The sequence below is a fragment of the Enhydra lutris genome, unplaced genomic scaffold, assembly GCF_002288905.1.
Source record: "Enhydra lutris kenyoni isolate GAN:26980312 unplaced genomic scaffold, ASM228890v2 scaffoldscaffold8, whole genome shotgun sequence".
NCBI lineage: Eukaryota > Metazoa > Chordata > Mammalia > Carnivora > Mustelidae > Enhydra > Enhydra lutris.
Genome location: NW_019154092.1, coordinates 30,087,432 through 30,231,610, shown reverse-complemented (window position 1 = coordinate 30,231,610; position 144,179 = coordinate 30,087,432). Strand labels below are relative to the sequence as shown.

The window sequence follows — 144,179 nt, the reverse complement described above, 5'->3', positions numbered from 1 at the left end:
AACTTTATTTTAGCATCTGACATGCTCTTATTCCTATATTTAACTAAGTGCCCAAACGGCAAATATTTAACAAAACAAAGTACTTTTTAGGCTCAATATACTTTCTTGGTAAGTTAAAATCCCCTAACATGACCACCAACTTATTAAAAGTAAAAATGTAATGGAAGACCACGGGCACAAATACATTAAATGGCTGTAGAAAGATGGGCTTCTACAGTTGAGTCAGCCCATGGCTAACCAACATGGTAAAGTTTACCACTGGTTTTCCTGCTTTCTGTTGCCAGTTAAGAATGCTTGGTAGTAACTAGAAACAGAGATGGCAAACAAGCTCAAGACAAGAAAAAGGAGTACAATTATTTCATACATATTTCATATATAAATTTAAATGTGAAAAGATTATGAAAATTGGATTTTTACTCAAACTAATAAAGCAGTACAAGAAATATAGACAGCTATTCCCTGCACTGCACTTTCATTTCTAGCACTTTATTTTTTTTATTCCGAGACTCTTTTTGAAAAGCAACACTAGTTGTACTAGACAATGAGAATGGAGTCCTAACAACTCTGGGAAGAATGCAAAACCTAGGCACTTGAAAAGTGAGGTAACGCACAAGCGAATAATCAACTGGGTGAACTTCAGGGAATGTGTAAGTCCTGCCTTATAACTACTTCTTAGGATCCCTAACCCCTTTGCCCTTTACCCCAACAGCGCCTTCCTGAAAATGCCTATTCCCGAAGCCAAAATAAAAGTGATATTTCTTTGAAACTCAATACAAGCTTACTAAATAAATCTGAAGGAAAATACAGAAACGAGCACCTGTGATCATGGCTTTCATCCATACCTCAACTGCAAATCCTTTAAAACCCAAACTGGTTAGCAGTATGACAGTTCCCTCGGAAGACTTCAAAAAAGGTGGTCTTTCAGGTGGGCTTATGTGGGACTAACAGGCCACTGGCAGGACCTGATGACCCCAGGCTGTGGCGGAGCGCGAGAAGACGAGGAATCCCGCGCGCCCAAGGGAGACTCCTCACCACCCACCGTCCCCGCCGCTCCTGCATCTACAGTACGCCCCGAGCGCACGCAGAGGATTCGGCCCCCGCCCCCAAGAACATGGAAACGGGCGTCCGGCCACCTCTCTTACCCGAGGGTCGTACAGCACCACGGAGCAGGACGTGCCGAAAGCCAAAAGTCCTCCGGACCCGGAGCTCCAGCTCAGGGCTCCCCGCACCCGGTTTGGGCAGCAAAACACGTGAGTTATTTCCAGCAGCGGCGCTACCATGTTGCTGGCTGAGCCACGGAGGAGACCTGGGCGCGCACTTCCGCCCTCGGAGCGGAACTACTCCCGCGCTCGCCTCTCCAGCTGGCGTTATCCGCACCGCGTTTCGGAGGCGGCCGAGGGCGGGGCGGAGGCGGCTACGCCCCCGCCCCGCCGGGCCCGCCCCCTCTCCTGGAGCTAGTGGTCCCCCGGTGCTTGAGTGCAGCTATCAGCTCTCTTTTGGATCGTGGCCCAGCGCAGAAGCACAGCCTCCGTCCCAGGAACGAAGGCCCCACTGGAGTGGCTCAGGACCTTCCACAAAGACCCGAGGCTCGTGTGCTTGTCAGGAAACGTCCCGCTGCCCCTCACGGCCAGGCCCCCGGCTAGCGGATGGGGCTGGCCGCGGGGCCTAGAGAGCGCGTCTCGGGCCTCAGACAGGCGCAGGGCTGCGGAAGGGCTCGAGGAAAGGGTTTCCAGCTCGCTGGTGTCGGGGCTCACAGCCCACTCTGACCGCGCCTTTGCCCCTCCCGCTCCAGCGAGCCCCGTGGCGCCGGCGAACAGGCGGACACGCGGATCCGCCTGACCGGGACGGGGTTCCGGGTCGCACTGCGCATGCCCTGAAGCCATGGCCGGCGGAGGCGGTGGTTCGCGGCGGCGCGCTGCGCGCGGCGGTAATTAGTAATTGTCCTCCTGCTCCCGGGAGGCGAGGCGCGTGGGGCGCGGCTTCCCGGTGGCTGCGCGGCGGTACCCCGGCCCGAGGGGCAGCCGGGCAGATGAGACCGCCGCTTCTCCGTGTCCTGTAGAGGTTTCTCAGAGAGAAGCACGAACCGGTTCCGAACCCTCCGGACCGCCCGCGGGAACTGAAGCGGCGCGAGGGGCCGGGCAGCGGGACGGCGAGGCCACGGAGAGGTGAGTCCCGCAGGTCCGGGAGGGGACAGCGGAGAGGGGAGCCTCGCGGGCCGTGGAGGCCGGACTTTCCCAGTTTCGGGTGCATAGTTGGGCTTTGGGGTGCAGCGAAGGACTTTAGGAGGAAACAGTCCTTCCTGTTCATATCAAATTCGAAGAAGGTACTGTCGTGTTTAAAAATAAAAAGCCTTTGGAAGCAGTTTTGTGTCCTCTTTCCCATTTTCTCCACTCGCCCCTTTTTCCAGACCCTTGTCCTTCGGCTTTCTTTTTTCTTCCACACGCGTTGATTTGCAGGGAAGATTCACCGGCCGGTCCGCGACCGCCCTAAGCATCCTCCCTGGAGAAAGGCATGCAGCTGCCCCCTGAGCCATCCGTCTGTGCGTGTCCCCACCCACCCCGCTCCCCAAACTGCGAATGATTTCTTTATCTTTCACTTTTGTATATTAACTGAATTTCCAAAACTTCAGGCTCTGAAGATTCTTCTTTTAGGAGTCTAGCCCTATGGTAGTTACTTCCATTTTCCACTGCTCCCAGTAGGATAAGCATCAGTGTGCAACAAACAAATGGCAGTTATGGGGCACCCGCGCAGACATTCGTTCATGTGGTTTCTTCAGTCATCCGTCAAATATGTATCTTACCAGCTTTTCCTGGTGCAGGAAACAGCTGAAGGTGGTAGAGCTAGGTTGCCCCGTCCTCGGTCTCTATCTCCAGAACCCAGCCCTAGCCTCTTTGGCTGAAGGCAGATAAATTTGGTCACAATCACCATCCATCACTGATGATGGACGTCTGCTGGGTCCTGAGATATCAGTCCATCTGCTTCTCCGGACTGTACCTTCCCTTGTTTAGCTGAGTTCTGCTTTTCAAGGCGCAACTTGATTTATATATATATATAAAATGGGCTATTTATTTATTTATTTATTTTACATTTTTCAGATTTTATTTCACAGTAATCTCTACAGCCAGCATGGGGCTCAAACCTACAACCCCAAGTTCAAGAGCCATAAGCTCCACTGACTAAGCCAGCTAGGTGCCCTAAAGCTCAACTTGATTATTCTCTTTGGAGTGTAGGCCTTTGGGTCCAAATACTATTGTGTGGATGAGTGATAATAGTCTGTGATAAAATTTTCACCATTTTATAGCCGTATAAGAATGATACCCTTTTTCTGAAGTTTAATTTACTTGAAGAGGTGTTATTTTGTAGTCACTCAAGAGAATGAGATCAATCTATATGTACCAACACAGAAAGGTGTCATTTGTTGAGTGGGAAAAAGGATCCTGTTTGTATAAAGGAAAAAAGACACATCTATTTGAGTATGGATAGAAACCGTCCTAAGGGATAATACAAGAAACTGGCAAACACTAGGTACCTTTGAGGAGTGGGATTGGGGGAAAGAAGCTTTAAATTGATTTGTATGTATTTAAGAAAAAGTTTTAAATGTGAATTATTTTGAGATTCTCATTTCTACTTTTTTTTAATGTTAAAATATTATTCTGTGAAATAATCATGATAGTGGGGATAATGGGGTATTGTTTCGAATCATTGTTCTTACCGGGCTCTCCCTTTTGAGGGTCCACAGAAGCAGTAATAAGAAGTTGCCAGCTATAGCTGTGACCACATGAATCTCCAATTTCTGAGTTCCTATTGCTTTTGCAGTGCTAATTATGGTGTCAGCACTCAGTTGTTCTCCAGTTCTTTCAAGTGTTTTAGCAATTCAAGGGTAGAGCCTAGGATTCTTCCTATTTCCTTTATATATATATATGTAGTTCTTTTATGTTTTCACAGTAGGTAGCAGTACACCAGTCAGTTACACTAAATGGTGTTCTATAAACCTTGATTACTTGATACCAATTTTCAGCATGAGATTTCTTAATTCAAATTGTTTTAAAAGCGAAGGCAAGAATTTTTTTTTTCTATCTTCTCTAGGAAGGTGCAATGGCGAGGAATTTATCTGTAATCTTGATTCTGACCTTCACCCTGTCAGTCACAAATCCCCTTCATGAACTAGAACCAGCAACTGCTTTCCCTCAGACCACTGAGAAAATTATTACAAATTGGGAATCTGGCATTAATGTTGACTTGGCAGTTACCACACGGCGACATCATCTACAGCAGCTTTTCCATCGCTATGGAGAAAATAATTCCTTGTCAGTTGAAGGGTTCAGAAAATTGCTTCAGAATATAGGCATAGATAAGGTTAAAAAAATCCATATACACCATGACCACGACCATCACTCTGACCATGATCACCACTCTCACCGTAATCATGCTGCTTCCAGTAAAAACAATCGGAAAGGTCTTTGCCCAGACCATGAGCCTGATAGTTTGGGTAAAGATCCCAGAAACAGCCAGGGGAAAGGATCTCACCGATCCGAACATACCAATGGTAAAAGGACTGTTTTAATCAAGGATGGTGTTACTGCTAGTGAAGTGACCTCAACTATGTATAATGCTGTCTCTGAAGTCGGAACTCACTTTCTAGAGACAATAGACACTCCAAAACCTGGAAGACTTTTCCCCAAAGATGTGAGCAGTTCCACTCCACCCAGTATCACAGAAAAAAACCGGGTGAGCCGGCTGGCCAGTAGGAAAACAAATGAATCTGTGAGCGAGCCCAGAAAAGGCTTTATGTATTCCAGAAACACAAATGAACATACTCAGGAGGTAAGATGAATGCTTTTCATTATGCCTGCTTGTTTGTCCTGTCATTGCCATTCTATCTCTACTTGCAAGGAGTCTAAAGTAAAAATAAAATGATGAGGTTATTGGAGAGGGAATTTCTACTTTCTCATCCAGGCATCCATCAAAACCCAAAGGCCTTTGTCCCTACTGTGTCGTAAACATTACTGATTGAAAACTTGGAGGGTAATTTTTTTTTTAAAGGTTTTATTTATTTATTTGACAGAGAGAGAGATCACAAGTAGGCAGAGGCAGGCAGAGAGAGAAGGGGAAGCAGGCTCCCCGCTGAGCAGAGAGCCGGATGCGGGGCTGGATCCCAGGACCCTGAGATCATGACCTGAGCTGAAGGCAAAGGCTTAACCCACTGAGCCACCCAGGCGCCCCTGGAGGGTAATTTTTTTATAAAATGGTGCTGGCAGCTACAACTGTTTTCTAATATGGAATTTAAAATGAGTATGAAAAGCAGTAATCAAGATTATTTTTGGATAAAGTCTTTAAAAGGTGAATATTGTTAATGAAAAGTAGAGAATGAGAGGTGGAAAAAGCAGGTGTTAGAATCCATGTTTTAGGGAAAGGTGTGGTTGAAGGCACAATAGAAGGCAAGAAGAGCAATAGTGTTACCTTCTTGGAAGAGGGATCTCAATGACTTGTGGAGTGCTGAAACTGGAGCCACTCCCAAGAGCCATGTGCTGGACAATAGAAAAGTCTGGGAACTGAGGTTCTAAAGTCATGTGTTTTTCCTAAACTTGGCTTCCAGACTGTACAGTTTTCCTTGGCTGAGAAATGTCCAGGGCAAGGAATTAGTTGGTATGCATTAATATGCAAACCTTAGAGTACTTCATTCAAGTCATCCTATGACTGTACCAATTCCAGAATAATCCTAATGGGTCATTCCCATAGTGACACCAGTCCTAAAGTTTGTCCTGAATAGTATTGGCCAAGAACTATGGGAATTTAAAGTAACTTTACAGAAGATGAGAAACAGGTGCTACTGCCAATTTTTTTGTGTGAGAAGGGGAGCTTAGATTACCTAGAGGGGATTCTCTTCAAACTAAGCTTGTCATCTAATTAAGTTGTTGAAACAGCTGCCTGCTGGTACAAGTTTGTTTTATTAACCAGCCTTGCCCTCTGCAAGAGTAATTTACATAATTTAATATTCTCTCATTGTAGAGCTTTTGCCAGGTGAATAGACAGAACTGAGATAAGTTTTGCAAGTACAGTCATTGCTGGAAGAGTGACGTGTCTTGGGCTTGTTTAGGCCATGTAGGGTAGCATTACTACTAAAGCACCATATTTCTCAATCTCTAATGAACTCCATCTCAAAATTAAAGCTCATTTCCTTAATAGGTTTATACAATGAGTTAACGGGCTTGTGAATGTTCACTTATCCTCAAGGTTGTTCCGCTGAGGGCTTTCTTTCTGGATTACTAGTGATTGAGCTGCTTCTCCCGAGAAAAAAATAGGCAGAAGAGGTAGGATATCCCCATTGTGGCATAGCATCTCCAGGGAGCTTGAGGCAAGTTCCAAAGTACTCAAGACAAAAGTTGGTTTTAATGCATTAACTTGAAAAAATAAAGAAGTAGCTTCAGTATGGAAAGGGTGTTGTATCATCAGAAAACTTTTTTGGATTGTGTAATGAGAATGCTTTTGGGTGATTTTCACTGCTTTGTTTCCTTCAGTGTTTCAATGCGTCAAAGTTGCTTACATCTCATGGCATGGGCATCCAGGTTCTGCTGAATGCAACGGAGTTCAACTATCTCTGCCCCGCCATCATCAATCAAATTGATGCTAGATCATGTCTGATTCATACAACGAGTGAAAAGAAAGCTGAAATCCCTCCAAAGACCTATTCTTTACAAATAGGTAGAGTCAACTTTTTTATGCAAAAATAATTTCAAGTAGATACATTTATGTTATACTTTTTCTTACATTTATATCAACCTATTCATTTTCCAGCATAATCCCAAGTACCTTAATTGTTTGTTCTCTGCCTTGAAAGTGAAGAAAGCAGGCTGGTTAGCGTTGCCTTAAGGAAAAAAAATAAAATAAAAAAATAAAACAGATATGTAGCTGAGGTCATCCTACAGGAAATCAGGGGCATCTGAAATTTGGGCTTTTTATGTTGTCACACTGTTTCAGAAGGTCAGTTATATCTGCTGTTTAAGAGCCTAACTCTGGTTCTTATTAATAAATGAAACCAGGATCAGTTCTGCTGTAGTGTAGACCTGCGTTGCTCAAAAACTATGGTAGATAAATAGTTCCCTTGTTTACTGAAGAAATCATTGAATTCCTGGATTCTTTCTTTTTATATTTCTTTCTTCTTCTTTTTTTTTTTTTTTTAAGATTTTATTTATTTGACAGAGATCACAAGTAGGCAGAAATGCAGGCAGAGAGAGAAAGGGAAGCAGGCTCCCTGCTGAGCAGAGAGCCCCATGCGGGGCTCAATCCCAGGACCCTGGGATCATGACCTGAGCTGAAGGCAGAGGCTTAACCCACTGAGCCACCCAGGCGCCCCTCTTCTTTTTTTTTTTAACTCCTCTCTTTCATAATTTCGCTGTGTATGGGAGTCCAAAAGCTCAGCTCCAAGTGATCTAGAATTCATCATTGGTAACCATTTTCTCCCTTTGACCCCCATCTGAAGAACTTCCCACCAGGCTTCTGCTCTTTCCCAGGACGGTTCAGTCAGATTGTTCATTTGCACCAGAAACAGATTTCTCAGTTATTATTCTGTTACCACAGCCCTCTTCCACTGAGTTTGTATTTCTTTAGCTTAAGAAATGCAACTTGCTTTGACAAGTTGCTTTATGCTACTCTGTTAAAGTTCATCAATTGTATAATTTTTCCTTTGCTGTGTTTTATTTGACAGCCTGGGTTGGTGGCTTTATAGCTATTTCCATCATCAGTTTTCTATCTTTGCTCGGCGTTATCTTAGTGCCTCTCATGAATCGGGTGTTCTTCAAATTTCTCCTAAGTTTCCTTGTGGCACTGGCCGTTGGGACATTAAGTGGTGATGCTTTTTTACACCTCCTTCCACATGTAAGTATAGGCATTTGTCCTACCAGTGTATTTTATTATTCAACAGTGAAAAGATTAATATATTTTTGGTTTGTACTAGAATTCTTTGTTTGATATATTTAAGAGGTTAGAAATTTGGTTTAGAGGAGTTGATTCTAAAATATATTAGGTGACTGAAATTTGCATTTACATACTAGATCTTAATATATGTTCGTGGTTTGTTTTTTGCTTTTCTCTTTAATGAAATTTACTAAATACAGACTAATTTAACTTTTTGGACCCAGTTAATAAAAGCCCAGATATTATTACTGTGACAGATACATTAGTGTAATTGCTACAGAAATAAAAACTGATTCTGTTTGTACTCAAGAAACAAGTTTTCCTTTGGAGTTGAATTTATGTATATAATTAGAGATGCACACTCATTGACACAAGTAAATTCTTAAGTAAGTTGAATAGAGTTTACTTAATAGCGCCATTAAAAAGTTAAGTATTTGGATCTCATCTTTTAAGCTTCCCTTAAAGGTTTACAGGTCAGTAGGGAAAAAAATCCTTCTGAGAGCTCTCTACATAGCCCATCATGTTCCATACTGTAGTGAAAAACTGTTTTTGCTATGCTGAGCTCCCTGTCCCCAGATGGCAGATGTTCACCACACAGCCTGTGTGTAGGGTGTACCCTGTGACCACCCCCAACTCCCCTCTGTTGATGTGCTGCACACTCGGTTCCCTACCATGCGTGAGGGCCAAAGCCTGCTGCAGACTGCTGGGGCATAGCATCTGATCTCGGATACCTGCCAGGGCCCGTGACACACACTAGGCTTCTTGAAAGCACAGCAAAGGGACTGGCATGGGCTTTTTCAGTGTGGAGTAAAAATAGAAAACCCTGTATGCCTCTTGAGTCTGGGAGTTCCCTGTCATTTGTGGCCATGGTAACTTGTTCAATATTGAAAATACCTGCTACCTATATGAGAGTCAGGGAATGCATCTGTCATCTCGCTAAACCAGTGCACACCATTAAGTGCCTTAGCACATTATACATTAAGCTCTAGATCACTAGCAGCCTGTGGGTCATTTTGATGTATTAAACTTCCCCCTCAGCTCTGACATAGCCCATTAATTGCCTAATTCTGAATGGTTTCCATATTTGGCCTTACTGTCTTAGCCAAGTTTTCTGACATGTATGAAACTAATGAATTCATAAAATACATACTGTTTTTCCTGTAGTCTCATGCAAGTCACCACCATAGTCACAGCCATGAAGAATCTGCAATGGAAATGAAGAGAGGGCCACTTTTCAGTCATCTGTCTTCCCAAAACATAGAAGAAAGTACCTATTTTGATTCCACATGGAAGGGTCTGACAGCCCTGGGGGGCTTGTATTTCATGTTTCTTGTTGAACATGTACTCACATTGATCAAGCAATTTAAAGATAAGAAGAAAAAGGTAAGGAAAAGTACTGTTTACTTACTAGAGACATTTTTGAGTAGGATTCTAACTAGACTGTTAGCTGAGCTTTTGCAGCAGGTATGATCTTCATTCAAGAGAGTTTCAGTACCCTGAAATACTTTTTCTTTCCAGAGGCATAACCCTGGAGTTCTCTGTTTTCAGTATTCCCTTCAGATTCCTGAGAGGGTAAAAATGGCAGAGGTTCAACCTTTGTGTAAAACCAAACAAGGCACAAGCAGAGCCTTGAAGATCTGAAGCATCATGATTACAGCCTTAATGGTGGCAACGGTTTCTTGGGTATATACACCCAAATTCATTGATGTGTGTTTGTTAAATATGGACGCCTTCCTCATTGTCAGTCATACCTCAGTAAAGTATTGTGTTTGTTGGTTTGTGTAGGTTTTTTGTTGGTTTTTTTGTTTCTTCTTAAATGGGCTCCATGCTGAGATCAAGACCTGAGCTGAGATTGAGAGTCGGACATTTAACCAACAGAGCCATCCAGACATCACTACATGTTTTGTTTTTTAAAGAAGCATTATGGTCACACTGTCGGTATTTTTTGGTAGTTACGATTAACTGTTCTCATCAACTTTAATTTTTCACCCTGTAGCTGAATATTCTCCGTGTTTCAGAGGGTTTGTGACTTTCACAGTCTTGTCCTTTACAAATTGGCACCAGAAAATAGTATGAAACCAAACCATAGGCTCTTTATTTCTGGTAAAAAAAAAAAAAAAAAAAAAGCCACCTATGGTTATCTGTCACCTCTTAAACTGATGTGACCAGGCAAGTCAGTCAAAGGACTGTCCTAATGGAAACTCTTAAAAAGGACATATACACATCTTAGACATTTTAATTTAATTTAAACTGCCTGTACATTCATATTCTGGTCATTTGTTGTTGACCAAGGTTTTCTTTGAGTCAGAAGTTTGATAATTTTTTCTGTAGCCATGCTCCTTCACCTACAGTCTCCAATTTTGGTTTCTCTCAAGTGAAGAAGAGGTTACACACTTGGAAAGCTATACGAGAGTAGAATCTAGGCTTTGTAAATTTTATGCAGTGGTTGCTTTACATAACTTGATAGTCTTTTTTTTTTTTTAACAACTTGCTTTTGAATCTTATAAAAGCATTCAGCTTAAGTTTTCATAGAAGTAACTATTCTCACCATCATTTCACAGTTTGAGTTATGTGTCATTAAATTGTGCAATTACTATAACAAGCCTAACTGGCATGAAGAGGTTTGAAAACAAACGCAGTTGTTTCTTGCTGAGTGCAGAGCTCACTGTGGGAAGCAAGTGCGTGTGTGAACAAGAAAGTTGCCTCCTTCTCCTTCCTGTGAACATTTGCCCTTAGAGATTTGTCCTTCACTAAGACCTCAAGTTACAAATTGTGAACCTTCTCTTTACTGGACCTAAAGTTAGAAGAAAGAAGTGAAATGAGAATAGTTTATTCACTCCTCATCCAGGAGTCCTCTTCCATGTTCCCATTGTCCCAGGTGCTTCACTTGGACTGATTGGAGGATATATCCTACTTGATGACATTCCCTGGAATTCTTTCCCTAAAAAAACAAATGATCTTGCATTAGTTTCAGGGGGAGGTTTGGAGGTTTGTTTGTTTTACTATGTCTCCAGTTCACATGCCATCATTTCTAACATTCTAATTTCAATTTAGTTTTTAAATTTTACCTATAGATAGCTTTTCTTTAATCTGGTACTCTTTAACATGGGACTGTTAAGAAGTAGGCTCCCTGTGATTTAACAAAGAACAATTTTTAACTCAGTTGTGAAATCAATCTTGTGTCATGACCAATGTTTTTAAAGGCAGCAGTAATATACAGTGTATGACATGTTTTACTATGGCTTATAGTCAAAGAAGTTTAATGATCTCTTTTCTAAAATAGTTTCTACTGGAATAAAAGCTCTGAAGAGCTAGGACCTTTGCTACATCTCCAATGCCTAGAATAGCATCTGTCATGATAGATAGTTTATACATTTGTTGAATGTATAAGAAACATTAAATGGCAAGCAAGCATAATTTCTACACAGACTTCCCACAGGAGTTTTGCAAATGTTACATGTTCTCTTCCCTTTCAGAATATATTGAGTTTATCTTTTGTTAAAGGTGTCCAGATCTTAGAGTTACTCATTTAACAGTTTTAAATTACATTTGTTCTCTCAAAACAAAACAAAACAGGGGCACCTGGGTGGCTCAGTGGATTAAACCTCTGCCTTCAGCTCAGGCCATGATCTCAAGGTCCTGGGATTGAGCCCTGCATTGGGCTCTCTGCTCAACGGGGAGTCTGCTTCCCGCTCTCTCTCTGCCTGGTGCTCTGCCCGCTGCTCTGCCCACTTGTGATCTCTCTCTCTGTCAAATAAATAAATAAAATCTTAAAAAAAAAAAAGCTCTTCCGTATACAGTGAGTGTTTAGAACTTTTTCAGCCTTATAACAGGACCTAGGATTTTCCTGAAGATATCCATTCTGCATCCTTAGGAGATTGCATATATCATATGATATCTGTCAATTTGAAATCAATATTCAAATTAGGGTTATATCTCATACTTGATTATGTATAGTTGGACCTTTATAATAAGTTCAACCTCAAAAGCTTTTTTCTACCAGTGAAGGCTATTTCTACCAGTGAAGGTCACGTTGAGGACCTGCAGGTCATCTATGACATCTCTCTTATCATCGTATCTATGCTAGTTTTAGTGAATACATCCGGAACTTTTCCATTTCTCTCCCTCTTCCTTGCTATCATTCTAGTCTAAGCCATGCTTTTCTCCCACCTGGGTGACAGCATCCACTTTAACTGGCCTGTCTACAGTATTTTATTGTTTCCTTCTCCCAGTCCAGAGCAAAACAAAGTGATTTGTTTCAATGGAAATCTGATGAAGTTGTACACCACCATTTATAATCCTTCCTTCAATGACTTCTCTATATTTGTAGGACATAGTCCACACTTTTAACTTGGTTTGCATTGTCTGGGTCTCCTTCTGCCACCCAGCCGTTAGCCCCCTATCTCTGACCACCTTGCACTGCTTTCATTTCTGGGATGGGATTGGCCTCTTTCTGTTTTAGGACCCTCCCACATGCTGTTCTCCCTACGTGGAATCCACCTCTATTCCCAGCCTACGGTTCCCGCACAAACTTCTGCTTATCTTAGGTCTTGGTGTAAGAATCACCTTCTCAAGGAAACCTGCCCTGGGACTTAGTTAGGGCTTATTATACACTCTCATAGCATTATGTGTTTTCCCTTTATAAAACATGAAAAATTGCAATCAAAGAATTGTTTAATCATTATATCTGTAAAGCCTTGCTCCCTATGGATGCTAAGCTCCATGAAAACAGAGACCATGTGTATCTTGCTTTATGTTGTATTGCCAGCATACAGCATAGGGAACATTATAGGTCCCTGATACTTATAGAATGAAAGAACTGGTTAATCTGTAAGTTCTCTGGAGAGTCATTGCCCAGCAGGAAAGAAAGCATTAACTGAACTGATACAAAATATCCTGAATTCATTTATTGTCACAAACATTGAAGTACTTTCTCTGTTAAAGGTACTAAGCTGGGGGTCGGTATAAAGATGGGTTTGTGTGCTTGCCTTTAAAAACTCTATAGTCTAAGAATGTACGGATGGTTTACATGTTATCAGAGCTAGAATGAAATCTCGGGCCCAGTGGTGATTGTTTAAGTCATACTCAAAAGCATTGCAGATAAGAAATCTATTATTTGTGGGACCATTTTTAGTCATTTTGAGTATTCTCTTCTACATAGGAAACGTATATAAGTAAAGTATTACTTCTACACAAGTAAGCAAAGTAAAGTAATGAATGATTGACGTAAGTAAATCACACACTGCACCATTGTTCAAATGGTGACCTTTATGCTTGGGCTCAAAGATAAGGATAATAGCTCAAGCATGGTATTGAGGTGGTTAAAAAACCTAGTGATAAATTCGAGGCTAACTAATAGAGATTTGTTTTTTAAAAAAGGAAGCTTGTTAATGCTGTTTTATTATAGGAAAAGTGTTTTAGTTTTAATAGCAAACACCTAATCAGTGTCACAGTATAGTTTTAGGTTATAAAAAGTATGGGAAGTATGGGGTTTCGGTGTCCAAAAGAGGGCTGGAGAGAACCAAGCAGTTGGTTAGCAGATCACTAAATGCTGGAAAAAGTCTCCAGTTGGTTCTAAAATTGATAACCTGAGGCATAGTTCAATTTTAATATGTGTATGAATCATTCAGGCCTCTGGTTAAAATCCCTGTGCTGATTCATTAGGTCTGGGTGTGGCCCAAGATTGTTCATTTCTAACAGGCTCCCCAGAGCACACTTAAAGTAGATGACCTAGGGGACATTGAGAAAGATGGACATGTGATTTTGCAACATTTCATATTACTGAAGCCTTGATGCTTCACCATCCTGAGCAGCTGTTATGCCTAAAACACATGGCTAGGTGCTGTGTAAATTAACTACAGGTCCTGCCGGCCCTTGGAGGACTTTTATCCCAATAAATGTCCTTTACTCTGTTGTCTTCCCTGGGTCTTCCGCTTAACTGTTTGTTTATAATTGTACACAGAAGCACTTCAATGGTTTTAAAGTGCTGCTTTCTCTTACCATTTTAGAATCAGAAAAAACCTGAAACTGATGATGATGTAGAGATTAAGAAGCAGCTGTCCAAGTATGAATCTCAACTTTCAACAAATGAGGAGAAAGTAGATGCAGATGATCGTAAGTCTTAACAAATCTGAGGTCTGGAGGGAGTTTACTGCACTGTGATTTGCAGGCAGCTTGGACTATCTGGGACAGAGGGGACCATGTCCCTTTGTCTATTTTATTTTTTTTTTTACTTTTGAAATACTTAATGCCTTTTCTTTTTAATTGCCAGTGAGTAAGCTGTTTATATTATATTTACATTTTTTCCTCTAATTTTTTTATTTTGAAGGAATTCAGACATACAGAAAAGTTTCAAGAGTAATGCAAAGAGGGGCGCCTGGGGGGCTCATACAGTTAGGCATCTGCCTTCGGCTCAGGTCATGATCCCAGGGTCCTGGGATCAAGCCCCGCATCAGGCTCCCTGCTCAGTGGGGAGCCTGCTTCTCCCTCTTCCTCCTCCTGCTGCTCCCCCAACTTGTACTCTCTCTCTCTCTCTCTGTCAAGTAAATAAATAAAATCTTTAAAAAAAAAAAAAAGTAATACAAAGAATTCCTGTATCTTTCATACAGCCCCCATATTTTACACACCCTTATCATTCTGTTTCTCTCTGAGTACACATACACACACTGTTTTGCTAAGCCATTTGAAAGTAAATTACAGACGAGATGTCTCTGTTTCCCCACATGCTCCCTATATATTTCCTTAGAAAAAGGACATTGTCTTATATAACCATGGTTCAGTTATTGAAATCAGGAAATTAATGTGATACCACGTCATTACTAGTCTCTAGACCTCACTTATGTTTTTCCAGTTGTCTTAATGACTCCTTTATATTTTCCCTCCACCAGAAGAAAAAGTTGGTCCAGAGCATAGCCCAGGATCAAATACTGCATCTAGTTGCCCCTCATTTGGGCTGTTTCTAATCTTTTTTAGGACTAGATTGATCACTCGGGGCAGAAGTACCACAATGTGGTATTATATCCTCTCCAGTAATGCGGTGTGCCACCTGCCGTGATGCCCCGCTGTGAAGTTACTGTTTTTCCTGTAACTGGACTGTTAGCTTGGCATTTCTTATTGGATGAAATGAGATAAGATGAAAATTTTAAACCAAACTCCTCGCCATGACCTTCATGGTCCGACCCTGCCCTCCACTCTGTCCCATTGTTCGTTGTGTCCAATCTCACTGCCCTTCTTTTCATTCCATGAGCACACCAAGTTTATCTCTAAGCCTTGCATTCACTATTGTTCCTGCTCGGAAGCCTCCTGTCGGATCTTCACACAAATTCCTGCCGCATCCGTTAGACTCAGAGGCCTTACCTGATCACCCAAAGACAAATGTCTCCCAGTTACTTCCTTCCCATTACCCTTTTCTGGTTTTCTCCATGCTGCCCAGTGCCTCATAGGACCTTATTTACACATGTTTTCTTATTAAATGTGGCTGTCGCCCCACAAGAACAGAACGTGCTTGAAGTTAGAGACTTTGTCACGTTCGCATCCGTCCCCCGTGCCCGGCAGGGTACATGGCCAGAGTAAGTGCTCACTAGATGGCTGCCCGCTAACCAGGGAGGAAATCTGCTCAGTTGCTACTGCCTGCCTCTACGGTTTCCTTCCCAACCTTGGTTTTTTTATCCTGTTTTTTTCTCTAAAGAGTAAATAAAACGTTCTTGCTCTTCTTATGTGTATTCCTTCTTCATCACGGAGTCCAGTGTGGTGTATAACAGTGAGAGGGAGTTGTTGCCCTAGAACTGGACCACAGTGTTGGGAATGTGCCCAAGAAAAGTGTGATCCGTGCACAGGACAAAGGGAAAAAACAAAACTTTATTGTTGAAATTTACTTTTCTTTGTACAAGTAGATAATAAATAAGTTGTCCTTGGTGATCGCTGTATTTCAAATGCTTGTTTTTCCTTGAACTTCACCCTCAAAAAAGAAGTTAGACAACAGGATTATGCATGTTTTTTATTTCCAATTTTCAGTATTTTTCTTAACTGTTTTTCTAAGGTAAGTATATGCTGCTTTTTTAACCAGGGAAAAAAGACATCTTTTAAAAATGTAAGGAGGAAGGTATTACCCTATATGTTAATTAAATGGAATTTTATTAATAACTTGAAAAAGAAAAAATGTAAGGCAGAAGAAATCAAGGGAGAATCTTGGGACTAGTTATTGGAGATTGAAGTTGAAAGTCCGTTCTTAATCTGTCAGGCCATTTCATTTCTAAAATTCATTAAAACCTGTAGATGTTTTGCATCAGCAGTACTCTGCTTCGTTTTGTATGTGAGAGGCTTGCCACACTCTAAGATCTTTTTTGACTTTGTCGGGGAATGTTTGAAATACGTGCATTAACAAAGCCTTCTGACTTTGACCCGATGTCCCTTATGTTTACACCTAGGACCTGAAGGCTATTTACGAGGGGACTCACAGGAGCCCTCCCACTTTGATTCTCCACAGCCAGCAATCCTGGAAGAAGAAGAGGTCATGATAGCTCATGCCCATCCGCAGGAAGTCTATAACGAATATGTCCCCCGAGGCTGCAAGAATAAATGCCATTCACATTTTCATGATACGCTCGGCCAGTCCGACGATCTCATTCACCACCATCATGATTACCATCATATTCTGCATCACCACCACCACCAAAACCACCACCCCCACAGTCACAGTCAGCGCTACTCTCGGGAGGAGCTGAAGGACGCCGGCATCGCCACGTTGGCCTGGATGGTCATCATGGGCGACGGCCTGCACAATTTCAGCGATGGCCTCGCAATTGGTACGCATCTGCATGTTTGCTCCTTGTTGGCTGACTCTGAAAGTCACATTAAGCCACCAGGCCCCTTTTAATGAAGACTAGGGCCATTTTGATAAAGCTGATAACTTCTAAGATCATCAGAATGTTATTTCTTCTGTAGCTACATTGACAATGAAGTACTAAATAAAAGTTACATAAGATTAAGTGCTACAAACTGCCTGCTCCGTTACCTAAGTGGTAACTCTCAAAAGTTGTTTTAATTTGTAGAATCTTAAAATCAAGCTTTAACATGCATGGAGTATATGTTTTTGTGGGGTTTTTTTGTTTTGTTTTTACATTAGAGTTCCCCCCCTTATCTGCAATATAAACAATATTAAGGTACAAGACACTTTTTTCCATCATCTTTTATACGGAAGGAATCCTGGCATATCTGATAAGTTGAGTTTAAAAAAAAATTTAAGAGAGATTTTGCTATTAAATTGTTCGTTCTATCACAACCAAGAGATAATAGAATACTTAAAAATTATAGTGACCTGGTGTTGGAAGGAGCAGTGGAAATAATTATAGGTTAGGCAGCTAAGGCCTGGCAGGGCGAACCCCTTGCCCAAGGAGGCAGTGCTGTTTTGTAACCAGGCAGAGAGGAGCTCAGTTGGCTCCCTGGAAGCCTGGTGTGCTTCCTCCTCTGGGTACTGTGCACAGCAGAAGCAACAAAGGAGGAGATGCACATGCTCAGTCACACTTTATAAGCAATCGGTTGTATACAGTGCTAGTTTTTAAAATGGGGGGAGCTATTTGTCTTAGACTTTTCTTATTAGCCAGTGGAAGAATGAATGTGAACAAATCTAATTACCTAGTGGATTCTTCTGAGGCCAGTGAAAGGTATTTGTACTCTTGACTGCTGCATTTTCTTCCAAACCTTTTAAATCGGTTCAGTTTTTACATAAATGTTTTCCGTGATAACGATTACGTCTCAGGTCTGTGATAAGATCCTCTAATCACTCTGAAGCACAGTGGAACTTACCCTTCTCAATTGTACCCGCTTATGCTCCACTGGGAAATTTAAGCCTAATTGCATGTAACCTAACGTTACTTGTAAAGAATATGCAGAGTGCAGCTGGAAAGTTCTGTTAATTCATGACCAGAATCTCGTTTACTTCTTTCACCTCATGTTGTATGCTGGTTAAGATTTAAAAAACAAAAAAACAAAAAAAAAAAACCACCCATAGAACAATGTAGCCAAACTTTCTCTGATTGATTTTTACCCAGGGGCTGCTTTTACTGAAGGTTTGTCGAGTGGTTTAAGTACTTCTGTTGCTGTGTTTTGTCACGAGTTGCCTCATGAATTAGGTAAGCGAACCATATAAACAGTATTTTCCAGGGGGATGAAGTGTCCTAGTGTCACTGGCATTTGCTCTTGAGAGTCCCAGCAAGCTTCCTCATAACTTCTCTGCCTTCTACTAGCCTAGCCAGGTTTCTTTTCTCACTGAGTGTAAGTTTGTTTCCTGCCAGTATTCTGACCCTATGAGTATGATTACACAATTGCCTCTGTGGCGTTGCCAGAAAGATTTGTGGGCCTCCTCTCTCATCCTCTGACCCTACCACATGCCTTCCTGGACCAGCATACTGGTGACATCAGTGATCATTATCTTCATACCTGCAATATGAATAAGACCACAGGATTCAAAGAAGTCAGCTTCCATTAACAGAGAGAAATTGGCAAAGAGATTCTCTTTGGAGCTAAAGAAAAGGGAAGTTGATGAATTGTGTTTTGAATATTTTTCTCCTCTGTCATCAGGATTTAAAACCTTCCCAGAGTTGTTCTGGATCCCAGTTCATGTCCTTGTTTTTCTTCTTGTTAGATACATATTTGCACACACTTGTGCTGCCATTTTCAGTTTTGTTCCTTGGCATGTTTTCTGCCATTCAGAAGGCCTCCCATCTGCCTGCTGGATGCTTATAATCCTGCACATCTGGCTTATGTTCCACATTCTAGGTCCTTCATATTCCCCGAAGCCTCTATTAGCTATTCCCATCTTCATTGCTCTTTTTATCCTTTTATAACTAGAATGTTAGACTCTTAAGCTCTTAACTATAGATTGCCTTTATCATTTGCTGACCATTTTGTGTGTGAAATGATCATTGAAATCCTCTTCTTTGTGCCCAATTATAAGCTTGTTGAAGACCGTGCAAGAGCGCAAATTTAAATTCATGGTATTTTTCATTCATTGACAGAGTGAAAGCCTTAAGAAAAACTTTGGATTAAAAAATACCTTAATTTATAGAGGTGTTAGGGTGATTTACACTAATACTTGTTACCCCTGGTAATCCTTAGCTGCTTTCTTTTTCCTTCAAAAAAATTTAGAGAAGTTCTTAAATTAAAAAGTTTCTTGGGTATGTGTCTGAATAGTGATTTCTTTCCTTTCTTTGTTCCCTTTTTTATTTTATGTTAAAGGTGATTTTGCTGTTTTACTAAAGGCTGGCATGACTGTTAAGCAAGCTGTTCTTTATAATGCTTTGTCAGCCATGCTGGCATATCTTGGAATGGCAACAGGAATCTTTATTGGTCATTATGCTGAAAATGTTTCTATGTGGATATTTGCACTTACCGCTGGCTTATTCATGTATGTTGCTCTGGTTGATATGGTAAGTTTTTAAGAAGTCTAATTACAGTGTTGACTAACAATAAAATAGAGAAAATGTTCAGTGAAACCTCTTTAAAAAAAATAGTAAGATGATTGACTGATTGATTGATTTGAGAGAAAGAATCCCAGGGTTGGGGGGAGGAGCAGAAGGAGAGAGAATCTCAAGCACACTCCACACTTGAGTGCTGAGCCAATCCAGGCTCATTCCCAAGACCCTGAGATTACAACCTTAGCCAAACCCAAGAGTCAGATGCTTAACCAACTTAACCAGGCACCCCATGAAACCTCATTTTTAAAAAGGCTTTAGTTTAGGAGGTGCCTGACTGGCTCAGTCAGTAGAGCGTGCAACTCTTGATCTCAGGGTTGTGAGTTCTAGCCCCACTGTGGAAATAGAGCTTACTTTTTTATTTAATTGATTAATTAATTAATTTAAAAGGCTTTAGAATAAGTAGAGTAATAAGTGAGTCTGTATTTTATAAGGTAGCATAGAAAATACAGGTTCTTTAGGGTGTATCTTTTTGGATTACTGATTGCAAGCACACCTTATCCTGCCTAATGTGTGTCAGGATACACAGAAATATCCACCCCTTTCTAATGTGTCTTTTTGAGAGTAGAATCTCAGTAATCAGGCATTCAACTCTGTATAGATTTGTCAGAAACCCAGCACAAGCCACATGTTGTGAATGCTCATAATTTCTTCAGAATGCTCATAATTTCCTTATTAATGGACAAAGGAGTTACTTTGTTTTGTCAGCAAAGTCCACATAACAATCCCAACCAGTCTGATTGCTAAAATTTTATTTTCTATATAAAGTCTCCATATCTCTAAACTTAGGTAAGCCATATGTTATGTTTGGTTCAGCTACCGGCAGTAACGAAAGGAGAATAATCAGTATAGTTCTTTGTTTCATAGTAGAGTGAACTGGACCAATATAAACTTTGACTTGTTGAGCATACTGTGAATAATCATTATGAATTAAGCTGCTGGGAAATGCTGTATACATTAGCTAGACTCAGTATGTATATGGTCCCATTTTAAGGAGTTGGCTCAGTATATCCAGCGACGTATAAAGCTAGTATTACTGCCCTGTAAATTCTTCTAAAAACTAATTCGTGGTTCTGAAAACTTAAATGTTGCTCTTGTTTTTTTCTTTAAGGTACCTGAAATGCTGCACAATGATGCTAGTGACCATGGATGTAGCCGCTGGGGATATTTCTTTTTACAGAATGCTGGGATACTTTTGGGTTTTGGAATTATGTTGCTTATTTCCATATTTGAACATAAAATTGTGTTTCGTATAAATTTCTAATTAGGGTGTAAATGCTAGAGTAGCTTGAAAAAATATTGCTGTCTGTAGTTTGAATAGGTCATAGGGAGATGAGAGTTCGTAAGCTGTGATACGCAGCCTTTGCGGTTAGTGGATTTTGTGATTTTTTTTTTATTGAGTATTTCCACTTGTTATGCTTATAAGGTCAGTTATGGTGGTAACACAAAGGTACGTTTTAATATTTAAGTTATTCTATTTTGGGAATATGAGCTATATGTGCAATTTACCAATTTTACCAGTTTATTGTATAAACAAGAGATTTGGCATGACATATTCTGTATATTTCAGGAAAAATGTCTTTAATGCTTTTTCTAGAACCTAATTTAACACAGTAAGCCCCATGCTGGATGTCAGGCCTCTGAAGAACTGCTGGCATTTAGGGGTAAGGATACACACAAAGCCCGAGATACCAACAATGCTTGTACTGAATTTTAGCTAAGAAATAAAGAGAAAAAAAGAATCTGTAAGAATTAAGAAGGCACAGATTTCTTTCCCAAAAAAAGTCACAAAACTCATTACAAAATAGAAGAGAAAATTTAAGTTAAAATGGCAATGCTAGTGTAGAGTACCTTCATAACATATTTGTCATAGTAAAATAAACCACATATTTGTCAGTAAAATAAACCACATTGAGCACTTTTTACTAATTTAGTTGTACATTTAACTTTGTATAATAGAGAAGTCTAAGTATATTTAATGAATTCAAGCAATATATACCTTACCCAAGAAATTGGAATGTTCAAATATTTGTGTGGAGTTATACCAGATGAATATGAGTAAGTCTATGTAAGGCCAGAAACTTGGGTATTGAATGTTCTGGTTATCTGGTTTACCAAATGTCAGCATAGTAGAGCTCTGAGATAGGCAAGGACATTAAAACCACACTGAGTGTAATTTGACTCCTTGGATTCAGAAAGTACTTTGGTATCTTTCAGTGCTTCAGTGTTGTCATTATGAGCAATTATCATTTTTATATGTAGTACTTTAGACATACTAGGGCTGTCTGTGGCATTCTCTAGATGTTGCTTTTCTACAAAATAAATTCCCCATGTCAGCTTGATATCAGATATCCGACTTTCTTTTTTTTTTTTTAACACCATAGTAACTACTTAAGCATACAGCTCATTAGTTTTAAGTATATTCACACTGTTGTGCAATGGATCTCCAGAGCTTTTTCATCTTGCAGAACTGGATCTCTATACGCATTAAACCACAGCTCACTTCTTTCTCCCATAGCCCCTATAACCACCATTCTACTTTCTGTCTCTGAATTTGAGATGTCTGATTTTCTTAAGTACTATCCAGACTATAGTATACTTACCAAATCACTTATATTATTGATCAGTTACATCAATTACTCAGTTTTAAATTCTTTATCACAAAGACAATTTAAGAAATATTGACCCACGGTTCGTTCCAACCTGCCCCTAATTTTTCTTTTATAACAATTAGAGCCTTAAGCTTGAGAAAAAGCACTGATGCCCTACATTCTAAAGAGAATTTAAAAAAATAATAATAAAATAGACAAGACCCTAGACCCCACTTAGGGCCTATTGAGAGTCAACTGGGCCATCATCTCTATTCCCCAAGCCAAGTAAAAGGGATGGATATGGGTAACAAGAGAATGACTAGGGTTCAGGGTGCCTCAGAGGATGACATGAAGCATCTCCTCTAGCAAATGATTACTCTGCTTCAGAATTCTGCCCACAGACCTTCCTTACTGCTGCTAGAGCAGGGCAAGATGAGGAAGCTCTGGAAGAGCTGGAAATGTTCCTTGAGATTGGGGAACACAGCCTTGACTTTTCACAGATTCTGAAGGTGGAAGATGTGCTGGGCCTAACCACAAAACAGAGTGAACTGGAAAGATAGTTCCCACTCAAGGTCGAACTCCGTAGTGGACACATGGAAGGTTTAAGGAGTTAGTTTCCATGGCTTCATATGGGGAAGAATGGAGATTAAAAGAACATGCAGGAGCTGTAGAATGTGAACCAAAACCTGATCTCTAGGGGGAATGAAAACTTAAAAGACTGATAAAAAAATGCACAAGTAATAACTTGAATGAAAAAGACAGAGATAGATGCGTAGGTGGCTCAGCTGGTTAGGCATCTGCTTTGGGCTCAGGTCATGATCCCAGGGTCCTGGGATGGAGTCAGGTCAGCCTCCCTGCTCGGCGGGGAATCTGCTTCTCCATCTCCCTCTGCCCTGCCCTCTTCCCCTGCTCGTGCTCTCTCTCAAATAAATAAAATCTTTAGAAGACCTAAAAATAGAGTAGATCATGAATACTTGAGAACTTTCTGAAAAAGAGATATATTTACTAAGAAAAAATAGAAAGCCAACTACTGTTGGGGGCACCTGGGTGGCTCAGTCATTAAGTGTCTGCCTTTGTCTTGGGTCATGGGTCCTGAGTTCTAGCCCCACACGGGGCTCCCTGCTCGGTGGGAAGCCTGCTTCTCCCTCTCCCACTCCCTCCGCTTGTGTTCTTGCTCTTGCTGTCTCTTTCTCTGTCAAATGAATGAATAGAATCTTAAAAAAAAAAAAAAAAAAAAACAATTACTGTTAAAATAATCACATCAAAATTCTTCCCTTTCTCTTCCCAAACCAAGCATTGTTTGCTGTGTTTTACCAAAACTTCAAGCAGCACATAAATATCTAGCTTATTTCAATAGTTTCTGGGATTAGAAAAAAAAATGTTCATCATGTTAATTGAGGGTAGTGTAATCTTGAAATAAGACCATGCTGGGAAAGGCATCTACCTCAGACCCTAAGACTTCCTCTACATTCTTGCTAGCTATTTCAACAATGGAGGGCTGTGACCACTCTTGGCTCAGGCCATTTATCAGTGAACAACCTTAAAGGATAAGGTCTGTGACAGATCAGGCCTGTGTAAGAGGCAAATTCCCCAAGCTTAGCCACTGCCCAAAATTCACAGCATGTGCAGCACCCACCAGAGACCTTTCAATTTGCTACTGTGGGATCAGGGGCCAGAGGTAATAATGCAAGTGCTGCTTGTGCCACTTGCTATGGTGTGAGCAATCAAGTCCTTCGTGTCCCAGGAGTCTCATGTCTTCAGCCATTATCCATGAAACACAACAGGCTAACTTGCAGCTTCTAAATTGGATACAATTTCAGACCCTCCCAAAACCTCGGAGGATGGTGTAGGAAAAGCAAAAGTGAACACAGATACAAGAATCCTAAATAGCAAATCAAACTCAGTATATAAAATAATCAGGTAAGGCGATCCTAGGAATGCAAGCATGATTCATCAGAAAACCTATTACTGTAATATACTATGTTAGCAGATTAGATTAAATTTTTCAAGAAAAAAACTTAAAACCGTAACTGAATCAAAAGTGGCATAATTTGGGATTAAAGGAAAACAGTTCAGCATATTAAAAGTACAAGACACAGACCTGTACCCCTGGGGATAAAAATACATTATATGTTTATTAAAAAATTAAAAAATTTAATAATTTTTTTAAGAAGGAGAAAAAAAAAAGTACAAGAAAAAAAACTTACCTCCTTGGCCATATCCCCACCCTATGAAGTCAAGGGCTCAAGAAAGAGCAGGAGAGGAGGTGAGGGGAAAGGTGCAGAGAGGAAGGAACTAAAATAGTCCAGAAAGAGAAACCACAATTCCATGTAGAACTTGAACTTCCCAGATAAAGTGTAATGAAAATTAAAGGAGGTAGCAAATTACAATTTCACATCCATCATCATAAGCACTATGTTACTGATAACTAGAAACATTTTTTTCCTTTTAAGAAAAATTGTGGTAAAATATACATAAATATACATCCTTTTAAGAAAAATTGTGGTAAAATATACATAACAAAATACTGTTTTAAACATTTTTAAAGGTACAGTTCAGTGGCATTACATACCTTCACATGTTGTACAGCCATCACCACCATCCATCTTCACACCTCTTTCATCATCCCATACTGATTGTCTGTACTTTTTAAACAATAATTCTCCATTCTCCCTCCAGTTCCTGGTAATCACGGTCCCAATTTTTTGTCGCTACACATCTGACTACTCTAGATATACCATACAGGTGAAATCATACAATTTGTCCTTTTGAATCTAGCTTATTTCACTTAGTATGTCTTCAGGCTTCATCCATGTTGGAGCATGTGTCAGAATTCCTTCCTCCTTAAGGCTATTACTTCATTGCATGTATATACCACATTTCATTAATCTGTTTATCCATCAATGGACATTTGAATTGTTTCCACCTTTTGGCTGTTGCAAGTATGTTGCTAGGAACAGGGGTACAAATACCTTGTTTTCCTACTTTTAGTTCTTTGGGAGTATATACCCAGAAGTATATACCCAGAAGTGGAATTGCTGGATTATTAATTTTCTGAGGAACTGCCGTACCACTTTCCACAGCAACTGCACTGTTTCACTATTCCAACTATCAAGGTGTAAGAGTTCCAACTTCCCCGCATCCTCACCGACATTTGTCTCCTGTTTTGTTAGTTGGTGCTAATAGCCATCCTAATGGGTGTGAAGTGGTGTCTCATTGTGGTTTTGACTTGCATTTCTCTAATGACTAATCATGAACATCTTTTTGTGGCTTTGGGGGCCTTTGTTAATCTTCTTTGGAGAACTGTCTGTTCAAGCTCTTAGCCCCTGTTTTAATCAGGTTGTTTGGGTTTTGTTCTTGTTGAGTTGTAGGAATTCTCCACGTATTACAGATATTAACCTCTGATCAGATACATAATTTACAAATACTTTCCCCCATTCTATGGATTTTTTATCTTAATAGTGTCCTATGGTGCACAAAAATTTTCAATATAAAGTCCAATCTATTTTTTATTTTGTTGTCTGTACATTTGGTGTCATATCTAGGAAATCATTGCCAAATCCAGTGTCACAAGGCTTTTCCTCTGTGCTTGCTTCTTAGAGTTTTACAATTTTAGCTCTTTAAGTTAATTTTTGTATATGGCATTAGGTGAGGGTACAATGATCCCTCCATGATCCCCCTCCATGCCTCTCAAATTCCTCATATCACAGAGATCATATGATAATTGTCTTTCTCTGATTGACTTAACTCACTTAGCATAATACCCTCTAGTTCCATCCACGTCATTGCAAATGGCAAGATTTCCGGGGGGATTGATGGCCGCCTAGTATTCCATTGTATATATATATATATATATATATATACACCACATCTTCTTTATCCATCCATCTGTTGATGGACATCTGGGCTCTTTCCATAGTTTGGCTATTACCTCCACACATTTTATTAGATTTATACCTAAGTATTTCACATTTTTGGTACCATTATAAATCATTCTGATTTTTTATTTTAATTTCCAATTTATTTCATAATATACAGAAATAAAAATTATTTCTGTGTGTTAACCTTATATCCCGCAACCTCGCTAAACTCATTTATTCTAAGAGCTTTTTTTATGATTTTTAAGTTTTTCAGTGGGGCTTAGATTCACAACCCCGAGATCAAGATTTGTATGCTCTACCAACCAAGCCAGGCAGGCACCCCTATTCTAAGAGATCTTTGTAGATAGTTTGGGATTTTCTATATAATAATACCACCTATGAGAAGAGCTCATTTTATTCCTTTCTTATCTGTATGCCTTATATTTCTTTTCCTTTTATTGTTACACTGGTTAGGACTTCCTGTGTGGTGTTGAATAAGAATGGTGAAAATGGACATCTTCGCTTTGTTCTGATCTTAGTGGGAGAGGCATTCGGGATTTTACCATTAGACATAGTGTTAGTTGTAATTTTTTGTAGATGCCCTTTATCAGATTGAGGAAATCCCTTCTACTTCTAGATTGCTAAGAATTTTTATGAACAAATATTGAATTTTGTCAATTTTTTTTGTATCAGTTGTTATGATCATGTGGTTTAATATGGTACATTAATTAATTTTAAATTGTGAACCAGGCTTGCATCTTTTTTTTTTATTAATTTTTTTTTGAGATTTTATTTATTTATTTGACAGACAGAGATCACAAGTAGGCAGAGAGGCAGGCAGAGAGAGAGGAGGAAGCAGGCTCCCTGCCAAGCAAAGAGCCCGATGCGGGGCTCGATCCCAGGACCCCGGAATCACAACCCGAGCTGAAGGCAGAGGCTTTAACCCACTGAGCCACCCAGGCGCCCCCAGCCTTGCATCTTTAAAATAAATCCCCTTGTACATGATATGTTATCTTTTTTGTGTATTGCTAGAGTCAGTATGCAAATATTTTAGTGAGTATTTTTGTTTCTATGTTTGTTCATGATAGATGGTCTATGGTCTTCTTGCACTGTCCTTGTCTGGTGTCAGTGTAGAATAATCTGTAATTAGGAACAATTTTATCTCTTTTTCCAATCCATATGCATTTTAATTATTTTGTCTTCCCTTATTGTACTGACCAGGATTTCCAGTAAGATGTTGAAAATGGGTGGTGAGAGTAGATACCTTTACCTAATATCCAATTTTAGGGGAAAAACATTTTTCCTTTATTAGTATCATATGAGCTGTAATTTGCTTTATTGCTTTTTCTTAATCATAACTTTGTTAACCTTTGTCAAATATCTTCAGCATCAATTGATATGATCATTTTTTTTCTTGTAGTTTTCTTGTACTATTCTTGTCTGGTATTGATAATAGAGTATGTTGGCCTTATAAAATGAGTTGGGAAGTGCTCCCCATATTTTCTTAAGAGAGATCACTTACTATTGGTATTATTCTTTAAATAGTTGGAAGAATTCATCAATAAAATTATCTCAGCCTAGAAAATTTGTTTTCAGGTTTTAACTACAAATTGGGGTGGCTTCATAGTCAATCCTATAACATTACGAAATTACATTTAGTAATTTAGTACATTTAGTAATTTAGTAATTTAGTATATACAGCACTGGGAAGTATGGGAAGCCATAGTCTATCTTACTCATCTCTCTGGTACTACTTGGGAGAGTGTCCCACACGTGGACATCCTTCTGTCATGGGTGGTATCTCCCAATTATGGAAGTATCATATACAAATTAGTAAATCATGTTAGGGATAGAACCAACATTTGAAATGTTGTTGGTTTTTTGGAGGAAGGTCTTACTGAGTTTTGAAAGGAGTAACATATTTCTAATGGCAAAGCTTAAGAAACACGAGGTTTTTATATCTAGAAAAAACTAGAAATAAAACCATAAATGCTGTATACTAAGTTGAAGAAAGAAAATTGACTGAGAAACAGAAATGCAATATATCTTATCAAATATTCCTTTTGAAGATCCATGGCACACAACTTTTTAAAATGATTTAAAAACAAACCATGATGAGAGGGGAGCTTGGGTGGCTTAGTCGGTTGGGCATCGGACTTCAGCTCAGGTCATGATCCCATTTGGGCTCTGCACTCAGCGGGGAATCTGTTTCTCTCCCTCTGGCCCTTCTCTTCCCCCTCCGCCTGCTCATGATCTCTCTCTCTCTCTCTCAAATAAATAAATAAAATTAAAAAAAAAAAACATGATCAGATAACACTACTCACCCACTACTAGAATGTCTAACATAAAAATACTAGTGGAGCACCCAGCTGGCTCAGTCAGTAGAGCATGTGACTCCTGATCACAAGGCTGTGAGTTTGACCCCCACATGTGGCATAGAGTTCACTTACAATTTTTTAAAAAATATATTTTTTAAAAATGCTGACTTTCAAGTACGTACAATTATTTTTATTTTATTTATGCCAGCAATATCAATTACTGGCAAAGATATAGAACAACTGGAACTTTCATACATTGCTGGTGGGTAATGCAAAATGGTAAGGCCACCATAGAAACCCCTTTAGCAATTGTTTTGAAAGTAAACATGCACCTATGTTATGACCCAGCAATCCCTCTCCTGTGTATTTACCCCAGAGTAACTGAAACTTGTATTTACACAAAAAGCCTATATAGCAGTTCTATTCATAATTGCAAGAAACAGAAAACCACCTTAATGTCCCTCAAGAGTTGAATGCCTAAACAATACTGTGGTGTCTTTGTTCAATGCAATACTACTCAGTATTAAAAAGAATTAACAATTGATACAGGCAGCAGCTTCCATGACCTTGAAAGGCATTATGCTAAGCAGAAAAAGAAAGATACAGAAGGCTACATATTGGTTGTTACCATTTACATGACATTCTAGAAAAGATAGTAAGATAAGGAGAAGAGATCAGTAGTTTCCCCAAGTTAGTGTTGGGGTAGGTGTGACTCTGAGGTTTTAGCACAAACAGTTTTTTGAAGGGACAGAACCGGTCTACAGCCTGATTCTTATGATAGATACACAAACCTATATATGTGTTAAAATTCATAGAATTCTCAAAATGTTAAAAGTAAATTTTCCTGTATGTTAAACATTTTTTTATAAAGATTTTATTTTTAAGTAATCTCTAAACTCAATGTGGGGCTCGAACCTACAACTCTGAGATCAAGAGTTGCACGCTCCCCCGACTGAGCACCCCCCCCACCGTTGCCCCCAGTTTTTTTTTTCCCCCAGGACAAGAAGGAGGTAGATTTTCTCTCTTGACTTCGTATACAATTTAAAATATCAAGTTATTTATTTACACAAGGGTGCAGATGGATATTTATAGATTTTGGAAGTACATACAGTAAAGTGGGAATTTTAGTATTTATAAATTTCTCTATTTGAATTTAATTTTCTTTACCATGTCTTTTTTTAATTGTGGTTTAAAAAAAAAATACCTAACAAATGGTACCACTTCAACCATTTTTTCTTTAAGATTTTATTTATTTATTTGACAGAGAGGCAGCAAGAGAGGGAACACAAACAAGGGGAGCGGGAGAGGAAGAAGCAGGCTCCCCACTGAGCAGAGAGCCCGATGCAGGATTCAATCCCAGCACCCCAGGATCACGAGCTGAGCCAAAGGCAGACGCTTAATGACTGAGCCACCCAGGCACCCCACTTCAACCATTTTTATGTGGATGGTTCAGTGGCATTAAGTATGCTCCCTCTGTTGTGAAGTCTCCAGAACTTTTTCATCCTCCCATACTGAATGTCTGTACTCACTAAACAATAATTCCCTAGTCCCCCTTCCCCTACCCCTGGTAACCACTGTCCTACTTTCTGTCTCTATGTGCTTAACTATTCTAGGTATACCATATAAAAGGAAATCATGTGGGCGCCTGGGTGGCTCAGTGGGTTAAAGCCTCTGCCTTCGGCTCAGGTCATGGTCCCAGGGTCCTGGGATCGAGGCCTGCATCGGGCTCTCTGCTCAGCAGGGAGCCTGCTTCCTCCTCTCTCTCTCTGCCTGCCTCTCTGCCTACTTGTGATCTCTCTCTGTGTCAAATAAATAAACAAAATTAAAAAAAAAAAAAAAGGAAATCATGTAATATGTGTCCTTTGAGTCTGGCTTATTTCGCTTAGTATAATATCTTTAAGGTTCATCTGTGTTGCAGAGTGTGTCAGAATTCCCTTCCTTTTTAAGGCTGAATATTCTCTTGCACATGTCTACCACATTCTACTGATCCATTCATTCAATGATATAGAAGGGTCGCTTCCACATTTTGACACTGTGAATAATGCTGCTATGAACGCTGGTGTACAAATACCTGTTTAGGTCTATGCTTCACTTCTTTTCATATATACCCAGAAGTGGAATTTTTGAATCATTAGATGTTCAATATTTTGAAGAGCTGTCATACCTTTTTCTGCAACAACTACATCATTTTAAATTCCCACTGCCATGGGTTTTTGTAAACCAAGAGTAAAGATATCTGCACTTGGGCAGAATTCTGTAATTAAATAAATTATTTCTTGTATTTGGTTTAAATGTAAAATTCTATGATTCTGTTACACCTAATTTAATGGGAAGATTTGTGAACTGATTTATAAAATTAAGCATCATTTGTAGAGTTGTCTCTGGGAGAAAATACCTTCATAGATTCCCTATGTTGGCTTAAAAAGTTGTTTTATACTTGGGGATGCCAATACTGGGAATATCTAGAATGTATTTACATCAGTGCAGTAAGCCCAGTTTAATGGAACCAGTCTGCCTCCTTGTGGAATTTTAATGCAACTTAGATTTTAGAAATTGAGAGGACGACTTTAATTTAGAAATGACGCTACCTATGTTCAAGTATTGGGGTTTCCCCCAAGCCAATTTAAATAACCAGTTTTATTTAACACATCTGTACAAGATCTATGTGAAAATAACTTAAAATGCTGCTAATGTACACAAATATGTGAATAAACGTAGAGGAGGAAAGCACGCACACATGACATGAATTGTTGGATCACAGGAAAAGATTCAAATCGCTCTTCATCATATAAAAAAATTATATATTGCAAAATTTCTCGCTCATGAGAAAAAATACAACTCAAAAATACAATTGTCTACAACATGATCAACCATAATGAAAATATTATGCAAAGTGAAATAAGCCAGACACAAAAGGACAGATACCCTTTTTGTTGTAAGGTGTTACCACAAAAAAATAAGCTCTTGGCAAAGGGGCAAGGGTTATAAGAATGATAGCATTTATTAAGGTCTGTTATAGGCTTATACATAATTCTCTCAATCCTTAGGACAACTCTTAAATTGTCCGGTTTAATTCTTTTTTTTTTTTTAAGATTTTTATTTATTTATTTGACAGACAGAGATCACAAGTAGGCAGAGAGGCAGGCAGAGAGAGGAGGAAGCAGGCTCCCTGCTGAGCAGAGAGCCCAATGAGAAGCTCTAATCTCGATCCCAGGACCCTGGGATCATGACCTAAGCCAAAGGCAGAAAGAAGCTTTAACCCACTGAACCACCCAGGGGCCCCTGTTCGGTTCAATTCTTAAATTAAAACTTAATAAGTTCGGTTAAATTCTTTGGTTTGAGGAAAGTCTCAGTGCTACTTGATGCCACAGAAGAGGCTTAAACTCCTATTAGTCTCTAAAGCTGGAAAATTTGGGAGTTCAGGATGGGCACCCATGTCTTAAAAGAGGTTTCCCAACCTAATGGCCAATGTCTTTTTTTCTCCATTTCCTTTGAAACGTGTGATTCCATTATTAGAGATGAGGCACATATCCTCAGCTCCGTGAAGTTGACTGATTATGGATTTATTTTTTTCTTCAGGGAAGTACATGGTGCTGGATAGGGAGACACAAAATAGCCAGGTAATTGCCTGCCAAACGGGCCGAACTTGCTGGGCTGCACCATAAAATGCCAGGCTTTGAGGCTTTGAACAAAGGAGAACTTGTCTAGAACATATTCTAATAGTTGTAGAGGAACAGTGCCAAACGAGCATGTTCGTAAATGTCAGACCAACATGGTGATGGATCCGAAGACCATCCATCCAACAAATACTTATTGAGCTCCTGCTATGACCAGAGGCTGTTTGATGCAGTACTTCTTTTTTTCTTAAAGATTTTAGTTACTTATTTGACGGAAAGAAAGAGATCACAAGTAGGCAGAGAGGCAGGCAGAAGATGGTGGGGCAACCAGGCTTCCCGCTGAGCAGAGAGCCAGATTCGGGGCTTGATCCCAGGACCCTGAGACCATGACCTAAGCCGGAAGCAGAGGCTTTAACCCACTGAGCCACCCAGGCGCCCTTGAAGCAGTATCTCTTAATTAGAAAAATAGATACACTTCCTGTAGGAGGTGGCCAGAAGTCGGATTTCCGGCGCAGGCCAAGGCGGCTCCAGTGTAAACCCTGAGCTGAGTTTCTTGATCTTCCACTATGGGTGAGACGCAACATGTGAGTGCTCTTCCACCGTCCCCAATGCAGTACGTCAAGGAATATACAGATGAAAATACTCAGGAAGGCCTAGTTCCCAAGCCTCCACCTCCAATAAAGGACACTTATATGATGTTTGGCAATCAATTCCAATGTGATGATCTTATCATCCGCCCTTCAGAAAGTCAGGGCATCAAATGGCTTCATCCTATGCAGTTTGATCACAAGAAGGAACTGAGAAAACTCAATATGTCTATTCTTATTAATTTCTTTTTTTTTTTTAAAGATTTTATTTATTTGACAGACAGAGATCACAAGTAGGCAGAGAGGCAGGCAGAGAGAGAGGATGAAGCAGGCTCCCTGCTGAGCAGACAGCCCGATGCAGGGCTTGATCCTAGGACCCTGGGATCATCACCTGAGCTGAAGGCAGAGGCTTAACCCACTGAGCCATTATTAATTTCTTAGACCTCTTAGGTATCTTGATAAGGAGCCCTGGGAGTACAAAACCAGAAGAGAAACCAGAAGATATTAAGCTGCTTTTTGTACATGTGTATCATCTCATAAATGAATACCGACCCCACCAAGCAAGAGAGACATTGAGAGTCATGCTGGAGGTACCGAAAGGTCAATGTCTTGAAACAGCTGAGAGATTTCAGAAGCACCTGGAGCAAGTCATTGAGATGATTCAGAATTGCCTGGCTTTGCCTGATGATCCGCCTCATTCAGAAGCAGGGATGAGAGTAAAGACTGAACCAATGGATGCTGATGATAGCAACAATTGTACTGGACAGAATGAACAGCAAAGAGAAAATTCAGGTCATGGGAGAGACCAGGTTATGGAGAAAGATGCTGCCCTGTGTGTCCTAATTGATGAAATGAATGAAAGACCATGAAGGATGTTTCTTTTTCTTTTTCTTTTTGCTTTTCTCTTTTTCTTTTCAGTAAATGTCATAGATTCATTAATTTGCTCTTGGAGCGTCTTAGAAGAGATATAACTAGAAGTCATGTGAACGACTTGACTCCTGCTTCATCAGTTAGGAGGTTAGTGACTGTCTGTAAGTGCACTGTATGGCAAGCATACGCAAATGAGTATATGTGTATACATTAAGAGTAATCACCTTAGGGGGCCTGGGGGGCTCAGTGGGTTAAACCCTCTGCCTTTGGCTCAGGTCAGGATCTCAGGGTCCTGGGATTGAGCCCCGCATGGCTCTCTGCTCAGTGGGGAGCCTGCTTCCGCCTCTCTCTCTCTCTGCCTGCCTCTCTGCCTACTTGTGATCTCTGCTGTCAAATAAATAAAATCTTTATATATAAAAAAAAAAGAGTAATCACCTTAAAAAGGAAAGTCCCGTGATTGTGTGAAACATTCCTGGATTTGGAGTTGCAGAAAACATTGAAGATCTCAGTAACAGCAAGCTTTCATCTTTGAAAACTAGATTTGTCATTTGCTTTAAGAATGATAGATAAATAAAGGATATCAAGCTGTATAAATGTGAAATTATAAAATCTTTAGATTTACTTTACTTAAAAATTTAGTTGAGGGACACCTGGGTGGCTCAGTTGGCTAGGCGGCTGCCTTCTGCTCAGGTCATGATCCCAGCGTCCTGGGATTGATTAGATTTTACAGTATCTTCCCTGGGACTGGGCATCGTGCTCCTTGCTCAGCAGGGAGCCTGCTTCTCCCTCTGCCTCTGCCTGCCACTCTGTCTGCCTGCCTCACTCTCTCTGACAAATAAATAAATAAAATCTTAAAAAAAAAAAAACTTACTTGATCTCTAAAAATGTAGTATAACATGTTAAAAGAGAGGAGCCCCATAGAGTTATAAAACAGCAATTTTAGGGGCACCTGGGTGGCTTAGTGGGTTAAAGCCTCTGCCTTCCGCTCAGGTCATGATCCCAGGGTCCTAGGATCGAGCCCTGCATTGGGCTCTCTGCTCAGCAGGGAGCCTGTTTCCCTTCCTTTCTCTCTCTGGCTGCCTCTCTGCCTACCTGTGATCTCTTTGTCAAATAAATAAATAAAAACTTAAAAAAAAAAAAGAGCAATTTTATTCTTCCTCCTGACTGGTTCTGTAAACATACTATCTCAGTTTCTTGTTCCTACCCTGGATAGGTCTATTCACTGTTTTCCAGTCACTCAGATAATAAATCTTTTGATTACTCTTTGTTAAAAAAAAATAGATATAAATCCCCACCTAATAAAACTTTTATTCTAGAAAGAATACACAGACAATAAGATAAATAGGCAACTTACATAGTGTATTAGAAAGTGACATTTTGGGGCACCTGGCTGGCTCAGTCATTGGAGCATGTGACCCTTGATCTTGGCGTTGTGAGTTCAGGCCCCATGCTGCGTGTAGAGCTTACTTTAAAAAAAAAAAAAATTGAGGGCACCTGGGTGGCTCAGTGGGTTAAGCCGCTGCCTTCGGCTCAGGTCATGATCTCAGGGTCCTAGGATCGAGTCCTACATCGGGCTCTCTGCTCAGTAAGAAGCCTGCTTCCTCCTCTCTCTCTCTCTCTGCCTGCCTCTCCGTCTACTTGTGATCTCTCTCTGTCAAATAAATAAATAAAATCTTTAAAAAAAATTGATATTTTACCCAAAAAAGCAGTGGGATAATGGAATGAGATATTCTCATGAAAAGAAAAGTCCCAGGGAAGATACTGTAAAATCTAATAGTCAATTCTCATCCTCATCTTGTCTCTTAGGAACATTTGACATTTGATCATTCCCTCTTTCAAATGCATTCTTTGGGGTTTCTGGATTCCTCTGGATGTGATTAGCTTATTTATTCTCCATTCCCCAACTTCTAAACACTGGAGTGCCCTGAGCTCAGTCCTGACCTTCTCTCACTGGGTTATACCAAGTGCCTGGTCTCCCCGCTTGCCCCACCCCTCACCCAGTCACTCCTCAACACAGCAGCTAGAGGTGGGTTTTTCTTTTTCTTTTTTTTCATTCAAATGTAAGTAAGATCGTATCATTTTTCTACTCTGTATTTCCCAGCAATTTTCCATCTCAGAGTGAAAGCAGAAGTCCCCTATAGTGGTCTACAAGGTGCTGTATGCTCGTTCTTCTCTCCTTGAACCTCGGCTTACTCTCTGCCTCCTATTTACTGTTGCTCTCTGATCACTGCCTCCAGCCACAGGACTTCTCCTTGCTGTTTCCTAGGGCCTCTACATTTGCTGTTCCCCCTGCTGGGAACATTCTGAAATAGCTGCATGGCCCATGCTTTCTTTCCTTCAGATCTCAAAATATCATCTTACTAAGGCTGTCCCTGGCTAAGCAACTTAAAAATTCTAACATAAACAAACAAATAAAATATAATAAATAATTTAAATAAATTTATTTTATTAAATTATTTATTGTAATATCTTTATATTTAATTACTTGATTAATTAATTAAGATTCTAACACACAGTACCACCCCCCCACCAATTACTTTTGCTCATGGCACTTACCCCAGCACACAATGTATTTATACTTACATACATGACTCATTCTTTACCTCCATGTAAGCTCTATGAGGGGCAGAGGGTTTTTTGTCTGTTTTCATTCATTGCTGTATTCCCAGTGCCTGGCTCATATTAGGTGTTCCATCTGTCAATGTCTTCCAGTCAAAGACCATGAGGAACACACCATTAGTTGGACAAGTTGGGTTTTTGGCTGTTGCAATGAGGGAGAATGTACACTAGGGGGAGCCATGGAGTGGCTCAGTTAAAGAATGTTAAGAAGGACGTTAAAGCATTCAGGTGATTTTGGGGGAGGTTTCAAGGAAGCGAGGCTTTTCTCTTGTTCAAGTATGTGTATTTTTGAATGATTTAATGAATGAATATAATGGTGGTCTTCACATACCCGAAGGGCTGTCATATGAAACTGACTGAAATTAGGCTCATTTTATAAGATTTCAGAGGGCAGAGTTAAGACAATGCCTAAAGTAACAGAGTGAGCAAGCTTCCACTCACCATAAGAATTTTAACAAAATGAGCCCCTCTGCAGGAAGATGAATCCCAATAACCTGACTTCTTGACAGAGGCTGGAAGAATAATGGACTGAGATATTATAGATGTAACTAAGGCACTGAATGGAAGGCTGGACCTAATGACCTCAGATTTTTGTGAAGTTCTGTGAATATCTGTCAAAATTCACATGGCCTCCCAGCTTTCTTCCTATGAAGTTCCCAGGAAGAATATGACACCGGCAGGGCACCTGGATGACACAGTCGGTTAAGCATCAGACTCTTGGTTTCATCTTGGGTCATGATCTCAGGGTGGTGAGATCGAGCCCTGGTGTTGGGCTCCATGCTCATTACACAGTCTGCTTGGGATTCTCTCTCTCTCCCTCTCCTTATACCTCCCCCTCCACTTTCTCTCTCCCTCTCTCTCTCTCTCAAATAAATAAATAAATCTTAAAAAAAAAAAAAAGGAATCAGACACTGGCTACCTTAAGAGAAGGAGAATCTCTCTATGTTCTTTAGGATTTCACAGTCTAGAAGTGAAGATATAACAAACATAGGCGATATAGTCCTTAAGGGCAGTTCTGAAGAAGTTGTTCTCACTGGGGACAATGTTGCCCCCACAGGACTTTCGGCAATGTGTGGAAACATTTTTGGTTGTCACAAAGGGGAAGGGGGTGCTACTTGTATCTAGAAGTAGAGGTCATGGAAGCTACAAAGCATCCTATAATGTACAAGAGAGCCCCACATCAAAGGATTATCTGTCTCAAAATATCAATAGTACCAGTGTTGAGAAACCCTGTTGTAGAGGGAGGGGCAAGGAGTCATAGTTACACAGAAGGGAAATGGGTCTTGCTAGCTCCAGGAGACATGAAGAAAGGCTTTACAGAGGAGATGGCATCTAAGCTGGGTTTTGAGGGAAGACTAGGAATTTCTTGGTAAATAAATAAGTTATTTTAGAAGAACAATCTAAAATATTTGTTGATGAAATGATCTAATGTCTGGAATTTGCTGCAAAATAATCCAGTGTGTGTGTGGTGGGGGAAGGGTATAAGAAAGGGTAGAAGTTTGGCCAGGAGTTGATAATTGATGAAACTCTCAATGGGTACATGGAGGTTCATTATATTTTTCTCTTAACTTTTTTTTTAAAGATTTTTATTTATTTGACAGAGAGAGACAGCGAGAGAGGGAACACAAGCAGGGAGAGTAAGAGAAGGAGAAGCAGGCTCCCTGCTAAGCAGGGATCCTGATGTGGGGCTTCATCCCAGGACTCTGGGATCATAACCTGAGCCAACACTTAACTACTGAGCCACCCAGGTGCCCCTTTTCTTTTAATTTTTGTATATTCTTGAAATTTTGTATAATAAAAATTCAAATCAAGTTTTTTTTCTTTTCTTATGGCAAAACATACATTATATAAAATATACCATTTAAAAAAATATTTTATTTATGTACTTAGAGAGAGAGTGCATGTAAAGGAGGGGGAGGGGCAGAGGGAGAGAGAGAATCTCAAGCAGGCTCTGCACTGAGCACAGAGCCCGACTCTGGGGTGGGGAGGCTCAATCCCATGACCCTGGGATCATGACCTAAGCCAAAATCAAGAGTTGGATGCTTAACTGACTGAGTCACTCAGGTACTACCATTTTAACCATTTTTAGGGTATAATTCAGTGGTGTCATGTACATTTACAGTGGTGTAATGTGATGCAACTATCCATTTCCTGAATTTTTAATCATCCCAAACAGAAATTCTGTACACACTAGACAATACCTCCCCATTCTTTCCTCTGCAGCCCTTGGTAACTTCTTTTTTTGTTTGTTTGTTTTAAAGATTTTATTTATTTGTGTGTGTGAGAGAGAGAGAGAGAAAGAGCACAAGCAGGTGGAGTGGTAGGCAAAGGGAGAGAGAGAAGCATGCTCCCTGTTGAACAGAGAGCCCAATGCGGGGCTCGATCCCAGGACCCTGAGATCATGACCTGAGCTGAAGGAAGAGGCTTAACCCACTGAGCCACCCAGGCACCCCTGTTGGTTTAATTTTTAAAAGGAAGTTCTTTATCGGGGAGAGGACAGGCAATTGCAGGAAGGATATTGTTTGCATTTTAAATGGATGGAAGACAGTGGAAAATGGAATTGCATAGGATTTGGGAAATAAGTTTGGCACTCCTAGAGGCTCAAGAACATACGGAAGCCATGAGCAATGGGTCTTCTGAGAACAGTGCAACTCAATTAATCTGAACCTTGCACGCCATACTAAGGATACAATCTTATTCTTATAGGCAAGGGGAGCCACTGGAGGTTTTTCTCTGGCCCCACTCAAATATATTTACTCTTTTCCTCAATCCAAGCTTGTGGTCAAAAACTCAACCCATACTGGAATATATACATTGTAAAGAAGAAACTACCTGTTTTCTTACCCATAGACCTAACCACTAATTAACAGTTTGATGTATATCATATATTAAACTCACCAAATGAAAGACCACAAGAACTACCTAAAGTTAAAGTTAGGGTTTTTTTGGTAACTTTTTCTTTTCTTCTTTTTTAAGTAATCTCTACACCCAACATGGGGCTCACACTCATGACCCCGAGATCAAGAGTGGTATGCTCTCCAGACTAAGCCAGCCAGAAACCCCTAAAGTTAGGTTTATTTAATTTGCTGCAGCAAGAAGGGACTTGCATCAGAGAAACTGTGGGCGTGCCCTTAGGAAAGAACTGGGAAGGGCTTATTAGAAGGTTTGAGCTTGTGTTGGCTGATATTGCGGAGGTTTTAGGGAAAGCAGGGGTCTGTTGTGGGTTGGATGCTGTCAGGAAACAGGGGCAATTTGGTGAGCGGGTAGATCTGTGGTGATTTTATCTACAATGCCAAAGGATGAAGGTGGGGTTTCATTGATAAAGGATCTGTAATCATTTATGTTTGTTATAAGAGGTAGCTGTTAGGAATTTCTGTGGTTTCAAAGTAGCCTCCGCCCTGTTTTGTTCCACTAAAGTCACAGAATGGCCTTGTCTGATTATTGTGTCTATCCTGTGAGGGTAGTTGATGTTCGGTTAGGAATGCCAATGCCTAGCAATCCGCTTGCGGGGTTATCTTTTTCCTTTCTCATTTCCCCATTTTAGCAGGGGGCAGATGAAGTCAGCCTGCTGGATGTATTACTCTCTGAAGTTCAAGTTCAAAATTCCATTGATCGGAAGGTTGTTTGAAGAACATCATCTCTTACTGAACTCAAGTCAGTACTTGACGTTCCTTTTGTTGGAAGCGGAGCTGTAGTATCATCTGATGAGACAATGGCTGTATGGCAGCATTTACACGTATGGGAAAATTGCAAGTACCTGATCTCCTAATTTATTTGTTTCCTGGAATATTTTAGTAATACTAAGGGCGCCTGGGTGGCTCAGTTGTTGGGCATCTGCCTTCGGCTCGGGTCATGATTCCAGGGTCCTGGGATCGAGTATCGCATCGGTCTCCCTGTTCAGCAAGAAGCCTGCTTCTCCCTCTCCTGCTTCCCTTGCTTGTGCTCCCTCTCTCTCACTGTGTCTCTCTCTGCAAATAAATAAATAAATAAAATCTTTAAGGAAAAAAAAAGATTTCAGAGCAGTCTGTAGGGATGTAAGCATAGGGAAGCCTGAACAAGGCTGGGTTTAAGGGTACCAAACTCCCTGCAGAGTCAAACATCCACGTATAACTTTTGACTCCCCCCAAAACTTAACTAGTGAGAGCTTACTATTGACTGAGCTTTACCAACAACATAAACAATTGATTTACACATATTTTATATGTTGTATGTATTATATACTGTATTCTTACAACAAAGTAAGCTAGAGAAAAGAAAATGTTATTAAGAAAATCATAAGGAAGGGTCACCTGGGTGGCACAGTCTTGTTAAGTATCTGCCTTGGGCTCTGGTCGTGATCCCAGGGTCTTGGGATCAAGCCCCACGTTGGGCTCTCTGTTCAGTGGGGAGCTTTCTTCCTCTCTCTCTGCCTACAGCTCCCCCTGCTTGTGCTCTCTTTCTCTCTCTCTGTCAAATGAATAAATAAAGTTAAGTATCTGCCTTGGGCTCTGGTCGTGATCCCAGGGTCTTGGGATCAAGCCCCACGTTGGGCTCTCTGTTCAGTGGGGAGCTTTCTTCCTCTCTCTCTGCCTACAGCTCCCCCTGCTTGTGCTCTCTTTCTCTCTCTCTGTCAAATGAATAAATAAAATCTTTATAAAAAAAGAAAATCATAAGGAAGGGTCACCTGGGTGGCACAGTCAGTTAAGTATCTGCCTTGGGCTCTGGTCGTGATCCCAGGGTCTTGGGATCAAGCCCCATGTTGGGCTCTCTGTTCAGTGGGGAGCTTTCTTCCTCTCTCTCTGCCTACAGCTCCCCCTGCTTGTGCTCTCTTTCTCTCTCTCTGTCAAATGAATAAATAAAATCTTTAAAAATAAAATCGTAAGGAAAAAAAATACATTTACAGTACTGTACTTTAAAAAATCCAAACATAAGTGGACCCATGCAGTTCAAATCCATGTTGCTAAAGGGTTGGCTGTACATTTTTTTTAAGATAGTACATATTCCACCTCAAGAGTCTCATACATCTGGAGCTGCTCTATTTTGATCATTGCCGATCCAAGTTTATGAACTTTTGAGAGGGGTTCTAAGACTTGAGTGGCTTACCATTACCTTTGTTGCTATTTCCTAAACTTACCATGTAAGATACCCCCCCCCACACACACTTTTTGAGACAGGATTGTCCCTTCCAAGTATGACATGATAGGGATTATAGGCTTTTGAATATTTTGTGTGTTGTGGTGTAAGCTGTATAAAGAATTGTTTGTGAGGTACTTGGCTGGCTCAGCTGGTAGAGCATGTTTTTCATGATCTTGGAGTCGTGAGTTCAAGCCCCACACTGGGGAGTAGAGATTACTTAAATAAATAAATAAATAAATAAAGTTAGTAACTGAAGCTAATTAACCAGGAAATGAACTGTATTTTTACAAGGAAAGATACTAGTGGGAACTGGGTGGGCCTCAGAGGAAAGTAGATACAAACACAGCAGCTGGTTTTATTATATGTTTTAACTAAATCATAAAAAATCCCACTAGATATTAGACTCAATACGAATGACTAACTGAGATTAAAAAGAACCGGGGCGCCTGGGTGGCTCAGTCAGTTAAGTGTCCAACTCTTGATTTTGGCTCAGGTCAGGATCTCAGGGTCATGAGATCCAGCCACACACCAGGCTCTGTGCTGGCCATGGAGCCTGCTTAAGATTCTCTCTCTTTCCTTCTGCCCCTCCCCATGTTCGTGCGGGCACATGCTCTCACACTCCTCACACATGCACACACACATCCTCAAAAAAAAAAAAAAAAAAGATAAAAAGAACAATATTTGAAGAAAAAATAAAAAATTTAAAAAATTAAAAATAGGGCCACCTGGCTGGCTCAGTTGGTAGAGTAGTCAACTCTTGATCTGGGGTTCATGATTTCAAGTCCCACATTGAGTGGATTGCATTGAATTTGAAGATTGCATTGGGTAATAATTGCCATATTAACATTGCAAGTCTTTCAATCCATGAACAAGTTATGTCTGTTCACTTATTTAGGTCTTCTTCAATTTCTTTCAATAATATTTTGCAGCTTTCAGTGTACACCTGAAAAATCTCCTTGGTTACATTTATTCAAAATTATTTTATTATTCTTTATGTTATTGTACTAATTTTACTAATTTCATTTTCAAATTGTTCATTGCTGGTATGTAGAACTACAACTGATCTTCGCGTATTCATCTGGTATCCTGTTATTTTGCTGAATTAATTTATTAGCTCTAGTGCTTTTGTGGATTCCTTAGGATTTTTTTTTTTTTAGGCTTTTTAAATGTATAAGATCATGTCTCCTGCAAATAGAGATCATTTTACCCCCTCCTTTCCAATTTGGATACCTTGTATTTCTTTTTATTACCTAATTGCTATGTCTAGAACTTCCAGTATAATGTTGAATAGAAGTGACAGAAATGTATATATTTGTCTTGTTCCTGATCTTAGGAAGAAAGCTTTCAGTCTTAAATCATTGAATATAATGTTAGCTATGGGTTTTCCTGTACACTTTTTTTTTTTAAGATTTTATTTATTTTACAGAGAGAGAGAGAGAGCACAAGCAGGGGGAGTGGCAGGCAGAGAGAGAGGGAGAAGTAGGCTTTCTTAACCAACTTAGCAGACACTTAACCAACTGAGCCACCCAGGCACCCTTCATACACTTATTATGTTCAGAAAGTTTCCTTTTATTCCTACTTTGATGAGGTGTTTCATTGTTCTGTTTGTTTTTTTCATGAAAGGATGCTGGATTTTTTTATCAGTTGAAATGATCATTTGTTTTTTCCTTCATTCTATTAATATGGCGTATAATGTTGATTGAATTTTGTAGTTGAACCACCCTTACACTCTTAAGATAAATCCCACTTGGTCATGATGAATAATACTCTTAATAGGATGCTGGATTGCGTTTACTAGTATTTTGCTCAGGATTTTTACATCTATATTCATAAGCAATATTGGCTTATAGTCTCTTCTTGCAATAGACTTCTTTTTTTAAGTTGAAGGAGCACATCTCTTTGTTTACTTAGTGGCTATTCCAGGAAAGCCAAAGATAGTTTACGGAAAAAATACATTATTCTGAATTTGAGGCCTGTATTTGGAAAGACAAAATCAAGAAGTATAGCCAGAGGATATTATGAAAATAAGTTATAATTATCTAAGGGCAAGGGTGCCAGGGTGGCTCAGTATTAAGCATTTGCCTTCGGCTCAAGGCATGATCTCAGGGTCCTAAAATTGAGTCCTGTGTTGGGCTCCCTGCTCAGCAGGGAGTCTGCTTCTCCCTCTCCCTCTACCCCTCCCCCCATTCATGCTCTGTCTGTCTCTCTCTCTCAAATAAAGAAATAAAATACTTAAAAAAATTATCTAAGGGCAAATGCAGTTACAACCAATATTTTGAAAACACAGCAATAAGTAACAATGTCAATAAATACAGATCTAACAGCTCTGTGTGGAAAGCTGTATTACACACACATATACAGAATACTGTATAAGTCCATAGCAGGAGCAGCCAAATCAGACTGAGGACTAAAACAAACAGAAGAGTTGGTGCTTTGGCTGAGTCACTGAGAGCAAAATCTAGCTGGGGAGAGAATATATAAACTATATAATTATAAATAATACAGATTACTAGTGTAAGTTCTAAATAAGGTATTCAAATCAGTAAATAATACAGAAAGGAACTTTTTACATACATTGGACTCGTTGGGAAAGAAAAGAAGGTGGAATTTACGGTGGCCTTTAAATTTCAGGTAGAATTGAGATAAAGAATGGAGTGTGAAGAATTAGAATCTTAGGTGAAAACATAATTTGAGAGATGATATGTAACAATTTTGGTGGCTGCAGGGTTCATGGGAGGGAATAGTGTTGAAGATATACTGAGGTCTCAGAAGACAGGTAAGTGAAACTCTGCCTAAGTTCAGGCTAAAAACTGGACTAAACAAATTGGAAAACCAAAAGTACATACAACTGGGAAAGAAGCATGAAGAGACAGGAATAGATATTAGAGTAAGAGGAAGAGAGAGGAGAGTTATCTCACCTCGTGAGATATCCTTTGAACCTTGTAATAACATTAAAAATGGGAATGATGAACTATAACGATAATTGAACAAAAAACATATTTGATGCCTACTTGGTGCAAAGTTCTTGAACAGTCCTTCTCAAGAGATAAGAATTCCTGGGGCCCTGGGTGGCACAGTGGGTTACGCCTCTCCCTTCAGGTCAGGTCATGATCTCAGGTACTGGGCTGGAGCCCCAGATGGGTCTCTTTGCTCAGCAGGGAGCCTGCTTCCCCCCTCCCCAGCCCTGCCCTCTGCCTGCTTCTTTGCCTACTTGTGATCTCTCTCTCTCTCTGTCCAATAAATAAATAAAATCTTAAAAAAAAAAAAAGAATTCCTGGGGGTTTTTATTTATCTTTCTTGAAGTTTATATTTATATTTGGAATGTGACAGTATCTTTGTGTTCCCTTTGTGAACTCACAGTACTATGTCAAAATGTATGGATTTATCACACATCATAAGTCATTTGTCACATGTCAAAATGTTGGGTTTAAAAAATATATTATTCATTTATTTGGGAGAGAGAGAAAGAAAGAACGAGCAGGGGGAGGGGCAGAGGGAGAAGTAGCCTCCCCAACAAGTAGGGAGCCCAAGGTGGGGCTTGATCCCAGGATTCTGGGATCATGACGTGAGCCAAAGACAAACGCTTAACCAAATGAGCCACCCAGGCACCCCCAAATGCTCGATTATGAGATTTCTGAAAGTAATTTTTTTAATTATGTAAGAAATACACGAGCCCATTCTTGTAAAAAATGAAAACAATATAATCACAGCTCAAGGGCTCCAATTCTGATCCTGACTTTGATACCACTATTAATGTAGTATGTATTCTTCCAGGCTTTTTGCCATGCATTTACATACTTATCAATTCATATACAATATATGCTTTTATTTTTTTAAAGCTTTATTTATTTAGAGAGAGAGCATGAGCAGGGGGAGGGGGAGAGGCAGAGGAAGAGGGAGAGAGAGAATCCCAAGCAGACTCCGCAGTAACCAGGAAGCCCAGTGTAGGGGTGGGGGGGGGGCTCCATCCCACAAAGCTGAGATCACGATCTGAGCCGAAATTAAGAGACTGAGGGTCAACAGACTGAGCCACCCAGGTGCCCCACAATATACACTTTCATAAAACCAATGTTATACTATATTTTTCACTCTAAAACTTAAAAAAAAAAAAAAAAAACCTCCAACCCACCATTGGATTTATTAATCTTTTAAACTGCTACATGTATTCTATACTATGCAGGTTCACCATTAATCTAGCCATTTACCTTCTGTGAACGTCCCACCTCTTTAGAGTTAGTGAGCCAGACCGAACAGCTAGCATACAGCTCATTGTGCAAACATGCAGCTGTTTTTCTAGCATTGATGGCAGTTAGCCAAATTGCAGGGTCACAGGGAAGGTTCAATTATGAAAATGTAATATATCATGCCAAATCGTCTTTCAAATTGGCTGTACCAATTTACACGCCTATGCAGAGATTTTTAATTCGTTTTCAGCAGATAATTTTACCATAGAAGTCCCGGTTGGGCTAGCTCCACCCCTTCCCTGGCCATAACCCAGGCTGCAAGCCCCACGTGCCGCCCTAGAGCCAGTTTTGGCCCCGCCCTTTCGCTCGGAGGACCAGCCGCTTGGCCTCGCCTCTTCCGAGGGCGGGGCGTGGATGGGCCCTGACGTCACTGCCGGCTAGACGCCATCTTGCTGGTTTGCGGCCGGTCTTGGATGTGGCGGCAGCGGTGGTGAAAGCGTGGGGAAGGGTGGGGTGAGGGGGCGAGGCCGCGGCGCGGGCGGCTAAACTCTCCTCCCCTCAGCCCCACCGCGTGGGACGGCGTGAACGCGGTGTCGGAGGGATGTCAGCCTTCTCTGAGGCGGCGCTGGAGAAGAAGCTGTCGGAGTTGAGCAACTCGCAGCAGAGCGTGCAGACCTTGTCCCTGTGGCTCATTCACCATCGCAAGCACTCGCGGCCCATCGTCACCGTGTGGGAGCGGGAGCTGCGTAAAGGTGAGTCGCCCCGCCGCCCGGCCTGTTCCCTGGTGCCGCCGGGCCCCCTTCCCTGCCAGCTCCATTCCCCCAGCGACCCCAGCTCCCTGCTGCCCGGCACCGCCCTACCCGACGCCCCCGGCTCCCCGGCGTCGGTGGTCTGCGGGCTCGGAGGAGCGGCGTGCGCCGCGCTTCCTGCAGAATCTGCGCCTTACTGTAGGTATTATTGCATAGGGAACGAAAGATTCAGAACAAAACCAAAAGCCCTTCTGATTTAACACAGAGGCAACAGTCAGGGGCTCAGGGCTCTTTCCCTGATTAGGGCCAGAAATTCGGGCAGTCAGGTATTTTCTTTCATTCTGTAGATACAATGGAAGATAGGGCTGGAAAAGGGAAATGGAAAGGAAAAAAGATTGGTGTGGGATTGGGAGTTAATTCCATCATTTCTATAACACATCAACTCAGTCTTGTAAAATTAATAGCGGAATCAGAGTTTTGGAATTGGGGAATCTGAAATTGCATCCATGCATGATGCAGTGGAAGAACCCCGGATTTGTAGATTTTAGAGGACTAGGTTTCGGCGAATTTATTAACTGCCTGGATTGCAGTTGCCTCACGTCAAAATGAAGGAGTTAGATTGAGTGATCTAAAGTCCTTTCTTGCTCTGTGACTATATACTTCTAGGGCATTGTACTTGTTTTGCAAAACATTAGTGCTCCTGTAAATGAAGTTAACTTTTAAGAGTAGTATGTGCTCTCACTAAAATATTCAGAATTATTTCACTTCTGCAGAGCGACTGTATCTGTAAGAACTATGTATGTTAGTGTGACTAAAAATTAAAAAAAAAAAATTATTTGCTTAGTCTGGGTTTGCACCTTAATTCTTAATTCATTGGAGAAAGAGAATGGCACTCCTTGTTACTGTTCCAGACACCCCGATGTATCGATATGATGGTTATTAATTAGGGGCTTTAACAACTTATTATTCAAAATAGATGCTTGATTACTGACCCATATGAAAGCTCTATGATGTGTTAATATGAGAGCTAAAGTGTGGCGTTGGCTATAGGAAATGGAGAAATGTCCTTGTGTATTTGCTTGTGGTTAATCTCTTAGGAGAAATTGACTTAGAGCCCTGTGTTTCAGTTCATATATAAGTGCATGTGTATTGGCACTCAAGGAGGAATTCATCTTCTGTGAGGGGTCAGAAAGGTTTGAGAAACCTAGGTATAAAGGTCTGGAAAATAGCTGTGAACTTTGCAAAGGCAGTAATTGTCTTTGCTGCAGATTTTGGAAACACATAAAATCAATAAAGGATTGGTACCCAAACTGTCTTAAGAACTACTACAAATCAGCAGAAAAATAGTAATGCTGTTAAAGGCATTTCACATGAGGGGAAACCTGAAAGGCCAATAAGTGATACTAAATAATCAGGAAAAAATAAACCAATGAGGTACCACTTTATACCCTTCAGTTTGTAAAAGTATGACAATACCAAGAATCGGTGAGGATGAGGAGAAACAGGAACACTCTTACACTGCTGGTTGGAGTGTAAAAAGATCAATCTAGTGACCTCTAATTAAGTTGAAGGTACATAGTCTTTGACGTAGTAGTTCTTCTAGGAATGTATCCTGGAAACTAGTACCTGTGCTCAAGAAATTACATTTATTGCAGCTTCTTAGTAGCAAAATTAGAAACAGTTTAAACATCTCATTAGTTGGGAGTATGGACAAATACATTGTAATATTCATAGACTAATACTGACCAGCAGTTGTCATGCAACAATATGATTGAATTAAAAAATAACAAACAAGCAAAATGTTGAGCTAAGAAGGCAAGGTGCAGACCAATATGCTATTTGCTAAAGTTTGAAAACATGCAAAAACAAATTCTGTGTTTTGTACCTGTAGTTACAGTTAAAATATGCATAGTGGTGATTAACATCATGTTGCAAGATAGTGGTTACCATAAGGGAGAGAGGAAGTGAAAGTGGATCTGTGTTATCGTATATTTCATTTATTTTTTTCAAAAATTTGATACATATGGGAGAGTGATAAGGTGATATTTACTGGGTTTGGGGATATTTCCATACATAAAAGCTTCATAGTTAGAAAAAATTTAAGGCCTATAAAAAGATGCATCAGGAGGAGAGTGGTGTTGGGTGATGACGGTGATGGTGGTAGTAGTGGCGATGATCATGCTGCTGCTGCTACTGACTGCCGTTTTGTTTCGTCTTGGATTATCTGCCAAAAGTTTCCTTTCTTTGATATGACTGTACTTTTGTAGGGCGCAGTCTTTGTGTTCCCCCCCCCCCCGTAGTTCTGCTCCTCAACTTTAGGATCCTGCATTGCCTGTAGTGTAAAGAGAATGAGAATGAATAATTTACTGAACATCAGGCATTGTTTTAGCCATCTTACAGTGATATCGTGAACCCTCATGTTATCTCTACAAAATAAGTGTTTATAAAATGAATTGAGGGATTCCTGGATGGCTCAGTGGGTTGGGCCTCTGCTTTCAGCTCAGGTCATGATCTCAGGGTCCTGGGTTCGAGTACCACATCAGGCTCTCTGCTCGGCAGGGAGCCTGCTTCCCCTCTCTCTCTGCTTGTTTGTGATCTCTCTCTCTCTGTCAAACAGATAAATAAAGAAATAAAATCTTTTTAAAAAACCAAATTGATCAAACTTGAAATAAAGAAGTAAATGAATAAAATCAGGTGAACATTTTATGTTAAGTGTAGCATTCTTTAGTTTCTTGAAATGTTTAAAGAAGACAAAAATGTGACACTAGTAGGAAAAATTACTGTTTCAAAGATAAGAAGGAATAGGTAACATGATAATGTCACACATGGTAATCATTCAGTTTTGAAGATTTCCTTTCTTGTTCTACCTTCCTTATTTTTGCATCCTTCAAAGAAAAAATTTCTGGAGTGGGGACAAGAAAAAGAATTTCTCTTTAGAGGGATATCCCCTAAGGCCTTTATGAAGACTAAAGTAGCTATAATTTCCCTGAGAAATGCAATAGAGTGTAATCAGAAACATGAGGATTTTGTTGTTTTTGTTTTTTGTTTTGTTTTTTAATTTTTATTTATTTATTTTTAAAATTTCTTTTCAGTGTTCCACAGTTGTTTATGCACCACACCCAGTGCTCCATGCAATACTGCCCTCCATAATACCTACCACCAGGCTCACCCAACCTTCCACCCTCCCCCCCTCCAAAACCCTGTTTGTTTCTCAGAGTCCATAGTCTCTCATGGTTTGTCTCCCTCAGGATTTTGTTGTTTTGTAACAGCTTTAAAAAAATTTTTTTTTTAAAGATTTTATTTATTTTAGAGAGAGAGAGAGAGAGATCAGGAGCTGGGGGGATGTGGTAGAGGGAGGAGCAGATTCCCACTTAGCAGGGAGCCCTATGTGGGCCTCAATCCCAGGACCCTGGGAACGTGACCTTAGCCGGAGGCAGATGCTTAACTGACTGAGCCACTAGGTGACATATAATAGCTTTATTGAGATCTAATTAACATATTACATAATTCATTCATTTAAAGTATACAGTTCAGTGGCTTTTAGTGTATCATATAGTTGTGAGTCTTGTGAATTTTAGAATGTTTTCATCACCCAAAAAGAAATTGACTTTTAGGCATCATCCCTAACCCCTTCCACCTTCCCCAGCCCTGGGCAACAATTCATTTACTTTGTCTCTACAGATTTGCCTATTCTTAGCGTTTTATTAAATGGAATCATACAGTATGACATCTTTTGTGACTGACTTCTTTTGATTAGCATGTTTTCCAGGCTCATCCATGTTGTATTATAGCATCTATCAGTACTTCATTCATTTTTTTTTTTTTTTAAAGATTTATTTATTTTAGAGAGAGAGTGTGGGTGGGAGGGGAAGAGGGAGAGATAGAGACGATCTTAAGCAGACTCTAAGCTGAGCATGGAGCCTGATATGGGGCTTGATCTTATGACCTTGAGATCACAACCTGAGCCAAGACCAGGAGTCTGACACATAACCGACTGGATGGCACCCCAGTACTTCATTCCTTCTTATGGCCAAGTAATAATTCATTATATGAATTTTTTTATTAATCAGTTGATAGACATTTGGGTTGTTTCCATGTTTTGCTCTTTTGAATAATAGTGCTGTGAACATTTGCATACACATTTTTGTGTGGGTGTTTTTTCATATTTTTTGGAAATACACCCATGGGTAGAGTTGCTAGGTCATATAGGAATCTTGTGTTTAACCTTTTGAAGAACTGCCAGACTGTTTTCCACAGTGACTATCATACAGTCCTGTCAGCAGTACTTGAGGATCTAATTTTTCTACGTCTCTGCCAACACTTGTATCATCTGTCTTTTTTATTATAGCCACCTTGCTCGGTGTAAAGTGGTGTATGATTGTGATTTTCATTTGCATTTCCCTGTTGGCTAAGGATTTTGAGCACATTTTCATGTGCTTATTGGCCATTTGTATGTTGTCTTTGGAGAAATGTTTGTTGAGATCTTCCCCTCACCCCTTTTTTTAGGCTCCATACCCAGGCTGGAGCCCAGTGTAGAACTTGAACTCACCATCCTGAGATCAATACCTGAGCTGAGATCAAGAGTTGGACACTTAACTGACTGAGCCACCCAGGCGACCTGATCCTTACCCATTTTCAAATTGGGTTATTTGTCTTTTTATTAATTGAGTTACAAGTGTTCTTTTTTTTTTTTTTTTAAGATTTTATTTATTTATTTGAGAGAGAGATTACAAGTAGGCAGAGAGGCAGGCAGAGAGAGAGGAGGAAGCAGGCTCCCTGCTGAGCAGAGAGCCCAATTCGGGGCTCAATCCCAGGACCCTGGGATCATGACCTGAGCCAAAGGCAGAGGCTTTAACCCATTGAGCCACCCCGGTGCCCAACAAGTGTTCTTTATGTATTCTGGATACTAGTCTCTTATCAGATGCAAGACTTGTGAACGTTTTCTCTCATTCAACAGTTGTTTCTTCACTCTCTTACCTACTGTCTTTTGAATGCAGTTGTTTTCATCTCTGACTCAAGTTTGGGGCTGAATTATAAAACTATTAACATATATCACTAATTATATGTTATTCATTGCTATGGAAATAATGACCATGAACATACCAGAATTTACAAAGCAACACTGACATTTGGGCTCTTTTCTACACACAAACACAATAGAATTGGCCTCAGTTAGTTGAGCGTTTGACTCTTGGTTTTGGCTGAGGTCATGATCTTGTGGTCACGGAATGGAACCCCACATCAGGTGCTGTGCTCATCGTTGAGTCTGTTTCAGCTTCTCTCTCCCTCTTATTCCTGCTCTCTCACTCTCTTTCTCCAAAAATAAAAATTTTTTTAAAGATTTTGTTTATTTGACAGAGAGGGAGAGAGAGCACACTCAAGCAGGGGAGCAGCAGAGGAAGAGGGAGAAGCAGACTCCCAGCAGAGCAGGGAGCCAGATGCAGGACTCCATCCCAGGACTGTGGGATCAGGATGTGAGTTAAAGGCAGATGCTTAAACAGCTGAGCCTCCCAGGCGCCTTACCCTTAAATTGCTAGTAAAAATAAAGGTGTGCTTCTAGATTAAACAAATATAGTATGATAATCCATAATTTTACAGGAGTATTTTTGGATAAAATGAATTTTTCATTTGAAATGTATCAGTAAGTTAATTCTGTTGGTTTCCTTTATTCCTCAAATACTTATTACTTTTAAAAATTTTTAAAAAGATTTTATTTGTTTATTTGACAGAGAGAGATCACAAGTGGGCAGAGAGGCAGGCAGAGAGAGAAGGGGAAGCAGGCTCCCTGCTGAACAGAGAGCCGGATTTCAGGACCTTGAGATCATGATCTGAGCCGAAGGCAGAGGCTTAACCCACTGAGCCACCCAGGCGCCCCATTCCTCAAATATTTATTGAGAGAGCTCCTGCTCTGTTGCTAGACCAAGGATGATTCAGCAGATAAGACACACATAGCTGTCTTCATGGAACTTACATACCAGTCAGGGAAATGGACCCTACTAATAGTACCTGAATAGTGATACAAAGAAGAAATAAAATATAACTGGAAAAGTAGTCTGGTGGCAATCAGGGAAAGCTTCTTTGATTTGAGATATAAAATATGAATAGAATTTACCAGAAGTTTACAAAATATATGGACAGTTTTTACTGTTTTAGTCATTTATATGTGGTTTTATGTAGAACAAATGTTACTTGACGTTGTAAATATAGCAGTTCATGGTTCCTTTTTGGAACTAGGCAGGATAATGAAGTAAACAGATAAATTTTTAATGTTCTAGGTCTACAAAGAACTTTAAGTGATTCAAGATATTTTATTTTTTTAAAGATTTTATGTATTCATTTGACGGAGGGAGAGAGACATCACAAGTAGGCAGAGAGGCAGGCAGAGGGGGGGCAGGCTCCCCACTGAGCAGAGAGCACAATGTGGGGCTCGATCCCAGGACCCTGAGATCATGACCTGAGCTGAAGGCAGAGACTCAACCCACTGAGCCACCCAGGTGCCCCTAAGATATTTTAAATCTTTTTGTTTGTAAAATGCATTAAGAGGATTATAATGATTAATAATATGGTCACCTTGCTGTGACCTAGGTTTTTTGGGCATTTTTGGTTCTGTAGCGTAACTCTTGACTGCTCTCAGGCACCTATTAGTCTTACTCTTCTTTTTATAGCTTTTCCTTAGTCCCTTCTCTAATAGTCCATACTCTGATAACTGAGAAATTAAGTAAAAACTTCACTATGCTTATGTTAATTGCCTGGACTTCCCAGGTGTATTAAAAAATATACAGCAGTATCTTACTAATAACATGCCCCAAAAAATAAAACTCGAAAGGGAAGAAAGGTTATAAAGAGAGGAGTAAGACTCCTTTTCATTATTCTTCTCTTCCTTACCTATGCATTTTCCCCACCTAGAATCAGTTTGTTAACAATTTGTATATTCTTCCTGAATTTTCTTTGTATATATAGCAATTTATATGTTATAATTTCATTATCTTGCTTGGACAGATGGCAAAGTATTATATAGATTAACATATAGACTTCTCTGTGCTTTGCAGTCTTCTAATATATATTTCAGATTGTTGCATAATTGTGTATATGGTGTTGCCTCATGTAAAAAAATTAGAGCGACAGGGTTGTCTGGGTGGCTCTGTTGGTTGTGTCCAACTCTCGATTTCATCTCAGGTCATAATCTCAGGGTCCTGGCATTGAGCCCTGCATCAGCTCCACACACAGCAGGGGTCTGTTTGAGGGTTCTCCCCTCTTCTCTCAAATAAATAAATAAATAAATAGATAGATAGATAGATAGATAGATACATACATACATACATACATACATAAATAAATAAAATCTTTTTAAAAGATTACTGCATGTATTCTGTTTTATGGGTACACCAAAATTTATATAACCATTACTTTATTGATGAACATTTATGATGGATCTGTTTTTTAATATAAAAATTTGTAAATATTAATTTATGTTACTAAATATTCTAGTTTCTTCTGTAGTGATTTCCACTGACTTAAGAGACCATGATTGAAGTGATAGGCATTATAGAAGGGATAGGCATTAGTGTATTACACCATTTTTTTTTAAAGACTTTATTCATTTATTTGACAGAGATCACAAGCAGGCAGAGAAACAGGCAGAGAGAGAGGAGGAAGCAGGCTCTCTGGCGAGCAGAGAGCCCAATGCGGGGCTCGATCCCAGGACCCTGAGATCATGACCCGAGCCGAAGACAGAGGCTTTAACCCACTGAGCCACCCAGGTGCCCCTAAAATCCCTTTTTTTTTTTTTTTAAGATTTTATTTATTTATTTATTTGACACAGAGAGAGTATTACACCATTTTTTAAGTTCATTTTTATCCCCACATATTTTAAATGTTTCTTTTATTATAAAATTTTTATCTGTATTTGGTATATTTTTATTGTCACTCTGTTTCATTTGTGTCTCTATTCATGTACCACTATCACATTCTTTGGTATGTTTTCATATCTGGTAGGACATCTCCCCACCCCAGTTCTTTCTGCACAGCCCCCTGCAAGTTCCCCCCCCCCCCCCAGTTTTCTTGTGTATTATTGTTTTGTTTTTCCAAATAAAGTCTAGAGTCAGCTTGTTATTTACAGGGTAAAAAACCACTTTGGTATTCTTGGAGTTACACGTCAGTTTATACATTAGCTTAAAGAAACTTCACATCTTTTTAATAGCAAATTATGTTTTTAGTGGCAAACCGTGCAGTCTTACTCTCATGTATTTATTTTAATTCTTTAAATAGGTTTTTCTCAAACTTGTTCAGATATCACTTCTTGATACTTTATAAAGGTTATAACTTCTTGATACTTTATAAAGACCATGGTGATATGCACACTTAATTTTAAAACAACTGTACTAAATGTATTTTAATTAATTCTAGTATAGGCTAATAGACGTAAGTGTCAAAGAATTAAGCAGCATTATGCAAAAAACCTTAAAACTGAAAAAAATACATATTTTTATTAATTGAGAAAATGGCTTGCAGTGGTTGGTTTTTGTGATGGCACACTTTGGTCCATCTCAAGGAAAGTCATTCTGCTTCAAGAGCATGGCTTTAAAATCCTTACCTGGTCAACAAACTGCTTTTGTTTGTTTTTTTTTTTTTGTTTTGTTTCTTTTTTTTTTTAGTATTTGTACAAATTATGTGTATTGTATTCTCTTTTATAGAATTTTTAAAAAAGATTTTATTTATTTGACAGAGACAAAGACAGTGAGAGAGGGAACACAGGCAGGGGGAGTGGGAGACGGAGAAGCAGGCCTGCTGCCAAGCAGGGAGCCCGGTGTAGTGCTCAATCCCGGGACCCTGGGATCAAAACCTGAGCCAAAGCAGACGCTTAACAACTGAGCCACCCAGGCGCCCCTATAGATTATTATTTTTTTAAACAAATGAAAAGTTTTTGGGTGGTCAGGGACCATGTTTTGCTGATGAAAAAATTAAGTTTTCTTAGAGTATCATGAATTATTATCTTAACCAAACTTGTGATGGTTAATTTTATGTGTCAGCTTGACTGGTCCATCAGGCGGCTAGATATTTGGAGATTTAACATTTAAATCTGTAGACTGGGTAAAACAGATTGCCCTTCTTTATTGTGGGGCGGCCACAGTCAACTGAAAGTCTGAAAAGAACAAAAATGCTGACCCTCCTGTGAGTAAGAAGAAACTCTTCCTGCCTGACTGGGCTCTTTTCCTGCCTTTGGACTCAAAGTGAAACATGGACTCTTCTCGATCTTGAGCCAGTTTTCAGACTGGAACTATACCATCAGCTGTCACGCGTCTCCAGCTTGCTGCCTGCGGGTCTTGGGATTTGTCTGTCTACATAATCTCATGAGCTACTCGATGTTATTATCTCTTTATATGTATATACATACACATTTTATTGCTTATTTTTCCTGGAGAACCCTGATAATATAGCAACTTTATCTAGATTTACTACAATTTAGTTAGTAAATCAGCTGTATTTGTTGTGGATTTAATCCAAGTTATTGTTTGAGAATTTTAAAAATGCAATTGATGTGCTATAACTAACACATAAAAACTCTTAAATGATTAAAAATAATTTTGTTTTATGTATTTATAATTTGGTGCCTTAGTTACTATATCTATTTTCTCCATCAATATGTTGATGACTCAGTGATCCTTTTTTTTAGTCCCAGTCTCAGTGTTTATTGAGTGGTGTTTCTTAATACTGCAGACTCAGTTTGCACTAAGTAACTCTTTATGTCATCTTTCCCCACTTCTATCCCACTGTTATTGTTTTTGGCTTTCTTTCTTTTTTTTTTTTTTAAACATTTTATTTATTTATTTGAGAGAGAGAGAGAGAGACAGTGAGAGAGAGCATGAGCGAGGAGAAGGTCAGAGAGAGAAGCAGACTCCCCGTGGAGCTGGGAGCCCGATGCGGGACTCGATCCCGGAACTCCAGGATCATGACCTGAGCCGAAGGCAGTCGCTTAACCAACTGAGCCACCCAGGTGCCCCTGTTTTTGGCTTTCTTATTCCAGTGGAAGACTACTGTCCACCAGTTGCCTAAGCTCAAAACCTTAAGTTTGGCCTGGACCCTCTGCATATATGCCTCACTTTCAGCTATTTTGTTGCTATATTAAATAATATCTCTACTGTCCACATCCTCCTCTTTTCCTAGCACCCTTACAGTATCCTCCATGTAATTTCCTTGTATCTAGCCTCTTCAACCAACCAGTTGCCCTACTTACTAATGTAACATAGAATTACCATATGACTGAGTAATTCTACTTTTAGATATATATTCATAAGCATAGAAATATTTAGGCATTCAAACATACACTTTACAAGAACGCTTATAGCAGTGCTATTCACAATACCCAAAAGGTGGAAACATCCTGAATGTTCATCAGTGGATGATAAATATATGTGGTGCAGTGGAATTCATGCAGCAGAATATTATTCAGCCATATAATGAGAAGGAATGAAGTGCTAATTCTGCTGCAGTGTGGATGCACCTCAGAAACCTGTGAAGTTGAAAGAAGCCAGACACAAAAGGTAACATATTTTATGATTCCATTTGTATGAAATACCCAGAGTAAGTAAATCTACAGAGATGGAAAGTGGTTGCCAGGAACTGGGAGGAGGGGGTAGGAATGGAGAATGGATGGCTGTTTAATGAGTCTGAGGTCATCTTTGGGGGGAATGACAAAAATGTTTTGGAACTAAATGCAGGTCATGGTTGTGCATCCTTATGAATGCATTTACTGCTGCTGAATTATACACTTTAATGTGGTTAATTTTATATTATGTGAATTTCTCCTCAGAAAAAGTGATGCAAAGGGCACCTGGGTGGCTCAGTTGGTTAAGCGACTGCCTTCGGCTCAGGTCATGATCCTGGAGTCCCAGGACTGAGTCCCACATCGGGCTCCCAGCTCCACGGGGAGTCTACTTCTCCCTCTGACCTTCTCCTCGTTCATGCTCTTTCTCACTGTTTCTCTCTCAAATAAATAAATAAAATGTTTAAAAAAAAAAGTGATGTAAACACCTTGCACATTTATGTGCTTTTATATACTGTTTTATGTTGTTGTTGTTGTTGTTGTTACTGTTTTTTGAGACAGAGACTGCAAACAGGAGGGAGGGGCAGAGGGAGAGGGAGTGAGAGAATCTTAAGCAGGCTTCACACCCAATCTCATGACTCCTTTCTGCAGCTTCCTTTAGTCTCCAGGAAGGAAGAGTTAATTGTCCATTTATAGTCCCTAGTCCTACTTTTTGGGATGAGGTTTTTTTAGGGGAAAAAAATTCCAGTTAACATTCTAGAGTTGTAACAGTATAGTTTGGATTGGTACAAGCTTTTCTTCAATAGCATACAAAAACTGTTCCTATACAACTGTCTCCCCCTTTATGTTATTATTGTTGCAAGTTATATCTTTATAAGTTGTATGTCCATCAACAGACTTACAATTATTGTTTTATGCATTTGTCTTTTAAATCATATAGGAAGCAAAGAGTTACAGACCAAGACATATGTTAATACTGGTTTCTATATTTACTTATGTAGTTACCTCTATTGATGATCTTTCTATGGCTTTTAGTTATTATCTTATGTCCCTTTAGGATTCCTTGTAGGACAGGTCTACTAGTGACAAACTCCCTCAGGTTTTGTTTAGCTTGAAATGTCTTAATTTCTTCTTCAGTATTGAAGGATAGTTTTGCCAGATTTCTTTCAGCAATTTTTTATAAAAATATGGCCTCTCACTTACTTTTGGCCTCTATGGTTTCTGCTCAGAAGTTGGCTGTCAGTCTTATTGAGCTTTCTTTGTACATGACAGTGAGTCATTCCTTGCTGCTTTCAAAATTCTTTGTCTTCTGAAAGTCTTTTCACAACATGTCTCAGTGTGGGTCTCTTTGAATTTATGCTACTTAGAGTTCATTGAGATGCTTGGATTTGTAGATTCATGTCTTTCCTAGATTTGGGGGCATTTTTGGCCATTGTTTCTTCAGATATTCTTTATGCACCCTCCTCTTGTATTGGTGGTGTGCCACAGAACCCTTAGGTTCTGTTCACTTTTCTTTATTCTTTTTCTTTCTGCTCCCCAGACTCCCTTTCAGTGGTCTTACCTTTAAATTTGCCAAGTCTTCCAACTCTGACATATTCTCTGGTGTAACCTCCCAAGTAGTTTCTATTGCTATTGTTATAGCACTTGTCATCCAGTATTTTAATGGTTCTGTGTTGAGTTTCTTTTTACTGAAGGACTGAGCCTATTCCTTTGTTGCCTCAGAATCTAGCACAAGGTAGATACTCAGTAAATATGTTTTGAATGAGTTATTGAATGAATGCTGGAAAGTATGTAATATCTGAGACTTCTAGAGCTGGAAGGAATATTGCAGAATGGTTTGCTTTTGTTTAATTAATTTATTTAAAAAAATTTTATTTATTTATTTGACAGAGAGAGAGAGAGCATAGCAGGGGGAGCAGCAGGTAGAGGGAAAGGGAGAAGCAGGCTCACTGAGTAGGGAGTCCAATGTGGGGCTTGATCCCAGGACCTTAGGGTCATGACCTGAGCCGAAAGCAGACACTTAACAACTGAGCCATTCAGGCACCACTTGTTGTTTCCTTTAAAGACAGTGCCTGATTTAGGAACTTCTGACATCTTAAGGCAAATAATGAATTTCAGTTATGAACATTTCCTTTATTGAGAAAGACTTGGAAAATTTCTAGCTTTTTTGGTCTGTAATATTGTTCTGTTCTTCCTATATTTATCAATTCTTAGAGTAGTGTTCTTAAAGTTTGGCTGGTGGATCACCAAGATTCTTTTAGGGGATGTATGAGTCCACCAGGTAAAAATTATTTTCGTAATACTTCTAAGACATTTTTCCCCTTTTAATGGTTAACATGTGCTATGATACTGTAAAAGCTGATGTGGGTGAGAACTGGTAGTACCTAAATATTAATCAAGGCAGAGGGAACACTCTGTACTAAAACTCAGTATGTTTTTCATACCACATTCACAACTAAAAATATATCACATTCCTGACTGCTAATCTAAGCAGTTCACATTACTAATTTCATTATATCTTGACCCTTGAGTATATATCTTTGTGTGTTTGTGTACACAGTGCACCTTTCTTTATTGTGGTAAAGTATATGTAATACAAATTTACCATTTTAATCATTTTTTAAATGAGCAATTCAGTGGCATTACATACTTTCACATTGTTTTGCAATTGGGATCTCCATCCATCTCCAGACCTCTTCTCATTTTCCCAAACTGAAACTCCATATCCGTTAAAAAATAAGTCCCCATTCTCTCCTTTCCTAGCCCTTGGCAACCACCCTTCTACACTCTATGAATTTGACTACTGTAGGTACTTAATATAAGTGAAATCATATAATTTATTTTATGTGTATAACTGGCTTATTTAACTTTGTATGTCTTCAAGGTTCATTCATGTAGCATACGCCAGAATTTCTTATCTTTTTAAGGCTGAATAATACTCCGTTTTATGTATATACCACATTTTGTTTATTCATCTGTTGATGACACATCTGTTGCTTTTGCTTTGTGGCTGTCTGATATAATGCTGTTATGAACATGGGTATGCAAATATATGTTGGAATGGCTTTTTTGTTTCTTTTTAGTATGTATCCAGAAGTGGAATTGCTGGGTCATGGAATAGTTCTATGTTTAATTGTTTGAGGAACCACTATACTGTTTTCCGCAGCAACTATACCATTTTATATTCCCACTTGTAGTGGTTCCAATTTCTTTCTTTCTCTCCCCCCCCTTTTTTTTTAAGATTTTATTTATTTATTTGTCACAGCACAAGCAGGAGGAGCCACAGGCAGGGGGAGAGGCAGACTTCTGCTGAGTAAGCCCGATGCGGGACTTGATTCCAGGACCCTTGTATCATGACTTAAGCTGAAGGCAGATGCTTAACAACTAAGCCACCCAGGAGTCCTGCATGGTTCCAATTTCTGCACATCCTTGCCAAAGTTTATTATTTTGTGTGTTGTTTTGTTTGGTTTTGTTTTTGAAAATAATCCTAATGAATGTGGAGTGGTATCTGCTTGGGGTTTTGTTTTTAATTTTTATTTTTTTTTTAAGATTTGATTTATTTGTTAGAGAGAGCGAGCACACACACAAGTAGCGGAAGTAACAGTCAGAGGAAAAGGGAGAAGCACACTCCCCACTGAACGGGTTCCTGATGCGTGGCTTGATTTCAGGACCCTGTGATCATGACCTGAGTTGAAGGCAGACACTTAATGACTGAGCTACCGAGGCGCTTCTGCTTGGGGTTTTAATTTGTATTGCCATAATGACCAATGATTCTGTATGTAAGCATTTATTTCTGGGCTATTTTGTTCCTTTATCTGTTTGCCTGTATTTATGCCTGTACAATACTATTCCAATTTGTGTAGCTTTCTAGTAAGTTTTGCAGTCAGGATGTACAAGTCTTCCAACATAATTTCTTTTCTAAAATTCTTTTGGCCATTTTATATCACTTGAAAATCTATACGAGTTTTAGGTTGGGTTTTTTTATTTCTGCAGAAATGCCATGGGGAGTTTAATAGGGTTTTCATTTAATCTGTAGGTCACTTTGAGGGGTATTATCTTATCAATAGTGAATCTTCCTACCGGTGGACATGGGATCTATTTGAATTTATTTATGTCTTCTTTCATTTTCTTCAGCAGTGTTTTATAGTTTTCTGTGTACAAGTCTTACACCTCCTTTGTTAAATTTATTTCTAATGATTTTATTGTTTTTATCTGATTATAAATGGAATTTTCTTTAGTTTCCTTTTTGGGTTGTTTATTATAATTTATAGAAACTGAATTTTGAGTCCTGAGTTTGTATGCTGCAACTTTGCTAAATAGGTTTGTTATTTGTGGACTCTTTTTTGTGGAATCTATTTTGTGGAATCTTTAGGGTTTTCTATAAGTAAAATCATGTCATCTGTGAATAGAATTTTTGAAAAGTTCATGTGTCATCTTGAGCCTAACAATGTCCCAATATTTTTAAACACTTTTCCAGTGAAATCAATAATGATATTTACACACGGGACTTTTGATACTGCTTAATGAAATGTTTCAGTAGTTGGAATGTCTGTGTAACTGTGAACCAGTATTTTTTTGAAGACTAATATATGATGTTATAAAATTATGCATGAGTAAAAGATTCATTCAAAGAGCATGGTAGACAAGGATTTTAACATAACAGTTTTTAAAGTTGATTGATATATTTTAGGATTCCATATTACAATTTAGTGTCTAAAAAATAGAATTTGTTGAGTTTTGTTGTAGTTTCAAAAAAGGATGCCCACAATTATCTGTAATAGCTATTAAAATACTTGTACTCGCTATATCTGGGTAAAGCCTGCCTTTTTCTCATTATTTTCACTGAAACAACATTACTATGGTTTATTTAATAGAAAGCAGATATGAGAATCCAGCTGTATTCTCTTAAGCTCAAGATTTGCAAAAATGTAAAACAGGACCCTTTAAGTTTTGGAAATACATTTTAAAAAAAAGATTTTATTTATTTATTTGACAGAGATCACAAGTAGGCAAAGAGGCAGGCAGAGAGAGAGAGGAGAAAGCTGGCTCCCTGCGGAACAGAGAGCCTGATGTGGGGCTCGATCCCAGGACCCTGGGATTATGACCTGAGCCAAAGGCAGAGGCTTTAACCCACTGAGCCTCCCAGGCGCCCTGGAAATACATTTTTTAAATGTTATGTTAACATCTAATTTTTTATTACTACTATGAAATGAACTAATATTTTAAGGTTCTTCTGTTTTAATTTTTAATAACATAAGTAAACATTGATAAATATGAGCAATGTGAGTAAAATCTCTTGGTGTTCTCAATAATTGGTAAAGAGTATAAAGGGGTCCTGAGAGCAGAAAGTTTGAAAACTGCTCTCAGATTAATAGAGACCATGAATGTTTTATGTTAGTTTTGTTTTATTTAATCTTAATCTTGCCTAACTTAATACAGTAGTAGTTTTAATTTTTAAAGCTTTAGCTTTCAGATCCTCTTGGGGTGAAATCAAAGACATTGCTATTAATGTCTGTAAATAGTATGCAAATAGTATGCAAATACCATGTGAAGTTTCTTCCGATTACCTTTTATGGGCATTGCTTGTGTAGTGATTTTTTTAGCCCTGAAACTAGAGATACTAATGTTAAATTTTTTAAAATATTGTATATTTTTAGATAATTGTAGATTCACATTCATTTGTAAATACTACATCCTGTTTGGTCTTTGCCAGCTTTGCCCAGTGGTAACACATGCAGAACTCGTTTTTGTAATTTCCAAAAAAGTAGATTTTGAATAAAAAGCACAGCAGGATTGTAATACTGACATTATTATAGTCAAGATAAAGAACATTTCCAACACTGCAAAGAATTTTGTTGCCCTTTCATAGCTATATTCACTTCACTCCCAGCACATCCCCTACTTAACCTCAGTTTATTCAATTTTTTCATTTTGGATTATGTTTAAAAAAAAAAAAAAAAGATTGTTTTAGAGAGAGAGAGAGAAAGTGTGTATGCACGTGAGCCGGGGGTGGGAGGTCAGATGGAGAGGGAGAGAAATGGACTCCCTGATAAATGCGGAGCCCAGTGCTGGGCCCTGTTCCACACCCCAAGATCGCTACCTGAACCCAAATCAAGAGTCTGGCACTTAACTGACTGAACTCCCAGGTGCCCCTGAATTATGCTTTTGATGTCACTTAAGAACCTTGCTTAGCCCTGGATTTTGTTCTTTTTTCCCCCCACTATGTTTTGTTCTAAAATATTCACATAATTTTGCCTAAGTCCATGATCTGCTTTGAGTCAATTTTTGTATAAGGTGTGAAATTTAGGTCAAGGTTCGATTTTTGCATGTAGGTGTTTAGAATCTCCAGCGGTTTCCTCAAAGGCTGTCGTTCTTTCATTAAATTGCTTTTGCACCTTTGTTTAAACTGACTTGGACTTATTTGTGTGACTCTATTTCTGGGTTCTCTAGTCAATAGATCCACCAATGAATACCATACATAGTCTTTTTCTTTTTTTTTTAAAGGTTATTTATTTGGCAGAGAGAGAGAATTGAGAGCACAAGCAGGGGGAGCAGCAGAGGGAAAGGGAGAAGCACCCTCCCTGCTAAGCAGGGAGCCTGATGCGGGGCTTGATCCGGGCTTGATCAGGGCTTGATCACAGGACCCTGAGGTCATGACCTGAGCCGAAGTTAACTGACTGAGCCACCCAGGCACCCCAACATATGTAGTCTTGGTTACTGCAACTGTATGTTGAAATTGAGTAAACTGGTTCCTCATGTATTTTTCAAAATTGGTTTAGCTGTGCTAGTTCCTTTGCTCTTCTATACAGACTTTAGAATAATCTCATCTGTATTAATAAAAGCTGTTTTGATGAGATTTTGATAAGGCTTCTTTAATGCTGTATACTGGTTTAGGGAAAGTTGACATCTTTATTACTTTGAGTCTTCCAGCCCATAAATATGGCACATCTTTCCATTTCCTTAGATCTTTATTGATGTTCACAATCAACATTATGTAGCCCTGTATGTGTTTTATTGTTTTCGCACTTAAGTATTTCAGCTATTTTGAGCAGTTTAAAATGGTATTGTATTTTTAATTTCATTGTCCACATGCTCATTGCTTATATGTTAAAATACAAGTGATTTTTAAGCATTTATCTTGTTTTCTCTGACCTTGTTGGACATACTTAGTTATAGGAGTTTTTTGGTAGGTTTCCTTGGGATTTTTCTGTGAAGACAGTTACGTTATTTGCAAATAGGTACACTTTTATTTCTTCATCTTTGACCTCTGTGGTGTTCTTTTTCTTACCTTATTGAACTTGCTGGCATTTCAAGCACTGTTGAGTAAGAATGAGAGTGGATATCCTCGTCTTCTTCCTTACTGGGAAGGAAGTCAGTCTTCCACCATTAGAATGTTAGCTGTAGTTTTATTTTTAGATTTTGTATCAAGTTGAGGAAGTTCCTCTCTATTCCTGGTTTTTGAGAGATTTTAAAATAAAATGTTGATGAATTAAGCCTTTTTTGCATCAATTGATCATGTGATTTTCTAAATTTAGTCTTAATATGCTGTATTATTGATCAGTTTTCAAATCTTGAGCCAGGTGTACATCCCTACCAAAAATCCCAGTTGTCTGTGATTATGAATTCTTTTTACATATTGCTGAATTCTTTTTTTTTTTTTTTTTTAAGATTTTATTTATTTATTTGACAGAGAGGGACGAAGCAAAAGAGGGAACACAAGCAGGGGGAGTGGAAGAGGGAGAGGCAGGCTTTCCATGGAGCAGGGAGCCCAATGCAGGGCTCGATCCCAGGACCCTGGGATCATGACCTGAGCCGAAGGCAGATGCTTAAAATGGCTGAGCCACCCAGGTGCCCCTACATATTGATGAATTCTATTTGCTAAGTTTTGTTAAGGATATTTACATCTGTATTCATAAGGACTTCTGGTCCACTTTGTGTGTGTTTGTCTTGTTTTAAAATCAGAGTAGCACTGACATCATAAGATGAATTTCCCCTACTTCCTGGAAGAGGTTGTATAGAATTTTAAAAATTCTTTAAATATTTGGTAGAATTATTTAGCAGAAACCATCTGGATCTAGAGTTTCCTTTTTTGGTAACTTAAAAATTACACATTCAATTTTCTTAAGTGTCATAGGACTATTTAGATTTTCTGTATCATACATTGGGTGAGTTGCTGTAGTTCCTATTTTTTTTGAGGAAGTGTAGTCCATTTCACCTAAGTTGTCAAATTTATATGTCCGGGGTTGTTCATTGTATGGCATTAGTATCCATATTGACTATAATGATATTTCTGATACTGAAAATTTGTGCTTTCCCTTTTTTCCCTTGTCATTTTTGGTAGAAGTTTGTCAATTCTATCCATATTTTCAAAGAAACAGCTCTTTGATGCTCAACTTTACTAATCATTAGGAAAATGCAAATAAAAACCACAATGAGTTATCACCTTACACCTGCTAGAATGGCCATCATCAAAAAGATAAGAAATAACAAATGCTAGAGAGGATGTGGAAGAAAGGGAACCCTTGTGCACTGTTGGTGGGATTATAAACTGATACAATTACTATGGAAAACAGTACAGAGGATCCTCAAAAAATTAAAAATAGAGCTCCCATATGATGCAGCAGTTCCACTTCTGGGATATATCCAAGGAAATGAAAATGCTAACTTGAGAAGGTCTCTGCACCCCCATGTTAATATCCATATTATTTACAGTTTCTAGGACATGGAAACTACCTAAGTGTTCATTCTCAGATGAATGGATAAAGAAATTATTGTATATATACACAATGGAATATTATTCAGCCATAAAAATGAGGAAATGTTGCCATTTGTGACCTGGGTGGACCTGGAGGGTATTATGCTAAGTGAAATAAGTGAAATAAGTCAGACAGAGAAAGACAAATACTGTATGATCTTATTTATATGTCACATCTTAAAAAAACAAAAACTAAAACCCTAGAAACAGAAACTCATTGAAACATCAAACGTGGTTACCAGAGGTGGAAGGGGGATTAGAAGAAGGGGTCAAAAGGTACAAACTTCCAGTTACAAGGTAGGTAAATGCTAGGGCTGCAGTGTGCAACATGGTGACTAGTTTATCTTGCTGTATTATATAAATGAAAGTTTTTAAGACTAAATCCTTAGAGTTCTCATGATAAGGAAAAAAAACTTTTTTGGATCTATATGAGATGATGGATGTTAAACTTACTGCATTGTTTCTTTTTTTTTTTTTTTTTTTTTTGAGAGTTTATTTATTTATTTGACACACAGAGATCACAAGTAGGCAGAGGGGCAGGCAGAGAGGGAGAGGGGGAAGCAGGCTCCTGGCTGAGCAAGAGCCGGATGTGGTGCTCCATCCCAGGACCCTGGGATCATGACCTGAGCTGAAGGCAGAGGCTTGAACCCACTGAGCCACCCAGGAGCCCGCATTAAGTGTTTCAAAGTGTATGTAAGTCAGACCATTATGCTGCACACCTTAAACTTGATGTACAGTGATTATGTCAGTTAAATCTCAGTAAAACTTGGGGAGAAAACAGCTTGTCTTTCATGGATTCTTTTTCTTCTATTTTTGTTTTAGTTTCAGTAATTTCTGCTTTTATTATTTCCTCTTTCTGTTTTCTTGGGTTAATTTTGCTCTTATTCGAGGTTTTTGAGGTGGGAGTTTAGATTATTGATTCGGGACTTGTTCATCTTTTCCATTATATGCATTTAGTGCTAAAAGTTTCTCAGCCCTGCTTCAGCTTTATTCCACAAATTTGGATAAGTTTGTATTTTCAGGATATTTGTGTATTCTAGTTGAGGCATTCTTACGATGACTGGCTTAAAATTTTTGTCAGATACTTCTAATATCTTTGTCACCGTAGTATTAGCGTCTATTGATAGTCTTTTTTCATTCAATTTGAGATCCCTTTGGTTCTTGGTATAATGCATGATATTTGCTTGATCCATATTTTGTGTTTGAGAGATATCTTGTTTGAGAATCTGGACTTTATTTAATACCGTTTTATCTGAATTTCTAGGACATTACCCCATCAGGGGAGGGAGTTACTCTTTGTTACTGTTGTGTGCAAGTGGGATTTTGGCTGACACCACAACTGGGGGTTAGTAATGTGGGTCTTAGGACGGCTGGGCTATTGTGGAAGTCCTGGCTCTCCTCTAGGCTTCCTGTGACTCCATCCCAAGGGGCAGTGCCTTCTTACTGCTGGATGGGAATGGAAGTCCAGGCCTCCCTAACTTTGCCTTCTCTGACACCACCCCGGAGAGGTGAGGGGCTCTACATCACAGCCTGGCTTCCCAGTTAGCCTTTGTTAGTGTGGATGTGGGCGGGGCACAGTTTTTTGTGCTGCTTTATTTTTTTTCCCTGTGGTGTTTGGCTAGAGTAGATTGGTTATTGTCCAAAAGTTTCGTGTCTTTCTAGGCTTCTCTTTTCCTGGTCATTTGGCTAGAATGAAAAGTTTGTGTTGGAACTTTTTATGTTGGCACCTGTTAGGATTTCTGGGTTGCTGACTTAAAGGCAAAAAGAAAACTCCCAAGAACTGACCCAAAGATTCCTACCCTGTCTGCCTTTGTTTCTTTTCTTATGTTTGGTAGTTGTACTTTGCAGGAGAAATAGGGAAAACTACATCTGCTCCATCTTCCTGGAAACACAAGTTCCCTACAAACTGGTCTTTATATTGGAACTGGGACACATCACTTGAAACTCTGAGACTAGTAATTTTACTAATGTTTTCTTGTCTTAGATATTATAAGATACTTTCTGGTTTGCATGTTGTATTAGTATTTTAACAAGCTTATTTTATTATAACAATGCTAAACACTTTTAGTTTTTATTGCTCTAAAATACACACTTGTAAAATTTAAAACAGCAGAATAGTATGTTAAAGTGCCAAGTAAAAATACACTGCATAAAGGCCAGTTACTCCCAAAATAATTTGTAAAGTCAGGGCAGTCTATAAGAAATTTGTTCTTTTATAAGAAATTTAACTAACTCTAGAGGTCATTGGGGAAAGTAAATGTGGAGGAAGAGCCAAGGCAATTTTTAATTTTTGTCTTGTGAATTTTGACTTTTTTTTTTTTTTTTAAAGATCTTTATTTATTTATTAGAGAGAGAGAACAAGCAGAGGGAGTGGCAGGCAGAGGGAGAGGGAGAAGCCAGCTCCCTGCTTGGGAGCCCAATGTGGGGCTCTATCCCAGGACCCTGAGATCATGACCTGAGCCGAAGGCAGACACCTCACTGACTGAGCCACCCAGGTGCCCCATGAATTTTGACAGTGTTGAAGAGAAAACAGTAATGGAAATATTGTGCTCTTTTAGGTATCTGCACAGCCTCTAAAGGCATCAAAGTTAGAAAACTATGATGTCAGTACAGGAAGAGGAATATGTATGAAAGGAACAGAGTAGATACTTAGGAGGAAACCCATTTTATGCAGGCATTTGGTAAATAAGACACTTTATGGGAGAAGAACTAAAATATTAAGAAATGATTCTTAGATTTCTACTCAATACCATATTTAAAGTTAATCCGGTTAAAGATACAACACTGGAAAAAAATCAGCTATGGAATTATGCTAGGAAAACATGCATTTATAGTTCTGTCTAGTCTTGTGTAGTGAAAAGACTTTCCAAATAAGGCCCAGGGGTCTTATAAGAAATAACAGGGCGATCATGACCTGAGCCGAAGGCAGATGCTTAACCGACTGAGCCAGCCAGGTGCCCCTATAAGTCATTCTTTTTTATGCTCTTTTGCCAGTGGCAACCTCTTAGAGGGTCACCCATATCCTTTGGATACAACCCCAGTGATTTTTAAATAGCTTTCTTGCTTTTTATCATTGACAAGTTATGCCAGGCTCATCTTACGCATTTCCTGCTTTTATTGCGAAAATGTGTAGGGACCACAGTATGGGTTCTGGGATTGCTAATCGATTTCAGTGCATTTCTTTGAATGCCTTTTATTACTTAAATAATTGTTTCATTGATAAATGCAGGTAATAACTTACCGTGTAGGGTTGTTTTGAAGATTAAATTAGATACACAATAAACTTTAAGAGCAGTGCCTAGTTATAAGAAAATAGTCATGTATTTTTTTAATTCAGGTATAATTAACATACAGTATTATTAGTTTCGGGTGTAGAATGTAATTCAGCAATTCTATATAATTCTCAGTGCTCATTGTGATAAGTGTACTTTTAAACCTCTTTATCTATTTCACCTGCCCTCCCACCCACATCTCCCCAGCAATCACCAGTTTGTTCTCTGTATTTAAAAGTCTGATTTTATGTTTGTCTATTTTTTTCCCTTTGTTTTGTTTCTTAAGTTCCGTATGAGTGAAATCATAATTTGATTTAGGATTATACTGTCTAGGTTCATCTGTGTTGTTGCAAATGGCAAGATTTTATTCTTCTTTATGGCCGGTGATCCATCAGTGGACACTTGGGTTTCTCCCATATCTTGCAATTATTTTTAAAGATTTATTTATTTATATAAAGAGAGCATGTTAGGGCCGGGGTAGAAGGAGAGGAAGAAAATCTCAAGCAGACTTCCCGCCGAGCCTGGACATGGGGCTTGATTTCACAACCCTGAGAGTAGGATTTGAGCTGAAATCAAGAGTTGGATGATCAACCTACTGAGCAACCCAGGTGCCCCCATATTTTGGCTGTTGTAAATAATGCTGCGGTAAACATAGGGGTACATATATCTTTTTGAATTAGTGCTTTTGTTTTCTTTGGGTAAATACCCAGTAGTGGAATTATTAAATCATATGGTAATTCTATTTTTTATTTTTTGAGGGAGCTCCATACTGTTTTTCCATAGTGACTGTGGAAATTCCACTGTAGTATTTTTTTTTTTTAAAGATTTATTTATTTATTTGACAGACAGAGATCACAAGTAGGCAGAGAGGCAGGCAGAGAGAGAGGAAGCGAAGCAGGCTCCCTGCTGAGCAGAGAGCCCGATGTGGGGCTCGATCCCAGGACCCTGGGATCATGACCTGAGCCGAAGGCAGAGGCTTTAACCCACTGAGCCATCCAGGCGCCCCTCCACTGTAGTATTTTAAAAATACTATCCTTATAAGAGCAGAAAAGTTTTAGTCTCAGTCCCACTGTAGAATTGTAATGTGAATAAACTGTATGGCGTGTATTCTTCCAGAACTCTTCCAGTTGACAGTGTCTTCTACAGTTGTCTGATGGTCTGGGATGAAGTTTGTTCTTTTCAAGATTTTAAAAATTCATTTGTTGCATATACTAAAATAAAATTTTTTGAAATTATTTCAGGAACTTCGACCTATTAGACTGGGGAAGATGTCCATTTGCTTGGGTCTGGGTGTTCTTTTTTTTGTTTTGTTTTGTTTCATTTTGTTTTTCTACCAAATATTGAAATAAGAGAGATAATGTACCTATAAGACAAAGTCAAATTGGAACATCAAGTGAGCACTACCCAGAAGCCCTTTTCAGCATGTAGGCCCAAGTTAATTATTGAATATATAACTCATGTGTTTCCCCCTTATTATATATTTTTTTAAAATTACTTATTTTAGAGAGAGAGTGCATGGTGGCGGGGAGAGAAGGAGAGGGAGCCTAATGTGGGGCTCAGTCTCGTGACCCCAAGATCGGGACCTGAACCAAAATCAAGAGTCAGTCACTTAACCCACTGAGCCACCCAGGTGCCCCATGTGTTTTCCCTTTATTACTTAAATCTTTGTTGGTTACTCTTGACACATACCCCTCCCCAAATTATTTCTTGATCTTCCCTGAAGTAAGTCTGTCTACTGTGTATTTGTGTGAATGTGTCTTTGGGTAAATACCCAGTAGTGTCTGAGATACTACTGTGTCTCTTACCACTGTGTCTGAGATACATGTCTGAGATACCTTTCCGTATCAGTATATAAGTTTCTCTCTCTCTCTCTCTTTTTTTTTTTTGGAGGGGTGAGAGTGGCAGAGGCAGAGGGAGAGAGAATCTCAAGGAGACTCCACATTGAGGGCAGAGCCAGACACTGGGCTTGATCCCATGACCCTGAGATCATGACCTGAGCCAAAATTTAAGTTGTACACTTAACTGACTGAACCACCCAGGTGCCCCTCTGTCTCATTTTTGAACAGCTGTAGAGTATGGGGTTGTATGGATATACTATGATTTATTTAGTTATATCTTGTTATGTGTATCCATAGTGATTTCTTTGTGCAGTTTTGATAATATATCCAGAGGGTAAATTCCTAGACATGAAATTTGCAGGGTCAAGGGATTTGTGCATTTACACTTTTTACAGGTATTGCTAAATTAATTTTCTAAGAGGTTGCACTAGTATATATTAACCACCAGTGTCTGAAGGTATCTAAAGGTGATAATCTTAGTCATACTTTTGCTAACTTTAGTTAGTGTCAGACTTTGATCTTGATCAGTCTAATAGGTGGAAAATAATTGGTTTTGAAAGCTTAGTATTTGTGTTCCTTTCATCCTTCCATTCACATTAGCCCATTTTTCTGTAGATTATTGATTTATGAGAACTCTAGAAAGGAGGAGGAGATAAAAATATTTGAACTCAGTACTTTGAAAATAAGCAAGATTAGCTAGATCTGAAAGAAAGTTTGTCTCATAATCTGAATTTGAAGTTGAGTTTTCTGAGAGCAGTGTAATTTTACATTTTCCCCTCTTCAGCTATGCTGGGTGAGGTTAAAACCAGAAACCAGCTTAGTGGAACAAATAATTAAAGGAAGAGGTTTAGGCCAAAAATTACTGATTTAGTAAATAACTAAACAAATTTTGAATCAACTGCTGGGCTTAATTCCACCATAGATGGGTAGATAGAGTGACGGGTGTTGCTTTCAATGAAGCTTAGTTTAGTTGGGAAGCGTTAGGTAGATTAAATGGAAGTAGTTGTAGTTGGAATAAGTGCTCTATAGGAAAGAATGGGGTGCTGTGAGAGCGTATCGGCATTGCCTAACCTGTGTACTGGGTGGTGCAGGAGAACCAGAGGAACCTGCTGAACTGAGGTCTAAAGGATGGGTAGGAGTTGGGGAAGTTAGAGGAGTGTTGTATTGGGCATGAAGAGAGAATATTATAGAGGGCAGAGACAGACATTTTTGGGCCTTTAGTTTCTATTAAGGATTTACAGTGTTTTCTGGAGAATAATCTTTGAAGGGTTTTAAAGCAAGAGATGGGCTGCCAAAAGTCTGAGGCATTGTTTCAGTGGTACGGGAATACACTGGCTTTATCCCCCTCACTTTTCACCCACCTCAGCTGTTACGAAGCAGCCAGCTGTGTCTGACTGAACTCTTGCTTCTGTCTGGGACAGATAGAATCTATTCATGAATCACCTGTGGATTGTGCACTTTCTGTGGCAGAGAGTTAAAACAGTTTCTGCCATATAACCAACTGTTCATCTATATGAACATGTTTTGTAGTTTATAGTAATAATCAGTTTACCAGGGAATTACATGAGGCTGTCCCGCAGTTGTTAGTAAGTCTTTAGTAGATTTTTGTTTCAAGATAATGGCTTTTCTTCTGATTTCCTCCTATAAGAGCTATAGTAGTGTTCATTGGTATGTGTGTGTGTCTGTGTGTATATATTCGTTTATTCAGGTTTTTCTGCTGCTTTTCCCATGTAGTAGGCTTCCTCTGCAAAGAGGTTCTTGTGTTAATAGATAACACAGTAAAATTTTAGCTGTTGTATTTATTTGCATTGTCATCTAGTGTGGTTTTAAAGTTCAGTCACCATAAAAACATGAGTGATTACCTTAAATTATGATATTCTGCTTTATATCAAAATGAATAGGCATATATGGTTTGTACAGTTGTAAGAAAATAAGTAATGATGCTCTCACTTTTTGAAAGATTTTATTTATTTATTTATTTATTTATTTATTTATTTATTTTGGAGAGAGTGAGCAAGAACATACTCAATTGAGGGAAGGAGCAGAGGGGGAGAGAGTGGGAGAAGGGGAAAGAACCCCAAGAGACTCTTTGCCGAATGTGGGAGCCCAACATGGGGCTCAGACTCATGACCCTGAGATCATGACCTGACTCAGAACCCGAGTCAGTTGCTTAACTGGCTGAGCTACCCAGGTGCCCCAAAGCTCTCATTTTCTGATTATGAATAAGTAAAACTAGATTCTGAACTGATCATGAGTTGCTTAAACTAGGTGGCATTTATGTAGTCCTTTGACTGGCAAAGTTTGTTTCATATTGTCTAATTGTGAATTATTATGTAGCTGTTTCTTACTTATGTGATGAACTGAATTTGTATTGCCCTTTTAGGGGATATGCTCAACATTTTAGGTAATATTATGTCCTCATATATTAGCCAGCCAGATTCTATTATTATTTATTTGTTTTGATTTACCTGTTCACATACAAGGTCCAAGGAAAAGGGGCTATACTTAATGCCCGCTGTAGCTTAGAACTTTTAGTTCAGAGAGGTGAGATAGAAAATTTTTCCTCCCAATGTAAATATTGCCTGGTCCTTATTTGGTTATACTTTATTGGCACAAAAATAACAGTATACACACATACAGATACACTGGGTTATAATATTATATTTATGATTGCTTCCAATGTTGGCGTGATACATTAGTGGAGAGAAGGAATAAAGAGAACTCACATTTTTAGTGATGTGACCTGTCATGTGCCAGTCTATATAGAGCTTAAAAACTCTTGATTGAACAGGAAAGGTCAGTGCCTGGCATGGTCCCTGGCATATAGCAAACATTAAATAAATGCTATTTAAATTTAATAGAAAATTTAGAAAATAACTGTTTTTATAAGGAACCCTGTGACAATAAAAATAAAGGAAGTGATTAGGTCAGACCCAGTTTTAAGCATTATATTTTATTGCCAACAGAGTTTTTACTTTAAGGAATTATGAAATGGTTTGTTTGCTCTTTCTGTTAATTTTGTATGCTTTAATAACAGTTTGTGGCTCTGTTATTATCAAAGTTCACTAGAAAATCATTTTTATGGGGCGCCTGGGTGGCTCAGTGGGTTAAGCCTCTGCCTTCGGCCCAGGTCATGATCCCAGGGTCCTGGGATTGAGCTCCTCATTGGACTCTTTGCTCGGTGGGGAGCCTGCTTCCCCCTCTGTCTCTGCCTGCTTATGATTTCTCTCTCTGTCAAATAAATAAAATCTTAAAAAAAAAAAAAGAAAAGAATTTTTGTGATTTTCTTCTTTTTTACTGAAAATTTGGAGAAGAGTATCCATTATAGCAGTTCCTAGGTATTTCTCATATTTTAGCTTGGGTTGTACAGGGGGAAAAAAAGGAAAATAAAGTCTTGAAATTTGGACCTCATACCAAATCCATGCTGTAGTTTTGGTTGTTTGGTTGTTGTTTTGTTTTGTTTTTGAGTATGCTGGGAAATATATTTTGAAATCTTGTGAATTTTTGCTTTAATGTACATTGTAGAAACCATTCTAAATTATTTTTAAGAGATGATAGCCCATGGATTTAAAGGTATTTTAAAATACACATTTTTGAATTTGAGTGGTACGTAATAGAATTTACCATTTTAACCATTTCTAAGTGTTCAGTTTATTGGTATTGGATATATTCATACTACTGTGCAACCATCATCACCATCTATTTCCAGAATTCTTTTCATCTTATAAAACTGGAACTTTATACCCATTAAACGATAACTCTGTGTGACTTTCTCCCCCCAGCCCTTTGCAGTCACCATTTACTTTCTGTCTCTCTGAATTTATTCTAGGTACTTCATAGGAGCAGAACCATAAAGCAGTTTTGTTTTGTTTTATTTTGTTTACTGGCTTGCTTCACTTAGCGTAATATCCTCTAGGTTCATTCATGTTGTAGCATGTGTCATGATTCCATTTGTATGGACTACCATATTTTGTTTATTCACTTATCTGTCAGTGGATACTTGTGTTGCTTCTACCTTTTGCTGTTGTGAATAGTGCTGCTAATATTCTAAAATATTTTGGTTGAGTCACTACATGATCTTTGCAAAAGATAACCACCTTTCATTTATAACATAGTCATAAGAGGCATAGTCCAGTTAAGACAGAATGCTTAGGAGTTGGACTTTGGATTCAAATCCTGGCTGATCCCTTCCTGGATATCTCGCTGTGGGCAGATAATCCTTTTGATGCCTATTTGTTGAACTGCCAAATGCTGGTAGTGATGGTACCTTACATTATTTGGAGTAAATTAGGTAGTACATGTAAAGTGCTTAGAATAATAGTGTGTAACCCATAGTAAAGGTAGTATTAACCTTTTCTTTGGGTGGGATTTTCTTTGGGTAGGGATAGGTAAAAAAGAGACAGGATTGAATATTGGGAAAATTGTCATTATGGTCATCTTCATGAGAAAGGGTCCTACTCTCTTAATCAGTTATACTGAATGGTTTATCTAACTAGACAAGAGCCGAAAGAATCAGAAGTTGGTCTTTGTTATTGCCCTCTCTTCCATATCTTAATTCTGTTCCAGAACTTTGAAAAGCAGAGTAGTGGGCCCCATCTTTAGATAGGCAAATGAGACTATGGAATGGATGGCATAGATTTGTAAAGTCTGGTCATTTCTGACTCAGTAGTTTCTTGTAAGAAGGTTGTGTGTGTCACTAGTTTCCTCCCAAGAAAGATGTGAACTAGAAGTGGCTTTTAATGTGTTGAATGATTAAACTTGAATATTCAAATCAAGAGGGCTCATTTTGTCTTAAATCCACTAAGCTGGCCCACATTAATTGAGCCTTCAATTATCAGTCCTGACCATAAGTTTCCACCATTGAATGTGGATGCCGCAGAGTACAGTGTTTCTGAATATAACTGTACTACTTTGAATAATTCATATTTAATCCTAGTAAAATTACATTATGAAAATAGTCAATATAAAAGATATGTTCCACTGGGGCGCCTGGGTGGCTTAGTGGGTTAAGCCTCTGCCTTCGGCTCTGGTCATGATCTCAGGGTCCTGGGATCGCATCGGCTCTCTGCTCAGCAGGGGGCCTACTTCCCCCTCTCTGTCTACTTGTGATCTCTCTCTCTCTCTGTGTCTAATAAATAAATAAAATTTAAAAAAAAAGATATGTTCCACTAATTAAATTTACTTATATGTATGACTCTTATTTGGGTTGGACTTAATACTATACAACTTAACATTGTAACTACTAAGAATGTATTCTGGCCCACAATTGGAAAAATCTCTTCCATTTTTTTTGAAGGATGACTAGATCCATGGAATATTGTGAGAAGAGACATCTTTTTGTCTAGATGAATTCAGTTATATAAGGTGTGTAATCCAGGGGAGCCTGGGTGACTCAGTTGGTTAAGCCTCTGCCTTTGGCTTGGGTCATGATCTCAGGGAGGGTCCTGGGATGGAGCCCCATTGTGCTCTCTGCTCAGCAGGGAGCCTGCTTCCCCTTCTGTCTCTGCCTAACTCTCTGCCTACTTGTGATCTCTGTCTGAGTCAAATAAATAAATAAGAAAAAATCTTAAAAAAATAGGTGTGTAATCCAAAGTGGTTGAAAATCTAAACTGCCCATTTGGTCTCCCTAACATTTACTCTATTAGCTTGGGAAATATTTATTTCTTAAACAAAACACACATAATTAATTGAAGTGAAGTCTCTTTCAACGTATTTTACATTTTGTACTCTTATTTTACAATAATTTAATGATAACTTTAAAATCAGTGTGGTTATTGAAACAGTCATATATTCAGTCTTTAGGATACTATCTTAACATGACCAGTCACCATCTTATTTCAAATAATCTGTATTTCATGTAGTGTTAAATAGTTTTAACAAAATTTAGTACAGATTGATTCACAGAGATGCATTTTTATAGACTTGAGGATTTTGGTGTATAAAACTGCTCATTTGGGAATGGTGATAAGACAGGAATCAGAGGTAAGTAGTTTGGGCAGCTTAGTAAGTCAATGAAACTAATTGTTGACTAATTCCTCCTACTGAGTCTTTTTTTTTTTTTTTTCCTCATGATGTATTTCCAGAAACCATAGAAACCTCTAGTGAGTTAAAGAATAGTGACTTGATAAGTTTGGTGGTAGAATGAGAAGTTAGAGTTGAACATGATACATAAGGTTAGTAGGTTTGTTGATTTGTTGATTCAGATATCGAGAAAGTTTGTCCAAGTTAAATGAGGATATTTTAAGTAGATTTTTAATTAAAAAAAATTTTTTTTTAATTTTTCAGCCAAACCAAACAGGAAGCTTACTTTTCTCTACCTAGCCAATGATGTTATTCAGAACAGCAAAAGGAAGGGGCCAGAGTTTACAAAAGATTTTGCACCAGTTATAGTGGAGGCTTTTAAACATGTTTCAAGGTATGGTAATTGTTTGGGTACTAGGTAATCTGTTTTAAATTTGCATAATATGTGCTTTTGTTAAAATTTGCTGTAAGCCATTCAACAAAAAATGGAATGAATTTCTTTGAAATTTTCATTTGAAAAGACAACTATAAGTGACATTTGTAAATATATTAAATACTTTGTATGAAGGGAAATTTTTGAACTGTTGCAATGGTGGGTATTTGGAGTACTTGAATTAACAGCTTTCCTTTAAGAGACCAAAAGCAACTGCCATTTTGGAATGAACTTCATTAAGAAGAATTAAAAATTTGTGTGCTTATAAAGCTATCATTTTTCCGACTAATATTTCTGGATAAACGTCATACCTTTTCCTTTCATATTGCTTATAATTTTGAGGGTTTTTTAGTGTTTGGGTATATATCATAACATTTTAAAATGCTGTGGAAGTATAGAATATTTAGAATAATAAGCCTGTTGAAAAATTTTGCTACAGAAAAATTCTGAAGGGAAAAGTCAGTGCTTTGGCTTATGCCATTTTTAATGCTTATATCCAAACATAGGCAAATATTTGGTAGTTTACTAGTAAGCATTATTGGGGGTAAACTACTAAATCAGTGTAAATTACAGAATCCAGGGGTAAATCTCTGAAGATCTCTGTTGAATGATTTAAGGATAAAAAATATACTACATGCATGACTTGCAAATTTAATCATAGTGGATGCATTTTTCAAAAATTAGAGTGTATGAAATACTGCTCTGTGTTATTCTTAAATGAGTATTATTTATATTTCCTTTTAGATAATGTCTTTTGTCATCTTTTCAGATATTGGCATTTCTTAAGAGTTCAGTCCTAGGCCCTCTTTCTGTGGTCATCCTCTTCACTTGACCTCTGGTGATTTTATACATTGCATGTATTTAGTTATTATCCACACCCTAATATCGCACAGTCTTATTCTCCAGTCCAAATGTGTTTTCTTTGTTTTAGACCTGTGTGTCCTGTTGCCTGATGAATTTCTGGTTGTATGCCTCCAGGCATCTCAAATGTACCATGTCTCGTATTGAACTCATATTATGTCCTTGCTCCCTGTCAGACTTGTTTCTCCTCTATGTTTCACTCTCTAAGTGGATCCAACTCTATCTATCCAGATGGCCATATGAGAAATTAGGCGTCATCTTTAACTTTCTCTGATAATGTGATTTATAGTAGATCAAATTCTCCATTCTCCTTCACTCCCTTTATCCCATGTAGTGTATATAGTTCCCACAGTTATTTAGATTTCTTTCCATTCCAGTTCCCATAAGTCTTCTTTTTTTTTTTTAAGATTTTATTTTTTAACTGAGCACCCAGGTGTCCTGATTTTATTTATTTTTTAGAGAGAGAGTGCACATGAGAGCATTGGGGAAGGTGGGGACAGAAAGAGAGGGAGAAGCAGTCTTCCTTCTGAGCAGGGAGCCCAAGACGCAGCTTGATCCCGGGACCCCAAGATCATGACCACGACCTGAGGCAGACACTCAACTGACTGAGCCACCCAGGAACCCCCATAATGTCATTTTCTTTATAATTGCAGGAACCTCTAGTATTGTTTAACCAACTTAGGAAACTAGCCAGAGTTACAGAGCTGATCATAACACTCCCTTGCCTTTGAGGTCTCATTTGTCTCAGAGATTAAGTCTAAAGTCCTGAGCAAGACTTAAGGTGTTGCTTCATGGCCTTATCCACATTTTCAGACTCCTGTCTCACATTTCTTCCACACACACAATTCATAGTCCAAGTTAAAGGTAACCGAACTCACTCTTTTAGTTCTTTCTACCTTAACGCTTTTAAATATGTTGCTTTTCCTGAGAAATTCAATAAAGTATTTATTGACTGCCTATTATGTGCTGGGCCCTAAGGATACTGTAGCAAACAGGATAAAGTTCTGTCCTAGTGGAGCTTGCATTTCAGTGGATGACAAAAGTAATAACTAGATGTACAGATGAATATATATTATGCTCATAGTAAGTATTGTGAGGAAATAAATTAAGGAAAGAACTCGAGGATATGAGGACTTTATATCATGAAATAAAGAATGACTATTTTGGGGAGATGGCATTTGAACAGAGACTGAAGGAAAAGATGAAATGAGCCACTTGAGCATCTAGGAGAGGATTCTGTGTAGAGGAAATACTTAGCAGAAATAGTGAGACATATATGTGCTGGGCATGTTTGAGGATCAGCAAGGAGATTTGTATAGGAGAAGGTATTTAGGGAATGTGGACTGAGAAGTAGCCAGGAAGTAGAACATGTCCACCTTGTGGTCCAGAATAAGGATTTTGGTTTTATGCTTGGTATGATTTATGGCTGCTAAGGGATTGAAGAGCTGTATGATTTGATTGACATTAGTAGAGCATAAAGACGTAAGAGCCTAAGAGACCAATGAGAAGACTTAAGAAATCCAGGCAAGAGGTAGACTGTAGACTGTAGCTCAGTCTACAGTGGTAGTGATGAAGGCAGTAGGAGGTGATTGGGAGTAGTCTGTTTGCCACTTTCCTGTTGTTCAGTCATCAGATCTCAAATATCACTTCCTCAGATACATTTTTAAATCTGTTTTGAAGTGGGCTAGGCCTCTGCATTATGCTTGTCTTTAATACCTTGTTCTTTTTTGTGGCCCTTTATTAACAGCTGCCATAAATAAAGCTCCATTTGTATTCTCAAAGATAGTGCCTTTGATAGTGTCACAGATAGCCTTGATCAATATGTATTTGTTAAATAAATTTAAAAGTCACCTATTTGGAAGCTTCTTAGCCTCTTATGCAGCCCCCATATAGTTAGGGGCATCTTTGTTGTAAACCCCTAGTAGCCAGTGTGAGCACTTTTACATTTTCTTGTAAATTTTTGTTTAATAATGTGTCTAGGGGCACCTGGCTGGCTCAGTGGGTAGAGTGTGTGAATCTTGATTTCGGGGTTGTAACTTTTAACCCCATTTTGGGTGTAGAGATTACTTAAAAAATAAAATCTTAAAAAAATATGTGTCTGTAAGCTTTTAAAGGAAGCAGGGAGTGGGTCTGTCTTTATCACTTCACCGCTGAACTTCTGGTCACATAGTGGTGCTCAGTAAACATTTGAACAGCTTTTTTCAGGGAATGAGTGTCTGATTGTATTGAAAATCACCATTACCTTTTCAGTAGCTCTATTAATTATTGTTTGTATTTTTTCTTTAGTGAAACTGATGAAAGTTGTAAGAAGCACCTTGGAAGGGTATTATCTATTTGGGAAGAAAGGTCTGTTTATGAGAATGATGTATTAGAACAACTTAAGCAAGCTCTGTGTAAGTGTGTAATCTTTTATCATGATCTCTTCGTTAAAATGTTTGCTTTCATTAAAACTTCAGTGTTCTCCCATTTCAGATGGTGATAAGAAGCCTAGGAAGCGAACTTATGAACAGATAAAGGTGGATGAAAATGAAAACTGTTCCTCTCTGGGATCTCCAAGTGAACCACCACAGGTAGAAGTTTTTCTCTGTTGAGGAAGTTATGTTACTGTTACTTCATGTGGCCACCAAGCTTTATTAATTTTGATGTTCTACTTCTGTAAATTGATTTTTATTATAATTCTGATTATAAGAAAAAAGCTATATGACTATCTCTTATTTTCTGATGACAGATTGCTTATGTTTAATGTAGTATGTTGTATATTAGGCAACTATATTTTGCATAGAAAGAGGATATCTGATTGCTAAATATGATTAGGTCTGGTGAGATATCCCCATTTAAATAGTTTCCTTTTAAATAAATAGAACATTATATGATAAGACTATTTTATTATATGATTTAATATACACTGAAAATGCCATTCCTAGAGATAAACACTGCCCTTTACAGTACTTTTTCTTTTAAACATGTAAAAATGAGTGTTACAGTAACAAGCATGTATTCATGCAGTTCTATGTCACTATAGAACCATATAGTTCATGGTAAAATAAGATGGATTAGAGTCATTATCTTAATACCCCATGTCCTCCCAGGTTGGTACAGTATAGCATTCTTTAGCCATCAGATGATTCCAGAAAAACATTTTTAACTTTTAATTATGTGGGCATTGAGTGTTAAAGCTTCCTCCTTCTATGTTTCAAACATATAGGAGGGACAGATAAAATTTAAAAGGAGAAAATGAAGACATAGCCATACTCATAAAACAAGGTAAATATCTTCGTGGGCTAGAAGTGGTACAGAAGCGCACAACTCCATATGTGTGCCAGAGCCTGGTTTTTGCTAAGCTTTGGTCTGGAAGCAAACATGGCTTTCCAGAAATACTAGGGTAATAAGAACTCAAAGTGCTCCGTGGGAGTTGGAGGACTGGACCTGAATTCACTGCACGAAACCAGAGGCTGGGTGAAACGCTTTCCCCAATGAAAGGAGCTTGAAAGAAATAAAACTGTGGGTGTCTTATGTCAGTGTTAATACTGGGGAGGCAGAAAGAATCTCAGCTAGGTGGTCAGCTAGGACTGTAACCAAACTACCTGTTCACTTGTTGACGGAGGTACTGAAGCCCATATGATCATCAGGGAGAAAAGCTTGAGGAAAAAATAATAACATTTCAAACAACCAAACACTTAGGTTTATATTTCTTTCTATTTGGTAATAATTAAGACAAAGCACTTTGTGCTGAGAGCCGCCTTATGATTCCATGAACAGTATTTTACCCAAGTTCTGGAGATGGGGTCTGATCCTCTTGTGTTCTCCATGATGAAAAGAGTAACCTTGGTTGTACTTCTTAGGAGTATCTGTCTGACTCTAATCTAGTACTTACATAAAATGCTGTTGCTTTTCATTTTATAATGACTACTTTCAGATTAGTTACACTGCTTAATTCTCAGTGGTTCAGCTTTGTAGCTGTCATTTTATTCATGTCATTCTTTATAAGAATGGCTAAAATTTCTCTTTGTAGGATCTAATTGAACTCATTTCTTTCTCTTCGAGAAAGTTTAGGCTAATGTTGTTTTCAGACAACTTTGCTTTTTTTATCTGATCCTTGACCCAGCACTGGAAACTTAGAATTAATTCACGTGGGAATGTGAAGGTGAGATGAGAGCAGGTTGTAGTGAAAGCATGCATATCAAGACCATAAAGCCAGATTACTTATCAGAACTTCAGAAAATTTGAGAACTTTCTAAGACTGCTTAAAAAATGACAATATAAACGTTAATTGGGGAACTCTGAGAAACAAGCTTTTTCATAATCATTGCTCTTAAGCTCACTTCATTTGTAGTGGTATATATCTTAAATCAAAATTGTTTTGTAAAATATTAGAATATTAAACACATAGTAATGAATTAAAAGCATATGTGGGGCAGTATATTTCTTATTAGACTCCATTCTTTTTTTTGTTGTTGTTAATATTTTATTTATTTATTTGACAGACAGAGATCACAAGTAGGCAGAGAGGCAGGCAGAGAGAGAGGAAGCAGGCTCCCTGCCGAGCAGAGAGCCCAATGTGGGGCTCGATCCCAGGACCCTGGGATCATGACCTGGGCCGAAGGCAGAGGCTTTAACCTACTGAGCCACCCAGGCGCCCCTAGACTCCATTTATTCTTATCACATTTGATCATTTACTTTCTGCTAGACTCCAGTGACAACATTTTTGTAAGGGAATAGCTTAAAGAAAAATCAGTAACGATCTGTCAGTGTTATCTTTAATGATGCACAGAATTGGATATATCCTATATTTTTCAAGTGTGTGTGTAATTTCCTGCTGTTCCAGGAACTAGTCTTAGAGATTAAAAAAGGAAAAAAAGGAGGTGGGATATAAATGGAGACCAGTAAAAAGAAAATGTATTAATTTTTCTCTGGAATAAATTTATAGATATTATGAATTGAAGTTACCAGCAAAGGCTTGCCGTTCCCTCCTAATTATATCTGATATGAAAACAGTGCAAGTGAAATATTCTAGTGATAAAATAATTTTTATATTGGCTAAGTGTTTATGGAAGTATTAATCATCAGATATATGGAATTTTATGATATTTTAATGATCTTGTTAACAAACTATAGAGTAGTTGAAGGTAACCATATTTAAACATATTCCCAAACTTCATTGCTCTTCTGCTTTAATTACATCATGTAGAAATAGAAACTTGAGGACTCTTCTTTGTTGTAGTAGAACATGATTTGTATCCCCCACCCCAAATATCCAATTTAGTATTAAAATATTCTGCTTATGTACAGTGATAATATAATGAATATGTTGTATGTAAAATGTGTATTGTGTAGGTTGAAGTTGTAGCCTGCTTTCCCTTTTGCCACTGTATGTATTTGGCATATAAATGAAGCCTGTTACTTTCAGAGTCTGACAGTTATTTTTACACTATCTGTCTTTACCACTGGAGTATGACTTCCTGAAGGCTGAGGGCCATATCTTATTTTAGTTTTCAATATATATTTTTAATATTTGACATAGTGTAGTTTCTTTTTCTTAATATTTCTTAGAAGAAATGGACTGCCTTCGAAAGTAGTTTATATTTAAAACTTTATAGCCCATAAGGTGTAAGGAATATGAAATAAATTTTAAGTCTTTTGTATTTGTTCAAGCTTCATTTATTGTGGTTCTAAAGTTGTATAACTTTTTAGACTCTAGATCTTGTTAGAGCATTGCAAGATCTAGAGAATGCAGCTTCAGGTGATGCAGCAGTTCATCAGAGGATAGCATCTTTGCCTGTTGAAGTTCAAGAAGTATCCCTACTAGATAAGATAACAGGTAAGAAAAGAAAATGTGATCTGGAACTTTTTCGGAAGTCAGGGTGAGGGAATGGCATATGGCATTGTTTTTGTTGTATAATAATGTTGTTATTCTGTGCTTTTCTTAGATAAAGAATCTGGAGAAAGGCTTTCTAAAATGGTAGAGGATGCTTGTATGTTGCTGGCAGATTACAATGGCAGATTGGCGGCTGAAATAGATGATAGGAAGCAACTCACTCGAATGTTAGCAGATTTTCTTCGTTGTCAAAAGGAAGCCCTTGCAGAGAAAGAGCATAAATTGGAAGTGCGTAACCTTTTCCTTCTTTAGTGTTTATATGATTTATTTCTTGGTAGCCATTTCAAAATACTCTGTTCCTGTACATTTTGCATTTTTTTGACATAGACCTTTTGAGACAATGGCCCAGGTAAGCTATTCCTTGCAGGAACAGGTTTCTTTCTACTTGAAACAAGTCAGCAGCCTAAGTAAACTTAGAAATTTGGTATTATGAAAATTGTTTGCTTTATAAAATTATTCATGTGGAATTCCGGTAAGAGTAATTCATCCGAAGAATATAAACTATCATTTTCAAGAACAGAACTAATTGGAAAATAGCAGTATAAAATCTGGTGTGAACTATAGTAATTTATGGTTGGATTTATTGAATTCCTGTTCTGAGTACATGTATGTACTTTTAGGTATACAATCAAAAAATAAAGAGTTTTTTTGGCATAGAATTAATTCTGGGTATGTTAGTCCCCCTCTCCCTGTCCCTGTAAAGTTCATCAGTTCTGTTCAAGAAGTTAGTCTTCAAGTTACTCTTTTGTTGCATCCCTGATTCTGATGTTTAACATATTCCCACTTCACTCCTGGCTCATACACAACCTTTGGTAAAAGAAAGTCATCACTCCTTTAAGTTAAGTGGTGATTGATACTGTTAATGAGTCTGGGGATGCAGAGTTGAAAAAGAGAAACATTTCCTATTTCCATTGGGCAGAGTAGCTGTTGTCAGGGGTGAATGGACCAGAATCTTTTTTGACTAGTTCTTGTTTAAATTGTTTATTGCTCTAGCAATTTCTAATTCTATCTATGTATGTAGGAGAATTTCTAACTTGTCTGGATCCCTTTATGTAAGCAGTTCTCTGTAAATTTGTAGGTATGTTATGATACTGCCTCTACTAAGTGGCTTTTATTAGTGTTTAGTTCTTGTTTTAGTGGTCTCTGCCGAAGAGGATCTGCCTGTGAGACCAGCTATTTGATCACGAGACCATCTCAAATTCTCAGCTTTTAATTTAGCATTAACCCTTTTCAATTTGGGGCATAGTTATTGGCACCATGCTCTACCTTTAGAAAGGTTTTGCAATTATACATGGAAAGGAAAAGGTAAAAAATTTTATGAAGGAACAGGTGATACTGAACTTGGCTAGTTTTTGAAATTGTGATGCAACTTCTGTGTTAAACATTGTTACTTGTTTTATTGTTAGCAGAATTAAGGGTAAGTAATGTTATGCAATTTTTGTCCTTCGTCTGTTGGTATGGTATCTTTAACTTCTATTGAGCTTCTGTTGCAGGTATTGGACATGGGCGTATCTTCTAACGATGTCATCATCATTAGCATATTCTTCCTGCTAAAAATAAATATCAAACTCCAAAGCCTGTATTGTCTCATGTTTTTGAAAATTGAAGACTGAAACTGTTATTCTACTGTATGCTACTTTTTCACTTTTTTGTTATTTATCACTGGTTATAAAAATAGAGTTTGTTTGAAATGTAAGGAAGTTTGGAAATAGATCAGATGTCACCCTCCAGTTCTCTCTTTTCCCAGTTCCTTTCAGCTAGATTGCATAGTTGACGGTTATAGGTGATGAGGCTGATGATAATAATAGCAGTCACATTTACCGTGCGTTAGGTACTGTTGTAAGCACTTCACATTAATCCTATATAGCGGGAAGAATGATCCCCATTTTACAGGTAAAGAAAACGGAGGCACAGGGAAATTAAATAACTTGCCCAAGGTCACAAAGAGGTAGTGAGTTGTCCAGAACCCAGGAATTCTGCCTCCAAAGGGCACATTTTCTTCTAGGTTTTAAAGAAATTTAAGTTCATAGCAAAAGGTAAAAACTCTCTCTCCAACTCTTTCTGCTTCCTCCCTCCTCAGAGGTAATCACTGTCTTAAAGTGTTCTAGAACTTGTTTTTCAGCATGACTGGATATTATATTAAAAAAGAGACCACCTAAATTATGCTGAGCATGTTTTTAGAAGTAATAAAAATGTAGATTTACAATAAATTAGGAAGTCATTCCACAGAGGTCTTTGTAAGTTACCATTTATTAACTGAGTGATTTCTTTGTCCAAAGTTACGGAAATGATTCGAGATATTTAGACATTTTTTGTATCAAGTAGGTGGCATCACTTTGAAGTTGAGACTGAGAGGTCAAGATTTACATTTACCATACATATAAGCCATGGTATCATCAAATAGTTTTGAGTTATCTGCATCTTTGAATATCAGCTGTCATTGATCAGATATTGAGTCATTTTTTGTTTTTTTGTTTTTTTCTTTACATCGAACATAAAGTATTTAGGAATTGTCTCTTTCATATTTTTTAAGGAGGTTGGTATTAAAGTGTTTGTAATGAATGAAAACATGAAGTGTTCTTTAAAATTTTGGCAGTTATGAATCATTTTTGGAATTTGTGACTAACTTTAGCTGGCTTCTAAGTAGATAACTGTTTAGACTATTAATCTAATTTATGCTGACAAAATGCATGTCACAGATGGCTGTAGAAATCATATCTCACGATTAAGAAGTAGAAATTACTGAATAAACCCTTGTTCACCTAGTTTATTATTTTGGAAGGTATTCATGGATAGGGAAGACTTAAAGTGACATTTTGGTTTTGATACTGTTGGGGAGGGTAGAGTACAGATATCAACAGTTCTTTCACATTTAAAATGATAATGTCTTTGATGCTCAATACAGCTGGTGTAAGGAAATATGCTTTTATAAAATCCCTATTTATGTCATTGTACCCAGGTGTGTTTTAAATTACTAGAATTCCATGGAATATTGGAAGTCACAATTTGATGGCTTTTAAGTCAAATTATAGTTCCAAGTTCTAGAAGTCTGGATGGGAAAACTGTCAGAGGACTGTATTTATTGTTTTTGTTTATCTTACATCAGTATATTCAGATTTAGCTCATTTTTAAAATTGAGGGTGTAGTATTCATTGTGTGAGTGTTTAGTTTATTTAAGCCTGTCCCTCTTCTCATGATGTCAGATTGCAGCCACTGAGTTGCTTTTATTAGTTTTGTGTGTTATATATAGGTAGTGCTGCAGAGAACATCCTGGTGATTCAGGCTTAGTCTAGTTGTCCAAGTGTATCTGCAAGATTGATTCTCCGAAACAGAATAGCATATCTGGATCCAAGGGAATGTATGTTTATGTTTCGGCAGGATACTTAAGTCCACCAAAAGTTTCTGCCTATTCATTCATTCATTCATTCATTTTGCTGCATTTATTTATTTATTTGAGTATAGTGCACTATGTTGTATTGGTCTCAGATGTAAATGTTCTGCCTTTTTAAACTCCATGCCCTATGAATGCGTCTTTTCCTGTACAACCTAACCCATGCTGAATATCAGTGATTTTTAAAAAATTTTTGCATATCTCATAGTTTAAAAATTATTTTTTTGTTCACCCAGATTGGTCATCTTTTAAAAATATTTACCAGCTATTTTTGTTGCATAGTCCCTATTTCCTTTGACTGTTTTTCTGTTTGATTCTAAGTTTGGATGTTAATGTTTGTCTTTTCTTTTATAGATTCTGGGCTTTCTGGATATCGTTAAGATGGTCTTCTCATTTCATAACTTTAAAAATACTATGCTATCTTTCTAGATTTTTTTCCCTAGTAATTTTATCCATTAGGATTTTTTAATTTATGGTGTGACATACGGCTCTAATTGAAAGTGATAGTAAATGTCCCTTGTCATGTACTAATTAATGGTTAATGAGTTAATGAATCTGTCTTTTATTATGTTGTGAAATGCCGTTTCTGTTATACTTAATTCCTATATATGTATACATGGGAATGTAGTCCCTTTTTTATTCTAGTGGCCCATTTGTCTTACCCATCTTTAATTATGCAGTAGATTTTTGTTTGTATTATTTTTGGTATTCGTGTCTACAATTTTAATTAATAATGATTGTTGTATATATGAGTTTTTACTTTCTTTACACTTTATATGTATTTGCTTTCATACTTAATATTTCAAATGGCATTTTCCCAAGTAGATATTTCTTACTTTACTTGGCCTTATCCCTGTTTCTGAATACATTGTTTACTTTTGTTATCCATCCCTGCTATCTGCTAGACAGTGTATTCCAGGATTTTCAAGAGTGTTTACTTTCATAAAGCTTTGTTTCCCAGAAAGTTCAATTATCATTTTTTAAATGCTTAAGATAAATTTTGTTTTGCCTGAGACTTTTAGTGATTAGAGATTCCTAATGTCTGTTCTCTCACTATAGGAAATAAGAATGTTTTAAATAGACAGCACTGAAAGTGCAGATTTAAAAATCTTGCTGAAGGTGTTACAACACCTGCATATAGCTTTTTGATGGTTATTTATCAAATTTCAAATTTTGTTAAGAGTATAGTGGTAAAGATATGGAGAACTGCTTATGGAATCTTTCATCTGTAGTTCAGTTATTTCTTACATTTTACTTTTTTTTCACTGAAGTCATTGATTTAAATTTAGAAGTAATTTGATAAGATGGAGCTATATGGATTTTTTTTAAGTAGACATTACTAATTTCTGAATGGTTCTTATTTTTTGAGATCTAAATATTAAGTGTGAATTTTTTATGGTTAATTTACCTTTCAAGGATCATAATCTTAATATTTTTTATTGATTATGCAGTTAATCTGTTTTCATCATAGGAAAAAAGCTCCTTGAGCAAAAGGCTTAGCCCTGTGTTTTGGCTTCATGTATCTTGTGTACTGTTCTTTTCATGTAATATATGTACAACTTAAACTACTGTTTTCCTTTTTAATGAATGGCTATATCATAATTTAACAGCTCTGTGTCCTTTGACTAAGTGTTTTGGTTGCTTTGATATTATTATAAACACTATTGCAGTGAACAGCTCTTCTAGTATACTCTTGACTCAAATACGTCTTCTTTTGTGATAAATTCCTAAAGATGAAATTGCTAATTCATGGTAAGGACTTGATACATGTTATCAATCTAACTTTCAGTAAGATTGTACTACATCGTCTTTGATGATTCTCAAATATTATGTATAGGTCTTCTGGGCCATTCATTTCTCTTTTTAAAAAAATGCATTATATTGCTGGGTACATAACATAGGGCATGTGTTTTCACTTTTGTCCATGATTTGGATCTTCAGATGCAGATCTTTGGCTTGGTTTTCTCACTCCTGTCTTTTGGCTCTATAGGGTAAGAGTTTTAACAGACTGCTACAGAGATTTTCAGTTGATCCTTACTGTCAACCTTAAGACTCACTATTAGGTTTCAAGGAGCTTGGTACCTCAAAGTCCTGAGCCTCTCCAAAGTTCCTCAGGATGAATTAAATCACTTTTGGTCATTATTCCTTGTTCCAATTTTTTCTATATTCCAAAAGTTTCTTGACAGCTGTGTGCTGTGATTCCCTTTTCTTCATTCCTTTGGGTTTCCACCTTTAAAAATTGTTTTACTGTTTTAGTCACTTTTTGGTAGGGAGTAGAGATAAATATGAGTTCAGTTTATTATAAAAATGGAACACCATTGTGTCTTTTAAAATAGAACTATAGTATATGTGTTTTGTAACTTCTGCCAAGCTACCCTTGTCTAAGTGGTTGTCATATTACCTAGATTGTTAACAACTCATCTTCCTTTTCTTTTTCGTAACTCCTGTTCTTCCTAGCAACTGCAGCCTGGTTTATCTTTGAAGAAGTCAGGGCTCATCATACCCTGTTTAAAACTCTCCAGTGCTTCCCATTACACTTTTAAATCTTATTTAAAACTCCATGATATCACTAGTTATGAGTCTTCATGTAACCTCATCTTGAACCATCTCAATAGCATCCATTTAACTCTTAAAGCAGGTGAAGCATTTTCTCGCAGCAGGGTTTCTGCCTTGCTAATCGTTAACAGAATGGGTGGAGTGCTCTCTCAACCAGTTCTTTACTTAACTGCTGTCTTTTTTCATGTAGATTTATGTGCCCCTGTCACCTCTTCAGCCTCTTTCACTGCCTTTTCATTTGGTTCCACCTACCCCTTCTCCTGCCCTCTTTGCACCCAATATATTACACTGTCATTTTCTTTTTGGCTTTTTATTTGTTTTTCCTTTATGGTACATATCACTCTTCGAAGATTTAAAACTTTGTTTTTCATGTTTATTGCCATATCATAAGTGGTTGGAATAGTACTTTTCTCCTGGTGTTTTTGTTGAATGAGTAAATGATTCAAATGATGAATGAGTGAATATCAGTACGAATGTAATTTGCAAGAAGTATATAAGTATTTATGTTTTAAATTGGTGACTTATTTTGTAATTAAACCAGAAAAAGAATGCTGCTTTAATAAAAATGATTAAAGAGATTTGAGGCTTTTGAAGAAAATTATATCAAGCACAGTAGGCGAACTAGTTTTTAAGTCATATTAGTCTAGTCGAATACTTTGAAAAGGTGGGCATTGTGTTCAGGAATGCAGTTTATAGAACTGCAGCTGAGCATTTGAAACAAAGGAGTAAGTGGCCATTTAAAAATTGTAAAATTATTTTACCAGTTTGCCCTGTTTTTCCTTCAATAGAATAATATGTTAACAGTATGTTAGAAAACACGAGTAACAAAATGAACAGTACTCAGACGCGAAGAAGCCCTGAATGTATGAGTCACAGTGCTGCCTGGTAGAAGAACTGGAGCCACAAGTGAAATCAGAGTCTTTAAGCCAGTGTTCTTTCTTTTTACATAAAAAGAAAGGAATTTAAGCTGTAATTGCCTTCTGGTTGCTCACTCATTCAAAGAATAAGCTAATAATAGTAATACCCTTCAAGAGGGACATTGTGATTAAAAATTTATGTTTACAAAGCAATTAGCACTCTCCCTGAGCAAATAAGTGCTCATTAATGGATAACTTCTACTGTTGTTACTGTGGCAGCTGAGACTTACTAGAAGTAAGTCTTACTAGGTGAGATTGAAAAGTAGGTTGGAACCAGATTATGGAGAGCACTGAAGGTCAGGTTGAGCTGATGGTTGTAGCAGTCTAAAGGCTGGAAAGGAATGGTGACGTTGGCAGTGTTTGCAAGCCTGGTTAAAGTTACTGAGCGGTTTACAATGGAGAGAATTTGCAGTAAGGAGACCAGAGAGGGGCGCCTGGGTGGCTCAGTGGGTTAAAGCCTCTGCCTCTGGCTCAGGTCATGATCCCAGGGTCCTGGGATCAAGCTCCGCATCGGGCTCTCTGCTCAGCAGGGAGCCTGCTTCCTCCTCTCTCTGCCTGCTTCTCTGCCTACTTGTGATCTCTGTCAAATAAATAAATAAAATCTTTAAAAAAAAAAAGAAGACCAGATAGGATTTAATTAGAAAATTTTATATTATGGATAATATAGTTAATAATAGCAGTGAGAAAATAAAGGAATGAGCAGATATCGGAAACAAAGGGTAAATATGTATCAGTTGGGTCTGAGGATAGAGAGGTAGAAGGAATCCATGATAAATGAAATGTTGAAAACCATGAGTCAAATGATTTTGACATTGACTAAAAGAATATTAAAATAGGGAACTAGTTTTGGTGGGAAGGATGATTTTGATTATAGGTAGATCAAATTTAAACTTTGTTGTTTTTATTTTTTGTGCAGCGAAGTTCGATTATTTTTATTTTTTCCCAGCTTTATTGAGATAACTGACATAATGAGTGAACTATTTTAAAATTCCTTTTTTTTTTGCTTTCTTAAAAAATTGAATAGTTGACACTAAAGTTTTTCTAATTGTAAAAGTAGTAAATGATCCTCATAGTTTAAGAAACATGTACTTCTTATTTTAAAATTTTCACAAAAGTATTTGCTCAAATATATATATTTATGTGTTTGTATGTGTATCCACACATACAGATTAATACATTGGGGAAAATGGAAAATATAAAAAATCCAGAATGGAAGCTAAAAACCAGAATCTGCTACTGATATTGAAAATGCATAATTTGAAATAAGAGCCCCTTATTTTTCCCCTCTCTTTGCTCCTTATAGACCAATTTTGTTTATAAGATCTTAGATCCTTTATTGGTGTGAAAGAATCATTTTTCTTATTTTTTTATTGTGTCATTACCATTTTTCATATATTACTTGTTATTAAAATTTTTACCTGAATATGTATTTTAGTCTACTATGTCAAAATAAAGGACAGGTATAGCATTCATGAAGAGTGACAAAAATAGTGCAAGGCAAGACTGAGAATGGTTTTTCCTTTCTGCTCGTGGGTCATGTCTTTTTTTTCTCTTTTGTCTTAGTTACTGTATTTTTCCTTTCTGTTACACATTTAACACTTTGCCTAACACAAATGTAGGATATTGGTCTTTTGTTAGTTTTGCTTGGTATTTGATGTTCCCTTTTATTTTGAAGATCTAAGTTGCCTTTTATTTTTGTTTCAGTTTTTCAGTTTCTCAAGTTCCTGTTATGTTGAATCTTCTGAGTCTTTACTTCATGGTGTTTATCATTTCTCATTATTTTTCCTCTTTTTTTGTTATTTTCATTTAATATTTTCCTTGAGATTTTTGTTGTTGGTATTGTTTTTGTTGTATTCATCCTTACAACGCGCTTATCTCATGTTGGGAGTTGAGATAGTTTTCTCACATTGTTTTGGGTTTCTCTTGGAAAGAAGGGATTTATTACAGCTTTTACTGGGACAACTCACAGATGATACAATTCTGGGGCAAGTCAAAAGGAAATCAAAGTCACAGGAGATGATAGTGCCAGAGTTTTGTGAGTTTGCCAAGTCAGGCCAGACTTGACCAGAACCTTGCGTCTATTTTGCCAGCACACCAGGCACATCATCCAGTACTGGTTTGGTTATTGTGGTTCCAGAATCTTCATATTGTTTGGAGTCCCAACAGGCACAGGTTGCCTTATTAAAGTCACCCATGGGAGAATCAGCAGTATAAATGTCCATAACTACTAGAATAGTCATGCCATATCAAGACCTTGATACCAGGAGTGTTTGGACCTATTTAATGTAAATGTAAAATACAGTTTAATTAGGTAATAATAATGTGGGGGAGATTTTTGTTGTTGGTTATCATTTTATTTATTGCAGCAATGAGTGCTTAAAGCATTTACTCTCCCTGCTTTTAGATAATTTTTCCTAATCCATGGGTTGGGAATTTTTCAAGTAAGTATTTAAAAGTGTATGTCTGATGAAAGTAATGGGCTCTGAGAAAAGGAGTTGAGTATCATTTCAGTAAACAAAGTATGTAACTATAGTAAGATCTGTAATGTGTCTTTATTTTTTTTTAATAAAGAATATTTAAGTAAGGTCCAGTAAATAAAATTTTTATCATAACATAAGTAATTTATGACATTTATTTCTGTTGTGTATAATCTTCTAGGCTCTGAAGTGTGCATGTGTATATTTTTTTTAATGGAGCATACTATTTTTGACAGTGGAGTGTTGGCATTTTTTTTATCATGTTAATTTTGGGACTACTTCATACCTCTTTATTTTTTTAACATCAGCCATTCTGGGAGTTGCTCATCATTCTTACATACTTAATTTCTAAAATATGTGTGTCTTTATTATCTTACTGAGTCAATGTTCCAGCCTGTAGATTTTCTTGAAAACTTGACTTTTGTCATTTCTTAGTTTGGCTCTCTTGGCTTGCTTGCTTTTGCAGGTTTCTTAAGGATATATTCTGAGTTATAGATAAGATGTTTTTATGTGTTAGATAAGTCCAAAACATAGGTCTGTGGTTAGAAATTTTTCTTAGTTGACTTTGGCCCTAGATCAGTGAACACTTTGAGAAGCAGTTTAGCTTTGTGATGAAGAGTGGGAACTCTGGAACTGGATCATCTGAGTTTAAATTCTGGCTTCACCACTTACTAGCTCAGTGATAACTAGGCAATACATTTGACCTCTTTGGTACATCAGTTTCCTTGTCTATATAATAGGGATATTAATTATACCTCCCCAGCATATAGTAACTACCTCAGAAGTTCCAGCCCCACACAAGAAAACTTGGAGGTTTTCTAGCTAGCTTGTCTGTCTTAGATCTATAGTCCTCTCAAAAAAGGAAAGTTTTTTTATTGCTAGTTATAATCTTAGCATCTTAAGGATTGTGCCCGGATTCCTGTGTTTTTTTAAATAATATGTTTAGTCATTTTTTGAGATTCTGACTTACCTGTATCAGCCTTACTTGTCTATTGTTACGGAATCTACCTCCTTAAAATTCAGTACAGTATTTGCTCATGTTCACCCTTTTAGTTCTTCGTGATTTCTTTAAAGTAACTGTCTCAGAAATCAAGTTGGTCTAAAGTGTTTTCTACATTTCACCCCAGTGTTCTGGAATGTAATTGATTATGTTGAGAAATTTGGATTCAAATAAAGTATTACATTGTTTCCTTGATGATTTAGATTTTTTTTCTATTCTGTAGGAAAAAAACAAAAGAATAGTTGCTTAGACATTCTACCCTTGACTTCTATTTTAAGATGTTAGAATAAATATGTAAAACTTAGTATGGTCTGTCTTTATCATATAAGTAATAAAGATATATATATATATGTGTGTGTATATATATATATATATATATATATATACCTTACATATTGCTACATATCATGTAAATATAAAATAAAAAGATAGATGAAATGAAAAGAGGGTGAGAGGAGAGACATAGATGGAAAACCAGATGAAATAGAGGGGTTGAGATGAAATGTATAGAGCAACAGAGCTGCATGAGTTGTCCAATAAGTGGCCTTTAGCCACCTTTGTTATTTAAGTTAATTAAAATTAAGTAAAACATAAAATTTAAGTCCTCAGCACTAGCCATATTTCAGATCCTCAGCATGTGACTTTTGGCCACTTTGTTGGATGGTGTAGATACACAGAATTTTCATTGTCACAGAGAGTTGTGTTCATAATGATTGGTCAGGATGGTCAAGGTTGCTTAAAAGATACATATTGATACAAAGAAAATGAAGAAATTATATTTACTATATATAATATATGACATAAATCGGCTCTGATAAAAAGGAAATGATGGGTGTCTCCTAGGGTCAGTATTCTTAGGAGATAGATACTGACAGGAATTGAAGAGAGGAACTGCATCTTGGCATTTACTAAATGGAAGCGTTTACACAAATACTCTATACCCCACATAGAATGCCTAGAAGCAGGAGGTTGGAACTAAGGGTACTCCAGAGTGGAAACAACCAGGAGGGCTAATTCCGATGCATCTCCCTTCTTGGACCAGATTGCAGCGATAAGGAATCTGTGTCTGTATGGGAACTTGGAGCAGAGGAGAAGAGCAGTGTCCCTTCTGGCTGGTGAGGCCCAGGAGTGATGGGGATGATATATATTCAAAACAACAATCACTACTATAGTCCATGTTGGATATTGTCCACTTTACTGACAACCGAAGCAGGTCACATACAGTCTGTAGTTACATAAGAATAATAATATCACTGGAACCACCAAGCATTTTCAGAAAAACGATACATAAGACAGTAGGCACAGAGGGATGAAATTTCTCCTGGCAAATAATAGAAGACTTAGCACACTGAGGTACTGAAAATGCCTAAATACCTGGAGATCCCAACCCACCCCTATCCTTCAGAAAATAGAGTGTTCTCATAGCCATGTTACAAAAAGCTCTGTACTTTGTAATTCTGACTGACAGGGAATGATTGTGAATTCTAAACAAGTAAGGGAACAACGTAAACAACAGCATTATAGTCATAATGGTTGTAAAATGAGAGCTTAAGAGTGAAACAGTGGGACAAGTAAGCTACTTTGAAATTGTGGAGAAGTGAGGTTGCTGGGGAAGTTTAGACTTACGTAGTCAGTATACATAATGCATTCCTGAAAAGTGTGAATAAAAGTAAGTTACAGGACATTTTTGCCACAAAATTATGTATTATGAAGGACAGTGTTTTCCTCAGGCAGATTTCTTATGTTAAAAATTACTATAGTTAATATTTTTTAAGGTTTTTTTTTGTTGTTTTTTTTTTGTGAGAGCTTGAACGGGGGATGTGGGGTGCAGAGAGAAAGGAAGAGAATCACAGGCAGGCTCCATGTTCAGTGTGGAGCTCAGCACAGGGCTCGATCTCATGACCCTGTGACCCTGAGTTCATGACCTGAGTTGAAGGCTTAATCGATGAGCCATCCACGTACCCCTGTAGTTAATATTTTAAGCCCTGTATGTTATTTGAGATGTAAATTAGTAAGGACCTAACTATTAAAAAGACAATGCAATTTTAAATAATATATCATTCCTAAATAGGAGTAACATTTAGTCAGGAAGATCTAATCTTCAAGTTGAAAAGAAGAATTTAGTTTTTAGGGCTTTGAACTAGAACTGCGATGTTGATTTTGACCGTTGTGCCATCAGCTTTCCTTCAATCTATAAAGCAAAAGATATGTAACAATTTGCCATCTTCTCATCCTTTCATGAAATGTAAAGCAATATACCTCCTCTTTGGATTCATGAAATTCCCTTTGAGTTCGAACCATTGGTATTTTTTTTTTATGCTGAATCCCATTTCAGAATTACAAAATTCTGTTCTCATTTTCCTTTAATGTGGAACATATAGCCAACCAGTTGAAGTCCAGGGAGTATCTGAGTGGACCTAAATATTTGCCACCATTAGCATGTCTTAGTACCCACATAAGTTTCCAGACTGCTGTACAAACTGGAATGACTGTAGCATCCTCATGGGATAGCTTTGACTTGTTTGCTAACTATAGTGTGATTCTGAGTTTGGTGTCAAAGCTGTTTAGAATTCTCTATGTTGTATTTATACATACTGTACATTAGGCATACCAGTATACGTGCATTTCAAGCAAAGTGTATTTTGTGTGAAAGTTGGAGATGCCCTTTAAGTAATGCAGAACTGAAAATTTCACAGTACATCTGTAAATGATAACACTGTTAAAGAGTTTCCTTTAGCAGGATGAGGCAAGGGAACAAAAGCAAAAGAGAAAAAAGATGGACAGAAGGAAAACTGGGACGAAGAAGGAAGATAGGAACAAACAGTACAGCTTGCTTTATACCTACCAGAATTTAGTGTTGTGTTCCATCCAATACCTTGTACAGTGCATAGCAGGTGACCCTTTTTCCTTCAACTTGCTACTTAGAAGTTATCATCTGGGGCAACGTGGGTGGCCCAGTCATTTAAGCCTCTGATTTTGGTTCAGGTCATGGTGATCTCAGGGTCCTGGGGTGGATGAGGACTCCCTGCTCAGTGGAGAGCCCCCTTTCCCCTCTTTCTCTGCCTCCTCCACTGTTCAAGTGCGCATCCATGTGCACGCGCTCTCTCTCTCTCTCTCTCTCTCAAAATCTTAAAAAAAAAAGTTATCTACATGGAGGAATGGACCATCTGGATGACCGGGGCTAGTGAGTTTGAGTTCTACCTTGTTAGTTTGGGCTCTGCATGCTAGATTACACTCTGCAATCCCTTTCTGACTAATCAGGGAGCATCAGTACCCTTCACTTGAGCTTTGTACAGCCAAAAAAAAACCACCCCACATTTATTCATCAAAAAGCTCTGCTTTTGTTGTTCTATTAGCTTATTTTTATATACTCAGAATTATTCAGCCTCTTGAATGAATCTGCCAATAGTGCATAAAGGATGTTTCCATGAATTCTGTGAGTGAAAAATTACCAGTGTCTTTTTATCTAACCTGAAACCCTACTGTTGCACTTAAACTTCACTATAGGAGAGAGATGATTTAAAATTGAAAATTTCATCATAAAATAACTAATAGCTTTTATTCTGTGCCAAAGTACTGTTGTAAGTATTGATTCTGTTTTATCTGGAATTCTGTAAAGTAGATAACTATTGTTAAACATGTTTTACGACTGAGAACACCGAAGCCCAGAAGTGTTAATATATTACAAAGAAATTTGAAAAACCCGTTAAACTGAATACTTTAAAGCCACTTAGCTCCGGATGACATTTTGATATATTTCCTTTTATCTTATAAAAATCATAAATTGAAAACATCACTGTAAGGAGTTAAAAATTTTTTAAAAATAGTTAATAGCCATACTGTATGTACAAATTTACATTCTACTAGGATATCTTAGTCTTCAGTGAGTGTAGAGTATGGTCTTAGAATAATGAACTAAGAACTTAAGAGTTATGGGTTCTGGAACTTATTCTCTGAACTTAAAATTGTATAATACCAAGCTTATTCTTTTCTCATCTTTAAAATGTAGATGTCAAATCTAATGATTAATAAGATCTATTCAGGTTCTAAAATTCAGTGCTCTTTTCCCCCTATTCCTTATCTCATGCTTGGGAACTTCTAAGTACTTGAGCTTAATTCAACTTATAAAAGCAATATGTAGAATTTAAAACTTTACCCTTGCCTTTTTTCCCAAAAACACTCTGCCATCATAAAAACAATACACGTTTATTATAGAAAATCCGGAAAATAGGGGCACCTGGCTGGCTCAGTTGGTAGCATTCAGGGTTGTGAGTTAAAGCCCCACGTTGGGTATGGAGCCCACTTAAAAGAAAAAAATCTGGAAAATACTGAGAAAGAAATACAGAAAGGCACTCGTGAGTTTACACCAACCATTGAAAACAATTATTAACATTTTGATGTATTTTGTTCCACTCTTGTTTTTAAGTAATTGTGTATATTCACTTTGATTTTTTTAAAAAATGTATGTGCAAGTTATTTTCTAAACTTAACACTTATAGCTGCTGGCCAGCATTTATTTATTTGTTTGTTTGTTTCCTTCATTTCAGATAGGAGTGGAACTTTAATGGAAAAAACAAAGACCATTTATCCATTGGGTTAAATAAGTTATACTTCTTGGACTTATTTAAAGAACTAGGTGTCTGACAAATTGTGGAGAGATAAGTACTATCAAGAATATTTAAGTTACTGGTTTAATAAAAAGTTATTGCCTAAGTCCAATTCCTTCAGTATCCCATTGTAATTTATTAGGGGAGTGATATTACTGGTTACTATGCCATCTAATTTATCCACTCCTTGCTTTGGAAGTAAGATTTGTGTTAGAAATAGAACTTAAGTCTTGATAATTTTAATATTGCATACATCGGATTTAAGTAAAATGTAAACCTCTTACATAGTTAAGTCAATTAAAAATATATGGAGTACTGTGAATCATTTATACTAACCATCTCATAGAGTGCTGTCAGGCTTAACTTCCTAAAGCAAGAATTCTTTGTAAAGCATCTCTTAAATCTGGTCATGTTTAGATCAGTTTATGGAGAAAGTTAATTGCTTCAGAGCAAAGCCTATTCTTCTTGGAATCTTTCTAAGATCCAGTCATCTGATTCCAATGTGAAGTAATATTCTTGGGAGGTTTTTAGTATTAGTAAACATTACGTTTTATTTTTTAACTATACTTTTTAAAACAATTTACATACCAAAATGTACAGATAGTGAGGCAGTTCATTATCTGTAAACTTGATGAGTTTAGTGACCTATTAGACTTAACATTATGCTACAGTAATAATACAGTAACATACAGTAATATTGCTACAGTTTTGTATTCTAATTCCTAATGAGATAGTAGTTATCATTTGCAGGACTGTAAGTGTGTTTAGGGTTTTTTAATTTTAAAAAAAGTGTTCATGAAAATCAGGTTATAGAGTACTAGAAGAATATGGACATTCTTAACCTTTTTTTGAGTTGCCAACGGCTTTGAAAAATCCAACATGTACACAGATTTGCTTACAACTGCAGTTTAGGGTTACCTCTGAGACTAATAATAGTTCACAGTTTGATGACCATTGTTCCATAACCAGTGCAAATTGAATGGGGGTCTCTGGGAATCTTGCATTGCTTTCTCTGCTTAAAAACTTCTAGTCAGTTCTTCCTGAGCTCACAGTGTCAGTATGGTCAGGACCCAGCTTGGCCTCACTTCATGAGAGGAAGCACTAGTCATGGAATAGTTAACAGGGTGACATAGCTGGCTTAAACAGTGTTAAGATACATTTACGCATTCAGAATATGGCAGGTACATTTGGTTTCATTGGATGCTTGTTCAGTCACTGATGGGTTTCTTACTCAACTCTGGATTCCACATTAGCAAAAGGAATTAACTGCAGTGTATTCAGAGGCAGGGGCCAAGATGACACAGGAATTCGAAACAGTACTTTGGAGGACATCTGAAGGAAATGGGGATATTGAAGATCAGACTTGGGGACAGGCATAATTTATGTGCTATCTCCACATGAAACTATCAGAAGATAGTTAGAAAACTATCAGGGGAGTTGGGTTTAGATAAGAGGGTACAACTAGGACTACTGAATATATTACAGGTGACAAGACCATTCTGCTAGTTAGAATTCACTAATGTAAAGGACTGTTTAATATAAAGTACTGAGTTTCAGCCTCTGCCATCTGTATCTACAGCAAACACAGCCCATCTCCTGGTCAAAAGAAGGTAAAACCTCATAATAAAGACCTGTTTACTTCAGTTCCTGTTAAATGATAATCATGTTCAGCTTTTGAAAAAATTACAAAGCATGCCAGAAGTCAAGAAACAGCCTGAAGAGACAAAACAGATTCATGTAGGGCACGACTTTTGGAACTATCAGACAAGGATTTAACTGATTAATGTGTTAATAATTCTAATGGAAAAGTAGATACCATGCTAGAAATAAAAAAACGCAAATGATGAGTGCCTTTTATGGTCATCTCAATAGACTGGACACTGCTGAGGAAAGTATCAGTGAGTTTGATAATAGGTCAATAGAAAATTCCAAACTGAAATGCAAAAAGAAAAGGGGAAAGAAATCCAACATAGAACATTGAAAAATTGTGGGATAATTTGGAAAGATGTCACACATGTACTTGGAACACAAGGAAAACGATTGAAGCAGAAGAAATATTTGAAGTAATGACCAAGAATTTTCAAAATTAATGACTGACATCAAACCACTGATCTAGGAAATTCCAAGGACAGATACTAGGCAGGATACCAAAAAACCCTACAGTCTACACTTAGGCATGTCTTTTTCAAACTGCAGAAAGCCAAAGACAAAACCTTGGAAGAAATAGGAAGGGCAAGGGAGAACTCTTATAGGACAAGAATTACAGCAGGTTTCTCAGCAGAATCACTTGAGCAGGAAGGGAAGAGGGATGAAAAGTGTTGAAAGAAAAACTTAACCAACCTAGGATTTTGTATCCGGTGAAACTGTTCTTCAAAAGTGAAGGATAAAGTAGTGAGTTTGCTGTTTGAAGTGATGAAGAAGAGGTTGAATGACCAGGATAAGCAGATTGTTGGGTTACTGTTTGTATTTTATTTATAAACTATTAGCCCTGGGAGATGGGTAGGATGTATTCAGTGGTTTTGAGGAATGTTATAAATCATATTTTGCTCTTGGAGCTTTGCTCCGAACGTGAGCATATTAAGGGTTGGTGGGGAGATGTGCCAAGAAACTATTTTTGCTCCCAAACAGCTCAGAATCTCTGACTTTTGGTTTGCCTGTTAAAACCTTGTGTAACAGTGTTTCATAAGACACCCAGTTAAACAGATTAGCTCACCTTTATGACCCTGAAATAGCGTGATTCGTTAGTGACTAGGTAACATACTGGGGGAGTAAGGCTGAAATTGCATAATTAAGTCTACCTCCTCATTTAAATATCTATAGAAATAGAAAGAAAAATTAACTTGATAGTTATAGCTCACTGACTTAAATTGCACCACCCAACTTGATTTTTAAGTTGTTTAATAAACAGAATTAGTTTACATGCTTTTAGCTCCTGGACAACCTCTTCCCCACCAAAATCAAAACGGATAATTATTAGCAGGTTCTGCTTTTCTGGAATATTGGTCATCACTCCTAAGTATACTAGTTCCCTTTCTTGTGTCATTTCCCTTGTGTCTTCTCTATCGTTGCTTTTACTATTATTGGTCCTTTTTGTGTTTAAAAAAAATTAGTGTTAAGGCCCGTATGCTATTATTCATGAGAAAAGGAAAACTCTCCAGTACTGGGAAGTCCAGAGATGTTTAAATGGCAGAATTAGACTACCTAATAAAAGTCACAATTTGTAGGATTATGTTTTACAGCCAGCACTTAGTCCTGCCACTGTGGTGATCCTGTATTTGATGTAAAGTAACTTTTATTTGGATAACCTATTTCTTCAGAATACCCATCCTATTAATAATTTCAAGATGTGAAAGGGTAGCATAATGATTAAGTGTGAGGACTCTGAACCCAGACTGTCTAGGTTTGAATTCCTTTTTGCTCCTTAATCTCTTGATTTTGGGAGAAGTTCCTTAATCAGTCGTTAATTGTGCTTTAGTTTCATTATGTGTAATGCATGGATAGTAATAGTTTCTACCTATGAAGATTAAATGGATCACTTAGAACAATGGCTGGCATTTAGTAAGCACATCAAAATTTTAGTTAAGATCACAATATGCTGGATTGCATCTAGAAATGTAGAAAGCTTATTTTTAACAGTAGCTACCCTTATTACAAGTTAGCATTGATTTTCCAAAACCCAGTTTATAACCAGGTGACTGGATTCCTTGCAGAAAAAAATAGTCCCTGAGGAAACCGTCTTTTTTCCACTTGTTAACAGTTTAGAAGGCTAATGAACCTTTGCAGTGTAGATTTATAACTTATTAACAGGTAGGAATTACTTATTTCAGGGATGTTTTTAAAATAAAATCTGCTTTTAGAAAACTTACCTAAGAATGAGGGTAAGCCTTCAGAGGTTTGTTAGAGATTATTTACACTGAAGTATTTTCCACTAAATGGTAAAACTTCTGTACATAATCAAGGAAAAATGGCTTTGTCAGAGAGGGGTGTGATCTGAAAGGAAATAAAGGATTTGATAACTGCATTTATATTTTTTTAAAGGTTATCCAAAGCAGGATTAGATCCCAAGTGAAATTTGGGTACTTACAGAAGACAGAGCAAACCACTAAGTATTCTTTATCTGCCTTGCCCGCTTTTTCCTGGAGATGGCAATAGACTTAGCTACTCCCAGTCTCAGAAAGTCCCTAACATCATGGAATTTTTTGGTCTTGGTAAAAACAAACAAAACCCTGTACAATTTTTTTTTTAAAGTCTTGATCGGTACTTCAATCAACATTTCCTGTCTGTCCTAGCAAAGAGCCCCAACACCAGGTTAACCAAAATGAAGTCAAGTATAGTGAATCCTGAGAGATAATCAAAGCTTATAGTTATATTGAAGGCAGAGGCTTAAAGATGTGTTATGTTAACATTTTAAGGGAGGCAAATGAAATACACGTCAAAGAACAAAACTATTTAGGTATCTGCAAGAGCACAAATAAAAGGAGCCAAGATTGTAAAGATTGGTTCTATAATATAAAAATTATGTCTCAATACTATTTTGCATGAGGATAACTAACTCTACCCTCAACACTAATTTGTTCTTTTCTGACCCAAGAATTTACTTATTTTAATTCCCAAATATTTATTTACAATAAAGACTGGTGAGAATGATAAAATGTGAATTTTAAATAGAACTGAATCAAGCAGATTTCAGACTAAGGATGCATATATTAAGATATACAGGGAGAAATTAAATTGCTTAGATATTTGCAAAGATGCGCCTTTGGAAATACTTTGGAAACAAGGTGTCATGGAGATACCACACCACTACATCTATCGTTAAGAAATATTGTTGGGGAAAGTCTTTAACCATCATGCTCAGATGTTCCCTCTTTCCCTTGCTGGAAAAAAAAAATCTTAATATATATTTTTATTGGGTGTTACCCAGTCTCATCACCTTGTTCTTGGAAGGGACCATGAGGATTGATTTTACAAATGAAAAGTGAGAGAATGACTTCTCAAAGCTCTGTTTTCATAGCATTCTGAAGCCTGGGCTATGCTCAGATTTGCATCCTGCAAATGCTGCACAGCTTGCCCAGTAGAATCAGTATTGGGCTTCCTGCTTGATGCATTCCTCCTGCTACAGCAGCTCTCAGAAAGCGGATAGGGAGAAAGGGGCTGTGCCATGGCAGGCCTGATGCTTGCAGTTGTTGCCCAGTTTTTAATGACCACATGTGGATGCACCTGAAATTCTCTTAAGGCTTTTTTAAGAAGTTACTGTCAAGTATGGCCTAAGAGTCAAATTGTTAGTAGCATCTGCAGGAAAACAGATGCTAACAGATGCTATTTATATTTAAATATAAATATTTAAATTCAGAAATAATTAAAACATTTAAAGCAACTGGAATTTTAGAACAACAGTATCTGGATCAGCCCTAAAATGAGTAAGAACTCCAAATTTGGGGGCATTGATTTTCTTTGCTCTTCTTAGTGCAAGATGGTTTTGGTAACATCCCAGAATGGTAATCAAAAGTTATATAGCACTTAGTTATTTGAAAACTTGTATATTAATTTATTTAATCCCCACATCCCTATAAAATAGGTCTCCCTCTTTTATAAAGAAAACACCTGACGCTTAGATAATCTCAGGGAGTCATCGCCTAGAGTCACATGGGTATTATACTGAGGAGGCAGTACTCACACCCAAATCTTCTGACTTCATGCCCAGAAGTATTGACTAGAGACCTGTTCATAGCCAGTGCTCTGCTGGACACAAAGTGTGTTTCATCCTAATTATGGATATGAAGACTAGATAAGAGTATAATAGTATTTAAGTTCAGAAATAACTAAGTAGTGGCTCAGGAAGTTAGTGTGAGGCTAAAGTAGAAAAAGTTTCTGTGGTAGTGTCTGGTCTTAAAGTAGGTTTTCTAACATGGAGAAGATTAGACAATACATACTCAGTTGTAAAGAAAGGGTTTTCAAAAGGTAGTTCAGATTTCAAGCTAGCTCTAACCCACTTTCAGTCCACACATGACATCACACCTAATGCATTAAGGCTGAAGTACGTGGTAATAAAAAGCTTTTGGCCTTCGGGATGGAGAGACGTGTGTATCTGTAAACGAAACAACACATATAGTTTCAGCAAATAAAGGACAGAAATGTAGGCCTTGTTAAAAGAGGGAAATAGTTAAGGAGATAAAAAGTGGCTCAGTGCTACTTCTGCCACGTGCTGCCTGAGAACATTTATTCTAGTAGTTATTTTAGTGTGTTAGTGAAATTCCAAGTAGCACAACAAAGCTGTGATTATATGAATGTTGTTTCTTAGAATGAAGCTCTTAAAAAGTGAGTTCATTTAAATAATACTATATAAACAGAATAGGTAACCTGTGAAGAAATGATAAAAGGTGGCAATTAGCTAATTGAAGTTTGGAAAATTGTGATTAAAAGTTGGGAGAGGTGGCTTGAGGAAGCCTGGGGTACTGGAAAACCTATCTCTTGTAGAGTTTTGGATATATAACACACACATTACTAGGAACTATAGTGTGTACGTAATAGTTACAGACTTACAGGGCCCCTGGGTGGCTCAGTTGGTGAAGTGGGGTGACTCCTGATCTTGGGGTCGTGCATTCGAGTTCCACATTGAGTGTAGAGATTACTTTTAAAAAGCAGTTATGGATTTATGATGTGTCTCATTTAAAATATTGTAAATAGCTTTTGGCTAAATAGGTGGTTAAGACGAAAAGAGAATTTGTAGAAGGAAAAGATGCAAAGTTGGTTCTCTAGTTAATTTAAATATCATTTGTTTCTAGTAGAAAAGCACTCAGGTAAATTTTTCACTTGATTTAGATCCTCTTCAAAAATAATTTTTGGGGCGCCTGGGTGGCTCAGTCAATTGAGTGGCTGACTATTGATTTTGGCTCCAGTCATGATCACAGCGTTGTGAGATCAGCCTGCATCAGGCCGGCCCTTGTCAGGCTCTGCCGTTCAGTGGGGAGTCTGCTTAAGGATTTTCTTTCCCTCTGCCCTTCCCCCCCCCAAAATAAATAAATCTTAAAAATATAAAAGGTTGTAGCTGAACCATTAATGAAAATATCTGTATTTTCTTATGAATATTGCATTTCTTAAATGTAACTGTATGTGTAAGGGTTTTAGCTATTCAAATGTCTAGAATTGTTTTGTTATTATTGGTGTTCTCATTGTTCATCAACTTTCTAGTATACCCTATATGTGTAGTATGTGATAGTCAGTAGCATGTCAGAGCAGGATGTTGTTGAGTGATCAGGTAGTAGTGAAAGTTCAGTGTGGAAGAAATAATCTGAGAAAGTTCAGTTGGAGGGCTTGAGATTTAAGCTGGCACTTATAGGATGGATAGAAATTGGATGCAGATCCTGGGCAGGTAAAAATAATTTGGACAAAAGCTTCTGAAGAGAAATTTGTATCATTTTTGGCTACACAAAAATTTTGTGTTCAGAGCAGGTTTAATACTATAGAATCCCTCGTCATTTGTTAGTAAATGTTGTGTGTTGCTTTACTGTGTTATTTGGAGGCCAAAGTTGCAGATCATCCTGTAATATTCATAACAAATCTGCATCAGAATTTGGATAGTTTAATATAAATGGTATTCTACAAAAGATCTTGAATAGTTTTTTTATTGTATCATCTTTCTGAATGGTGATTGTTGTAGCATTTGTTGAGAATAATGAAGATCTATTTATTATTCATTAATTTTGATGAATGTTACTAAATAAAATGTGTTGTGTGGCTGGTGTCAGGCATTTCTGACTTGAGCAGTTTATGCTGAGTTTCCTACATCTGTTTTCTCATCTGTAAAATAGGGATAGTGATACCTGCCTTTTAATCTTTTGTGAAGATTAAGGTAAGAATGTAGGCAAAGGGGCTTCAGTAATCTGGGAAAATGTTTAATTTGTCCATTAGATTTTTTTTAAATAAACTTTTTATCTTAGACGATTTTAAGTTCACAGAAAAGCTATGAAGACAGTACAGAGAGTTCTCATTATACCTCATATCCAGTTTCCCCTGTTAATATTTTATGTTAGTTATTTTATGTTAGTATGTTATGTTAGTATGTTTGTCATAATTAGTGAACCAATTTTTATTAACTAAATTCCACACTTTATTCAGATTTTTAAAAATTTTACCTAATGTCCTTTTTCTGTTCTGGGATCCCATCTGGGTTATCACATTACATTTATTTGTCATGTCTCCTTGGACTCTTGGCTGTGACACTTTTTTTGACTCTCCTTGTGTTTGATGATCTTGATAGTTTTGGGGAATATTGCACGGGAATTTCATGACATGTCCCTCAGTTGGGATTTGTCTGATGTTTTTCTCAAAATTAGACTGGAATGAAGGAAGGAAGGAGGAAGACGCAGAGGTCAAGTGCCATTTTCACCACATTTTGTCAAGATACTTAACTATCAAATCACCTATCAGTGTTGATGTGCCGTAGATCACTTTGTCGAGGCATTGTTTGTCAGGCTTCTCTACTGTAAAGTTAGTTGATTTATTCCCCTTTTCATACTCTTCTCTTTGGAAATAAGTCACCAGGTATAGCCACACTTTAGGAGCGAGAATCCATTAAACTTTGCAATTATGAAATGCATTAAGTGGACCTTTTTGAAATCTCAAATTATACCTCTTTATATTGAATTCTCTCATAAGAACTTGGAGAGCAGATACTGTGTTGGTTAAGGATGATTGCTGGGTTCTTCAGATAGTGGATGTGAATGGTATATTGTTCTGAGGGTTGTGTAGTCATAGTACCAAAATTAGTACTAGTACATAGTCCCAAAATAGTTGGGAAAATTAGTATTTTCCTAAGGAAAAAAGTTCAAACCTTTCCACATATAGGCCTTCGTGATTAACTTTCACTGCTTTTTTTTTTAGTCCTTTTTAATACTAGGAACATTTCTGCCTTCCGTCATTAGCCTACTTCTCTTTCTTGTGTGATTCCTCCCAGGAATGGGAGGGGACATGCCATGTTTTGGTGTACATTAGAATCATAGGATGTGGATTCAGTAAATCAGGTCAGTATACATTTTATTTTTTTCTGAAACCACGAAAAGCAAAGTTTGACAATATCTTGTGTGATGACAGATATACAGAAGATAGAGTGGGGGAAGGGAGAAGCAAAATGGTGTAAGATGGCTCAGAAACATTTCTATATATGTACTCATAAAGGCCTAATGGGCTACTACACATCTCATGGTTTATAGATAGGTTTTTATTTGCTGCCTCTGAAGCCCAAATCTTACTTCCAGAATGCTAGAACCACATTTCCAAGTGCCTTCTACTAGAAGTCCCAAGGATAACACACTTCACGTGCTGAATATTGAACTATTTATCTTCTCTAAAGGAGTTTCTGCCTGTCTTTGCTATCTCAGATAATAGCATCTCCATCCAACCACTCATCAAACTTGAAATCTCATCATTCTTCACATGAGAACTATAACCAGTCTTGCTAATTTTTCTTACTACAAATTGATTTTGTCTTTTGAATTAAGGTATTGAATGCACACAGTGTACTTTATAAAGTGCATTGCTGCTTGACGTACAGTGTAGTTTGTGAAGTGCTCTTCTTCTTCTGGCTTGTTTCAGGCCCTAGTCTGTCTTTCCTAGACATTTGCAGTAAACTCCTAATTAGGATTCTTCTCAGGTTCGTCCTCTTAAATGTGGCTGTATTTGGTAATGAAATTAATTTCTTCATGTTGCACCATGCTCTGTGGCGGTAGTGAATTGGCACATATCGTGCCCTTCATCCTCACTGCCCTGCTGTCTTGCTGTTCCCATGTCCTATTATGTTCTACTCACATCTCCTCAATTCTGAAAACCTTCCCTGATCTATGTAGTGTGGCAGAGTCCTCCATCCTCCAGTTCTGGTGTGTCACAGAAAGTGGTTTTTGCATCTAATGGAATACATCATAATTTATTGTAATATTCATTTTTTGCGTGCCCATTAAATTGTGTATTCTTCTAGGTGAGGATTATGATTCATGTTGGTGTTCCCAACATAGTGACTGGTACCTTCTATAGTAGATACTCAAGAAATGTTTAACTGAAGTATGGAGTAGATCAGTTGTGACCTTTGAATTCAATATCAAATAACAGAATGATGAATTTTTTTTAAAAATGAAAATAATATGCAGTGAGCTAGAATCTCAAGTCAGAATACTGTCAAACTGACATCTAGAATGTTGGTATGTAAATTAGTAGGTGTTGTAAGGTACAGGTGATGTATAGAAAGTAGTTATTATAAACAATGTTTATTTTCTATGGCATTGCTTTTGTTTGACCCTTTTGACTATCACTCATGTTCATCACTGGTTTTTATATAATATTTGCAGTAATAGATTGGGCTTTCCAAGAAGTCAGGTTGGAATTTGGTGGACAGTATTTATATTGTATGAGCTTGAACTTGGTATTTATTGCACCTAGAATAACAGGTTCACTCTTATCCTTGAATTTTTTTTTAAGTGAATTTCTTAGTAAAGTAGGAGAACTTGGAATCCATTTCCCATTAAAAACAATACTATTTGGGGGTGCCTTGGTGGCTCAGTTGGTTAAACATCCGACTCTTGATTTCAGCTCTGGTCGTGAGAGCAAGCCCGACATTGAGCTCCGCTTTCCGCACAGATTCTGTTTGTCCGTCTCCCTCTGCTCCTCCTCGTGAGCATGATCTCTTTCTCTTTCAAATAAGTAAAATCTTTAAAAAAAAAAAAATACTATTTGTGGCACTAAGGTTCTTAGACTAACAAAGCCTTTTTTTCCCCTTCCTTTAATATTTTTATTGATATTTAATTCACATACCGTGTGACAATGTACAGGGTTTTGTTGGTTTTTTTTTTTTTTTTTTAAGAATTTTTTTTTAAGTAATCTCTACACACAACAGAGAGCTCCCACTTATAACCTGCAAATCAGAGGAGTCACATGCTCCACCGACTGAGTCAACCAGGCACTCCTACAGTGTATAGTTTTTAAATATATTTACAGGATTTTGCAGCCATCACTACAGTCTTAAATTTTAGATCATTTTTATCCACTCTAAAGGAAACCTCATAACCATTTCCACTTCAACCCACCCCAAGCCCTAAGCTTTGCTCTATAAATTTGGCTCTTCTGGAGATTTCATATAAATGGAACCATACAGTATTTAGTCTGTTTAGCTAGCTTCTTTGACTTAGCATGTTTTCAAGGGTCTTTCATGTTGTAGCATATATCAGTACTTTATTTCTTTTTATGGCCAAATAATATTACATGGTAGAAGTATATCCTATTTTGTTTCTCTGTTCATCAGTTGAGAGATATTTGGATTTTTTTTTCCCTCCTTTTTGGCTATAATGAATTACTGTGAACTTTCGTGTTAAAATTTTTGTGTGGCCATACATTTTCATTTCTCTTTTGTATACTCCTAGGAGTTGAATGTGGATGGGTTATGTGGTAACTCTGTATGGTCTTTTCAGGAATTACAGACCGCTTTACATTTCCACCAGCAGTGTGTGTAAGGGTTCCAGTTTCTCCACGTTTGTCAGCACTTGTTACAATCTGTCTTTTCTTTTCTTTTTTTTTCTTTTCATTTATTTATTTGAGAGAAAGAATGAGTGTGCACATGGGAGTGGGGGTTGGGTGTGAGAGAGGGAAAGAGCCCGATATGGGGGCTTGATCTCACGGCTCACAACTGTGAGATCATGACCTGAGCCAAAATCAAGTCAGATGCTTAACCAACTGAGTCACCCAGGTGCCCCTTGTCTGTCTTTTTTATTATAGCTATAATTGTAGGTGTGAAGTGTGATCTTTGTGGTTTTGATTTGCATCAAAAGTTTTTCATACTGTCAGGATAAACAGAACTATATGTTTGCAGTAAAAGCAGTATATGTCAGCTTCATATTTATTGCTAAGGGAAGGGGCTTGATTTCTTAATGGTTTTCTTCTGGAGGAATTTTTTATCTTAAATTTTAAAATTCAAGTTCTTCCCTTTCTTTGAAGCTGAAACAGAATTAAGAATTCATTTAGGGAAAAAAATTTAAACACAAAATAAATTTTTTGAAAGCTGTTTTTGTAAAATGCAGGTTTAGTTAGAAGAGAATGAGAAGATTATGAAAGGGATTAAAAAAACAGTATTGGCTTTACCTATTGTTTTTTTAAAGATTTTATTTATTTATTTGACAGACAGATATCACAAGTAGGCAGAGAAGCAGCGAAGGGGGTGGGGGGGGGAGCATGCTCCCCGCTGAGCAGAGAGCCCGATGCGGGGCTCAATACCGGGACCTTGGGATCATGACCTGAGCCAAAGGTAGAGGCTTTAACCTACTGAGCCAACCAGGTACCCCTGGCTTTACCTATTGACTGACTTCTCAGGTTTACTTACCCTGATACAGTACATGTGTGCCACTGGACCCACAATTTTTGTTTTCTCTTTCATGCCTAGGAGTTTTCGTGGAGTTTTTTGGCGGGGGCTTGGGGGGCAATGTTGGTTTACTAATAGAATAAGAAGAGATTTGTTTTTACCAGCTTTACTGAAGTAAAATGGACAGATAAAATTGTATATATTTAAACTGTACAGTGTGATTATTTGATATATATCTACTTTGTTGAAGTTTTCACCACACTTAGTGTAATTAACACATCCATCACATCACATAGTTTTGTGTGTGTGGTGAGAACACTTAGGTCTCCTCTCAGCAAATATCAAGTACACAACACAGTATTATTAAATATAGTCAAAATGCTGTACCTTAGATCTCCAGAGCTTATTCATCTTAAAACTGAAGGCTGGTACCCTTTGACCAGCATCTCCCCATCTCCCCCTGACATCTCAGGTTTTGGTAATCACCATTCTACTGTTTCTATTGAGTTCACCTTTTCTTTTTTTTTCTTTCCTTTTTTTTTTTTTTTAAAGATTCCACATGTAAATGAGATTATATAGTATTCATCTTTCTCTGATTTCACTTAGCATAATGTCCTCTAGGTTTATCCACTTGCAAATGCCAGAATTATCTTTCTTCTTACAGTTGAATAATACTCCATTGTCTATGTGTATGCACCATATCATCTTTATCCCTTCATCTGTTGACAGAAACTTAGTTGTTTCCATATCTTGGCTGCTGTGAATAATGTTGCAATGAGCATGAAGTGCACTCTTTGAGATAACTATTTTCTTTCTGGGGTCAGTGTTAGATATTTGTTCTGATATCAGAAAGTCACCTTCTAGCTGTCTTCTTCCCTGTTACTCTCCTGCAAATTAGTTGGCCTACAGTTTAGCTCCTATTATCAATTTCCTAATCGCCTTTCACCGTAGCCTCCACTGTTCTTGACAGTACCCTTAGGCTTGAACTTCTTGCCTTGTGGTTGTAACTAAAATGTGACAAGTTTATGTTCTGTTTTACTACCTGCTTCTGTCAGGCAAAAATCTTTGGTGTCAGGTGTCTGTAACTAGGGATGGGGACAACGGTAAACTTTTGTTTGAGTGTTACCTCTGCTGTAGGAGTTCAGCTCTTAGTAAGAGTGAGGAGGGGTGTAGCAGCCTCTTTTCATCTCAGCTTTCCCTTTCTGATTAGAGCATCACCTCCTGAATGGGGGGCAGGGATTGTCAGTGCCCCAGTATTCTTGGCTTGCCACATCCAAGTTAGAGGCTCTGTTTCACCAACGGAGGCTGAGTGAAGAGCCCCTGGGCCCTTAACTACATTATCCTGAGGCAGCCTTAGCAACAGGTAACTGGGGGCAGCATCACAAATGCTGATGCCTTGCCCCTCTCAGGAAGAAAGCCCTCTGGGAGCTGCCAGGGAGTGATTCTTGTGTTCTTGCAGTGGTCTGAGGGGAGTCTGCCTTGCTGAACTGGGAGTAGGCAGGGAGGGAACATCTTGGTTCAGACACCACAGATGCTCGCCTTTCCTAATGTATTTTTCTGGAACAGATATTTCCTCATAGGTTCTTTGCCTTTAGGATCATTTCCAGAAGCTTTAAATGGCTAGTATGGTTTTTAGAAACTGTTTTCACTAGGAGGTGGGTCAGTTGAACTCCTCATGCTGTCATGCTGGAAGTCAGTCTCCTCTAGATCAGTGGTTCTGAAACAACAGTTTGAATCTTTAATCTCCTCTTAACTCTCCCCCTACATGGATCCATCTTACTCTCCTTTGGCCCAACTTTATTTTCTTTACTATATTCATATCTGAAATAATATTTATATGTTTTTTTGTCTCCTTCCTCCTGAAATGTTAGCTTTGTGGAGGCAGGAGACCTCATCTGTTTGTTCATTTTTTAAATGCTATATCTCCATTAATAAATTTATACTTGCCATATATCAGGGACTGCTGTGATAGCATTTCTGTAAAAGTGCTGTGAGATTACATTCATGGCGCTGCGATGATTTTGATCTGAGAGAAGTACTGTCATTGAACATCAGAATCAAAGTAATTCATCCTCTTGTAAGCGTTGTGGCCGTAAGAAACCAACCTGTGGAATCTTGTAGCCTCTTTCTAGACCACCTTGTTGGGTAATTTAAGACTTTCAGGGCTGTGGCCTGGTTCATGTTATCAGATAGTTACCAGGTTTCATCCCCTTTCTTCTTTGGGCTCACATCAGACAGCTTGCCACAGGTCCTTAAATCTTCTGAGTAGGAGATCCTGCCTATGACAGTAGAGAAAGCTTTTGACTACTACATACTTTTCTTTCTATTTGGGAAAAGTGTGACTCCACATGTGTATGAAAGATAATAACTCTTCTCATGAGATTATTGAGAGGATTAAATGAGTTCTATTTTAATGCGTGGCATGTAATGGACATTCAGTAAAAGGCAGCTTTTTATATTTTTATACTTTTATATTTGCCAATTTTTTGTTTGCAATAGATACCAATTAGCTGAAGGCTTTTAGTTGCCAGTATCATTTGAATCAAATCTTTATTGAAGAACAACCTATCAGGATGCTAGAAACTAGAAATTAGGGTGAGCAATAATAACCACTAAAGGTACATAAGACATTTCTCAAAACATATTCTTTAGCAGAGAATAATTGCTTATGAATATGTTTGAACAGCATCTCAGTATATCATGCTGACCCCAGAGTGCTTTATGTATTATTTATTCAAGAATGATTCAGCTAAGAACAGTGGGACAGATGGAGAGTAGTGTTTGCCACATACCAGTGTGTTTTGAGAAAGAAATGTGCTAAATGTGGACATGTGTAATGAGATCCTCCTGAAAAGTATGCATCTAGAATGTGAAACATTCTGGTGGTAATCTTTTGTGTGCCACTCTGAGCTACTCTGCTGAAACTTACTTGGTGTTCCAGTGTGTATCGCTGGTGAAGGGGATGGGGGTAGGGGAAAATCATGCCTTGAGATTCTAGATTTCTCTTTTACTCCATCTTGATCTTCATGATAAATTAGAGATGCAGGGACACGTGGACATGGTAAGAATTGACACCTCTCTTCTGTGCCCAAAGCTATCCTTGAACTTTTCCAGCCTTGCCTGCTTTGCCAGCTACTGTGCCCAGTTCCCTGTGCTTAGAATTCTCCTCTCCCCCATTCCCTTAGAGCAGTTGAGTTTTAGTAATTCTTAAAAATTCCTTTCCTCACATGTGGTTATTCTTTAAAGGAGGAGGCTCAGTCATGCAAAGAAACCTTACAAGTTGATTTCATGTAGGTAGAAGAACTAAAGAAGTGGCTCATAACTCTGTATTAGCATTCTTTTGGGAACTTCTACAAAATTCATTAACTCTGGACCCACTTCCATAGGTTATTCTCATTTAATTGATATGTAGTAGGACGGAAGTACTCTTGAAAAATCTGTTTATTCAAAAATTTCTTAGCTGATTTTTTGGTAAATATTTTATTTATTTATTTGACAGACAAAGATCACAAGTAGGCAGAGAGACAGGCAGAGTGGGGTGGTGGGGGAAGCAGGCTCCCTGCCAAGCAGAGAGCCCGATGAGGGGCTCAATTCCAGGACCCTGAGACCATGATCTGAGACGAAGGCAGAGGCTTTAACCCACTGAGCCACCCAGGCGCCCCTCTTAGCTGATTCTTACGTACAGATTTGAGAAACACTAAAGTTAAGGGCTTTTTGTATATAGGCCTTCTGCCCAAAATAAAAGCTTATCAGTAAGTTTCTCTTTCTTGTTGATGAGGTCAGCCTTGGTTATTGGTTAGAAGGAGGGGAAGGTTCTCATCTTTTCTAGAAGGAAGAATACCCATTTTCTAGATTCCCTCTTTCACATCTCACCTCCACTAGGTGATGAAGCATAGAAGGATCCTCTCTTTCCATGTGGAAGTCTGGCAACTGCAGTTAAAAGGAGATCTTCCCAGTGTAGAGAATGGGCTGTTTCCCTCTAAGCCAAATATGATCTTGATTGGTTTCCAGTCTCTGAGTCTTTGGGCCGCTGTTGGCAGGCTTCCCTAACCTTTTTTTGGGCCATTGGAATCCTTTGGTGGTCTGGTGAAGCTTTGGACTCTTTCTCAAGTTCAGTATTTTAATGTAAAAAGTAAAAGACATAGCATTACAAAGGAAACAAATTATATATAAAATACAGTTGTTGATATAATGAAATTTGTATAATAAAATACGCTTCTTTACTGAGACATTAAATAACATTTAGTTGGTCTAATAACTACCATAATTTCAAAGTCATGATAAATGTAAACAATATTGGGACATCTGGGTGGTTCAGTTAGGCGTTTGCCTTTGGCTCAGGTCATGATCCCAGGATCCTGGGATCAAGTCCCTCATCGGGTTGCTTGCTCAGCAGGAGTCTGCTTCTCCCTCTGCCTGCCACACCCCTGGTGTGTTCTCTCTCTCTCTCTTTCTTGCTCTCTGGCAAATAAATAAATAAACAAACAATATTTCAAGATAGCTTTAAGAACCTGTAATACAGGGACGCCTGGGTGGCTCAGTTGGTTAAGCAGCTGCCTTCGGCTCAGGTCATGATCCCAGCGTCCTGGGATCGAGTCCCACATCGGGCTCCTTGCTCGGCGGGGAGCCTGCTTCTCCCTCTGCCTCTGCCTGCCATTCTGTCTGCCTGTGCTTGCTCTCTCTCCCTCTCTCTCTCTGACAAATAAGTAAATCTTTGAAAAACCTTTAAAAAAAAAAAAGAACCTGTAATACAATATTATAGCATTATATATATATATATATATATATATATATATATATATGAGCATATATCATTTCTATTGGAGGCAAACTCAAAGGTACTGATAATACTCCTGTGGTTTGTTGCCAACATTCACAATAGAAAATAATGTTCAGTTTAGGTTTGTGAAAACAGGTATGTAATTTTTCTTATCCAAGCTCAAAGGTGCCCTAAAATCTTATATGTTGAGGTTAAGTTTATTAATATGGTAGTCTTCTTTTCACAGATGTGTGACAACTGTTTAAGATTGTGGGTGGCTCAGTCATTTAAGCATCTGACTCTTGATTTCAGCTCAGATCATGATCTCAGGGTTGTGAGATCAAGCCCCGAGTTGGGCTCCATGCTGGGCATAGAACCCAAGATTCTTTATCCCTCTGCCCCTTCCCCTTCCTGTTTGTGCTCTGACACTCTCAAAAAGAAGAAAAGAAAAGAAAAAGATTGTGGTTTTTCGTAAAAATAGTTTACCTAGCAGTATATTTCCAAAGCCCCTCCTTTGATCCTAATGCTAACACTGTAATCATCCTTTCTTATTGAGCATTAACTGAGTGTAATACCAGATTTTATGCAGAGTATTAACTAGATTGTTCTTCTCTCAACTCCAGGAATGCTAATGAAAGTGGTTTGATGTTACAGGAATACAAGCGCAAGTTAGCCAGAGTTTCCCTGGTGCGCAAAGAACTCAGGTCCCGGATCCAGAGCCTGCCAGACTTATCCCGATTGCCCAATGTCACTGGAAGCCACATGCACCTGCCCTTTGCCGGGGACATCTACAGTGAAGATTGATGACCAGTCTCTTTCCAAGGCCCAGGACTTTGCAAGAAATGGAGACAGGTTAGGTGGACAGTCCTGTAGCGTTATTTTTGTATATGGTTGAGAGAATGACTAACAAAAGAAGTAACAAGTAATTTATAAAGTTGTTTAAAATGTTGGTTTGTTTACTATTTTATTGGTAAGTTAATATGACTTAGTTTAAACAAAGTGATGATCTCTGTGTATTAATAAGCTCACAAATAGTGATTATTTTCAAAAGATCTTTTTGTAAATTTTTTTGATCCAGGGCCTTGTGAGAAATTCCATGTTTCTATTTCTTCGTGTATTTTCAAATATTTTTCTTTATTTTCTTCAGTATGTAATCACTGTAAAGTATGTAATTCCTAAAGGGTGAGAAGTAATCAAGAGTTGGTAGAGATTTTATTATGGTATAGTTAGGACTTGATTGTAGAAGTGACTAAATGTTCCAACTTAATCTTCACCCTTCTCCCTGACCAAAATATCAGTTCTGTGCCTCTTAATGCCTTTGATTCCTTATTCCCTAGAGGTCAGTAATTTAACACTAAAGTAAGGGTCAGATTAAAGCTTAGAGGACTTTTCCACAGTAGTCCTATAGGGGTTCCATTCCAGCTGCCAGTGTAGAATAAAAGGAATGTTAAATAGGGACCCCCTTGATCAAACTGTTTAGAATTATTTGAATAGATTAATATGGAAGTGCTTTGGAAGTGTTGTAAAATTTGACCTTCTACCAAGAGGACAACTTTGATTCTGGAACTGATTGCTATTTTCAAATCAGTCTCCTTTTAACATAATGAATCCCTTTAACATAAAGCCATCTAGGGGATTAAAAGAAATAAAATAATGATACTTTTATTATTTGCTTAGCCATTTAACTTTTAAAACAATAGTATTTTTAGCTCTAAACTCTCAACACAATATTCCTTGAAGTTCAGTAAAGTAACCTGGAACATTTTTAATGTTTCCTTAAAGTTTGTGAATGACTGTATATTTGGAAATTAAGCAGTGCTACACTACAGGGTAGATCTGGCAAATGCTATATTTGTATATTTAGAATTACCAAAACAAATGTACTTTTACCTTTTATGTCTAACCCTGTGTGTTAGAGCAGTTGCATGCTCTCCTGCTTTCTTTTTAAATCACATTGTTAAGCTGTGTATTTGTACTCAATAATGACTTAGGATAAACATTATTTTCATTCATTAAATATTAGACATTTTTCTTTTCCTTGTAAGCAGATTCAAGCTAGATAGTTAATAAAACATCTGTTAAATCCCACAAGCCAATTATGTCTCACTAGTCTGAATGGCTTTACTCTTTTGTTCTCAATATTAGAAATTATAGTTAAAAATGAATTTATATGTGAAGGAGAAGGCAAATATTTATTTTCAGTACGAGTAGTTCTGAAAACAGTGCTTTTAACCGTTTGACCTCTCTTCAAAACATAGACACGTATTAGTAGTCCCCATCCATGTATGGCTTATATTCCAGTCTTCTAGTCAACTTTTGGGACTCTGGGCACATTTTCTCACAGAAACAATAGTGGTTAGCTTCCTTGTAAACACTGTCACAGGAAGCTCACCTGGGAACCTAATCCACTTAACCACGAATGTACTTAACCTTTAATGTGGTTGACAAATTACTAATAGATCCTGACCAGCATTTGTAACATCACTCTAACTAAGGAAATGGTGTGCAGCAGCCAGACTCACACATTGAGGTGTATGTCTGTCTGTCTTGTGTACCTCTGTCCCTAGGTGTAGGATATGTAAGAAGATTTAGCATGGGGGTAGTGGGGTAACCAGTGCACAATTATAAAAAACCTAGTTAATCCTGTTAGAAAAGTATACCATGTAAGTTAGTTTTTCTTGTTAAAGTAAAAGCAAAAACTTGTATATTAATTTATTTTCAACATCTTGATCTTATTTATGATCTGCTAAAATGGTGATTTACCCATTCAAAATATATTTTTTTCCATTTAAAACTAATTTATAAACTATGTACTCCTGGGAAGATTTGAATTATTAGAAGTTTGTTGAAATATTTTCACCATTTAAGACAGACTTCTGACTTAGGTACTGATTTTAATGCCAGTATCTGTTCTAAATATTTATGATAAAAATGCATTATTTTTTTAAAGAGCTTGATGCGATTTGTGATAAGTGATAGTACTCAACCTGAATCCTACCCCCAGTCCCACCCTTTGACCAATCCTCCACAAACCTTTAGCTATTGGTTAATTCACTAACTGTAAACACAAATACTATGGTCTGGTTTAGAAATTATCTTTTCAGCCTTATGATAGTTAACTTGGTAAGCCTTAGCAGCAAATTGTCTTCCTTTCTAAAAGGTAGACTTAGATTTTCTCAAGAAATGGGGTAAGATAGGGAACTGTAATACCAAATTGTAAATCATGAGCATTTTCTCCACTGTGTATGTACATGAGGCAAATCATGCATCTTTGAGTGCAGTTTGGCCTGGCCCCTCGAGAGAAAAGCATGTCACCACACTTGCAGTAGGGGTACTGTGGTTTGAATGGATACCATCACTCTTTTCTCCACAAACAGTGCAGAGAGCTGTCTGGAGTGGCAATTTCAACAGCTTCCCTGGCGTTCCCTCTGCTCCTTGCATCACTACAGTAAGTAAAATAACCACCTGGGGGAACCCGGGAGTCTGAGAAAATCAGCTGTGCTCAGTAGCCAGCCTCCCCCTCTAGGAAAACCAGTCCAGATGCAGCTATTTTGGTCCCTCTTCTCACAAGCACTCTGAATCAGGGTTTTTCTATACGAATTTCTTCAGAATCAGCAAAAGCTGGGATGACCTGGTTATCTTGATTTGCAAAATTAAAAGAACAAAACTAGGTTGTCAGTTGTCACTGTGGATGAGCAGATCGTCAATTAAAGTAGAGTTATTGAACTGGCTCTGAGAAAAAACTCAAAAGTACAAATTAATTGGAAAGTTAGAATGCCCTTTCTGAATTTTCCATTCTAAAAATTTGTATTATATGAAGTAAAATAAAGCTACAAAACTGCTTTGTATTCTATTAAGAAATAGCTCCTAAAAGATGTAGTCTTGTTTCATAGTTGTTGCACTATATCAAAGCTTTTTAAAGTGTAAACCCAGTTCTTCTCTGTATAGAAAGGGAGCATTGTGTTACTGAATTTATTTATACAGAGCATTTGTTAACATCTGTAATTCCAGCCATCTGCACACGAGTCTGTTCTGAGGTGGCAATAGCACATGGGAAGATGAAGTTTCCCTGTTTATTTACCCCTTTTTCTTTGCCTGTATCTGATGACAATATAAGATGTTCTTAATAAAGTTTTATGTTGTTTTTGAAATGTGTAGATGATTTCTCTGAATCTGGTTAATTGAATGTGGGGTGGGAGGGGAGAAATTAATGGACTGGGAAGGAAGCAGAGTACTGGAAGTATTCAGTGACTTTTTGGTGGAGAAACTGTTGAAGGAGATTCCTTTGGCTTGGCCAGTGGTTCCCAAACTTGAGCGAACATCAGGATTATCTGGAAGGCGATTAAACTATTGATCACTGGGCCCTGCTCCCAGAGCTTCTGGGGTAAGGCTTGATAGTTTAGATTTTTAACAGTTTGATGCTAATGTCACTGAGTTGAGGGACCACATTGTTGGCAACCACGACTCTAGACGGGCTTTGAAGTCCATGATGTGCTTCACGATTTGTAATTCCAGGTAAGGAGAGAATAAGATACGGGTTTTATAGCTCATTCTTCAACAAGTTCCTTATGGGGAGAGAATGAGATCACCTCTTCTTCTGTGGCCTACTGCACAGTAATGCCGCAGTGCTTTTGCATGAATAGATTCATTTGGAACTTCGCACTTCTGGAGCATAGGCCTTCACCACATCTTGAATTTAAAGCAGAATTGGGGAATACTAAAATCTGTGGGAGTCTCTAGGGCATTATTTGCCAAACTTCTTTGATAAGACTCACTTGGGACATTTTCAGAAAGTGCACTTAACTACTGAATCAGAATTTTCTGTGATTCTTATTGTCTAAAAGTTGACGAAATGTCCTCTGACCACTGCTCCTGGTTCTCCATTCCTGTAAGTCTTCTGGTCACTTTATCTGAATCCAGGTGCTTCCCATTCCCACTCCAGTTTTCCCCCTTTGAAGTAGCAGGTTTTATACAGTGGAACCTATATCCAAAGATGCTGTTTCAGAAGATTTGGGATCTAGAAGTCCGCATTTTAAGCAAGGTACCCAAATTATTTTGATGTGCTTTGAGAAACAATGCCCTACAAATCAGTTATAGTCTATACTAAACAATAATGTAGTTCACACATATATGGTACTTAAGTGCCCATCAGGAACTGTTCTAAGCACTTCACATATTCTTTGCAATAGATACTCTGATGATCCACTTCCACATAGAGGAAACTAAGACACAGTGTAAATTCTTTGTGACCCTGAACAGGTCAAATGGTGAAGCTGGGATTCAGATCCAGCTCCAAGTTCGGTCCTGAGCCTGTGCTTCTTTCTTTCTTTCTTTCTTTTTTTAATTTTATTTATTTATTTTGACAGAGAGAGATCACAAGTAGGCAGAGAGGCAGGCAGAGAGAGAAGGGGAAGCAGGTTCCCCGTTGAGCAGAGAGCCCAACGCAGGGCTCAATCCCAGGACCCTGAGATCATGACCTGAGCTGAAGGCAGAGGCTTAACCCACTGAGCCACCTAGGCGCCCCTGAGCCTGTGTTTCTTAACCACTACACAACGATGCCTATTACGTGGATACGTTACGTAGCAGCTCCATGATTACCAAATCCACTTTTTGCATCACATGTCAAGTTAATAGTGAAATTATAACATTACGCAAGGATGAAAGTTAAAAACCAGCACTACTGGAGGGGCCTTGTCAAAGGATGTTACACCCAGGTTTGTTTTTGTTTTTGTTTTTATTGAGGTAAAATACACATAACAAAAAAAAGAACACATAAGAAAAAATTTGCCATTTTTAAGCATAACTCTGGTGTTAAGTACATTGATGTTTAATATTGTTATGCAAGCATCACCACCATGAATCTTTAGATTTTTTTATTTTCTCCGGTGGAGACTCTACCCATTAAACAATAACTGACTATTCCCCAGCCCCTTGCAACTACCATTCTACTTTCAGTCTCTGTGAATTTGACTCCTCTAGGTACTTCATAAAAGTGGGATTGAAAATATTTGTCCTTTTGTGACTGGCTTATTTCACTTAGCATAGCACCTTCTAGGTTCATCCATGTTGTAGCGTGTGTCCTTTTTTTTTTTTTTTTAAGATTTTATTTAGTTATTTGACAGAGAAAGATCGCAAGTAGGCAGAGAGGCAGGCAGAGAGAGGAGGAAGCAGGCTCCCTGCTGAGCAGAGAGCCCAACGCGGAACTCGATCCCAGGACCCTGGGATCATGACCTGAGCCGAAGGCAGAGGCTTTAACCCAATGAGCCACCCAGGCGCCCCGTGTCCTTTTTTTTTTTTTTTTTTTTAATTTTATTTATTCCTTTGACAGAGATCACAAGTAGGCAGAGAGGCAGGCAGAGAGAGAGGAGGAAGCAGACTCCCTGTTGAGCAGAGAGCCCGATGTGGGGCTCGATCCCAGGACCCTGGGATCATGTCCCAAGCCAAAAGCAGAGGCTTTAACCCACTGAGCCACCCAGGCACCGGCGTGTGTCCTTTTTAAGACTGAATAGTATTCCATTGTATGGATAATGCCACATTTTGTTAATCCATTTGTCTGTCGATGGACCCTTGGATTGCTTCTACATTTTGTCGTGAATAATATTGCTATGAATGTGGGAGTACAAATATCTGTGCAAGTTTCTGCTTTGATTTCCATTTGTTTGTTTTTTTTTCAAAGCAGTACTTATTCACATCAACAAAATAGAGTTAGAATGAACTATTGATAAGTATACTCTAGATAGTTAATGTCAAATCTCTTGAGATATACAGAGATTATTCAACTGCGTGTCTTCTCTCAGAGTTGACAAGTTTAAAAATGACAACTTTTAGAATTGCCCAAAGCTTACTTTCATTTTTAAACTTGCATATTTCTTCTAAATTAGTGGTTCCATAGGCCAACAATATTAGCCTTAGCTGAGAACTTATTAGCAGTGCAAATTCTTGGGCTCCAGATTTATCGACTCAGAAAAATCAGAGGGTGGGGACGAGCAATATATCTTTTTAACAAGCCCTCTCAGTAATTCCGACCCACAATCAGGTTCCAGGTTTGCTTTGTGCATCACTGTTCAGGCATCCAACACTTTACCTCAAAGAGATTTCTTCGTCTGTATGAGAAACAGAGGGAGTGTTCTGCTCCAACAAAAGCAACTGTTTTAAAAAAAAAAAAGTGTGCTTTCTTGACAAGCCAAGAAATGCTTTTCATCTATTTTCTTTTAAGTCTTAAAGAACCCCACTCTACACTCTGGCAAATTCTTCCTGATTTCCTTATTTCATTTCTTGGTCTAGAGCACATCTTGCAGTTTGTCAGAGGTGTGTACAGTGAAGGAGAAACTGAAATGCAGTCTGGGGTCAGGTCATCAACTACTGGATCTAAAAGACTCACTAGCCCTTGGTGTAGTGAAACCACCACAGGTTTAGCTATTTTTGTTGCTGAGATCCCTGTGATTTTATTTCTAACTGTTCAATAACATAAAAAATGGAAACTATTTTTAGTACCTTTGTGGTAAAGATAATGATAATTAATAATTGACTTAAAGTGGAATGTAAAATGAGTTTTAGAAATACATTTCACATTTGAATTAAGTGAAATTGTTATGCAGAGCCATTAGCTAATTCAGATATTCTAGAAAAATTCAGTTGTGCTGGTATTGTTTGGCTAAGTTTATCATCTTTTTTTAAAACCCTATTTCTTTGTTCAGGAAAAGGTTTCCTTTTACTTATGGAAATACAAGTCAAATGAGAGATCTTAAGAGGTTTTATTTTTTTTTATTTATTTATTTGACAGAGATCACAAGTAGATGGAGAGGCAGGCAGAGAGAGAGAGAGGGAAGCAGGCTCCCTGCCAAGCAGAGAGCCCGACGCGGGACTCGATCCTAGGACTCTGAGATCATGACCTGAGCCGAAGGCAGCGGTTTAACCCACTGAGCCACCCAGGCGCCCCTTAAGAGGTTTTAAATCAAGCATTAATACAGCAGTATTTATTGTCTCCTTTTTCCAGCCCTTGATATTTAAATTACAAAATCTTGTACTTTCATGGGATCACGTTAATAGCAGAGTGCTACTGATGGTATTTGACTTCTTAAAATCTCTTTGTGGGGGGCACCTGGGGGCGCCTGGGTCCTGGGATCGAGACCCACATCGGGCTCTCCCTAAGCGGGGAGCCTGCTTCCTCCTCTCTCTCTGCCTGCCTCTCTGCCTACTTGTGATTTCTCTCTGTCGAATAAATAAATAAAATCTTTAAAAAAAAACTCTTTGTGTATTAGTAATAAAAATAAATAAATGTGGGGCACCTGGGTGTCTCAGTCGTTAAGCATCTGCCTTTGTTTTTTTTTTTAAGATTTTATTTATTTATTCGACAGAGAGAGATCACAAGTAGGCAGAGAGGCAGGCAGAGAGAGAGAGGAGGAAGCAGGCTCCCCGCCAAGCAGAGAGCCCGACGCGGGGCTCGATCCCAGGACCCGGGGATCACGACCTGAGCTGAAGGCAGAGGCTTTAACCCTCTGAGCCACCCAGGCGCCCCAAGCATCTGCCTTTGGCTCAGGTCATGATCCCAGGGTTCTGGAATCAAGCCCCGCTTTGGGCTCCCTGCTTTGGTGGGAAGCCTGCTTCTCCCTCTCTCACTCCCTCTGCTTGTGTTCCCTCTCTCACTGTGTCTCTCTGTCAAATAAATAAAATCTTAAATAAATAAATAAATAAGTAAACAAGTAAAAGCAGGGGGGAAAAACTCTTTGTGTAACCTAGTTACAACTGCCCTAAGGTGGGAAGTGGTGCCTTGGTTATATACTGCAGCTGGAGTGTGCTTAATGGAGGGAAATTAAACTCTCTTCGTTCTTCTTTTGAGCTGGTGTTTGAGCTATGCAGGATCTCGGTGAGCTTCATGCCCAGGTTCTTTTCCTATCTAGTTGGTAGCGCTAATTACTCCAGCCTGTGCAAATGTCATTATTAGGGCTTAACATTCTCTCCATTTGAAATGTGTTATCTCCATGTCTTGGCTAGCATGATGAAGAAAGATCTAATTCCTTTATCCTGGGTTTCTTGTTTTTGTACCCACTGATGGACAGAACGTTGTGGTGAAATTTTATATCAATAGCATAAAGCTCTTTCTTTTTTCCAATTGGGTGTAATTTTCCCCACCAGGAGCCAGTAAAAAGCTAACTGCTAATGATGGAACTTATTGACTGATTAAAGTATAATTTTTTCTTATGGCATAGACTTTTTTGATTTTTTTTTTTAAGATACTAATCTTAAAATCTCAAAGCATTTGACTTGAAAATAATATTTAAACAGAAAACCTATCTTTTTTAAAAGATTTTATTTATTTATTAGAAAGCGAGAAACAGCATGAGCAGGGGGAGGAGGCAGAGGGAGAGGGAGAAGCAGTCTCCCCACTGAGTAGGGAGCCCAACTCTGGGCTTGATCCCAAGACCCTGGGATCATGACCTGAACCAAAGGCAGACACCCAACTGACCGAGCCACCCAGGTGCTCCAAATCTATTTTTTTTTTTTAATATAAAGCGTTGTCAGTGTGAATTTTTTAAAAGCTCTATATTATTTAAAGATTTTATTTATTTATTTGACAGAGATCACAAGTAGGCAGAGAGGCAGACAGAGAGAGAGGGAAGCAGGCTCCCTGCTGAGCAGAGAGCCCGACGCGGGACTCGATCCCAGGACCCTGGGATCATGACCTGAGCCGAACACAGAGGCTTTAACCCACTGAGCCACCCAGGCATCCCAAAAGCTCTATATTATTTAAATGAGTCTAATAATCCTCATAGTTCTACAGTGAAAGAACTGTTCATTAAAATAACCCAGAGTAGGGCGCCTGGGTTGCCAGTCAGATAAGTGTCTTCCTTCAGCTCAGGTCATGATCCCAGGGTCCTGGGATAGAGCCCCACATCGGGCTCCCTGCTCAGTGGGGACTCTGCTGCCCCCTCTCCCTTTGTCTACTGCTCCCCGTGCTTGTGCTCTCTGTCAAATAGAAAATAAATCTTTAAAAAATACAAAATAAAATAACCCAGGACAGGGCTCAGTCAGTTCAGTATCTGACTCTTGATTTCTGCTCAGGTCATGGTTTCAGGGTTGTGGCATGGAGCCCTGCTTCAGTCTCCACCCTCAGCACAGAGTCGGCTCAGATTCTCTCCCTCTCCTCTGCTCCTTCCCCTGCTCAGGTGCATGCTCTCTCTCTCTCTCAAATAAAATCTTTAATCCAGGGCAATAAGTATGCAATTTTATTTTCAAATGCTACTCAATCATAGTAATAGAAGAAAAATATTCACTAGATATATTTTTGGCAGCTTAATACATTTGAGTACACTAATGAAGTTAGATACAACGAGGAGATGTACTAAGTGCTTGTTTGCTCTCATTGTACAAATTCTTTTTTTTTTTTTTAAGATTTTGTTTATTTATTTGACAGGCAGAGATCACAAGTAGACAGAGAGAGGCAGACAGAGAGGGGGAAGCAGGCTCCCCACTGAGCAGAGAGCCCGACGCAGGGCTCGATCCCAGGACCCCGGGATCACAACCCAAGCCAAAGGCAGAGGCTTTAACCCACTGAGCCACCCAGGCGCCCCTCATTGTATAAATTCTAAGTAGTTACTTTTATTGTAAAAAGTTAGTGCCAGTAATAAGCATCATTTGCTTAAAATATTCCTGTTTCATGTTTACTTTCAACTTTAATTTGGTTTCTATTTTTGTTACATTAGTCAGTGCATCATATGGATGTGAAAGCTCACATATTAATTGAGGTTATTGAAATCCCCCAGGTAAAACTGGCCTGAGTGTCATATATTTTTCTGTCATATATTTAAGTACTGTAGTTTTTAGGGAAATGCTTAGAGAGAATATTAGCATATTTGGTGCACATATATTAAGACTGATTAGAAAGTTTATAAATTCTTTAGAATAGAATTGGTATGCCAGCAATATTTTAGATAAACTATTCTCTCTAATGAGGACTTTTATCCTAGACAAGATGGTGCATCTTAGAGGCATCCTTGAAGCTCATGGACATAGTGAAGTTCTTATTGAAGTGATACGAGGAAACAACACAGTACTTAACCAGAATCTTAGTAGAGGAGTATGCTCCCTACAAAATCCAGAAGTCCATGTTAGAGTTTTAAACAGAAGCTTGAAGGTAGCCATACTGCTACCCAACCACTCCTTTATATTCCAGTTGTCCAAAAGTCAGGTATTTGATCAACCCAAAGGCAGAAGTTTGAGTACATATTTAAAATTCAGAAACATGGCTTGTATTAACTTGGAAATGCAACATTAAACTGATTTTAAGAAGATAAAAACTGTAACTGGTAAATTAAATTGGTCTGCTTTTGGCCACAATAAAAGATAGTTTTAGATCTAAACTAAAAAACTTCTCTTTATCTCTTCTTATTAGTCACAATTATCTTTAAATACCAGGTTTCCTAGTTCGTGTTTTCCTGAGGGTATATGAAAAAAGTAGCTTGTATTTTAGTTCGCTAATACTAACAGTGAGAATTTAGATTTATACCCTGTAAATATTAATTCCAAGATATTGAAACAAAAACCCAAACATAGATACGTAATACCACTATCTAATCCTTACATGAGTTTTGTGTGATCTTTTCCTAAGTTCAGAATGAAACAATGAAATAACTTATCTGAAACTAGTATGATTTAATGATGAGTCTAAAGATTATATATCTCTAAAAGTTAAGGATTTAAAGACATTCTTCAGATATTGTAAATTAAATATACATTTGTTGGGTGTGTGTGTGTGTGTATGATTGTAAGAAAAATGTTCTCTAAAAAGCTAATTGGTCTGAAAAGATAAATTTAAAATATTTCATAGCAAAACAAAAGGGCTTAATGAGATTGAATTGAATATATTAAAAACCATATACTTTACACACTTGTACCACTGCATTCTCTTTTGTCTATTAACTTTATGGACAATTGATAATTGTACCCAAGATTTAAAACTAACATTTTGAGATGCCCAATTTATAAAAGAATATGTTAATTCCAAAAGTGTTGCTACAGTTTCTGTCTTTGAGAAAAGTAAAATGTGGTTTGGAATTATTCCAAAGCAACTTAGGTATAAAAATCTTGCACTTACCACTATGGATTAATCCACTTCAGGAAGACACAACTGAGGCTGGAAGGACCCCTCATGCATAACTTTGGAGACTGAACCACTTGGGTTTTCTGCATTTCACAAAATGAATCCATACAGCAGGCTTCCCTTAATCTCCAGTACTCACATGTCACCCTAAGGAATCAATTGCCAAAGTCTGTCACTTGTTAGAACACCAAACTGCCTTGAATTGAATATGAACTTAAACAATTAGGCTGAAGGTATGTTAAGACAAGTGTTGATAATGTTAAACAAAAAAGTTATTCTAACACTTGTCAAAAGGGTAAGAAAAAAATTCAGGACTTTTGTGATAAGTATCAAGACTATCCCAACAGGGAGAGAGATGGGGCTCAACTCGGAAGATGTCAAAGACAGCTTGGGTTTTATAGCCAGGAACAGAATTGGGGTTAATGGGGTGGAAAATTACTAAGAGGAGACATTAAAGGCGAGGGGATTCTTGCTGAAGGCAGGCCGTGGTGATCAGATGTCAAGGGTGGGGGAATTCTCCCTAAACTGACCTGGCAAGATTCTTGCTAAATCTGAGCTAGGCAGGTAGAAGACAGAGCCCAAGGATGATACCTAGTAAAAAAAAAAAAAATGGGGCTCAGAAGAGCCCTGTAAAGTTGGTCAAGAATAGAGTCTTTGTCAATATCATTGCAACAATTTTTTACAAATGCATTCAAAGGACAGCCACCCTAGGGTAATGCCAGATGTTATTCTTCTAGTAGTTTTTTTTATTAGTGTTGATATTACTATTATGTAGATTTTTGGGGATCATTTATGATATTAGGACAAACTGCTTGAGTACTTTCAACATGCGATCTACTCTTCTGGGTGTTTTTCATGTACTACCTCACTGAGTCCTCACAGCATCCTTATCAGGTAAATACTATTATTACTGTCACTTTACATAGAAAGAAACAGACTCTTAGAAATTAAGAATGCCAAAGATTACACAGGTAATTAAATGTCATAGTCCCCCACAAAGGCTACAGTTTTAACCTTAAGTTAACTTAACCATAAGTATATGGTTTTTAACCAGTAGGCTGTACTGCCTCCCAAACAAGTCATTTTTGGTCAGAATTAAGAATTACAAGTAATGTGGAACGCCTGGGTGGCTCAGTGGGTTAAGCCTCTGCCTTCAGCTCAGGTCATGATCTCAGGGTCTTGGAATCGAGCCCCACATTGGGCTCTCTGCTCAGCAGGGAGCCTGCTTCCCCCCACCCCTCTCTGCCTGCCTCTCTGCCTACTTGTGATCTCTGTCTGTCAAATAAATAAATAAAATCTTGAAAAAAAAATTACAATTAAAGGAATAATTGTATGGTTTATCACATTATAAAGAATACTCTCAGTTGGCTAAAGAGTTAAAACATTCAAGTAGGCATTTGGTAATGTGAGAGGTAAATTTTAAGTATGAGAACTCAGGATTTTTAAGAATTCATCTTTTCCAGCTCTTAACTCTGGAGGAGTCTGGTAGCAGTACCATTACTATCCCGCAGTAAAAGTATACCCAACATTCTGTTTCTGGTATCACTACTTGAAACTAGCAGGGTTTCTGGGAGAGTGGACACTTCCATGTCTTAGGCCTGAGAGAATGAAGACGGTCCTGGAACTTTCTTTGCAAGAAAGCAAGAAGGATGCTTTCAAAGTTCTCATGGAGTTGTAAGAATAAAGCCAGCTTAAAAGGGGCTCTCACTGGCCAAGATGTAATAATTTAATCATCCAAATAGAAAATAAAAATTATATGGGGCACCTGGGTGGCTTAGTTGGTTAAGCAGCCAACTCTTTTTTTTTTTTTTAATTTATTTATTTGACAGAGATCACAAGTAGGCAGAGAGGCAGGCAGAGAGAGGAGGAAGCAGGCTCCCCGCTGAGCAGAGAGCCCGATGCGGGACTCGATCCCAGGATGCTGGGATCATGACCTGAGCGGAAGGCAGAGGCTTTAACCCACTGAGCCACCCAGGCGCCTCAAGCAGCCAACTCTTGATTTCAGCTCAGGTCATGACCTCAGGGTCCTGAGATTGAGTGCCATGCCAGGCTCCACACTCAGTGGGGAGTCTGCTTGATGGTTCTTGCTCCCCCTCTGCCTGTGCCCGTGTCTCTGCTTGCATTTTCTCTCTCTCTCTCAAATAAATCTTAAAAAAAAGAAAGGAAGAAAAGAAAAATTGTACTTAATTAAAGCAAGTAGTCTCTGGAAAAATTGTCTCCATAATGTCTTTTAAAAGTATTTTGGTATTTTCTTTCCAAATAACTATATTATTATACAAATTTATTCTTATTCATAAAAATTCCTGTTTATATTTAATTGTAAGTTTAGTCCCAGGAGAGACAGAAGCATATTGAACACTTTCTACGTGAATTATACCTTAGGGTTGCAGCCCTTCCCGCCCCCCACCCCACCCGGATTTCGGACAGGCACAAGTCTCACCAGGCCTCTGTGTGAAAAGAGCTGTGCACAGGCAGAAAGGGAACCTTCCTTACAAGTCCAGGAGAGGCATCCGCTCCAGGCTTGTGGTCAGAGCTTTGAGCATTTATTTCTCTGTGGGTGTTACACATCAATAAATGTTTACTGAAAGAAGAAAAAGTGGGGAGGGGAAGGATCCAGAAGAGGACGAAGGTGAAGGTGAAGGAAAAGGCAGGACTGTTCCATTGACCTGAGTCAGAGCAGGGATGGCATCCAGGCTAGATGGGCAGACTGGCCCATTGGGTAGGAGGAAGGCTGGCTTTTCTCACTAGAGAAGCAAGACAGGCACCAGTGAGAAAGGTGAGAGAACTCGGCTTTGAAGTAGAGTGATGTCTCAGATGTGCGATTGCATTTTGAGCCCAGTTAATTCACTGGCACTGTCCCTCTCAGGGGTGAACCACCTAGGAATATTACTTGAGTTCTAAAATCTGAGTAGTGGTCGTATTAAAAGTCACCATTGTGCTTTCTGCAGCTGAGGTCCAATGGGCTGTGCTAATGGAGAGAACAGTGGCCTACGGATTTTCATCAACTATGTGACACCAAAGTTCTTTGTGACACTAATGAGGCAATCATTAGATCTATGCTCTCTTTGTCCCTTTCCCACCCATTCCTGATTAGGTTTTCTTCCTCAGAGTTCTGCCCATCCCATCCCTCTTTGGATGGTGAGGGGCTCTTTTTCATTGTCATCATGGCTGCCTTTAGCATAGGGTTGCTGTAGCCTCCAGGATCCCTGGTGCCCTGGTCACGTGTTCCAGGCCCCATATCCCATGGGTGGACAAACAGCCCAGAGCTAAGTGGAACTGTTCAGGAAGCACTGCAGTAGATACATCAGCGTATGAACGAGTCCTATGGCGATGGGACGGACGTCCAGGAGTTGGAGCTGTACAATGCATGTCTGCTGCTTCTCCTTATGAGACTATCATTTTCATTTAATCCCAAGTATCTACACTGTAATCTGTTTAGGAAATGTTTCATTTCATTTTTTTAAGAATTTTACTGAGATAAAATTCACATACCAAAAAAGTCACCCTTTTAAATTGTAGACTTTAGTGGGTTTTAGTATTCAGAGTTGTGTGGCCATTGCTAATTCCAGAACATTTTTGTCACCCTAAAGAAACTCCATACTCTTCAGCAGTTATTCCCTGTTCACCCCCCAGCCTCAGGTAGCCACTAATCTATTTCTATGTATTTTTCCTATTCTGAGCATTCTTTATAAATTGAATCATACATTATGTGACCTTTTGTGTCTACTTTCTTTCAGTTAACATATTTTCAAGGTTTATCCATGTTCTAGGAACTCACTTTTGTGACTGAATATCCCACTATATGGATATGTCATATTTTATGTATCTATTCAGTAGTTAGGTTGACATTTCACTTGTTTCCACTTTTTGGCTATTACAAATAATGTTGCTATGAATATTCATATACAAGATTTTGTTTTCAGTACTGTTGGGTCTATAACTAGGAGTAGTGTTGTGGGTCATGTTAATACTATGTTTAACTTCTGGAGGAACTGACAAATTCTTACACGGTTGCACAAATTTTACAGTCCCAGAAGCAATGTATCAGAGTTCCAATTTCACCACATTCTCATCAACATTTATTACTGTCCTCGTGATTTTAGCTGTTCTAGTGGGTATGAAGTGGTAGCTCCTTGTTTTGATTTGGATTTCCCTAATGACTAATGTTAGATGGAAGATGTTGAGCACCTTTTCATGTGCTTGCTGGCCAATTGTTTCCTTGGAGAATTGTCTGCTCAGAATCTTTGTCTTTTTATTATTGAGTTTTAAGTTTTTTATAATTCTAGATATAGACCTCTTAAGAGATACATGATTTGCAAACATTTTCTCCCATTCAGTGGGTTATCTCTTCATTTTTTGATGCTGTCCTTATTTGAAACACACAAGTTTTTAATTTTGAAGTCCAGTTTATCTATTTTTTCTTTTGTTGCTTGTGATTTTGGTGTCATAGCTAAGAAACCACTGTTGAATCCGAGGTTATGAAGACGTAGTTCTAGGTTTCCTTCTGAGTGTTATGTCCACAGTATTATTTTAGTATTCTCTTTAAAGATGCCCCAAATCCTTCTCTCAAACAGAAAAGAAAGTCAAGAATCCATGGTATTTTTTCATTTGCTCCTGAGGTAATGTGACTAACTTCCCATCTAGAGGTTCCTGCTTTTACCACTTCTCATCCATTTCCCAGTCAGGTGGCTGAAAGGACCTTGGTTCTAAATCTGGTATGGAACAAGTGGGCTACAGAATTCAAATGTCAGTGTAGTGGTTAGGGATATTTGCAGAGCTTGTGCTCTGGGCCACAGCAAATGACATCATGCAGGCCAGCAAAGACCTCACAGGCAAATGGGGACACAATCAGAAACGGGAAACTACAGGGTCACCCGCACTTTTGATAAAAGAGTGGCCCCTCATAATACAGTAGGGTTGAAGTGGAGGGCATTCTGCAAAACCATGCAAAGGCCCAAACTGGCAAGAAAATGGTATGTCCTAAGAACTATAAAGAGCTCACTATGGGTGATCAGGGAGAGCAGAAGAGAGAAGAGCAAGAAGAAAAACAGATACTCCAGTGAGAAGTTAGCCAGAAAGGTAAGGTACCATGACCAAAGTATTGTGCCAGATGCCCTGGACACAGAGGGAAGGCTCAGCTTCCTCAGCCTATGGCTCAAAGGCTAAAGTTCACAGTGATGACTCTTGCCATCCCTCTCTAATGCTGGCACTAGTAATATAATTTCACTTCATGTAACTACAAGACCAACTCAGTAATAACCCTGGCCTTTCAGAGTTTGCCAAGCCCTAATGGGAGTTTAGTTTTAAATTTTTAAACAGCAGAGAGAGCTTGGAAATAATTTAAAGTATCTAAATTATTTATTTAAGGAATTTTTAGAAGACAGGTTGAATACAACCCTAGTCTATCATTTTAGTGTATTTATGTTCCAGAGAATATTTAACATAGCTAAACCGTTACTGTTGTTTTCTGCTCTAAATTTTAGACCTAGAAATTAAGACTTCACCAGAGAAAATGAAATGCCACTTGTGATAAAACATTGCTAGGAACAATAGAAAGTTGTAAAAATGAAATCTGGTGGGGCGCCTGGGTGGATCAGTGGGTTAAAGCCTCTGCCTTCGGCCCAGGTCATGATCCCAGGGTCCTGGGATTGAGCCCCACATCGGTCTCTCTGCTCAGCAGGGAGCCTGCTTCCCCCTCTCTCTCTGCCTGCCTCTCTGCCTGCTTGTGATCTCTGTCAAATAAATAAATGAAATCTTTTTTTTTTTAAGATTTTATTTATTTATTTGACAGACAGAGATCACAAGTAGGCAGAGAGGCACGCTGAGAGGAGGAAGCAGACTCCCCACTGAGCAGAAAGCCCGATGCGGGGCTCGATCCCAGAACCCTGGAATTATGACCTGGGCCGAAGGCAGAGGCTTTAACCCACTGAGCCACCCAGGCGCCCCAATAAATGAAATCTTTAAAAGAAAAAAATGAAATATGGTGTATTTGAATGATTTACAATTAAGAATGCCCCATATTTATTTTTGCATGCAAAATTATTTCTGTGTCAAATAAATAAAATCTTTTTTAAAAAATGAAATCTGGTATATTTGAATGATTTACAATTAAGAATGCTCCATATATTTACTTTTTTTTTTTCATATATTTACTTTTGCATGCAAAATTATTTCTCTCTGTGTGTCAAATACAATCTTAAAAAAAAGGAGAGAAGATAATATAATCACTCAATGTCCATAATAGATTTGCTACTTAAAAGGGTTTTCAGGGGCGCCTGGGTGGCTCAGTGGGTTAAGCCGCTGCCTTCGGCTCAGGTCATGATCTCAGGGTCCTGGGATCGAGCCCCGCATCGGGCTCTCTGCTCAGCAGGGAGTCTGCTTCCTCCTCTCTCTGCCTGCCTCTCTGCCTGCTTGTGATCTCTGTCAAATAAATAAATAAAATCTTTAAAAAAAAAAAAAAAAGGGTTTTCATATTTTTTTGATCCTCACAACCACCTGTGAGGTAGGCAGGTTTCATTTATTCGTTTTCATGAGGTATTTTCTTCATAACCACTGAAAAATGCCCAGAAAAGTTTGTTCTTGGACCCCAGATTCCATGTATTTAAAGAATAAATAAAAGGCTTTTGTTTTTTAAGATTTTATTATTTTGAAAGTAAGCAAGTGAGAGAGAGAGAGAGAAAGCAAGCGAGCACACAAGCCAGGGTAGGGAGAAGCAGACTCCCCGCTGAGCCAGGAGCCCAATGTGGGGCTTGATCCCAGGACCTTGGGATCATGATTCAAGCCGAAGGCAGATGCTTAACCGACTGGGCCACCCTGGCAACCCAGAAAAAATAAAAGTTTTAAGAAAGATATTTTTCTGGCTAACCTTAGTTTCAGAAATTGCATTAAACATTTATTTTCAGAGCCCATCCTTTACAAAGACAGTAAGAAATTTCTGAAGTCCACTTTTGAATTCTTTTGGGATTCACTCCGACTAAGCAACATTTTTAGTTGAGAGAAGTGTTTCTTTGTTTTGCTCACATTCTTTGAGGAGCAAGTGGGTGTTGACTGTCCAGATGTAGGTGTCCTGAAAACAAACATAAAACCACACTTAGATATACTGATATGTAAGTTTAAAAGTGCTTTTCCTGCTTAGCCTGAATAATTGCAACTAGAATCTATAATAACTACACCTATTATGGCCGTAAAGGAGCAGTGGCTGAACCCAACATTCATTCCCATTTTGTTAAAAATCTCCTCACTACATAGACTTTAGGCAACATTCAGGAGGTATACCTGGTGGTTCTGGAAGTTTCTATCACACCTGAAGAAGGCTAAAAGTAAAGTGTCATCAGGCCTGCGTCCCCTTTAAGTTTGATATCAAGATTCATGACAATTCTAAGGACTTTAAAAACCTGTTTCTTCACAGCTCAAGACCACTTCCTTTCTCAAAAATGAAGAATTTCAACCTACACATGCAGGTGCCACTGCATTATATCTCCCCACCTAGAACGTAAACTCCATAGGACAGAATTTGTACTACTAACTGTATATTCCACTGCTTCTTAACAGTGCCAGGCACAGAAGAGGTCTTCTAAAAATATTTGCTGGATAAGTGATTCCCCAGCTGCTGTATATTTGTTTTCTTCTGTTTCATGCCCTCCAACTGTGTTCCATACCCATGAAACTTTATTGGGGTTTAGCAGTCTGATCCCTCTTCTACTCCCCATGTGTACAACAAATGTGAAATATCTTTCTCATTCGTGCATATAACTAAGAAGCAGTCTGTTCTATATGCAAGTGAATTATTTTAAATATTTCATTTTAATATATTTTAAATATGCCAACTTTTATCTACAGTTATCCAATAAGGTAGAAACTTCTATGAATTCTTATCATGCCAAATATCAAAATAATTAAATCAAAATATAGAGAAAACTAGACTTAAAATTTCAATTCTTATCCAGTTTTATAAATGTCAATCCAATATAAAAAACTCAATGCAGTAAACAGATAAATTTCACTCTTTACAGAATTTTGCTGTTTATGTTCAAGGAACTACCAGACTCAGTTCCTCTTTTGGTACAAAATGTTCAGAAATTCCTTTCACAGTTTCTAAGGAACTAAATTTACTATCACAGTGAATAAAGTACTGTGAACTACAAAAATAGTTTGGTGCTCCAGTCATATAGTTAACTTAGTAGCAGCTGACAAATCCCTATTCAGTGAGATTTCCCCAGGAATTTCTGACAGAGGCAATATCAAGAACAAAGGTTCAGAGCAGGAACATAAACTGTGAGTTTACTTCAGTTCAGTTTTGCTAACACACAGGATGATTTAAGGCAAAGTAAGAAGGCACACACACTGGTGCCAGGTAGGAAGGACTGGGAAGCCATGCGGGAACGTTTGATCTAGATGCTACGGCATGAGATGGTAAAGGCTTCTCATCAGAGCTGTGCTGTAGGGAAATTATCAGACTAGAAGCAGGAAACTACTGTAGTAATCCCAGCAAAAGAGGAACACAGACTGAACACAGTAGGAGGAAAAAAGGAGAACAGATGCAAACCGCATGGAGGAAGGGCAGATAGAAACTGGTGACTAACTGGACAAGGACCAAGGGACTAAGCGTTGTCTACTCTACTCACCATTTCAGGTCAGACTGTCTACAAAGGCATGTTCACTGACAGAAGGAACTTAGGAGGATGAGCAGGTGGGGACATGCAGGGGGATAAAGTGGATATATTTAGTAGCAGCTGGGAACAAGTAAAGGGAGAGGTTGGAATTAAAAGAATATAGCTGGAATTTATAAGCAGAGATGGGAATGAAAGATGTATGTACAGGACATTAGAGAAGAAAAGGGTATGGAGGAAAAAAATGGGGCCAAGGCCTGGACTGCATGGCAGATTTAGGGAGTATATATTAAACAGAGGAAAAGTCAAAGAAATAAGAGCTCACACCAGCAATGCAAATAGCTTAATGAATTAAGATACCTGAATATCAAGGCTGGGCTCTTGCCTTTGGAACCACACTTAGGATTTAGGTTTGCAGAACTAGGAGTCTTTCTTTCCGGTGTCTTCAGGCTGAGCTTACTCGTAGGAGTAGTAGGACTGCTCTTCAGTGCTGAGAGAAAGCTTCTACTTTTACCATGATGTTTAACTGTTCTGTTGCATGTTTTACAAGTAGTCAACTAACATAAAAAGAAGAAATATTGGGCCTGATTTCTCTTATAATTTAACCCAATAAATTACATGTTCACTAAATTCTTGGATTAAGGGACTACACCAGGTACAAGCAGGTAAGAGAGGCTGCCCTCAGAGAGTCTGTAATCCAGCAGCAGCAATCAGACAAGATACAAATTTAAAATGAGAAAATTTATAATTAAAAGTTACTGGCTGAACACTTATAAATTAAAAAAACATTTTAATTTTTATTTATTTAAAAGATTTTCTTTTTAAGTAATCTGTACACCCAATGTGGGACTTGAACTCATGACCCCAAGATCAAGAGTCACATGCTCCACCTACTGAGCCAGCCAGGTACCCCTAAAACACCTTTTTAAAGATAACAAAGTCTCTACTTTGTCAATGTAAAACCATGTTTGGGGGAATAAAGGGGACTGTGATACCCGGTTAACTTCTGGAAGAATATTCTTCATAACAGCAGTTAACATTTAACATTTAACATTTGCCACAGAACTTCAAGTTGTTTTTCAATAAAACATGGCAAATTATCATTGAAAATCTAAGTGACCCCTGCAAACCCTTACTGATTCTATATTCTTCAAATATAGATCTAAATCAATTCATAAGACCAATTGAATGAATTCTCACACCTCTTTACTTCATTAAATCCAGAGGCAGAATTTCATGTATGTAATTGTCGGAATTTCATGGTCGGAATTTCCTAATGTATGTAATTGTCAAATCACTGTGTGTCAACTTAAAATAACGTATCAGTTATATATCAATCAAAAATTTTAGGGGCACCTGGGTGGCTCAGTGGGTTAAAGCCTCTGCCTTCAGCTCAGTCATGATCTCAGGGTCCTGGGATCGAGCCCCACATCGGGTTCTCTGCTCAGCGGGGAGCCTGCTTCCCCAACTCCCTCTGCCTACTTGTGATCTCACTCTGTCAAATAAATAAATAAAATCTTAAAAAAAAATTTTTTTTAAAAACAAAGTTTTACTCTTGATGAAAGATCAATCACTAGAAAAAAAGTTGTGTGCATATTTTGACAATCTGTGTATATTACCACAAACCTCTGAGTTATATGTAGCCTGATCCTTAATCAACCTCATTTTAAGTAAAAGGATTGAAATCTTACCAATACACTTTTGGAGTCTTTGTATCTTTTCACAATTTTTGCTTCTTTAAAACTAAGTGTATAATTTCTTGCTTCTAGATTAAGAAGTTTTTGTATTTTGGGAGTCAGTTTGGACTTGGGTTTGAGGCGCACTCGAGAGTTATCCAAAACCAGCAACTGGAAACAGTATGGACATGTTCCTTCAAAAGTGATGTTAGCATCTGAAATTATACAAACAAAACTCATGATTCAGCAAATTAGAATATTTTGTTACCTCAAACAGCCAATACTCTGTGATAAAATATACTATTTAATATGAACAAATATTCTCTTTAAGCAAACTCAAAATATGAGAACTTGCAAAAAAGGCAAATTGGTAATAATTTATTTTGCAAAACACTGTAATTCTATCCATTCACTCCTTTTAGCAACAGTCAGGTTAAGTCCCCATTTTTTGCTACCTTACTTATTACTTGTTACTATGTAAAAAAGGCTGTCTCACCAATTTTACAAACATATTTATCACAAATCAGTAAATTATACCTTCATTTTCTTTTTTAAACAGTTAGCACACAATTTTGTGATTTGTGGGCCAGGCTTTCTGCAGGTAGCTCTCAGTACAAGGTAACAGGAGAACAGACTTGCTCCAGATTGTCTATGCACATCAAGACAGCCATTTACCATGCTAGGCTGGAAAGTCATAAATAAAGAGCAAAAGAGCACCTATCTTTAACTCACATTCTGGGGGAGCCCTAAGCAAACATAAATAAGACTGGTAACAACTGTTAACAGAATATGATTAAAATGTCCTGGAAACTATTAAACTCTATGTGGACCAGCCAGAAATACTCCAAAGAAATGGCTTGACAAAGGTCAAATACTCCAAATATCTGTACTTGGAGATAGCATCCATTACTGTTAAAGGGCTTTCAGGTGGAAGTACAGTGAAAAAGAAAGCATGACTATTAGGGAAAGGTGAGGGTGTGGGGGTGATGCAGCTGGAAAGGAAGGTGGGCACATCACAGATTTATTCAACAAATATTTGTTAGTGAGCACTCTGCTAAGTATACAACAACTAAGGACCATGCTTGTAATTCAGTTCTGCCAAATGTTAAATTCATCCATATTTACTGAGTCCAGTATCATGCACAGTTCTGTGTACAAGAGACAGAACAGTGAATAAAGGACAATTCATGTAGGGAGAAAGTAAATATAGCAACACCAAATGTGTAGTGCTGGGGGGAAAAAAAGGAGATGAACAGGGAGTGGCGATGGAGCTGTCCTGGTCTTTAATAAGGTAGCCATGGTAGGCTTTGTGGAGTGACCTGTAGAGAGCAGGAGGAAACAAGAAAGCAATCCACGCAGATATATGAGGTAAGAGTTCCAGGCCGAGGATGGGGGGCAACTTGGAAGGCTATGAAAGAGCAAGGAGGCCTAACACTTGAGTAAGCAAAAGGGAAAGCAGGCCAGAGAGGTAATGTGGGCTTCTGATATAGGGCCCTGTAGTCCTTTAAAAAAAAATTTCACTTTGGGGCGCCTGAGTGGCTCAGTGGGTTAAGCCTCTGCCTTCGTCTCAGGTCATGATCCCAGAGTTCTGGGATCGAGCCCTGAATCGGGTTCTCTACTCGTCGGGGAGCCTGCTTCCCCCTTTCTCTGCCTACTGTGTGATCTCTGTCAAGTAAGTAAATAAAATCTTTAAAAAAAAATTTTTTTTTTTCCACTTTGGGGCGCCTGGGTGGCTCAGTTCGTTAAACCACTGCCTTCAGCTCAGGTCATGATCCCAGAGTCCTGGGACTGAGTCCCATATCGGGCATCCCCTACTCTGCAGGGAGCCTGCTCCCTCTCCCTCGGCCTCTCCCCCTGCTTGGGCTCTCTCTGTGTGTCAAATAAATAAAATCTTTAAAAAAAAAAAACTTTCTTTCCACTTTTACTCTGAGATGTCAAGACATCTGAGTGTTTGTGGCAGAGAAGCAACACGATCAAGCTTAGGTTCCTCCTGCGCTCACTCTGGCGGCTCAGTTGAGAATGGATGTGCGAACGCAGGAGCGCGGCTGGCAACAGCGCAGCTGCTGACCCGGTCCAAGACGGCGACATGGCCTGGTGAGAAGAGAGGAGGTGCTGCATATACTCCAAGTCAAGAGGCATATTTGCTGGCACACTGGCTTGGGGAGGAAGGCTCTCAGGGAGCCGCGAATGGCCCCAGGGTTTCGGGGGCTGAATTCACTCCCCGGATGGAATCAGCATTATTGAACTGGGAAGAACTGGAGGACGACTGTGCTGGGGGTAAAGCTCGAGTTTCGCCCTGACACACATTCCAAAGCAGGTGTCAACAAGACATCTGGATATGAGCCTAGAATGGGGAGAGGTCTTGGTTGGGGTACAAATCTGGAAGCCATGAGCCTGGTTGAAACACTGTCGCCAAGGGAAGGGAGTGTAACTAGAAAAGAGGTCCTAGGAATTTGGAGCTTGCGCGGAACAGCAGCCCCCGGGGGGATTTATGAGGGCAGTGGTTCGAGGAGACTGCTCTTTTGCGTCGTCCTGAGCGGGGCGCGGAACGGAGCGGGGCGAGGCGCCGAGAGCCTGACCCACAAGCGTCGGACGTTCTCCCTACCGTGTGACGAACTGTAGGCCCAGCTGGAAAGGAGAAGGAGACTCGTGAGGGTGGAAGGGGGACCCCGCCGCCGCCGCCGCCCACCTCCCCTCCCGCGCTTCTCTTACAGGAGATAGCGGGCCTGGCCCGGGCAGCTATCGCGTAGCTGCCACGCCGCAGCCTCAAGGTAGTGCTTCTGCCTCATCGCTACCGCCACCCCACACGCCGCTCAGACGGGACAGTCTCCGGAAGCCGGCTTCGCAGCCTGCCGGACTTTTACCTCGGAATCCAAGCTCCGGCCGGAAACCCGCGCCCACTGCTGAGGAGTTCCGGTTTCCCTCGCGTTCCGCCCGCACGCAGACCAATCCCCTCCCCGCCTTTGGCCCTGCCTCTAGGCTCCGCCCCAGGCTCCGTCGGGTCCCCCTGGTCCCCTGCGGATCCGGCGCAGACGTGCGCCTGCGCGGAGCCGTGTAACCCTGTCGGCTTGGGGACGTCTGCGCGGAGCGTTCGGCGCGTCTGTCTTTCTCGCTCGTGATAGCGTCTTCTGTGGTACCCTTGTTGTCATTTCCTCAACCCACGTCGCCTTCTAGATTCTCCATCCGGGGTGTCGATTTGGACCGGGCAGGCGGTGTGCGGCCCGCAAGGAGGCCACCGTTGTCCGCGCGGTCGCGGGCCTGGGAGGGAAGAGCCGGCCCGCTTCCCTTCTCCCCCCGTTCTTAATGGAGCACAGCAGAAAGTTAACAGTTCGGGACGTTTTCAGTGTTGTGGGAACACCACTGTTACCGAGTTTGGAGACATTTCTGTCGTCTAGCAGGAAACCCCATCCCCATTTAGGAGTTGCTACCCATTCTCCCCTCCCCACTCCCAGCCCCTGGCGACCACTCGTCGGCTTTCTGGTTCTTCGGGCTATTCTGGACATTTCTTGTAAATGGAATCATAGGTGTGATCTTTTGTGTCTGGCCTCCTCCACTTAGTAAAATGTTTTTGAGGTTCTTCCACCTCGTATGTGACATGACTGAATATTATTACATTGTATGCATGCCGAGTATTGTTCATCCATTCATCCGTGATGGACATTTGGGTTCTTTCTGCCTTTCAGCTATTGTCAATATTGCTGCTGCTAGGAACATGGTTTTTTGTTTTGGGGGGTGGTTTTTGTTTTTGTTTTTGGATAAACACCTAGGAGTGAAAATGCTGGGTCATATGGTAATTCCATGTTTAACAAGGATTCCAGGGCGCCAGGGTGGCTCAGTGGGTTGGGCCCCTGCCTTTGGCTCGAGTCATGATCTCAGGGATCCTGTGATCGAGCCTCAGGTCGGGCTCTGCTCAGCAGGGAGCCTGCTTCCTCCTCTCTCTCTGCCTGCCTCTCTGCCTACTTGAAATCTCTGTCAAATAAATAAATAAAATCTTAAAAAAAAAAAAAGGATTCCAGTTTCTCCGCATCTTTCCCAACCCTCGTTTTCCACCTTTGTTTACTTATTATTATTTTAGTTTATTTTTTATTCTAGCCATCCTAGTGAGTGTGAAGTGGCTTCTCACTGTGGTTCTGATTTGCATTTCCTAGTAAATAATGATGAGCATTCTTTCATGAGTTTGTTGACAACTTGTATATTTTCTTTAGAAAAATGTCTACTGAAGTCCTTTGCTCATTTTAAAATTGAGTTGTTTGCTTTTTGTTGTTGTTAGAATTTCAAAAAATAAATTCTAGAGACTAGACCATTATTTATCCTTCATTTTCAATATCTGAAAGGACTCAAATCTAGATAGGGAAACTGAAGGATTACATTTTTAGAAAGGCTTCATCTCTGCTGTTTTTCTGCAAGGCCCCAAACCAAAGAAGCTATGTTCCCTCTCCAAGGGGGAGGCAAGAAAGTTAATCATTCTTTGAGTTTTGTCCTAGATGTCCAGATATCTGATAACATCTGAAAAGAACGGAATCTCAAACATGTTCCAGGACATTGGGTTTGAATAAACCTCACCCAGAGTCTGGCATCAGTACCTCCACCTTCGATGATTTATGAAATAACACCTATTATTCACCTGTCACTCACCTTTGAATTCAACCCTATCCTGGATTTCTGAAGTAACATGTTCCCTGGACCCTTTCCAGTATGAACCCCTAACTCCAAGTGAGAAAGAGAGTCATTCTCCTTTCCTTTTGGAGTGTCCCAGACTCTCTGTCTGCTGTACTCTCACTTAAACTGTTCAATAAACTCTGCTTTCACTTCCCACTTCATGATGGCTCTTTTGCACAAAGCCAAGGATCATCTTAGCCAAGAGGTATCCTCAGCCTCTGGGGCCTCAGATCTGGCCTGTGTATGTCAAAATGATACAGAAGGTTGTAAAGAGAAAAATACAGGGGCACCTGGATGGCTCAGTGGGTTAAAGCCTCTGCCTTCGGCTCAGGTTATGATTTCAAGGTCCTGGGATCAAGCCCCACATTGGGCTCTCTGCTCAGCGGGGAGCCTGCTTCCCTCCTCTCTCTGCCTGCCTCTCTGACTACTTGTGATTTCTCCCTGTCAAATAAATAAATAAATTCTTTAAAAAAAAAGAGAGAAATACATTTACATCTGTATAAACATATTTTAATGTTTCAAAAGAAAAGTTACTTCATCTGCTCTTCCTACCTTTCCATCCTCCTCCTCTGACGGACATTTAGCAGTTGGGTATCTTCTCCTATGTCCACCTGTAAGTAAATGGCTGAATGTGTAAAAATCCCTTCTCACCACCACCACACACAGACACACACATACACTTAAAAGCCGAAATGTACACAGAAAAGCTAAACCAAAAATAGAAAGTTAGTCCCTTACTATATAACTTGCATTTTTCCTTAACCATAGACCATACACATCTCTCCAGGTCAGTACATATATTTTTACAACAGCAAAAATCTTGTATATACTGATGCTTTTTATTTTTTTTGTCTGAATTTCTGAAAGAGAAATTATAAACTGGAATGATGTGCACATTTTTATTTGCCAGATCATCCAAAATAGGTTGTAGCAATGTGCACTCCCAGCATTAATATCTGAGGAAGTTGGGTAAGAAGATCTGATGGTGGGGCACATGGGTGGCTCAGTGGGTTAAAGCCTCTGCCTTCGGCTCAGGTCATGGTCTCAGGGTTCTGGGATCGAGCTCCGTATCGGGCTCTCTGCTCAGCGGACAGCCTGCTTACCCCCACCCCCTGCTTCCCTCTCTGCCTACTTCTGATCTCTGTCTGTCAAATAAATAAGTAAAATCTTACAAAAAAAAAAAAAAAGATGTGTTGGCCATTGGTTCACCTAAATACTAGCGAGATAAAGTCTCTTTTCACATGTTCTTTGATGCTTTGCATTTTCTCCTGTGAAGAGAAATCTTCTGTTGCGTTTATCAGTTTCTAGGAGATCTTTCTGTCTGGGGGGAAATTCATTCTCTGCTTGTCATATATAATTCAATACTTTCTTACCTCTTATCTTTGGCATGGTTTATAGGATTTTTGCCATATAGGATTTTGTATGTTGTTGAACGTTTTTCATTATTGGGTCTGGGTTTCCTGTATAGCTTTAAAGATTGTATTTATTTATTTGACAGCGAGAGAGAAAGAGAGCACAAGCAGTGGTGGGGCAGAGGGAGAGGGAGAAGCAGACTCCCCACTGAGCGGGAAGTCCAGTGTGGGACTCCATCCCAG

The 144,179-nt window shown here is 38.5% G+C and overlaps 5 protein-coding genes across 15 annotated transcripts in view; 3 read left to right on the top strand and 2 right to left on the bottom strand.

Moving 5' to 3' along the window:
• LOC111142471 (elongator acetyltransferase complex subunit 2) overlaps positions 1–1,385 on the bottom strand; it is a 42,491-nt gene extending 41,106 nt beyond the window's left edge. For 5 of the 6 annotated variants that reach the window (XM_022495651.1, XM_022495650.1, XM_022495649.1 and 2 more), the window contains exon 1: positions 1,143–1,306. In XM_022495651.1, coding sequence (XP_022351359.1) covers positions 1,143–1,280 — 138 coding nt within the window. In that variant the 5' untranslated portion in view covers positions 1,281–1,306. Of the gene's footprint in view, positions 1–1,142 lie in introns of all 6 variants that reach the window. The other variant, XM_022495647.1, reaches the window with a different exon arrangement.
• Positions 1,386–1,722: 337 nt separating this feature from the next.
• LOC111142646 (solute carrier family 39 member 6) lies at positions 1,723–21,734 on the top strand. The gene is made up of 10 exons (XM_022495962.1): positions 1,723–2,165; positions 4,087–4,824; positions 6,519–6,702; positions 7,706–7,875; positions 9,079–9,297; positions 13,923–14,028; positions 16,341–16,718; positions 17,964–18,044; positions 19,150–19,340; positions 20,497–21,734. The coding sequence occupies exons 2-10, from the start codon at positions 4,096–4,098 to the stop codon at positions 20,647–20,649; spliced, it is 2,211 nt and encodes a 736-aa protein (XP_022351670.1). The 5' UTR covers positions 1,723–2,165; positions 4,087–4,095; the 3' UTR covers positions 20,650–21,734.
• A 10,603-nt stretch (positions 21,735–32,337) lies between these two features.
• Positions 32,338–33,227, top strand: LOC111142737 (mediator of RNA polymerase II transcription subunit 7-like). Its single transcript, XM_022496029.1, has 2 exons — positions 32,338–32,593; positions 32,785–33,227. Exons 1-2 carry the CDS (start codon positions 32,338–32,340, stop codon positions 33,225–33,227), a joined length of 699 nt encoding a protein of 232 aa, XP_022351737.1.
• A 12,255-nt stretch (positions 33,228–45,482) lies between these two features.
• On the top strand, positions 45,483–119,689 carry LOC111142439 (regulation of nuclear pre-mRNA domain containing 1A). 4 transcript variants are annotated; one of them, XM_022495570.1, is made up of 8 exons: positions 45,483–45,898; positions 76,589–76,718; positions 79,905–80,011; positions 80,091–80,188; positions 83,310–83,436; positions 83,546–83,721; positions 116,195–116,392; positions 118,918–119,689. In XM_022495570.1, the coding sequence occupies exons 1-7, from the start codon at positions 45,748–45,750 to the stop codon at positions 116,342–116,344; spliced, it is 939 nt and encodes a 312-aa protein (XP_022351278.1). In that variant the 5' UTR covers positions 45,483–45,747; the 3' UTR covers positions 116,345–116,392; positions 118,918–119,689. The 4 variants fall into 4 exon arrangements, with proteins under 4 accessions (XP_022351278.1, XP_022351277.1, XP_022351280.1 ...); XM_022495569.1 differs by having other exon boundaries at positions 116,195–119,689; XM_022495572.1 differs by lacking the exons at positions 116,195–116,392; positions 118,918–119,689 and adding an exon at positions 84,987–87,069 and having other exon boundaries at positions 45,614–45,898.
• Positions 119,690–134,288: 14,599 nt separating this feature from the next.
• On the bottom strand, positions 134,289–140,806 carry LOC111142464 (chromosome unknown C18orf21 homolog). Of its 3 annotated transcripts, XM_022495635.1 has the most exons (5): positions 140,638–140,806; positions 140,531–140,553; positions 137,941–138,140; positions 136,610–136,806; positions 134,289–134,706 (listed from the first exon to the last, which is right to left on the bottom strand). In XM_022495635.1, exons 1-5 carry the CDS (start codon positions 140,712–140,714, stop codon positions 134,553–134,555), a joined length of 651 nt encoding a protein of 216 aa, XP_022351343.1. In that variant the 5' UTR covers positions 140,715–140,806; the 3' UTR covers positions 134,289–134,552. The 3 variants fall into 3 exon arrangements, 2 of the variants coding, with proteins under 2 accessions (XP_022351343.1, XP_022351342.1); XM_022495634.1 differs by lacking the exons at positions 140,531–140,553; positions 140,638–140,806 and adding an exon at positions 139,926–140,523; XR_002640265.1 differs by lacking the exon at positions 140,531–140,553 and having other exon boundaries at positions 134,448–134,706; positions 140,638–140,735.
• Positions 140,807–144,179: the final 3,373 nt, after the last annotated feature.

Coding starts and splice junctions, on each gene's coding strand:
- LOC111142646 (XM_022495962.1), top strand. CDS start 4,096: ATGGCGAGGAATTTATCTGTAATCTTGATTCTGACCTTCACCCTGTCA. Junction 4,825..6,518: donor CAAATGAACATACTCAGGAG/GTAAGATGAATG, acceptor TGTTTCCTTCAG/TGTTTCAATGCGTCAAAGTT. Junction 16,719..17,963: donor CAGCGATGGCCTCGCAATTG/GTACGCATCTGC, acceptor ATTTTTACCCAG/GGGCTGCTTTTACTGAAGGT.
- LOC111142737 (XM_022496029.1), top strand. CDS start 32,338: ATGGGTGAGACGCAACATGTGAGTGCTCTTCCACCGTCCCCAATGCAG. Junction 32,594..32,784: donor AAAACTCAATATGTCTATTC/TTATTAATTTCT, acceptor CCCACTGAGCCA/TTATTAATTTCTTAGACCTC.
- LOC111142439 (XM_022495570.1), top strand. CDS start 45,748: ATGTCAGCCTTCTCTGAGGCGGCGCTGGAGAAGAAGCTGTCGGAGTTG. Junction 80,012..80,090: donor ACAACTTAAGCAAGCTCTGT/GTAAGTGTGTAA, acceptor CTCCCATTTCAG/ATGGTGATAAGAAGCCTAGG. Junction 83,722..116,194: donor AGAAAGAGCATAAATTGGAA/GTGCGTAACCTT, acceptor TTGATGTTACAG/GAATACAAGCGCAAGTTAGC.
- LOC111142464 (XM_022495634.1), bottom strand. CDS start 140,064: ATGCCTCTTGACTTGGAGTATATGCAGCACCTCCTCTCTTCTCACCAG. Junction 138,141..139,925: donor TTCTCAACTGAGCCGCCAGA/GTGAGCGCAGGA, acceptor GTATAATTTCAG/ATGCTAACATCACTTTTGAA. Junction 134,707..136,609: donor AGCCCAGCCTTGATATTCAG/GTATCTTAATTC, acceptor GTTTGTTTTCAG/GACACCTACATCTGGACAGT.